Source organism: Corticium candelabrum, chromosome 8 (genome assembly GCF_963422355.1).
Source record: "Corticium candelabrum chromosome 8, ooCorCand1.1, whole genome shotgun sequence".
NCBI classification, from domain to species: Eukaryota; Metazoa; Porifera; class Homoscleromorpha; order Homosclerophorida; family Plakinidae; genus Corticium; species Corticium candelabrum.
In genome coordinates, this window is record NC_085092.1 from 1,513,492 (window position 1) to 1,656,268 (window position 142,777).

General features: G+C 42.3%; 14 protein-coding genes across 23 annotated transcripts in view; 9 read left to right on the forward strand and 5 right to left on the reverse strand.

Annotated features, from left to right (window-relative positions):
- LOC134183494 (monoacylglycerol/Diacylglycerol O-acyltransferase-like) overlaps nt 1-1,409 on the forward strand; it is an 8,095-nt gene extending 6,686 nt beyond the window's left edge. For both annotated transcript variants that reach the window (XM_062651046.1, XM_062651045.1), the window contains exons 5-6: nt 936-1,012; nt 1,084-1,409. In XM_062651046.1, coding sequence (XP_062507030.1) covers nt 936-980 — 45 coding nt within the window. In that variant the 3' untranslated portion in view covers nt 981-1,012; nt 1,084-1,409. The remainder of the gene's footprint in view (nt 1-935; nt 1,013-1,083) is intronic.
- A 5,067-nt stretch (nt 1,410-6,476) lies between these two features.
- LOC134183691 (uncharacterized) lies at nt 6,477-10,019 on the reverse strand. Its single transcript, XM_062651280.1, has one exon. It carries the CDS (start codon nt 10,015-10,017, stop codon nt 6,577-6,579), a length of 3,441 nt encoding a protein of 1,146 aa, XP_062507264.1. The 5' UTR covers nt 10,018-10,019; the 3' UTR covers nt 6,477-6,576.
- A 635-nt stretch (nt 10,020-10,654) lies between these two features.
- On the forward strand, nt 10,655-12,127 carry LOC134183468 (uncharacterized). Its single transcript, XM_062651016.1, has one exon. The coding sequence runs from the start codon at nt 10,885-10,887 to the stop codon at nt 12,016-12,018; it is 1,134 nt and encodes a 377-aa protein (XP_062507000.1). The 5' UTR covers nt 10,655-10,884; the 3' UTR covers nt 12,019-12,127.
- A 122-nt stretch (nt 12,128-12,249) lies between these two features.
- LOC134183654 (uncharacterized) lies at nt 12,250-19,463 on the forward strand (the record flags this gene model as incomplete). Its single annotated transcript, XM_062651240.1, has 4 exons — nt 12,250-14,230; nt 19,122-19,188; nt 19,264-19,339; nt 19,400-19,463. Coding segments are annotated over 2 exons (2,013 nt in total), but the record flags the coding sequence as incomplete, so codon positions are not given.
- LOC134183313 (uncharacterized) lies at nt 14,391-15,997 on the reverse strand. Its single transcript, XM_062650808.1, has one exon. The coding sequence runs from the start codon at nt 15,548-15,550 to the stop codon at nt 14,588-14,590; it is 963 nt and encodes a 320-aa protein (XP_062506792.1). The 5' UTR covers nt 15,551-15,997; the 3' UTR covers nt 14,391-14,587.
- Nucleotides 19,464-20,506: 1,043 nt separating the features above from the next.
- On the forward strand, nt 20,507-27,961 carry LOC134182796 (syntaxin-12-like). Of its 2 annotated transcripts, none has more exons than XM_062650234.1 (9): nt 20,507-20,683; nt 22,612-22,686; nt 22,750-22,819; nt 22,883-22,979; nt 23,877-23,951; nt 24,015-24,080; nt 24,231-24,356; nt 27,598-27,753; nt 27,814-27,961. In XM_062650234.1, exons 1-9 carry the CDS (start codon nt 20,581-20,583, stop codon nt 27,907-27,909), a joined length of 864 nt encoding a protein of 287 aa, XP_062506218.1. In that variant the 5' UTR covers nt 20,507-20,580; the 3' UTR covers nt 27,910-27,961. The 2 variants fall into 2 exon arrangements, with proteins under 2 accessions (XP_062506218.1, XP_062506217.1); XM_062650233.1 differs by having other exon boundaries at nt 20,508-20,683; nt 23,874-23,951.
- LOC134182795 (uncharacterized) lies at nt 27,949-38,844 on the reverse strand. Of its 2 annotated transcripts, XM_062650232.1 has the most exons (11): nt 38,038-38,844; nt 36,704-37,419; nt 36,252-36,373; nt 33,524-33,633; nt 33,278-33,443; nt 32,701-32,798; nt 30,552-30,591; nt 30,130-30,214; nt 28,742-28,803; nt 28,473-28,561; nt 27,949-28,217 (listed from the first exon to the last, which is right to left on the reverse strand). In XM_062650232.1, exons 1-11 carry the CDS (start codon nt 38,586-38,588, stop codon nt 28,094-28,096), a joined length of 2,163 nt encoding a protein of 720 aa, XP_062506216.1. In that variant the 5' UTR covers nt 38,589-38,844; the 3' UTR covers nt 27,949-28,093. The 2 variants fall into 2 exon arrangements, 1 of the variants encoding a protein (XP_062506216.1); XR_009970422.1 differs by lacking the exon at nt 27,949-28,217 and having other exon boundaries at nt 28,484-28,561; nt 30,343-30,591.
- Nucleotides 38,845-38,915: 71 nt separating this feature from the next.
- Nucleotides 38,916-47,130, forward strand: LOC134183180 (uncharacterized). 3 transcript variants are annotated; one of them, XM_062650663.1, is made up of 6 exons: nt 38,916-38,989; nt 39,069-39,112; nt 41,424-41,670; nt 43,594-43,677; nt 43,783-43,998; nt 44,064-47,130. In XM_062650663.1, exons 1-6 carry the CDS (start codon nt 38,968-38,970, stop codon nt 46,829-46,831), a joined length of 3,381 nt encoding a protein of 1,126 aa, XP_062506647.1. In that variant the 5' UTR covers nt 38,916-38,967; the 3' UTR covers nt 46,832-47,130. The 3 variants fall into 3 exon arrangements, with proteins under 3 accessions (XP_062506647.1, XP_062506646.1, XP_062506645.1); XM_062650662.1 differs by having other exon boundaries at nt 41,424-41,460; nt 41,560-41,670; nt 43,594-43,998; XM_062650661.1 differs by having other exon boundaries at nt 43,594-43,998.
- Nucleotides 47,131-47,737: 607 nt separating this feature from the next.
- On the reverse strand, nt 47,738-53,087 carry LOC134183181 (ubiquitin-conjugating enzyme E2 W-like). The gene is made up of 6 exons (XM_062650664.1): nt 52,923-53,087; nt 52,750-52,778; nt 49,738-49,811; nt 49,526-49,681; nt 48,020-48,095; nt 47,738-47,955 (listed from the first exon to the last, which is right to left on the reverse strand). The coding sequence occupies exons 1-6, from the start codon at nt 53,030-53,032 to the stop codon at nt 47,942-47,944; spliced, it is 459 nt and encodes a 152-aa protein (XP_062506648.1). The 5' UTR covers nt 53,033-53,087; the 3' UTR covers nt 47,738-47,941.
- A 41-nt stretch (nt 53,088-53,128) lies between these two features.
- LOC134183039 (peptidyl-prolyl cis-trans isomerase FKBP1A-like) lies at nt 53,129-63,909 on the forward strand. The gene is made up of 6 exons (XM_062650486.1): nt 53,129-53,230; nt 53,297-53,341; nt 59,988-60,077; nt 60,135-60,157; nt 62,593-62,665; nt 63,711-63,909. Exons 1-6 carry the CDS (start codon nt 53,194-53,196, stop codon nt 63,764-63,766), a joined length of 324 nt encoding a protein of 107 aa, XP_062506470.1. The 5' UTR covers nt 53,129-53,193; the 3' UTR covers nt 63,767-63,909.
- Nucleotides 63,910-65,162: 1,253 nt separating this feature from the next.
- Nucleotides 65,163-72,276, reverse strand: LOC134183037 (uncharacterized). Of its 4 annotated transcripts, XM_062650483.1 has the most exons (7): nt 71,917-72,276; nt 71,561-71,804; nt 69,550-70,391; nt 67,579-68,152; nt 66,033-67,389; nt 65,792-65,942; nt 65,165-65,732 (listed from the first exon to the last, which is right to left on the reverse strand). In XM_062650483.1, exons 1-5 carry the CDS (start codon nt 72,180-72,182, stop codon nt 66,160-66,162), a joined length of 3,156 nt encoding a protein of 1,051 aa, XP_062506467.1. In that variant the 5' UTR covers nt 72,183-72,276; the 3' UTR covers nt 65,165-65,732; nt 65,792-65,942; nt 66,033-66,159. The 4 variants fall into 4 exon arrangements, with proteins under 4 accessions (XP_062506468.1, XP_062506467.1, XP_062506469.1 ...); XM_062650484.1 differs by having other exon boundaries at nt 65,163-65,672; nt 65,729-67,389; XM_062650485.1 differs by having other exon boundaries at nt 65,166-65,732; nt 65,792-67,389; nt 71,920-72,276.
- Nucleotides 72,277-79,681: 7,405 nt separating this feature from the next.
- Nucleotides 79,682-91,626, forward strand: LOC134183756 (uncharacterized). Of its 2 annotated transcripts, none has more exons than XM_062651345.1 (3): nt 79,682-79,926; nt 87,175-87,346; nt 90,567-91,626. In XM_062651345.1, exons 1-3 carry the CDS (start codon nt 79,704-79,706, stop codon nt 90,967-90,969), a joined length of 798 nt encoding a protein of 265 aa, XP_062507329.1. In that variant the 5' UTR covers nt 79,682-79,703; the 3' UTR covers nt 90,970-91,626. The 2 variants fall into 2 exon arrangements, with proteins under 2 accessions (XP_062507329.1, XP_062507330.1); XM_062651346.1 differs by having other exon boundaries at nt 87,214-87,346.
- Nucleotides 91,627-94,504: 2,878 nt separating this feature from the next.
- On the forward strand, nt 94,505-95,331 carry LOC134183655 (uncharacterized protein K02A2.6-like). The gene is made up of 2 exons (XM_062651241.1): nt 94,505-94,547; nt 94,604-95,331. The coding sequence occupies exons 1-2, from the start codon at nt 94,505-94,507 to the stop codon at nt 95,329-95,331; spliced, it is 771 nt and encodes a 256-aa protein (XP_062507225.1).
- Nucleotides 95,332-95,407: 76 nt separating this feature from the next.
- On the forward strand, nt 95,408-108,549 carry LOC134183656 (malignant fibrous histiocytoma-amplified sequence 1 homolog). The gene is made up of 8 exons (XM_062651242.1): nt 95,408-95,731; nt 95,785-95,861; nt 96,760-96,816; nt 97,706-97,788; nt 98,849-98,931; nt 105,086-105,151; nt 105,211-105,274; nt 105,337-108,549. Exons 1-8 carry the CDS (start codon nt 95,408-95,410, stop codon nt 108,087-108,089), a joined length of 3,507 nt encoding a protein of 1,168 aa, XP_062507226.1. The 3' UTR covers nt 108,090-108,549.
- Nucleotides 108,550-142,777: the final 34,228 nt, after the last annotated feature.

The window sequence follows — 142,777 nt, forward strand, 5'->3', positions numbered from 1 at the left end:
GCAGTCTGGTCCTTAGTTAAGGTTTATTGCGAATAATGGCAATAGACCCTGTATTAGACCATCATGGCTATCTAAATTTCAGACAGATGACATGACTTTTATAGGATCCAAGTATATCCAAGAAGCATAATTTCTGTATGTACTACATGTTGCGATTACCTTGAAATAATGTCCAGTCACCATGGATACTAACAGAACCCTCAAGGTCTGAGAATGTTACATGTTGCTTACCTCCACTGCCTACAACCAGTCCAGTAAAGGTAACACATACGAAGGTACTAAGTAGAATATCATCTGATGGTGATATTTGTCAGTCTGTTAATCATAAACCTCTCGACATGTTTCTTCACTGGACATCTGATAACGATAAGGGTAAAGGTGTTTCTCTTTTATTTCTGACAAGATGTTTGGATGGTTAGTGTTGACCTTCTTAGCAGGTTGTCATTTGTCTTCCACAAGTCTATCAGGAGTATGCCAGTACAATGTGCTCTTCAGGAATTCCTAAATAACAACAGAGATTTGAGTGAATGATGGACGTTACCTAAATTTGTTTGTCAGTGTAGTCCCTTGATGCAACAATTTGCTCAACAGTCTTTAGGTCTGCACTGCGATTACTTCTAATAGGACTGTCATTGTAATGCAGAATACTATCCTCACAGTGTCGAGTCTGAAGAACTTGGTCTCGACAGTTGCAAAATTGGTTGTAAATCAGAGATGGTCTTTGATGAAAGATAGATGCCATACATGATAGGTGCATAGCTAAATTGGTTGTAAAGCATAGGCAGCTACATGTTGCAGGCATTGCATCTGAGTGGGCACTATTGTATTATTTATTTAAACAGAAAACAACTACAAACAATACTGAGTACCAAACTAGATTCTTTTTGGCCACTCTAGAACAAGGCTTTAATTAAGTGTCACACATTAACATGTAGGTAACTACGTGTATGAACAAACGGCCCACAGCCGGGTTGACCTGAAACTGTTGCCGGGGATGACCAAACTCTTACCTGTAAGTAAGGATTACCTGATTGAGATGGAGAGTCTTGAGAATTACAACCTTCTGCATTGTTGGTGTTTCAGTTTTCAATACACAAGCTATCTAACTACATTTTCATCACAAGTTTTCACAACCTACTACTACTACTGTAGTGGGTTGTGAAAACTTGTCAATGTCGTAATCAATGTCGCATTGGATTTGCCTTATTACGTGCATCCATCATGTGTCTCAGAGGCTGCACAACAAGAACACCTACCAACAAAGACATACTCTTGGCTTCGGCTGAGAGTAGACTACCTTGCAGTAGTTGAATTTTAGACTTAGATATGTGTTTAATGTAATCGTTTTGCGATGTTGTGTACAGTACCTTTGCTTAATTGTTTGTCTTGTATGATAGAGTTTGATTTTCAAATACACCAGTTCTCAGTCACTACTACTTTTTAGTAGTAGTAGTAGTATATTTGAATAAATCATAGTACGATACATTTCAACAAACTAAATATTATTAATGGTATTTTATTTCTAAAACATGAAAAAAACACCCAGGTGCAGCAAAACAAACAAACAATGACAACACACTAACCATATTTACCATGGCCGCCACCTATTCATTTAGGTGGGCCTCACTCTCAACAAGTCCTACTACTACTACTGAGAGACATAGTGTATTTGAATAAAAGTACTACGTACATATACTATGAATAAAATATACATACACTAATGTGTCCACAAAGTTTACTACTACGACTGTTAGGCAACACAACAACTAGGTAGCGACATTCTGCATGCCCAGAGACATGATACTACTGAGAGACATAGTGTATTTGAATAAAAGTACTACGTACATATACTATGAATAAAATATACATACACTAATGTGTCCACAAAGTTTATTACTACGACTGTAAGGAAACACAACAACTAGGTAGCGACATTCTGCATGCCAGAGACATGATATATTCAATTAACAGTAAGACAAACCACTCTCAGCAGAAGCCAAGAGTATATTGTTGTTAGTGATTGGGCGCTTTGTTTTGGATCTGCACCCCCTGATACACATAACTGCAGATCGAAGTAATGCAAAGCTTAGTCGACATCTGACCCAGCACAGTTTTGTACTGTAGGCCATTTCCTGCTTTTCTGAGACGAGAGATGACAGTCGTTTCAGGAATGTTGATGTTAAGTTGCTTGCTCCTCCTGTGCAAGAGAATATCAGTGGTGTGAAAGAAGCTTGTTCGACTCTTCTGATTTGAGCCTCGTATTTATGTTTCTTTTCTTGCTCTTGTTTTCTGTACAGAGATGATATTGCTGATGATCTATATGACTGAGCATGAGGATTGAAGATTCTGACATCAAAGTAGGTTTTCTGAAATCTACCACCCCAGAAACTGGACGTGGAGATGTCAAGTCTGGCTTCATCATCAGTGCTGTTACTCTTCTGAGGCAGTATCTCCAGTCAGTTTTTGTAAAATTGGTTCTTTCTGGACATCATGACAGACATCATCCAATAGGTTTGCCACAATGTCTCGAGTCTCATTGTGCCTCAGTGTTGGAAATCCACCGGTAGGACATGAGAGTGAGTGATCAACTGAGAAATAGTCTCCACAAGGGCAGAAATCAGGTAGAAATGCTGGTCGCCAGCCATAGCGTAGACATAGTGCGTCATGAAACTCAGATTTTGTCAGAAGAAAACTATGCTCTTCTATAGGTAGAGCTGTCAGTCACACAATAGCACCTTTCTCTTTGGCTAAATCAACAGCACGTTTGAGATTTGTATTGAGGTTGGCAGAAACTTCCTCATCAGTGACATTGATGACAAGATTTTTCTGACGTTTGACTGAGGCTTTCAATATGCTTTGTTGTTGTGAAACCTCCTCAGTCATTTGATTTTGCTGCTGAAGAATGAGCTTGGTAAGAGGCTCTGTAACTTTCAAGGAGTAAGCAGACTCTCTGTGTAGAGACAGAGGATCAATGATTCCAAGTCCACCTCGTCGAGCTGGAAGAGCAAATACTTTTCTTATCATTTCTCCAGGTGCGGATTGACCCGTCAATGCAGGAATTAGGTCTGAGTCGATTGCTTTAGTCAGTAGTTGCAGAAATTGGGCTAAGTTGCTGTTGGTCCTGGCCATATAGGTCCATTTACTGCTTACTCCATGAGTGAAAGCTGAGTAAGCTGCATGTGGCTGTGTCTTGGCAATGACAGAGAGACGTTCAATTTCCTTAGTCCAGTTTTCAACTTTGTTCTTGAGAAAAGTGTCACAGAATTTCTTGGTTTCTAGAGCAGCTCCTAAGTATTTCCTACCTTCCATAGTGATGTTGATATTTGTGTTTTCAAAGTGAGCTCTTGCTGCATCAATGTTTCCTTCTTTAACTATCAGCCATGACTTCTTTGCATTAGGCAGGTAGCCAAAGGAAGAGCCAAATGTGTTGAGTTTATTCCACCATTGTTTTAAGAAGTTAAATTTTCCACCTGCTGCAGCGTCGTCAGCATACCAAACTTGTGTTGTCTCTTTTGTGCCAACCTTTGTCAAAAGAGGAACTGTTGCAAGGGCATACATTGGCATAGCCAATGGATCACCTTGAGTCGTGCCTTCTTTAGATATTAGAACTTCACCTCCAACAAATAGGAAAGACGGTTGACGGTATGTGTTGGCGAGCACCGGTAAGATAGCAGGACAGTTAACAGAAATATTCGCTAAAGCCACTTGACGGTTCAAGGTATTGAAAGCATTAGAAGCGTCTACAAGTAGGATTGCGTCTGTATTTGAATCATCAAAAAGACTTTGCATTGCATGTGTAGCAGACTCAACACCTGATAATTGGCCTGCACAAAGTTGAAGTGGTCCAGAAGCATTCAGTATGTCTGACTTTGCAATACTAAGGATGGTTTTGCCGATTATCCTTCTTACTGTTTCACAGATGCCAATTGGTCGAACTCCGGGTTTCTTGTCCAGTGGAATCAGACGACAACTCACCAAACCAGTAAGACCAATTGGATCAACAAATTCTGTTGAGATCCTGCGTGCTAGCAAAGCCAACGAAGTGCAGAGGTCCCTAGAAGGGCCTTGGAATTTTGTGCAAAGCCTTCTCCAGTCTGCAGCATTCAAACCAGAAGGACCAGCAGCACCCTTGCACTTCAAAGCCATGTTGCGGATTACCACTCCATCAAGCTGATCAAACAGGATTGCATGAACAGGAGGAGCTTGGAGACTTGGATCCAATACTGCATCTGGTACCAAAGGTGCAGGATCAGGAAGTTTTTTCTTCAATATTTCTCTTACTGGTTGGTGTGAACCATCATCAATGCATTCATCTAAAGATAGAACACCACAATCAGCCTCATTTGAGAGAAGTCTCCCTGCAGCCCTGACATCACCTTTTTCCATGTAATTTGCAAATTTTCGAGATGAATCCGTTTTCATGTTTGAACGACAGGACTGAGCTCGATTATCCAGATGTAATCGAATTGTTCTTGCTTCTCTAAGTAGACCTTGGATATCACCTTCCAGCCAGGATGCCATTCGTCATGTAAGACAAGATGCATGATCTCGGGGCTTCGATTTCATGTTAGGTCTTTGCAGCAAAGGTGTGGCATTACCATTGCAGCTGTGATTGCAACAGATTCCAAAGCAGTAGCTTCAGCATGAGCTTGAAATAGTCTGGCCAGTTCAGACACGAATTGTCTCCCAGATGTACCCCAAGGCACCTGAAACATGTTCTTTCTCCAATGAACAACTTCTTGATAAGCTTGATCAATCAGCGTACGAAAATGACCTCCATCTATAGAACCCCAAGTAAAATTGGGTAATGCCATTACTTGGTAGGTAGGCAACTTGTCCATCATTTCATCTATAGCACTTGAATTTGCCCCTTGATAAGATGTATATTTATCTACTAGTGGATTTGTCACCTGGTGTGGATCAGTTGATGAACATGTGTTTATCAGTTCTTGCACAGGACTGGAATTGTTGTTAGCTTTCACTTGAGCTTGAATTAGGTTGTTGGAAATGTCAAGCGACTCACTGAAGTGTGGAGGAGAATAGTGACAGTTGGAACCGCTGACAACCGAACTGTAAGATAGTGGTTTGTCTTGACAAGATCGTTGATTGATTGGCAACTGCATTAGCGTAGGTGACTGATAGTCAACACCTGACTTGATTGGCTTCTTCAAAGTTTCTGGAGGTGTTGCCGTTGGATCAATTATGGTTTGAACAGAAAGTGCCTTCCTTGGGTTTTTCTTGTAAGACAACGCAGTGACAGTTGTTGAGTGTTTCAGTTGATTTCCCCCTCGAGCCTTCCAATTCATGCAGCGGCTATGGTTGAGAGGATTGCAATTGGTGCACCTTTCGCTCAATTTAGCACAGCGACAGCTCTTGCAGCGACCAGTGCTGTTGCACAAGCAGCATTTAGATATCACAAAGAGGTCACTTGGCTGTCAAGAGACTCAAGAGCAGTAGTCAATTTCAAACCTCAAACCTTTACGCAGCAAAGTGAACTGGCAAAATAGTAGGAGAAGGTATAGACACCCAAAACAGATAGAATCAAACAAAACTTAGTGCTGTTCATGAACGGCGATTCAAACTGCCAACAATGAACCAGACAACGAGCGTCGGCTAACGTCAGCAAGTGTCCTACTACTACTACTACTAAAACTGCTTATCTTCTGAAAGAAGTATGTCATGATGTGGCAGTTGAACCGCTACTTCGACCACTGCATGGAGAACATTTTGATCAACACACCGCTAACACCAGTGACTATGCTAGAGCAGACATCTCTGCAAGAGGAGTGTGGAGGCGAGGAGAGAGAGCATTTTTCGATATCTGGGTATTTTATCCAAATGCCAAGTCCTATCGCCACCACTCTTCTCTTACATCAAGCTATGAAATACATGAAAATGAAAAAAGCGGGAATATGGTCAAAGAGTACGAGAAGTTGAGCATGGTTCCTTCACCCCACTCGTCTTCACATCTACAGGTGGTACAGGTCCTGAAGCAACAACATTCTATAAAAGAATTGCCAGTCTACTAACGACAAAGACGAATGAACATTATAGTACAGTGATGCAACTGATCCGATGTCGCATTAGCTGTGCATTGCTCCGATCAGCAATTATGTGCATTCGCGGCACAAGATCTTGTACTTACCATCCCATTGACGTAGACACTGTCAGGCTGATAACCAGTGAGGCTCACCTCACTGAGTAGACAATGTTTTTAATTTTAGTGTTTAGTAATTAACTGTTAGTTATTGTTATGTAGTAAGTAGTTAAATTAGCAAACTTTTGTTATGTGCTCAGCTTTCTTGTTAATGTTGCGGTTTATGTCATAGTGTTTAGTATCTACTACCTAATTGCCTCATTCAGTAGATTGTGACGTTGACTTAAGTAGGTTTGTTTAAACTACTACTACTACTACTACTACTGAGAAGATATGGTGTATTTGAAACAATAGCAGACTACGTATACATAAACGGCAACCTACAGCGAATGGCAATAAACTATTACTACTACTAAACAATTACTGTCATATACAATAGTACAACTTTTACTACTACTATGTCATGTACAGTAAAGTCACTAAGCTGAGGAGGCCAGGTGCCCCTCAGACGTAGCCAGGAGAATATTGTTTTCCGGCCTGACGTAGCGTTTGCACCTGCTGCCCCTGATGCACATTATGGAAGCTCTTAGGAGTGCGAACCCGAGTCGACATCTTAGCCAGTTGATCACGCTACCGTATGGAGTGTCCTTTTTCTCAGATATCATTGAGGCCAGCTTTTTGGTAAATGACGTTGTAAGCTTGCTCATGCCACCAGTGCAAGAAAGGATAATAGGTGTAAAGGAAGCATTTTCTACTTTTCTCAGTCTTTCTTCATATTTCCTTTTCTTCTCTTGTTCCTGTCTTCTATAGCATGATGCAACTTCAAAACATGTGTACGAGGTGGCATTGGGGTTAAACACCCGGACATCAAAATATGTCTTCTCAAATCTTCCTCCCCAAAAACCTCTTGCCGAAATGTCTAATCTTGCATCATCATCTCGACTGCTTGAACGTAAAGAGAACGTCTCTCCACTTAGTGATTGCAACGTGGGCTCCGTTTCCACATCATGACAGACATCAGACAACAGATGAGAAAACATATCTCGGATTTCATTATGGCGTATAGTTGGAAAGCCTCCCGTGGGGCAGGACATAGCATGCTCCACTGACATTTTTCCACCGCAAGGGCAAGATTCACTCATATGAGGGGGGACCCATCCATATCTGAGGCATAGAGCATCTCTGAATGCAGACTTATGTAATGAGAAGCCGTGATCCTCCAATGGCAGCACTGTGAGCCAGTTTGATGCCCCCTTTTCATTTGCTAACTCGAACATTCTTTTATGTTGGTGTGAGAGGTTATCTCGAACATTATCAGCAAGAGTTTTGATTTCTAGCCCTTTGTGCTTGCGAATTTGCTTTTTGAGAGAATCCTGTTGATCTGGGGCATCTCCTAGAGTGATCTCCTGATTCAAAATGAAGTCAACAAGCGGTGCAGTCATCTTTCGAGAGTTTAAGTATTCAGAAGACAATGAAGTTGGATCTGTGATTCCCAGACCACCAAGTCTGGCTGGTAAGGAGAAGAGTTTTCTTTCCAGTTCTCCAGGGGCCGAACGACCAGTTATAGCAGGAATCAGTTGAGATTGTATTGATGATTCTAAAAGCCCAGCAAAAGTTTTGAAATTCTGATTTGTTCTCGCAGTAAAAATCCACCTGCCCAGAAGACCGTGACTTAATGCGGAATGAGCTGCTTGTGGCTGACTTTGGGCAATGGAAGCCAATTTGTCAATCTGACGTGTCCAGTCTAAGATTGCATCACTGAGATAGCCGTTACAGAAGTTTTCAGTTCCCAGTGCAGCTCCTAAATACTTTCGACCTTCAGAGGTGATGTTCACAGCCGTTTTTGAGAACACACGTTTGGCTTCTTCAAGGCAATTCGGTTTGACGATCAACCAGGATTTCTTGGCATTTGGAAAGTATCCAAATTTTTCTCCATGTATGGAGAGTTTCTCCCACCATTGTTTGACTGCTTGTATCTTTCCTCCGGCTGCAGCATCATCGGCATACCAGACTTGGGTGCTGCCTTCTGTTTGTACTTTTTTCAGCAGAGGTACTGTGGCCAAGGCGTACATTGCCATCGCGAGAGGATCTCCCTGTGTGGTTCCCTCACGCGACAACAAGACTTCCCCACCAACGAATAGGGGTGAAGGCTGTTGATATGTGTTGAGCAATACGGTATGAATTGCTGGACAAGTGCTTGAGATGTTCTTTAGAGCCAATTGACGGTTCAAGCTATTAAAGGCATTTGTTGCATCTACAAGTAGTATGGCTTCCGTATTGTCATCTTCAAACAATGACTGCATGGCATGTATTGCAGCCTCACACCCAGCAATCTGTCCTGCACAAAGCTGCAAGGTTCCGGTTGCCGAGAGCACGTCAGACTTGACCACAGAAAGAACCGCCTTTCCAATAATTCTTCTAACTGTCTCACACACACCAATTGGTCTCACCCCAGGATTTTTGTTCAGAGGTACAAGACGACAAGCCACTAGAGCTGAGATACCGTCAGGATCTACTATCTCTGTTGAAATTCGACGAGCAACAGCAGCTAGAGCATTACAGAGATCTTTGGAGGAAGTGTGAAATCCCGTACACAGGCGTTTCCATTGAGTCGAGTCAAGGCCAGAAGGACCAGCTGCACCAGAACATCGCATTGCTGTATTCCTGATCAGTTGTCCATCAAGAGAATCAAACAAAACAGGATGGACTGGAGAAGCGTTCTCTTTAGAATTCACAACATAGTCAGGATCGAGGGAAGAAGCATTTGGATGTTTTTCTTTGAGTACATCTCTCACGGTTTTTTGACTTGAATTTGTCAGGTAGTCATCCAGGTGTAAAAGACCATTAGCACCTTCATCAGACAGTAAACGCATAGCAGCATTCACATTTCCTTTCTTCAAATGACCAGCGAAAACGTGAGGAAGATCGTCGATTTTGGTTGCCTTGTTAGAAGACCTACTATAAGTTAGATGTTGTTGGATCGTCTTGGCTTCATACAACAGAGCCTTGATATCACCCGCCTTCCAGGCTTCTAAGCGACGGGTCAGACAAGAGACATGATCAGGACCTCTGGACCGCTTGTGTGGCTTCTGTAGCAGAAGATGGGGCATCACCATAGCAGCAGTCAATGAGACACACTCAAGAGCAGATGCACTTGCATACGCATGAAACAATCTGGCAAGTTCGGAGGCGAACATTTTACCAGTAGAACCGTATGGTACTTGAAATAAATTCCTTCTCCAATGAACAACTTCTTGGTAAGCCTGTTCTATTTGACTCATCACTTCAACACCATTCAGTGAACCCCAACTGAAATTTGGTGATGCCATCACTCTGTAAGGAAGGCGTTCATGTAACTCTAGGGAAGGAGAAGCTGTTTGATTTAAGTCATGAATGTCTTCATCTTCCTGGGTGTTAGATATCATATCGACAATGTGAGCGACTGGTGAACTTGTCTGCTGTTGCAATTTAGGATGGACCCTGGACTGTTCAAGTGTCTGCTTTTGCGATAACTTAGAACAAGGCAGTTGCCTTTGCGACAACGAAGAACAAGGTGGGTGCAGCTGGACGGCATCGGAATAAAGCATTCTTGTTGCAGCAGTAAGGACACTAGATTCTAGACTGGATGAAGAGAGTGCTTTACCTCCTGGAGAACTAGACCGAGCAACAACCGAAGCGTAAGACAGTGGCTTATCATGACCTGAATGCTGATTCACTGGCGAGTCCATGATTGTAGGCGCCTGATGATCATCACTTGACATGCACGGCTTCGTCGGGGATATCTTGCTAGAAGTGGTACCAGCAGTTTTAGGACGTTGTAGTTGATATTTCCCTCTTGCTTCCCAGTTTTGGCAGCGGTTGTGGTTGAGTGGATTGCAATTTCTACAGAATTGGCCCAACTTGGCACAGCGACAGTTCATACAGCGGCCAACTAGTACTGGAAGTGGAACATGCCAGCTTCACTCCGTTGGTTTTTTCCTCTACCGGTGGCATGGGCTCTGAAACTTCCACCTTCTACAAACATCTTGCCAGTTTAATTGCCAACAAAACTGAAAAGAAATATAGTTCAGTGATGGAACTTCTGAGATGTCGGATCAGCTTTTCTCTAATAAGATCTTCTGTTTTGTGCATTCGCAGAAGTAGATCAGCCAAGCACAGGCCTCTAAAATGTCATGACATGGATTTAATCAACAGTGAGGCTTGCCTCACTAAGTAGATTGTGACGTTGACTTAAGTGGGTTTGTTTAATTGAATGGATTGACATAGTGTTGTGTTGAGTGCCGTTGTAGTGGCTTTTGTAGTATGGGCATGACCGGTGGATGCTTTTGCTGAGTAATAAACTACTACTACTACTACTACTACTACTACTACTACTACTACTACTACTACTACTGCTGCGTGGGTGTTATCTGTCAGCTGCTAATATTTGGTGTTTTGGCTTTTTTTTAATATACTACTACTACTACTACTACTACTACTACTATCACGCAAACGCTGTTAAAACTTGGTTGATAGTAAAGCAGAACAAATTGGAAGATGCCCGCTCTGCATTTGCTGATACGGCAGTACAAATCACAACATCAGGTAAACGACATCTAGGTGCTGCTTTAGGGCACCCTTCGTTTGTTCGTGAATACGTTGACAGTAAAGTCAATGAGTGGGTTCGTCAAGTGGAAAAACTATCAACCATTGCTGTAACTCATCCTCATGTCGCATACTCAGCTTTTACTCAAGGTTTGGCCCATCGCTGGTCCTATCTCTTGAGAACTGTTCCATCTATATCTGAAATGCTCAAGCCGTTAGAAGAAGTCATCCACCAACGATTTTTGCCTAGACTGACTGGTCAACCAGTGTGCGGTGCAGACATGAGAGACCTCTTGTCATTACCTTGCAATCTCGGTGGGTTGAACATTTCTGATCCGTCGAAGACTGCTGAATCACTATTTGCAGCTTCCGAGCACATCACTGCGCCTTTGGCTGCTCTTATTGTCGAACAAGAGAACGCCATCACAGTGTCTCCATTGGAAACAAAAAGAAGAAAATCTGAGATCAAGGCCAAGACACAAGCTTTCCACAATGAGACCTTGGAGAAGTTGCAAACAAATGCATCACCGCAAATAAAAGGGAGCTTGGAAGTCCTATCCGAAAAGGGAGTATCGAGCTGGCTTACCGTGCAGCCTATTGAAGAGCATGGTTTCCATCTTGCCAAGAACGATTTTCGTGATGCTCTGTGCTTAAGATATGGCTGGCCTTTATCAGATTTGCCCTCGAAATGTGAATGCGGCCTCAGTTTTAACGTCGACCATGTCATGATATGCCAGAAAGGCGGCTTTCCCACGCTAAGGCACAACGAGATCCGGAACATCACAGCTGATCTTCTAAGGGAGGTTTCTACAGATGTTACAATCGAACCTGTACTTCGTCCCTTGGATGGAGAACAGTTTGCGCATCGCACTGCCATCACAGATGATAACGCTAGGGTCGACATTTCTGCTAGAGGAGTGTGGAGGCATGGAGAACGGGCATTTTTTGATGTGAGGGTTTTCTACCCAAACGCTGCTTCCAACCGCAAACACTCTTCACTCAAATCCGCCTATGTGAGTCACGAGAATGAGAAGAAACGCGCTTACGGTGAGAGAATTCGGGAAGTTGAGCATGGGTCTTTCACTCCATTAGTGTTTACGTCATACGGAAGCACAGGCCCAGAGGCAACAACCTTCTATAAGCGAGTGGCAAGTCTGCATGCAGCCAAGTCAGGAGAGCAGTACAGTAGAATTATGCAATTAATTCGCTGTAGATTGAGTTTTGCCCTACTTCGCTCGAGTATACTGTGTATCCGTGGAACAAGATCCTCTACGTATAGACCTATCAAAGTGGACCTGCTGGGACTCATTGAAAGTGAGGCCCACCTAGATGAGTAGGTGGTGACTATAGCTTGTGATAATAGTTAAGCATACAGTGTAATGACGTAAAGTAGTAACTGACTTTTAATTGTTTGTTTTGCTGCGTGCGTATATCTGTCACTTATAGTGTTGTATGTTATTACTACTACTACTACTACTACTACTACTACTACTACTTCTCTTGCAGCTGTTGCGAGACGTCTGTGTTCAGATCTTGTGGACCCTCGTGCAATTCAAGCTTTCGTTGCCTGTCGCCTAATCCCTATCGATAAATGTCCTGGTCTAAGGCCAATAGGAATAGGGGAAACATTTCGAAGAATTGTTGCAAAGTCAATAATGAAAGTCGTGAAAGGTGATGTTTGTGACGCTGCTGGATGTTTGCAACTTTGTGCTGGCCAAGAAGGTGGATCGGAAGCTGCTATTCATGCAATGCGTACAATTTTTGATAGTGAGGAAAGCGACTGTGTGCTGTTAGTTGATGCGTCAAATGCGTTCAATGCTCTGAATCGACGGGCTGCTCTCCATAACATTCGAATCCTATGCCCAACAATTGCTACTGCTCTCATCAACACGTACAGGGATTCAATCTCCTTGTTTGTAATTGGTGGTGACATCATTGCATCTTTGGAAGGAACAACACAAGGAGATCCCCTTGCCATGTCAATGTATGCATTGGGTATCTTGCCTCTGATAAATCGAATTGCTGGTTTATGCAAACAGGTGTGGTTCGCTGATGATGCAACTGGTTCAGGAAAGTTAAAGAATGTTCGTCAATGGTGGAGTGCAATCGTTGAACACGGTCCAACCTTTGGTTACCATCCAAATGCCACGAAGACCTGGTTAATTGTAAAAGAGAATTTGATGGAAGAAGGAAGGAAGGTGTTCTGTGATACCAGTGTAAACATAACAAATTCAGGAAAACGGCACCTGGGTGCGGCACTAGGTGACACATCTTTTGTCAACGAATATGTTGGTTGCAAAGTCCAGGATTGGGTTCAACAAATTGAGTCTCTTTCAGCCATTGCTTGTACAAATCCTCATGTCGCCTACTCAGCCTTTGTCCAGGGCCTAGTTCATAAATGGTCATACCTTTTCCGCACTGTCCCTGATATTGCGTCTGTTGTGAAACCTTTGGAAGATGCCATTTGTCATCGATTTTTGCCTGCTCTGACTGGACAGTCTGTGTTTGGGATGGAAATGAGAGAAGCTCTTTCTCTTCCTTGCAATCTTGGGGGTCTAAACATTTCTAACCCGACCAAAATGTCTGATATTTCTTTTCGTGCTTCGCAACATATCACTGCACCCCTTGTGCACTCGATTGTTGCTCAAGAACAGCTATACACTATATCGTCTGCTGACATGATAACAAGGAAAAGCGAGATGAAATCGCAGAGGCGAAACTTCAATCGCCAGCTTTTGGATTCGCTCAAAGACAATGCATCCTCTTCTTTGGCTAGATCGTTTGAATTAGCCTCAGAGAAGGGTGCATCAAGTTGGCTTACAGTACATCCAATTGAAGAACACGGCTTTCACCTGTCTAAGGGTGACTTCAGGGATGCACTATGCTTAAGGTATGGTTGGAAACTATCTCATATTCCTTATCAATGTGAATGTGGTGAATCATTTAACATCGATCACTCCATGGTATGTAAGAAAGGGGGATTCCCGACCCTAAGACATAATGAAGTCAGAGACATAACAGCTGATTTACTACGAGAAGTCTGTCATGATGTTGTTACTGAGCCTACCTTGCAACCGCTATCAGGTGAAAGTTTTAGTTATTCTACTGCCAACGTAATGCCGGAGGCTAGAGCGGATATCTCTGCTCGTGGCGTGTGGAGGGCTGGAGAAAGAGCATTCTTCGATGTAAGGGTATTCTACCCAAACGCTCCATCCAGCTTGAAACACCCCAACTTAGAATCTGCTTTTAGAGTGCATGAGAATGAGAAGAAACGTCAGTATGGTGAGCGAATACGAGAAATTGAACACGGATCTTTTACTCCACTTGTCTTCAGTTCGACAGGAAGCACAGGTCGAGAGGCTACTACGTTCTATAAGCGCCTTGCAAGTCTCCATGCAGCAAAATCGGGTGAACACTACAGCAAAGTTATGCAGTTGATAAGATGCAGGCTTTCTTTTGCTCTTCTACGATCAAGCATCTTATGCATTCGTGGAACACGATCCAGTTTCTATAGACCTATCAAAGTGGACTTGTTGGGACTCATTGAAAGTGAGGCCCATCTAGATGAGTAGATGTTGACTATAGCTTATCTTGATAGTTTAGGCATAATAACGTAAGGTAGTAACTGTCTCTTAGTGGTAACCATCTTTAGTTGTTTGTTTTGCTGCGTGGGTGTTATCTGTCAGCTGCTAATATTTGGTGTTTTGGCTTTTTTTTAATATACTACTACTACTACTACTACTACTACTACTGAGAAGATATGGTGTATTTGAAACAATAGCAGACTACGTATACACAAACGGCAACCTACAGCGAATGGCAATAAACTATTACTACTACTAAACAATTACTGTCATATACAATAGTACAACTTTTACTACTACTATGTCATGTACAGTAAAGTCACTAAGCTGAGGAGGCCAGGTGCCCCTCAGACGTAGCCAGGAGAATATTGTTTTCCGGCCTGACGTAGCGTTTGCACCTGCTGCCCCTGATGCACATTATGGAAGCTCTTAGGAGTGCGAACCCGAGTCGACATCTTAGCCAGTTGATCACGCTACCGTATGGAGTGTCCTTTTTCTCAGATATCATTGAGGCCAGCTTTTTGGTAAATGACGTTGTAAGCTTGCTCATGCCACCAGTGCAAGAAAGGATAATAGGTGTAAAGGAAGCATTTTCTACTTTTCTCAGTCTTTCTTCATATTTCCTTTTCTTCTCTTGTTCCTGTCTTCTATAGCATGATGCAACTTCAAAACATGTGTACGAGGTGGCATTGGGGTTAAACACCCGGACATCAAAATATGTCTTCTCAAATCTTCCTCCCCAAAAACCTCTTGCCGAAATGTCTAATCTTGCATCATCATCTCGACTGCTTGAACGTAAAGAGAACGTCTCTCCACTTAGTGATTGCAACGTGGGCTCCGTTTCCACATCATGACAGACATCAGACAACAGATGAGAAAACATATCTCGGATTTCATTATGGCGTATAGTTGGAAAGCCTCCCGTGGGGCAGGACATAGCATGCTCCACTGACATTTTTCCACCGCAAGGGCAAGATTCACTCATATGAGGGGGGACCCATCCATATCTGAGGCATAGAGCATCTCTGAATGCAGACTTATGTAATGAGAAGCCGTGATCCTCCAATGGCAGCACTGTGAGCCAGTTTGATGCCCCCTTTTCATTTGCTAACTCGAACATTCTTTTATGTTGGTGTGAGAGGTTATCTCGAACATTATCAGCAAGAGTTTTGATTTCTAGCCCTTTGTGCTTGCGAATTTGCTTTTTGAGAGAATCCTGTTGATCTGGGGCATCTCCTAGAGTGATCTCCTGATTCAAAATGAAGTCAACAAGCGGTGCAGTCATCTTTCGAGAGTTTAAGTATTCAGAAGACAATGAAGTTGGATCTGTGATTCCCAGACCACCAAGTCTGGCTGGTAAGGAGAAGAGTTTTCTTTCCAGTTCTCCAGGGGCCGAACGACCAGTTATAGCAGGAATCAGTTGAGATTGTATTGATGATTCTAAAAGCCCAGCAAAAGTTTTGAAATTCTGATTTGTTCTCGCAGTAAAAATCCACCTGCCCAGAAGACCGTGACTTAATGCGGAATGAGCTGCTTGTGGCTGACTTTGGGCAATGGAAGCCAATTTGTCAATCTGACGTGTCCAGTCTAAGATTGCATCACTGAGATAGCCGTTACAGAAGTTTTCAGTTCCCAGTGCAGCTCCTAAATACTTTCGACCTTCAGAGGTGATGTTCACAGCCGTTTTTGAGAACACACGTTTGGCTTCTTCAAGGCAATTCGGTTTGACGATCAACCAGGATTTTTTGGCATTTGGAAAGTATCCAAATTTTTCTCCATGTATGGAGAGTTTCTCCCACCATTGTTTGACTGCTTGTATCTTTCCTCCGGCTGCAGCATCATCGGCATACCAGACTTGGGTGCTGCCTTCTGTTTGTACTTTTTTCAGCAGAGGTACTGTGGCCAAAGCGTACTACTACTACTACTACTACTACTACTACTACTACTCTGTCATCAAGTCTGCAGCTTTGCGAACTCAGGGTGCTGGCGGGCCTTCCGGAGTCGACTCTGTTGCATGGAGAAGGTTTTGCTGCTCATTTCACAACCAGCCCACTGAATTATGCAATGCATTGGCTGCTCTGACAAGACGCATTTGTACAGAATTTGTTGACCCAAGAGGAATCCAAGCACTAGTAGCTTGTCGACTAATCCCATTGGACAAGTCTCCTGGTCTACGTCCAATTGGTATTGGAGAAACGTTCAGAAGGATCATTGCCAAATCGATAATGTCTATAGTGAAGGATGATGTCTGCTGTTGTTCAGGGCCTTTGCAAGTATGTGCTGGTCAAGAAGGAGGATGTGAAGGAGCTGTTCATGCAATGAGAGCAATATTTGAAGATGATGCTACAGACTGTGTTCTGTTGGTAGGCGCAAGTAATGCGTTCAATGCTTTGAGCCGTCGAGTTGCTTTGCACAATGCTCGCATACTATGCCCTATTATTGCAACAGCTTTAATTAACACCTACAGAGTTGACATATTGATGTATGTGATTGGAGGAGAGACTATACAGTCAACTGAAGGTACTACACAGGGTGACCCTCTGGCCATGTCGATGTATGCGATTGGCATTAGTCCTCTCATCACCAAAGTTATGGCTACGTGCAGGCAAGTTTGGTTTGCTGATGATGCTACTGGGGCAGGATCCATTAAGAATGTGAGAAAATGGTGGGATGCTATTACAGAGCATGGACCGGAATTTGGCTATTTTGCTAATGCTAACAAAACATGGCTGATCGTGAAAGAGAACAAGCAGGAGCAGGCAAGAGATATTTTTGGAGACACTTCTGTTCAGATAACAACATCAGGGAAGAGACACCTTGGTGCTGCTCTTGGTAGTTCATCCTTTGTTGAAGAATATGTCAGCAGAAAGGTAGATAAATGGGTCATGCAAGTAAAACGCTTGTCAGAGATTGCATTAACACAACCACATGTTGCTTATTCTGCATTTACTCATGGCTTGTCTTATCAATGGTCATACATATCAAGAACTGTCGAAAACATCTCTTCCATGATGCAGCCGCTTGAGGAAGCCATTCGTGATTATTTCATTCCTGCCATAACCGGCCAGCAACATTGTAGCCAAGACGTGAGAGATTTGTTGGCTCTACCTTGTCGACTTGGAGGTTTAAACTTGACTAATCCAACTCACACGTCCGATGTTGAGTTCAAGTCTTCCTGTCGTATCACAGCACCATTAGCAGCTCTCATAATACAACAAGAACAGTGCTACAATGTGGCTGTCGAAGCTGTCCAGAAAGAAAAATCTGCCACAAAATTTGAAAAACGGGCTTCTCAGAAACAAGCTTTAGTAGAAGTAGAAGCTAATTGCCCAGCATCTATATACGACAGGAAGACTTGAACTCAACATCGGACGTGTGAGTTGGATTAGTCAAGTTTAAACCTCCAAGTCGACAAGGTAGAGCCAACAAATCTCTCACGTCTTGGCTACAATGTTGCTGGCCGGTTATGGCAGGAATGAAATAATCACGAATGGCTTCCTCAAGCGGCTGCATCATGGAAGAGATGTTTTCGACAGTTCTTGATATGTATGACCATTGATAAGACAAGCCATGAGTAAATGCAGAATAAGCAACATGTGGTTGTGTTAATGCAATCTCTGACAAGCGTTTTACTTGCATGACCCATTTATCTACCTTTCTGCTGACATATTCTTCAACAAAGGATGAACTACCAAGAGCAGCACCAAGGTGTCTCTTCCCTGATGTTGTTATCTGAACAGAAGTGTCTCCAAAAATATCTCTTGCCTGCTCCTGCTTGTTCTCTTTCACGATCAGCCATGTTTTGTTAGCATTAGCAAAATAGCCAAATTCCGGTCCATGCTCTGTAATAGCATCCCACCATTTTCTCACATTCTTAATGGATCCTGCCCCAGTAGCATCATCAGCAAACCAAACTTGCCTGCACGTAGCCATAACTTTGGTGATGAGAGGACTAATGCCAATCGCATACATCGACATGGCCAGAGGGTCACCCTGTGTAGTACCTTCAGTTGACTGTATAGTCTCTCCTCCAATCACATACATCAATATGTCAACTCTGTAGGTGTTAATTAAAGCTGTTGCAATAATAGGGCATAGTATGCGAGCATTGTGCAAAGCAACTCGACGGCTCAAAGCATTGAACGCATTACTTGCGCCTACCAACAGAACACAGTCTGTAGCATCATCTTCAAATATTGCTCTCATTGCATGAACAGCTCCTTCACATCCTCCTTCTTGACCAGCACATACTTGCAAAGGCCCTGAACAACAGCAGACATCATCCTTCACTATAGACATTATCGATTTGGCAATGATCCTTCTGAACGTTTCTCCAATACCAATTGGACGTAGACCAGGAGACTTGTCCAATGGGATTAGTCGACAAGCTACTAGTGCTTGGATTTCTCTTGGGTCCTACTACCACTACCACTACCACTACCACTACCACTACCACTACCACTACCACTACCACTACCACTACCACTACCACTACTACTCCTGCTGCTACTACTACTACTATACACACACGCAAGCATGCACGCATTCTCACACACACACACACACACACACACACACACACACACACACACACACACACACACACACACACACACACACACACACACACAGTTTGTAGTTGTTAACTCAAGGCACGAATGCACTAAGGTTACATTAATTAGTGCCTCTGTGGACAGTCAGGCCAAGGAACGACCAGACAATAGGACTGCAGCACATGCGATCACTATTATCTCTGATTATGATACTATTTTTTGCTGTTTAGTAGAATTGCTGTTTGCTTGTGTGAGATTCTTAGTGTTTTAATTAATGTGTCTTTTCTTTGTTTTGTTGTGTAGCCTGTGTTACCAATGTTTACTCAGAACATTAAAGAAGTTGTTAGAACTTTCACTCCTCTTGGAAAGGGTACACCAATGACTATGTATCTAACTTTATAGGATTAATTAGCCATCTCTTCTATTTGTTTATTGAAAATTGTAGGTGTCTTTAGATGGCTTTATGAGAAAACACGTCTTCCTATAATTCCAATGTATGGAGGCTTTCCTGTCAAGCTCAGGTAGCTGTTGGGTATGCTTGTTTTGAGACTGTGCATACTCACGTTTGACTTTTATCTAAGGACATTTATTGGTCAGCCTGTCGAATATAATGTCAGTGATTCTCCAGAAGATCTTGCCCTACGTGTACGTATACATACACACTTATGGCAGCCTCATACAACTGATATGAGTTTGTCAATTTATGCCTGTATCGAAAATTTTGGACAGGCCTAAAATGAACCAGGACGTTTATTTTTGGCAGCCACAAATGGAATGGGTTGTCAAAAACTGAATTGTCAACCTAATCTAACTTTACTTAACCCCAGTCCATTCACTGTATTCATTGGCGGCAGAGCTGCGAGGCCGAGGGGGCAATCTCCCCACTTGACAATCAGCAATTGCAAAGTTAATAAAATTCAACATGAGGAAGCGCTTCCCGACAGGAAATACCTACTACAAGCTCACCCTACTTCATCTACTCCGATGTCCTTTCATTCCCTCCCAACTTAAGACTCGCTCCACCACCCCTGGTATTACTAATGGATCGTTGAGAGAAGAAATTGCCAAACTTCTAAGCAAAGTTGCAAATCCACATTTTTCTCTGCACCTGCAAAGCATTCTAGTTGCATCTGTAAGACATCCATCAAACACGAGTCGTGGACAGGGTCAGATCCATGCACTGCCTGGTTCATTTTTCATCGCATGCGATTTTTATTTTTGAGTCAGTATATGATAGATTCTTCTTATAGTAGAATATTGCACTAAAATCAATGTAAGCATTGAATAGAACTGAAGGATTTTACTCTTATTCTCAGACATCCAGACTCATAGTCTCTTTGTCTGGATGCCTGGATCGAGGCATGTACTTGTGGTTGCACGTGTGGGAAACGTAAATATATTTAGTCCTAATTGCAAATCTACAGTATGCATAATACATATTGTACATTGTATCTCAGATACTGACTGTTGCAGGTTAAATCAGCCGTCCATCAATTGATCAAGAAACATCAGGTCATTCCTGGGTCTATCCCACGGGCTCTTCAAGAGAGATGGCAAGACGTGAGGAAGAAGAGCCAGACGTAGCATTTGGAATTAATTGTATCAGTTCAATACAATCTCTTATTTAAATCTACTGTGTGTGTGTGATGCCTACAGAGCTGAGACAACTAGAAATGGGCGTGGTTCTAGGTGTTTTGTATCCCGTATTTTGCTTAAGAGTTGAAAGCGGTTTCGAGCGTGCTCTGGTCTCGCTGAGGTCGGTATGTCTCGTGGGGACTTCGGCGGCCGTTCGGGCCATTCGTCAGACGCAGTGCGAGGCAGTACGTATGGTGTTGCAAGTCATGGTGGCAGATCGAGACCATCAGGTACAGACAGTGAACGTCTTCACACTATAACGACAAGTTGATCTATCTAGAATACACTTTGGAACGTTCATAGTACTCTAGCGCTACTCGAATGGTTTCTGGGGCCCCTACAGGAACATACATAGTATTACGTCATTATTGCGTGTCGCCGTTGTGAAGTCATTTGTTAGACTTTAAAAATATCTATAGCTTTCCCGGTCTGTTATTCGGGCTAAAACACTGTTCTTTAGTAATTGAAGGGTAACGGACATGGACAAAAGCTATTTGTGGTTTTTGATTTTTTGGTTTTCCTCAATGCATGTACACCAAGAAAAATTAAATTTAAATATTTTTTACTCATTCTTAGTTGAGGTATTGAAGTAAAAAATGGCTAGGCGGAGCTTAATAATGACGTAACACAAGAACTCTTGTACACGACACCCACATGTCATGAATACTAGCAGAAGAAGATGGATCCAGAGATCCACAATGATGACGACGGCACCTGTACAGCTGGTCATCCTTTGAGGGCAGCAGCTGTACGTCTTCGACGAATGTAAAGAAGAGAAACGACTACTATAGTTCTATACAATTTTGAACCTAGTGACACGAATGATGTGCACAGCGAGTCTGATGTGTTGGCTCTAACTCAGAAGATATACGTGAACGGCTGAAAGGCTTGCTGATTTGTCATGCATATGGTAAGAACGAAGCGATGCATAGTTCGCCTGCTTTTTGCAAGCAAGGCTTTGTCTTCGTCAATGGTCATAATCATACAGGTGCTCTTGTGGATTTGGTGTAGTAATGACCACTGGCCAGGAATCCATACGTTGTCAGAACATCCTGAAAATAACCAGGAAAATAGACAAAGTAGATCCTACTACTAAGATGCGTTCTGGAGCATTAGCTGTATTCTAGAGCTCTCTAAAAATTGGTCTATCTTGCATAAGCAATTAAAATTGCCAAATTCAGTGTATGCAATCTTTGAATTTTTTGGATTGCTGTGGATGAGGGACCATTACACATGGAGCCTATTGAAAATTTACAAAGTTGTGTAATTGGGAAACACTAGGGAAGAACATTAGAGTGATAGTGCCATCCTGTGCTGCTCTAGCTAGGATTAGAGAGGTTTTCTTCAGATACTGAAACCTACATGCTGTGTTTGTCTTCCTGGTTATACTTGCAAACGATTTACTGCTGACAATGTGCTGACAGGGTTGTATTTTAATATGTTATTGTGAATGACGGTTTATGATGTCGCTTCTGATTTATCTAAGTGGTCAAAACTGCTCCTGAGTGGTGGTGATGCCTGACCCATTTGAACTATTATGGTCTGATTAGCGTTGTATTGAAAAAACTCGAGCAGAGAGTTTATTCACATAACCTAAGGCATAGTCCATAAAATGTTAACTTAGAAATGCCACAAGTACAAGGTACCTTGCTTGGGCATGTGCAGTGTTAATTGCATTTTAACTACAAAAGAAATACATGGACTCAATAGTCACACAGTAGCAGTAGCACTGTAGGTGTAGCAACAACTAGAGTTACTTTTCATGATCAGCAGAAGATTTTCTTTAGAGAGTTGAATACTTTTAAATGTCTGATTTTTAAAACCAATGATCTATTTCTCGGTGAGCATGCACAGTGAAGATGAACGGTAGTGTTTATGCATGTGTATGTTCCTGCTGTATCCACTTGGATAGTGAATTTTATCGACAAGAGTGGGCTTCTACGGGTAAAATGTGATTTTTGGGGATTAAGCAAGATAAAGCTTCCTTCTTGAGTTATCGTTGATTTTTCCATGTGCGTGCACAGTAGAACTATACGTGGTAATCTGCTTGTATGTTTGTCCTACTGAACTTTGAACCCAATAGAGCTCATTTGATGAGATTAGCTTGGTGTTTTCATTAATTAATGCAACTTTACGATTTTACACTTTGATTTTCAAGGTCGTGACGGTGACAGTGAGTATATAAGAATGAACAACAAGGTGTCAGCAAATGTAACACAAATATCTACTAATGGTAAATCTGTTGATTGGATAATAGTTTTGTTTATTGTTGATATTAATGATGTTTCTTGCTTAGTGGCATCTATTGAACGTTTGACAAATGAAATGGGTGGCTCGCGTGACGGTCCTGAGTTGCGGATCAAACTGTGTGTAGTTCTTGATTGGCTTGAAGACGGTCAACATAACTGCTTACTGTGTTACTGATTTAGAGGAAACATACAGAAGTCAACTGCTGAATTGGCCAAAGAGACAGCAGAATGTCTCAAGCAGCTGGGCAGACTGGATGGAGGCTCTAACGCTGAGACAGTAAGACTAAGTGATGCAACTGCTGAACAGGACAGAACTTGAGACATTAGTGTTTTTGTTTTTGTAGTAGAAGCAGAAATTTAATTATCATATTTAGTCTATGGAAAAGATTAAAGCTGATGTTTTAGTAGACAATTTCTATTGTCCTAGGAAGTGCAAGCTTGGTGGACATATGTCAATGACTTGCTTCGGCATGAATTTCAAACTAATTTGTGACTACTTTCAATAAAATTAGATTTGTTCATTATATTGTGCAAATGTTATAAATAATAGGTAAACAGTTCCATAGCTAATGCAACAGCAATGCATTCTCAAGTATTTTAACTGCTAGTGCAGCACACTGATACAAGTAAAGGCAGTACTTTGCAGTAGCTCTCAGTACACTACATTTGCTGGTCAAACGACATTTTTGAACAACAGTTTTGCTCTCTAGTGGAAAGGCAGTTTTCATTTTTGGGAATTCACTCCATGTGGGGATGCCAGATGACGGCAAGATACTGAAAGCTAGTGTTATGTAACATGTTAGTATTAGACAACATAGGAAGAGCCATGCAGGAACCCGAATGTGCATTGCAGGTGTTTACATGTCTCGGCCATGATGCAGTAACTGTTATTGTTCAGTTGATTGGGCATACACTGTAGTTTTTTAGAACAAGTGATATCTTTGTAAACTAATACAAATTTATGAAGTCGAGACCTGAGGAAGTCAAGTAGACTAATAATTATTTAATATCAGTGCCATATACTGTTCTGCCCTGATTCTAGGATTTGAATATTTTCCGTAGCAGGCATTAATAGACTAACACAGTAGTTTCTCAACTGTCTCTCTTTTTTATTTCTGTTTCTACTATTAATTCAAGTAGTGTAATGTTGTTTGTTAATCTTGTTTGTCAGCAGCAACGTAAGTTGCAGCAGAAGAGATTAATGGACAGTTTTTCTCAAGTATTGTCAAAATTTAAGGCTGTTGAGAAGGTAACAAACAGTAAATAAATGTCAGTTTCTGAAATTTAGGTAATGGTGTGATTCTTTGGAAAGAGAGTTGCTGAAAAACAGAGAGTTTATGTGGAGAAAGCAAAACGTACAGCATCATTTTCTCATGAGGTGAACACAACAAATTGATATAAAGTAATTTAATTGCTGTCATATACTATATGATTTATGAATTTGAAATGTATATCTATGTTATGTTATTTTTGGTTATGCAATTGACGTCTGTTTTGTCAAAGAACTTTGCTATGTGTGTATGTTTAGGATGATGATGGAGGGGAGACAACTGCTTTGATGAGCAGGGAAAATGAAAGGGAGATGTTTCAGATGCAAGAAGAAGTTGACATAGAGCTGATTAGAGAAAGAGAAGATGCTATCCTTCAGATTGAGGTAAGCTACACATAGAAAGTTATTATGTGTAGGCTATACCATTATTATTGTAAGTCAACAAGTGCAAATGCTCTTGTAATTTAATGGATGGTGTAGCTTGTCAATTATTATTGATATTACATAACATTTGCAATTTGACATTTACTAATGGCAGCTTTCCTGATGATAGAATATGATAGATTGTGGTGGGGTTGGATTTGTTTTCTAATAACTAAATGTTTTTCTGAATTTCTAGTTTACCTAGCATAGAGCACAGTTTCTAATGGTATTTAAGATTGGTGTAGGTTCTTGTGATGATAAATTTGTTGACAGGCAGATGACAGCCAGTACGAGTTGCACAGAGTGAACAGACAAACCAAACATTTGGTCTGACAACATACATGAATGCTGAAACAAATTGTAGACAAACAGACAGATTTAGTGATTTTAAACCTTGAGGTATCTTTTAACTAAAGGTAAAATTTGCAAAATAGGTAGCTACTGGTTGTGAATGTATGATCAGTCGCTGAGGTCATGGTGGGAATTTGGGTGCCCACACTTCAGTTGACATCACAAGCCACTGCTTCTGCTATTACTTGGCCCTGCTCTAGGAGATAACACACGCAAGCCCAACAGTAGGGTTGTGTGAGACAGAAAGATGACAGGTAGATTCCTTAGCTCACTTGGGTTCAGGTTATATTGTATCTCAGGGTGGCAGCAGCAGATCAGGAAACATTGCTTGATGAAGGTTGTTGATGAAGATGGTTGAACCGTTGATGATGCTGGGAAAGATAATGACAACTAAGACTTTTGGTTTCCTGTTGCTTTACAGAGCTGTGCCACCAGTGTCATAAAATGCGAACTACAGTAGCACATAGCAATCGATTGTCTGATTGTCAGTCAGTCAAACCATCAATTACCATAACTCTCAAACTGGCAGATCACTTGGCTTGTGGCAGTGCACATGCCACATCATGTGCTGCCTTGCTGCTTCGCCACGAGTCACATGCATCAGTAAAAGGAGATTCAGTTCACTGGTTTGATCTGAATGACAACATGAAAGCTTTTTTTATGTCAGTCAAAGATGACTTTTCTCTTTATAATTGTATCTATATTACTGTAAATCCAGAAAATTTTGTACTCATGAAATTTTTGTTATTTTTGTACAGATACCTGGTAGTACTAAAATAACATGAATACTATAATTTATAGATAGATGCACTTGAATTCGGCTACTGTACAGTACCGATGTCCTGTACTAACAGAGCATATGTACAAACTATTTCATGGGCAGAAGTACTAGAATTTGAGTACTAAAATTTCTGGATTTACAGTATGTGGAAAATTGTTCTGTTTGGTACATTTTGAATTATGAGCACATAAATCTCCAATTCATTCGGATCATTGACGTTTTTCTGTAATTGGAAGGGCTCGCTTCCAAAACAGTACTCACAATTGATAGTAATTTGTCCTGGCTGTTTCTTTCTGTAGATATAGATAACTAGCTGAGTAGCCTGTTCTTCTGATTAGAGTATTGATTGTTTGCTAATTAATATCTCATTGAAGACAACTGAAAATGTAACCGAGTGTCCTGTTCTGCCATGCAAGTTGGATTCAGTGCAAATGGATTCAGTGCAAATGCAATCAGAATTTGGAGAGAAATGCAAGCACTATAAGAGTGTCTTCAGTCGGCAAGAAATCTTTAATTGCTGGAAGCATTGCAAAGGACAACATGTACAGTTGATGTACCCAGCACTGGTGTGGACGTGTATTCGAATCAACTGGAAAGTGCTAATATCCCGTTGAAACAAACTAAAATGTAACCGAGTGTCACGTTTTCAAGAAATTAGCAGCATGTTTCCCGTTCAGAGTTAGATATCCGGGTAGCAGAAACTTGGAAGTCAAATGCAGTTATTTACTCACCCAGATAATTGGTTCCCTATCTATCTATCTATCTATCTATATATATATATATATATATATATATATATATGATTAGTTGCGTCTTGCAGCTATTTCGACAGTCCTGTTGGACGTCGTCTGTTCAAAGATGTTGCTGCCATTGTAGTAAACAGGTGTAGCGAATGTGGCAACTGTTCGATGCACGTACGCAGGCAAACAAAGTTAGACATATTTTAAGACCCAAAGATAGTCGAAAATATTTTACTGTTATCGACATCGCCTGCAATAAACGATATGCTTCATGCATACCATCAGAGGTCAGGAATGGGCAATTTAAAATATGGTGGAGATCTGATAGGCCATTCTAGAGAAATTTGCGTGTGAGTGGAGGCGGGTTCGATGAGCAAGAATTTGCGGCGTGTCCCAAGAATTCTGGAAGACGGCGACACCTTTGCTGTCGAGCTCGATTGATTTGGTGGTGCTGTAACACTCCGTTTTGGAGATACACGAGTACATAGACACAGACACACAGACTGCTCTCCTATATATATATATATATATATATATATATATATATATATATATATATATATATATATATATATATATACCACACAACTTACTGCCTCAACTGTCAGTAAAATTGTGGACTTTAATGCATGAATTATACGTAGCGTATAAGACGAAACATTGGTGGGAATTTATTTTGGCGGTTTGCTAAGAAATTGATGGACAAAGCATTTTAGCACATTTTATTTTGGTGGTTGGACATTGTTGTTTGATAACTGATATATGTCTTACCATAAGTCGTCTTGATGTGTTTGTGATTGACAGCCGTGTTCATGGCTCACATTTCTCTAACCTTACTGCATGGTCTCCAACTACTGCATAGGCACAACAGATGGTAAATTAAGCAGGGGTTACGTACCATCTTGCTGATCCATTTCCATGATGATGTCAACCTATCCTGGAGGCAATATTAACGGCGAATTTTATATTGGTGGTCTCGAATATCTGCCAATCCAGCAAAGTAAATTCCCACCAATATTTCATCTTATACGGTAGTAGCCTTCTTCTGCATGACTGTTGTGCTGTGCTGTAGATGGTGATAAATTTTAATACACAACACACACGCACACGCACATGCACACCACACGCGCGCGCGCACACACACACACACACACACACACACACACACACACACACACACACACACACATTTAGCTTGTACTAGTAGTGATATTTAAGACCAAATTCATAGACAAGCAGATAGACTGACTAGCAGGCTGGAACTAGAGGTGCATGCATAAAGTTATAATCGCATGAATAGATTGCTGCGATTAAGATGTCTTTACTTTAGACGACAATGGGTGATGTGAACCAAATTTTCAAAGATCTCAGTTTAATGGTTCATGAACAAGGTGATATGATAGACAACATCGAGTGTAATGTAGAGGATGCTCACGATCGTGTGGAGGAGGGTAACAAACAACTTGTACAGGCTCGTAAACACCAGGTTATCGCCACAGCAGACATTTTCTGTTGTTTGATTATTGCATACATTGGCTGTGTGTAGAAAAGCTCAAGGAAGAAAATGTGCTGTTGCCTGACAATACTGATCATAGGTGCTATTGTACTCACACTTGTTATTGTTTTGCCAATTGTTACTTAATAACTAGTGAAGCACTTCGTATGTAAATATAAATATTACAGTTTGCATTGCATGTAGTCTCTTGACAGTGAATGGATTCTTGTGTTGGTCATGTGATTTGCAACTGAGTGGTCACTGTTATGTGACATTATATTTAGGATACTACTGTTACTGTCATGCAGTAGTTAGAATACATTATTTTTGTTTATTGTATTTTGGGAGTATCTGTCATGGATGCTGTCAGAGCTTCTCGCAGTTCCATTTTAGTTGTCTTTTGCGCCAGAGACAGTGTTTTTTGACGTTCTGCCAGTATCTGAGCTTTCAGCTGCCTGCAAACCAAGATACGTTTAATGGTCAATTGGTAGAGCAGTGAGTACAGTTGTTACAGTGGTTGACAAGTGGTGAGAGTGATTTCAGATAGTTAGTTTGAAATTAATGTGTTGCTTGTTTGTCATAAGAATTCATGGATAGCTGTGTACAGCAATGAACATTGTCTATACAGGATATGTACTCACCCTACACCGCATCGTCCAGTCACTGTACTCTTGTAATAGGTATGGGGTACATCATCATTATTGCTATACCTGTTCTCAATGGCAATCTTCTCTTGTTGAAATTCACTAAATGCCAACTCTGTCTTTATAGTCGTGAGTGATTCTCGGAGGTAATCGTTCTATAGGAACATAACAATGAATATAATCGACTAAAAGAAGTAAATCAGTTACTAATCAAACATGTTCTAAGAGCCTTGTTCAAAGTATATTTTATTGTGTCTTGATGTATCATCCCAAATGCTAATGTAGACTCATGCATGCCACCTTAGTACATGACATTGTATTGCATCAGTGCTAACCTCTTGCCTTAATTCTACTCGATCTTTGAGTAGTTGGAGCATGTCTGACCATGTTAATTTTCCTGTCAACATAAAGAGCATTGTAATATTTAGTATCATCATTAAAATAATGCTGTTGCTGAAAGTTGTATGTCTAGTAGAGACCACAGTAAATGTTTCGTCTGGCTTGTGTTGCCGTAATTACTATTATTATTGAACACAACAACTTTATTGATATATCATACTGCGCATAAGCCAACCATACTATAACCAATTTAATTAAAAGAAAAACATGCACTACTGCAAGCAAGAAGACTACTATATTGTTACTGTCTCATTGAGTCATATCACTGTCAGCAAATAATTTAGTGTTAAGAGTCAACCTTCTGCCGTTGCCAGCAGAATATCGCTGTCACCAATCTTAAATCTATTTCTGTTTCCACGTATGCACACAATAGAGAACCCCAGTACAGCATAGTTTACTCTGCAGCATAGCCAATTTATTGTTGTGCTGTACGAAATATCATGTATAGCGGATAGTAAGAAGGGGAGTCTTTTCATGAAGATAGATGTCAATTTGCTGCATCCAACTGAATGAGAAAATCAGTGGAGTAAAAGTAGAGAGTTCCACCTGTAAAATACGATTTTCATATTTGTGTTTTTTCTCCTACACCTGTCTGTGGTAGGTGGTGTTGATAGCTAGATGTCAGTAAGATGCTGTGTTAGGGCTGAATACCGACATCAAAAAATGTTTCAAGCCTGCCTCTCTAAAAGCTATTTGCTGCCTTGTCCAAACGGTCCTCATCATCATGGTTGTCGCTTCTAATTGATAAAAAATTTCTCCTGCTAGCAGTTGTAATCATAGTTCCGTTCTAACATGAGTCCAGCAAACTATATAATTGCTCAAAGACTCTCTAACTTAGTACTTAGTGTTTCATTGCATATGTAGCAGTAGATCTGCAGTGCAAATCTATTCAAATATCTGTTGCGTTATCATTAATTTGAAGTGTACAATCAAACGTGTATATTATTACTATCGTCGTCATCGCCCTCTCAGTAGGGCGAGCGGGGTCTTTCGCTGAAGAGTAAACTATGATCTACTGGGGTCCTCTATTAAGTGCATTCGTGGAAACAAATAGATTTATGATGGGCAACAGCAGAAGGTCGACTCTTGCACTAAATTTATTTGCTGACCGTGATATGACTAATTTCAATGATAACAAAATAGTGGTCTTCTTTCTTGCAATAGTGCATGTTTTTCTTTTAAATTGGTTATAGTATGGTTGGCTTATGTGTAGTATGATAATATATCGAAAAAGTTGTTGTGTTCCTTTATATATATACCATGGTTTTTCCAGAATTATTAATATTACTATTATTACAGAGCAAATTGCAAAGCATTAATGAACCTTTATCTGTTACTCCCTCTTCCATCTCTTCTGGTAGGTTTTGAAGTGGCCTGCCTACCGAAGTCTCATAATTTGTGCGGACAACCTGAAAAATCATGAATGAAAACAAGCAATTACCATATAACCAGTCATTGGTGCGATCCTAAATTTTGCACTGTCCAGGGATTTGGCCATTTTTCATATGCAGGAGTTTAAATTGTACTGTGCACTTACATATGTGCCAACAAAACATAGGAACATGTACACTTCAAAGGTACACTAGCAACATGAACATTGATTGTAAAATTATTCATGGTGAATGGGTGTAAGGAGCGCGGCGATAACTTGTGCTTTTGGTGAAAAACTGCACAAATCACACAAATAAATCTATCATACAAATAACCGGTTATACAGTATGTGACAATTGTGTTTGCTAAAGTAACCTGCAACCTTCCTTCTGTTGAAAGTCCAACATGTGGCAAACTTGAACACAACACAAACATCAAAGGTATAATCATTAACTAAATCATCAAAATCTGCCTGCATAATTTCCTAGCATATAATTACATTGTGTAGTGTGGGTCCATGAATGTGTGTGTGTGTGTGTGTGTGTGTGTGTGTGTGTGTGTGTGTGTGCATGTGTGTGTGCATATGTGTGTGCGTGCATGTGTGTGCGTGCATGTGTGTGTGTGTGTGTGTGTCTGTCTGTCTGTCTGTCTGTCTGTCTGTCTGTCAGTCAATTTCATTTATTGAAACACACTCTACGTTACGTTTCTAACACTAATGCAAACAAGCTACTTCGACAATCTCTATTGTATATGTTCTCAGCGACTTCTCCAGGGAAGACATGAGTCAGCTGTGGAGGATGACTTCAGCATTACATCGTTGTAACATTATTGAGAATTTTTCCTCCAAAAACCTCTAAAATCAGCTTCATTTGTACAGCCTTCAATGTCTCTTGATCTTCTGGCTAATTTGTTTAAATTCTGATCCCCAAGTTCCAAAATGTTCAAATACCATAGGAGTGAAATTGAGGCTTGATGTATTGCCGACAAATTGTTTTTCGTATTTGATCATCTTCCTTTCCTCCCCTCTTCCTGCAGCGAAACCTTCCTCTAAAGCTGCCTGCTTTAAATTGTCTTGGCTGACAGGATGAGCCATGGCTATATCAAGGTCATAGCTACACCCAGAGTCGTACACAACTCTGTCTGGTCTATTCTCATTTCCAGAGTAACGATGCCAAGGTTCTTTCTCGTGATGAATCTTTACTTGATGTAAACAAGTGCTCCATGCATTTACAATTTCATCATGCTGCCACACAGGCCCACCTCCATGTTTGCATGTAAGAAGATGATATTCATCTGCCAACTTGCCACATTCACACTGTTCCAGTTGACAAAAGGTGCAGGTATGTCCAACCTCAGAGATGTAGTTGACTAGATAGTTTTTGTCTGTCTGTCTGTCTTTTTGTCTGTCTCTCTGTCTGTCTTTCTGTCTGTGCATACGTGCATGTGTGTGTGTGTGTGTGTGTGTGTGTGTGTGTGTGCGCATGTGCATATGCTAGGTACATGATGAGAGAGACAAACGAGGGAGCAGAAGAAATCCACTGATTTATGACAGAAACAAACACGTTGTTTGTTCAAATTGGAAAAGCGCTTTTAGGAGACCAGGAGATCTCAAACAAACCAGTGTGACAGTGTGAGGTGGAGACAATGACCATGACGGATTACTTTCATGCATTTCTGCTTAATGTCATCGTTATTTAGCAATGAAACATCATCAGTGCTGACGGTTGTATTTCAGGTTTCAGGTTCCAAGTTTCAGGTGCATGTGCTTGTGTGTGTGTGTGTGTGTGTGTGTGTGTGTGTGTGTGTGTGTGTGTGTGTGTGTGTGTGTGTGTGTGTGTGTGTGTGACTGCTGGACTTTGCTGATGCTTATGAGCTGGTAGTTACGAACACTCTTTCAGCACAAACACATTCATACTGCCACTTGGTATCTTCCCAGTGGTTGTTTGCAGCCAAGCATGAAAGATTTCATTAGGATTAGGGTTAGGGTTAGGGTTAGGGTTAGGGTTAGAGTTAGGGTTAGGGTTAGATTGCAGTGGCTTGGTCATTTACAACGGATGAACGTCTCTCGTCTACAAAAGTTGTTGCTGAGAAGCAAGTTGCATAATGTGAAACGCCCTCAGCATGGTCCAAAGAACAGGTGGATTGATACCATTCAACAAGACCTGGTGCCATTGAATATTGACCCGTCACAAGCCAATGACCGCTCTTCTTGGCGAAAACTTCTGCAATGCTGAAGCCCATAGTGAGTATGGCGGAATTCCAGGTTCCAGGTGTGTGTGTGTGTGTGTGTGTGTGTGTGTGTGTGTGTGTGTGTGTGTGTGTGTGTGTGTGTGTGTGTATGTGTGTGTGTGTGTGTGTGTGTGTGTGTGTGTGTGTGTGTGTGTGTGTGTGTGTGTGTGTGTGTGTGTGTGTGTGTGTGTGTATTCATTACTAGAAGAGGTAGACAAAACTAGTTTGTAACACCATATCCAACAACTGATTGATGATTAAATGAATATGGCTACATGTAATAAGATTTCCTTACCTTTTTCTCGTTGTCCGTGGACTAGCAGCTGCTTGGTCACCAATTGACAAAAATGGACACTGTGAAGGGTTTAGTTGCAGCTTGATATCAAGATACCCCTACAGAATTAAGAAACAGAAAACATCGTTTCAATTCAAAGTCGCATGTACATTTTGGAGCATAAATTAACAATGGGGTTATAGCTTGAAATTCTGTACCCTGAGATAATTACAGAAGGGTTTTCTATTTGGTCTTAGTGAAGTGATCATCAACCATGTCTTGTCATACAAAATTGATTTGTTGGTAATTCGATATTTTTAGAGATTCACATGAACTCAATGCATGTCTTGGACATTAATATATTGATTAAAGACTAACAGGCAAATAAGTTGATAATGAGTGTATCTATTGCTAATAGTTTGTTTACTTTTACATGTATGTGGTATACAGTACGAAACTTACATCTACCATCATGCAGCTTCCACAAATTATGTATGGTTGCACTTGAGTTACTTTAATTAAATACAGTGTAGTTAGCAAGACGACTGCATGCACTGTCGGCTAACTAGGCAAAGAGAAAAAATTTCATCAACTTTACCTTCGGCTCTAACAATAATCGACTTGTGCATTCACAGTACTCATGAACTGTTACACACTGATCGAGGGATTCAACACGTGGTGGTTTCCTGGTGCTTCCTTTCTGATAGAGGCAAGCAGCAAGAGGAAACACTCCAAATGCACACCAACTGGCAGCTCCAGCAATTCTGCAAAAGACAAATACTGTTGGGCAGTTTAGGTATAGTGTAGAGAAGTGGCTTATACATCATCTTTAATTCATTCTTACTTGGAAGACCAGAGATGTATTTCCACATCCACAGCATTGCTGAGAAGAAATTCTACTGGCTCATCTGCCCATCCCAAGAGACCACAAGTATCAACGGGTTTAGTAGAGCCCTGACACAATAAAATTAACGCTATACTGCACCCACAGGCACACACACACAAACACACACACACACACACACACACACACACACACACACACACACACACACACACACACACCAGCACCAGCACCAGCACCAGCATCCCACCACCAGCATCCCACCACCAGCATCCCACCACCAGCACCACCACCAGCACTCCCACCAGTACTCGCACCCCCATACCCACCCACACCCACACACCCACACCAACACCCACCCCACACCCACACCAACACCCACCCCACACCCACACCCACCAGCAGTCCAGCCAACACCACCACCAGCATCCCCACCCCACCACCAGCACCCCACCCCACCACCAGCACCCCACCCCACCACCAGCACCCCACCACCAGCACCCCACCCCACCACCAGTACCTCCACCCCACCACCAGCACCTCCACCCCACCACCAGCACCTCCACCCCACCACCAGCACCTCCACCCCACCACCAGCACCCCACCCCACCACCAGCATCCCCACCACCAGCATCCCCACCACCAACACCCCACCCCACCACCAGCATCCCCACCACCAGCATCCCCACCACCAGCATCCCCACCCCACCTCCTGCATCCCCACCCCACCGCCGGCACCCCCACTCCACCACCAGCACCCCACCCCACAATCGGCACCCCCACCCCACCATCGGCACCCCCACCCCACCACCGGCACCCCACCCCACCTCCGGCACCCCCACCACCACCTGCACCCCACCCCACCGCCGGCACCCCACCCCACCGCCGGCACCCCACCCCTCCACCGGCACGCCCACCAGCACCCACCCCACCAGCACCCCACCCCACCAGCACCCCACCCCACCATCACCCCACCCCACCAGCGCCCCACCCCACCAGCGCCCCACCCCACCAGCGCCCCACCCCACCAGCGCCCCACCCCACCAGCGCCCCACTCCACCAGCGCCCCACTCCACCATCACCCTCTCACCCCCACCCTCTCACCCCCACCCTCTCACCCCCACCCTCTCACCCCCACCCTCTCACCCTCTCACCCCCACCCTCTCACCCTCTCACCCCCACCCTCTCACCCTCTCACCCCCACCCTCTCACCCTCTCACCCCCACCCTCTCACCCTCTCACCCCCACCCTCTCACCCCCACCCTCTCACCCTCTCACCCCCACCCTCTCACCCTCTCACCCCCACCCTCTCACCCTCTCACCCTCTCACCCTCTCACCCTCTCACCCCCACCTTCTCACCCTCTCACCCCCACCCTCTCACCCTCTCACCCCCACCCTCTCACCCTCTCACCCTCTCACCCCCACCCTCTCACCCTCTCACCCTCTCACCCTCTCACCCCCACCCTCTCACCCCCACCCTCTCACCCCCACCCTCTCACCCTCTCACCCCCACCCTCTCACCCTCTCACCCCCACCCTCTCACCCTCTCACCCCCACCCTCTCACCCTCTCACCCCCACCCTCTCACCCCCACCCTCTCACCCTCTCACCCCACCCTCTCACCCCACCCTCTCACCCCCACCCTCTCACCCCCACCCTCTCACCCCCACCCTCTCACCCTCTCACCCCACCCTCTCACCCCACCCTCTCACCCCACCCTCTCACCCCACCCTCTCACCCCACCCTCTCACCCCACCCTCTCACCCCACCCTCTCATCCCCACCCTCTCACCCCACCCTCTCACCCCCACCCTCTCACCCCCACCCTCTCACCCCCACCCTCTCACCCCCACCCTCTCACCCCCACCCTCTCACCCCCACCCTCTCACCCCACCCTCTCACCCCCACCCTCTCACCCCCACCCTCTCACCCCCACCCTCTCACCCCCACCCTCTCACCCCCACCCTCTCACCCCCACCCTCTCACCCCCACCCTCTCACCCCCACCCTCTAACCCCCACCCTTTCACCCCCACCCTTTCACCCCCACCCTCTCACCCCACCCTCTCACCTCCACGCCCACGCTCTCACCCTTCTCCCCTCACCGTAACCTCCCTCTAACTCCCCTCCCCCCCTCACCCTAACCCCCTCATCTCACCCCTCACCCACACACCCCTCACTCACACCCCTTCATCCACACCTCCTCACCCCCCCTCATCCACCCCCACCCCATCCACCAACCCCACCCACCCCACCCCCACCCCACCCCCACCCCACCCCCACCCCCCAAACCCACCCCACCCCCACTTCCACCCCTCGCCCCCACCCCTCACCTCCAACCCCTCACCACCCCTCACTCCTCCCTACCCCTCACTCCACCCTACCCCTCACTCCACCCTACCCCTCACTCCACCCTACCCCTCACTCCATCCTACCCCTCACTCCATCCTACCCCTCACTCCACCCTACCCCTCACTCCATCCCCACCCCACCCCCGCTAGCATTGCCACCACCACCACCATCATCACCACCACAGTCACCACTACCACCACCGCCGCCACCGCCACCATCACCACCACCGCCGTCGCCACCACAACCACATCACATTACACAGATCACATCACATCACATGTTGTACTACTGTACTGCTGTGCTAACAAATGGTGAATGGTGTGTATGTTACTCTAGTAATAAGTAGGCAATAACTGACAGCCTGACGCACCACACTTACCTGTTGTTTCCCATCAATTCTAACAAAACAGGATACACTGTTGGAATCTTCCAGAAGGAGGTCACGAGCATTTGTAATTGTTAATCGGCCACGAGCAGACACTGGATGGCGGTAAGGAAGAACTAGAAAATTCATAATAAGCAAAAATATTGTCAGTAGGACATTCTGTAGAATAAAGTATATGTAACAGTCAAATAAGCTACAGTACAAGTTAAATAGCAATTTCAATATTTATACTTGTCTGAGAACTCCTAATAGCTTTATATCATATGTACGCTTAATTAAAATGATAAATGGTACATAAATATATTTTTAAATTTAATGAATGCAGAATGACTATAATTTAAAGCAAAAAACTACATATATAACAACCTGGACTTGCCTATAAACAGGCTCCATATCCATTATCAAAATAATGCATCAATAGGTGTACCAAATCATTATTTACTTACCAAAAAATCTGGAATTAATTTGAACATTTCCTTTAGGTTCTAATGGAATGAGCACATCATTTGATTGATCTCTCTCTTGACTTTCCACAATGTCTGCTTTCAGACTTATCTCTTCTCCTAACTTGCAATTGCCAAGATTGACAGACATCAACGGCTGACTAGCAGCTCCAACACATTGATCCGTCCATGCTGTCTGCCCTGTCTCTGCCATGTCTACTATATTGCTGTATTGCTCTGTGTTTGCTTCACTTCTTAATTCAGTACCACATCGACAGAGAACAAACAAATGTCGAGACCGATTGGCATAAAAGCGTAACGGTTGTGACTGTTTCCACACAATAGGAGACAGAGAGTCAGGTTGATAGACACACAAAGGAGACCTGACTGTTGTCAGTCCACCATTGATTGTCAGAACACAATAAACGCCAACAGGAGAACAGCCAGTGGAAAGAGCAAGATAGCTAGCACCAATCAGCTGGACAGTAAGAAGACCTAATGGATCATAGTTTCCCTTAAATTCAAATGCTCCGTCTTCTCTCTGTTTGTTGCTGCTGCTACCCCTGCCAGCTGCATTCCATGCCGATCGTTTAACTGGTTGAGGACTGTTTCTTGGTTTGTAGTTAATTTGACTTGAAGTAGATTTAGGTAGTTGTTGATTAGAGTCAGATGGAAGAGAGATGGGCATGTCTGATACCTCTATAGTGTGAGGATCCGAGCTATGAGTAAAGTAAATAATAACAAGCAATCAACCACTCGATTTTGCCAGGCTCAAAACACACTTCACATGCACACATAACTAAAACTGTCAAACATCTCTTGCAAGCAAAACTGTGTTGTATATAATAATATTATAACCCAAAACGTACTATTGCTCACAATGACTTTGACATTGCATTAAATTGGCAAACTAATTTAGTCTCATTCTATAACTGTTGTATATCTAGAAGACTTTACATGATTAAAGGTGCAGGGTCATGCTCGAACAGGCGCACTGCATCCCTTTGAAAAGGGTGCACTTTTTCAAACACTCAGTAACCACAAGGACTTAGACGCTCTAATTTGCACTGAAGGCAAAGCTGACGTAAGTAAGTCTCTCTATAGCCTCAATTGGAATGATCAAGACGTTGCAGTATGAGGTTGCGTTAGACCTTGACTCTGCATGGTCGCTAAATTCTAGGCTTTTTAGATGTAGTTCTCGGAATTTTTTTCCTAAAACCACAAACTGAGGTTGCTACACTGAAGTTTAGGTAAAATTCGACAAGCACCCTCGCACTTCGCATATATATATAATATTTATAATTAAATATAATTAAATACAATATATAAATATATACCTGACTTCTATATCACTCAGATCATCATCTGCAGTCACAGTTGACGTTTCGCTCTGCAAGGCGACTGTCTGCAGCGGTTGACACAATGCAGATACATCTAGTTTTACAGATTTAATTCCGTCTTCTAGACTTCCTGCTGGTGTCATGTCCAGTGTGAGTCTCTGCAACTTGGAATTTGATGCCAGCTGAGAAACATCCAGCTTGCAGCTTGCAAGCGTTTTCATCACTTTCTCTTCTCCAATCGCGTGTCTCAATGTAAATTTAAAATCTTTCTTGTCAAATTGTTGATCATGTTTTGCAGGCTGCATATTGACAATCATAGCAAGATGATCCTGCTTACTCCATGTTGCTGAAAATCCACTGTCGGATTTAGTCACTGCAGCTGGACTTGTGCTCGCAACTCTTGCCTTCCGTCCAACTGACAGCATGACGTATGCAGAAATTGTACGAGATATTGCAACAGTAACTTCATGAACCTCAACCTCAAATTTCATTTTGATAGATTTGTTTAGCGCTGTCTTCTTTCTAGACCGAGGAGTAGAAGATGCCATAGCAGTGATATGAGTGTAGACTACACGAGTGTACTGCCTACTCACGTGCTAATACGGGCAATGCACTCTTTAATTCTAGACTTTTCTTCATGATCACCAGAATTTAATTAATCGAAGTTCGTTACTTCGTAGAACTCCCAAGTTGAGACGTAGTGCCTGTCACTTGTCTGCAGATTGCTAGGCAGTGCACAAGTGTTGAAGTCGATTAGATGTAGAGTACAGTAGACTGCAGCTGGACGTCACGTCTAGGGTAAGCTTACTTACTCCTGCTAAACTTCAATACGGGACCTATTGGCGAGTGAGTGAAGAGTAATGACTGAGCGGGAACAACAGAGTCATTTTCGCGACTGCACGTTGTGTGAACGTTTGTTTTTGCTGGATGAACACGGAAAGTTTAGTAGGTTAGCTGACGACGAATATATATCTGATTCATGTGCATACTGAGGTACGCTTTTAGAATGCTACTTTTGTCTGTTTCAGAGAACGAGGTTACGGACAACGGAAGAGTCCACCAGAGTGTTCAGGTGAGTTCTAACCGTTTACGCAAGAGTACACTGCCATACGTCGTAGCTAGGTGTTCGTCGACTGTTAGTTACACTATTACCGCAGCCTCTAGATGTATATGCACTTTTAGGAAATTTTACAGGCTTCCTAGTTTAAGATAGGCTTCTACGCTACAGAGCTAGGCTTGTACAGGCACAATTCAGAAGGGTCACTCACAGGGGTATTGTTAGAGGAAGCTTGTGCGTCAATTTTTATGACGTCGCGTCATTAATTATATGGTATAATGTTATTTAATTAACTTCAGTCTTGTGATGATTTTAAAACAGTGCAACGCTACCCAGTGAAACACTGTATTTAATTAACGCCTCACTATTTGATAGGCTCTAGAATTATACTTGAGTTGTAAGAACTTGATGGTCATATGACGAATATTCCTTTTGACAAACAAGTCAACCACACCAGCCATGATGTAAAGCTCTCTGCTATTTTACCATGAATTTCTTGCCAAAGGCCCACTCCTTTACGTACACATAAATGTAACAAATAGATCATGCAGACAGAGAATTAATTTAATTAAGATGTGAAAACACTTAGAAGAAGCTCGAGGAGTGTAGAGTATAAATCGATCTTTTTCCATCTGTACGATTTTGAGGTCTCAAATTAAACCTTCCTGGATCACATTTATGTCTTGAGACAAAGGGCCTTAGCCTAGGGGTATTGCTAGCAATAGAGAAAACCCCTGCATATGCCACTGTCAAGTATGGTCTAAGTTCTAAATGATGCTCAGTGTTTGTTATTGACCTCACAGTTCATGACACTGATGAGAGTGCACAGTTGAGTACCTTCATTCAAACATGCCAAAACGATACTTTATTATTAGAAGGGAAAGAAACTGTCTCCTGAATGCAGAGCAGCTCAAGATGTCAAATCACACTATCATCATTCATCAAAACAATCATCTGTGGACACAAGGTAGCTTACACTGTATACATGACGTAAGTATACCACATGTACAAAGGTAGACATGAACCCTGAGTCTGTCACAAATGACTACTATTCGATGGCGCCTTTTATTCAAGGGCGGCTTTTTCCGGGTAGCTGCCTTCTCTACTACAGCTGATATTGTATATATATATATATATATATATATATATATATATATATATATATATATTTGGTCTGTCATGGAGAGTAAAATAAAATATATATATAAAGAAAAAAAAAAAAAAAAAAAAAAAAAAATATATATATATATATATGTATATAACACATACACATGAATCTACATAAAACAAACACAGACTAAATAACTTCTACATAGACACTATCTAAACCCTCATACTAGAGTCTTTAAGCACTTGTACGAACAAGTTACCAAATTGTGAGACCTAGGCTTGCGCCTGTACTCTAAACGTCCAACACATTTTACTATGGTATTACTTGAATACATGCACCGTTTTAAGAATAACAGTTGTTCTTTCTTCATCTTGTCTGCTGCTTCCACAAACCAGCTGCCCAATCTATCAGTTATGGAATATATCCCGCATTCCTAGACCTCTGCGAATTCCTCTCCTGTACGCTCTGTTCACTGACCTAACAGTTACACCGTTTTGTAGATCCCAAAGACAACTTTCATAAGCTAGGACGGGAAACAGTTGAACTTCCATAATTTGTTTCCATGCCAGATCGGACATACAATAACCTCCTAACTTTGCAATTGCAGCATTGACTGAACCGTAGAACTTCCAACATTTATCGTCCACTGCTAGATGGTCAGTTTCATCGTGGTCAAAGACTGTGCCCAAGTGAATAATAGATTCTTTGTAAGGCAGAATAGATCCCCTCAGACATAACTCCGGGTTTCTAATAGCTACCCTCTTACGTTTGGCAAACATTATTGATGTGGACTTCTTTTCGTTAAACAACAGACTGTGATCTTCTGCATACTCTCCACACACATTCAGCATTCTCTGAAGGCCTAATACGGATGGAGATAATAACATAATATCGTTCGCATATGCCAGAACTTCCACATATTTATCACCTATTCTCGCACTGTCTCCACTTTGCTTTAACTGTCGTAGGAGATCGTCAATGTATATATTAAACAGACTCGGTGATAGTACACTTCCTTGCCTTACACCATTACGCACTTCAAAGGAGCTGGATAGTTTCCCATTCCATTTGACAACCATGCTTTGACTCTCATGCCAATGCCGCAGAAACTTCACAAATTGTATGTTTAATACACAACATAAAACAAATTAGCATTTCAGAATAGAGTTTTTGTTGTGGAACTGCCAGTATGTAACCATGAGCATATTGTCACAGATCCGTGTCAGTGGCCATCAGTCATCTCAGACAGCTTGTGAGTGTGAAGTGTCTAGAGATGCTGGATGTCTCTCTTTGCTGCCTACTTCATTCTCTCTTTACAATCCAATCAAATTGTATGCTGTTTCTACGGCAGATGAGAATAGCACTCAGCCAGACATCGACTTACAAAGAGACGAAACAAGAGAATTGAGCAGCTTACAGATGCAGCAAGAGGATGCTAGTACGTGTACAAGTGTGATATCAGGTGAGTTGGTAACATGCAGTTGTAAAGAGGTTTATGCATGCACACTGTTCTGTTATACACTGTACACTAAAAGTTAGAATGGTACAATGCTACATGATGGGCAGATACAGAGTTTAATAACTAAACAAGGGTGCACTAACTCTCGCTGTAATTTCCTTTTTTATCATACCTTATGATGTACGAATTAAATGATGTTAGGGATAAAAGTTGAGAGAAGTCTAGGAAAGCAGATTTCATTAACCCGAGGCACACATGCGCTAGGGTTATAGTTTTACCGCTGTAGACCAACAGCTAAACAGCCAGCTCGACGACCAGCTGGATGTGGGCATGTGAATAGATCGATGTGGGCGGTATTATCTACTCAGCATACGGTAGGTCCACTGTTACTGTATTGGTTATGTGCACCTGCACATCACCTGTCAGGCTACTCCCTGTTCTTTCTTAGCAGTGCGGACTCTACTGTGTTTCTTGTAGACTTAGATGCGAATGAAGTTATTTGTACTGCTTGTCCTTTCTCAGTCAGCCATGTAGACATGTCTTGGCAGTTGTGTCTAGTGACGTCCACGTGATCTTGTATCTCATGACTTACTATATATGCTTCCTTGCAACCTAAGCTAGTAGCCAAGGTTTTAGCTTGTTAATGCTTCTTCATTACTACTGCAATGCATCATTTGCGGATCGGACCTATTTGATTTAGATAACCTTGATCTGAGTAAAATGGGGTAACCACCTCTACATCTACTTTTGTTGCAGTGACACTAACATACATGTGCATACTACAGTATACTACGGCCACGTCTTTTGCTTCCCTTGCAGCATTGTGTGCTCGTACAATTAGTAGCAGATATTCGCATCTATTTCAAAGTTTTGGGAGAATGAAACATTGATATTATTGCAAAAGAGGACAGAAACCCATAACAGATCATCGTGGTGCAAACCAAATAAGGTAGCTTGATTGCAAGGTTTTCTAGTTGTTTATGACATTGTCAGAGCTGGATATTCTTTTTATTCACTTCTTGAGGAGCCTGAATATTATTTTCTCTACTTGGATGTGGAGTGGTAGACATTTTCTTTCTTTTATTGCGATTAGTGGCCGTATCTCTGCAATCTTGCTCTAGGTTGTTTGCTTGCATGTTTACAACCATTGAATCTGAAAGGTCAACAGCTTAGGTGCTAGGTAACAGAAGCTTTAGGTAGTGTATTTGTCATTCTGTACATGGTACATTTGTTGACTATAGCCGTGAATTGTTTGTCTTTCCAACTTGCTCATAATGTTGCCCAAGTAGCAAAACCCAGAAACATTTTCTAACATGTGACCATCAATATAGATATGGCTGCTTCTGCACAATCAATACTTAGAATTTTGGTTTGCTCTGTGTCACACACACACACACACACACACACACACACACACACACACACACACACACACACACACACACACACACACACACACACACACACACACACACACACACACACACACACACACACACACACACACACACACACCATTAATACCTTTAGCTGCTTTCTTAGTTGCATGTCGACAAAACAAATCTTGAACAAATGTAAAAAGTCACTGTATGGTAAATATATATTAACAAAATGGCACGTGTTTGCTTGTCAGACTCATGTGTAAACAAATAACTGCCTTTAAAAATTCTTGCATTTTTTTACTCCTGCGGGCAGACTCCAGTTAATTTACTTGTTTGCTCGCTTAATTAATTAATTAATGTATTTGAATTAATACTTAATTTGTAGACAGCTTTCCCCATCTAATGACAGAGCGTGTATGCCCGTACACACAAGTCAAGATTCTATTCGTTTGCACAGACAGGTTTAAAGTAAACTACGGGCATAGGCATTTAGATATTGTCAAATCACTATAGCTCTTTGTAGTGCTGATTTTGTTTTGAACAGCATCTCCACTTGAGAGTAGAAGTCAAGCTATTGAAACTAAGTCAGATGAAACTGCACTCTCATTTGAAACATCTGTCGGTGAAGGTAGAGTAATTTCATGTACATTTGTGTTGTCAATCTGTGTACAATGCTTATTGTTAGTGTTACTGTTGGTAATTCTGAGGTTCAGAATGTGCATTGCTGTTGCAGAGAACAAAGGCAATGGTGGCGATGTAGAAATAGCTGAACAAGATACAGTGGTTGTTAAGACAAATAAGTCAATCAACCTCTTAGGCAGTCAGCAAAGTGAGGAGCATCAAGACAACAATAAAACAGATGAGACGACTGACACGAAGACAGTGTTTGAAAATGGGTCGAATGCATGTCATGAATCAGAAGAGGCTCAGAAGTGTATCATTTCAAATGGTAAGAGAATGCTGCTTGAAAACAGTGAGACGGTCGGTTATTCAGTTGGGATTTGTTTGGCTTAGAGAGCAAGTTAAATTATCAATGCACTCGTGACATTGGTTGTTCTACTGAGGTTGCAAATCTGAAACACGGCGATGATAAGGTGACTGAGATTGAGAATATAGACTGGGATCTTCCAGATGTCAAATGTTTGGAATTATGTGGAGATGAAACTGAAACTGAAAGAGTCATGAATACAGCTACACCAGATGGAGAAGAAGTAGTGAATCAGGAATGTGAAGGAGGCAAAGAAGATAAAGGGTGTGAAAAGCAAAAGGATGACAATCAGAGAGCTAAGTCATACACTGATAAATACCAAAGTGACTTTAGGCAGGGAGACCAAACTAAAGCCGATAAAGATCAGAGTGATGGAAGGCAGGCAGAAAAACAAGAAGAAAATGAAGAGGAGAGGCAAGGAGAAAGACACAAGAGACAAAACCATAAAGCTGAGACAGAAGACGAGACAGGAAATAAGAACAGAGAAGAACAGAAAATATTTGTAGACATGACGAGTGGATATGAATATGACATGCAAAGGGATGACAAGCAAGAAGAAGAGGACGGGAATGATGAAGCCATTGGTTTTGTTGAGGTGCAGGAAAGCAACACGTTCAACAAATTTCATGAAGAGTCTCACAAATGCCAACAATTTGGCAACAACATGGATATTGATTCAGGAATCTCTGAGATCACAGACGAGGCATTCTGTCATTTTGTTGTCACCATTGAAGACCGGAGTCATCATGATCAAATGGACAGTAAGGAATCTATGAATGAACAACCACACAAGGGTACGACAGAGACACTTGTTAACAGTGATATTGAGCTACATCTTCGTGATGAGCTAACCAGTCATTCAGTTCATGAAAGTGTTGGTACATGTGCAGGTTTCATACCAATAGAGAATAAGCACAGTGGTGGTGTGGTTTCCACTTGTCCTTCTGCTCCTCAGTGTGGCAGCCAGGAGCAGCAATCTGGGTCAGTGGTGACTGATGATACCTCCCTTACTGTGAGCTGTCCTGAGGTGGCTTTAGATAACAGCAGCAAAGAGGACATGACAGAGCAAGCCTTGGAGAGTAGCGATAACGTAGGGAGGGAAGAAGATTGTGATACTTACACTGTTACTTGTGCAGATGCAGATGCATGTAGGAAAGAGAACCTAACAGAATGTGTAGTTCCCGATGCCGGACAAACATCACAAAATGGAGCTGGAAGTGTTGCATCTGATAACGAGTTTGTGGAAGAAGTTGTTTACAATGAGCCTTCAAATTCCCACCCAACTATTGCTAGTAATGATAAGCTTTTATTGAGTAGTCTTAGTGGGAAGGTCTCGTCTCCATACGAAAGGAATGTTATGTTGAATACACTGCATGATGATGTTTATACATGTGAAAATAATGTCCGATGTGACGTACTTCTAGTATCAGCTAATGCTGATGACGATATGTCACTGGAGCAAATCTCACCTGTTGGCATCAGTGAAAACATAGCTGAAGAGATGTCCATGTGTTTAAGCCCAGCATCACAGGAATCACCATTTGGCAGTGAAATGATGTTACTGCCATGTCTTGGGAGTTCTCCATTTGATGGAAATAACCTGGTGAACAAAGTGTCTGCTGATGAGTTGAACATTGTAGGTGACGGTGGAAATCCCACATCGTTGTGCTACAAAAGCCAGATGTCTCCTTTAAATTGTGATAGCTACAACGTATGCAGTAGTGATATGGAAGTAGAAAAGGAAACATGTGAAATCAGCAAGGTGAAGCAAGAAAATGAAATTGGTGCAAACTGCAATTTTGTAACAGACGATGGCATGAACAAAAGCAATGAAAATTCATCAAAGCATATGATTTGTCCTCAGTCAGTTGCTATACAAAGTGATTCAAGTTGCTCTGACAACCGGCTACGATACAGTGACTCTGAGCATAATCTGAATGCTATGACCTGTCACATAGCAAGTGATCAAACACCAAATGATGAGCAGAGTGAATCAAGAGAGGTGAATGAAGATGAAGAGCCGGTTAAACATCAAGCAGTATATTTACGAAATGAAAGCAGCCAGTCCGAATTCAAGGAGCATCTGACTGCTATCACGATTGATCAAAACTTGCAAGTAAGCACCTTGCAAAGTAAAGCTGATGCTCTTGAAGACCATCAAAGTGACACCGAGTTGGAGTTGCATTCTCAGGTTGCTTATGATGGTGTCTACAGTGAGGCTGAACATGAAGCAAATGATGTTGGCTCTGTATCCGATCTGAATATCAGTGATTCACAGTATTGTGATCATCAGCACACAGTCGACCATGAAGAACACTTGCATGACAAAGACCAACTTGTTCCAGGCAATCAGACAGTTATGGAGGAAATCACAAGTATGACAGCCACGTATGAGACTGATAAAGAAGATATAATGAACGAGTTGAAAACATGTGTGGTGAATGAGGATGAGAGTGATGGTCTTGATGAGAGACTCCCTGGTAACTCATGGAGTGAAATTGATGGAGCATTTGAACAATCCGCGGCTAAGAGAATGAAACTAGAAACTGAGAAATGCAACATGGCCACTTTACTGAAACTAGAAATCAGTCAGGATGCATGTAATCAGCAAGTCACTGATCAACACCAACAATATTCAAATCAGTCTGTTTACAAACCTTGTTTTCCTCAAGTTACTGAAAACACAGAGAAGTCAGCGTGCCAGACGATCAACCGAATACGATTACGACTTGGGCTATCAAAGCGACAAAGGTGCAGACGACTACACAGACCAAATGAAGACAGCATGTACTAGAGCTGGATTGGCAATCTCTGTAGTTTACCATACATAGATACGTTACATGATTATGCCCTACCCCTATGGTTTACAGTGGAAATTGTTTGTCTATATATGCATTGTATTGCGTTTTGACGGAGCAACCCATCTTGTGTTTGTACTCATACATACTTGGAGTGTCTTTGACATAGTGCTTTTGTGTAGTGCTTTATTGCCAGGTCAATAGCACTAGATATGGCCCTCGTCAAGGATTTATTGAGGTACAATGCTATTGGATATTATGAACAATGTATTGCAATTTGGTGCATTGGATGGAGCTAAATGTTTTGTAGGCTCAACAATACCGGGCAACATACTAATTTGCAATATCTGTTGTCTAACATAGTGCATGTTCAAGGCTGAGTCCAGGTCATTGATGCCACATTTTAAAAGGACCAAATTCTACACATGTGAACATATTGCTTGTCTCTGTAAATTCTAGGGCTCGAAACAATGTGTGCCCATCTGCAGCCACATACTAGCAGTTCTCTGCATTGCCAACCATTGTTAACATCTATGTTATGTATTGCCATGTGTGAGTCTATGCTAGACTAAACTTTTGTAACAACAAAACTGGATGTAGAGATATTTCATCTAAAAAGACATCACTGATCTGCAGTAGGGCAATGAGAATGATCTAAAGGATGAGGATGAAGGACCCAATTATACATGAAAATGTGATAAAAAGAGCTTGTAGTCTTCACTTGTCTTGTGATCATGATATTCTTGTAGTAACTAACCTAAGTCATGTAGTACAGATTGTGACCACCCTTACTCTTGAGATCTGAGTCTCACAAAGACTCTGACTTGACATTGATCAAACTCCATTATACACAAAAGGGATTGCCAGACTGTAATTGTTGATTGTTCTTCATTTCCCCAGTCACTACTTCATGTAGCCACTCCAACGCTACACATTGGCAATCTATAGATTAAAGGATACGAATCTTGTTGTACAGTACAATTTTGTATCTAGATACAATAAAGTATGTTGTTTACATTGTCCAAAACAGCACAGTCCACCTTACAACAGTAAGACTACCTAGGAACCTATACGTAAACAGTCCTCATATGTCAAGTTTCGTGATATCACACTTTATCATCTAAACAGAGCCATTGAGTTGTATAGACTCTTCCTAGTATGTCTGTTTACATTCATTTGCTCACCATGATACCACCATCTCGTTTTCTTAGGATTGTCACTTGCCGTTCGAACATAGCGATCATTATCTGGAGGTTGAACCTTCATAGTACAAATAATGTAGCAATAAATGATTTAAATTATATAGAGAGAGTACCAACAATTAGCAGCACATATGCTTTTAAGCATACAGCCAGAAGAAATAGTTTAGTGTGAACACCTGTGAAACGAAGACTCTCTGCCAACCTATCATCCTATCATACTTGCATGCACACTGATATTCTCCATTAGTACAATGACTTGATGTCACTTAGATGTCTGCATTCATCTCTTAGGAGAACAACTTATCCAAAGCAAAGTAGCAGGCAACTTGCAAATTCTAAGTCAATTCTGCTAGTTACATAAGTGCTCAAAACCCACAAAATGTAATGACAATTAATTTAAGTAAAGATTACAATTAAAATAAAGGATATCAATTAAATAGTTCAAAGCTAAAGTTTTCCACTAGATGTGAAGATTTACAGGTGTCACAAGATGTTATATATGCATAGCTCTTCTCCATGCAATCTCAGTGTGTTTAATTAATTAACTCATTTGCCAACTTTTGACGCATGCACTTTTGTTCACAAGCTGCATTGGTCCAAGTAATAAATGTCACAATTTAAGCCACAAAAGTGATTGATGTTGTGCTGCAGTTGCAGACAAGTAAGTTATGTTGTAAATTTCCGACAAGACTTGGCAACATGAATTACAGGTTTTAGTAAAAACTCCTTCCTGAACATACATGCATTCTTGTAGTAATGACAACTGTAGTTCATACTTGTTCATTACCATGCATCTTGGAGTGTGCACTCTTACAGACAACAGTAATAGGTAATTAAATTGAAATGTCTAATTAAAAATGAAAAGTTGGATAAACAATAGTCCTCAGAAATAAATGAATTTCATGCGTATAAAGTAATTAGCATGAGAAAGAATTACACTCGAATGTGTCTTAGCCGGGCAGCTTGGACCGGGCACTGCCTGTATCTCAGAATTGCCCGTACCTTAGGATAAACACGTTTTACAAGCAGCTGAATCTTGCTTTATCAGCTTGAATGATGCTGAAAGCTCTTTCTCGTGTGAAAATTAAATTACACAAGAGTGAATATGTACGTACTGTACGTGTATATATGCATGCTGCATTTTTCATTTAGCTGTGATTACCTGTAATATACAGTACCTAATACATGGTTACATGTACAGTACTGTACAACAGCTGATTACGCACGTTCTCATGGGTACCCTGTATACAGATGTGCCCGTATTTCAGAAGTCCCGATCAGAGATGTTCGAGTGTAGTGGCAGCACAGTACCCAATGGAATTGCAAACATGTCAGCTGTACTGTACTGCCACTAACTCTTTTGCTTTCTAATTTAATTTCTAAGCACTAATTTTGGCTGTTTATCATTAAACATTTGCAATTTAATTACCTACTACTGTTGTCCCTAAGCGTGCACACTTCAAGATGGTACATAAAAATTCCTAATACCTTGCTTTTACAGCCACTGAGCATACTCAAAATGCTGAGACAGACAGCAGCTACTGACAGAGCAGGTGACCAATCATCTGTTAGAATTGATAAACAAATGTGTCCATTGCTATAAACGTGAGGATGGATGGGTATGTGACCTCCAATGAAGATGACCTGACAACGACATCAAAGGAAGACTCTATTCAGAGTATCAACTTGTTGAAACATACCTGAGGAGAATCAAATGGGTAGTTCTGACCAAACTTAAATTGAAGACGGAATTTCTCGCCGGCATACAAAGTTCCTATGTTGATGAAGTAATTAAACATGCCCAAGACAATAACACAAGATACACACAATTGCAAGCACACAAACAGGCAAGCAAAAAAGCAGGCAGAATGTTATTATTTTTGAATCACTGAAATCTGACCAAGTAGTCTGAAACGATTACTTAGCGGATGTGGCCCTGAATGTTCATATAAAAAAGGTAGTCCTTTTGTAATACAACAAAAACTTATTTGTGCCATCTATGCATGTCCAACAATCTATTTCTAAAGTCAAATTGACTGCTGCAATCTTCAGTATCTTTAGATTTCTTTGAAAGGAGGTTGAGGTAGTAATCAGTTTTGTTTTCCCAAAAGACAAAATTTCCAAATAACAGATGTATTGTATTAGGTCTTGATCCATTTAGGGTCAGCTCTTTTTCATATTTAGATACATGTAACTTTTTCATTTTGCGTTTGTCTGCTACATATTCTGCCTCTTCAGCAGCTATTCAAAGACCGTTTTCGCAGGGATGAGCCATATATACTGACATCTAACTCGATGTTGAAGACATTGAAAAGGTAATATCTGGTCTCTAAATACTGGTTTCTGGGCTCCAGACAGATTGACAACCAAACACACACACACACACACACACACACACACACACACACACACACACACACACACACACACACAACACACCTAAACCTAAACCAAAAATAAATCCTAAATTCCAGGAGTTGCCTCTCAGAAGTCACGCCCCTAGCTGTTAAGCTGGGCCCTGTGCGCTACTCAGGAAGCTCTAGGCCTGCGCTAGCAAACTCCTGGAGCCGAGCCAGGCACTCACAGGAGCACCGACTTGTGCAGTCAACTGTGGTGTGAACACCCGAAGTCTCACCAGGACCCCGGTGGCTCATGCCACGTCACAGCCAATGGCCACTTAGGACCCCAGTCAATGACCAGGTACTCATTTATACTCCTGAGTCAAGAGAAGCAAATGTGTGTTAGTTTCTTGCTTAAGGAAATTATGCCATAGCTCGCCATCACTGTGACTTGAACATGCGACCCTTCAAGGTCCCAGATGTAAACACTCCATAAGATTACTCTCTAACCAACTAAGCTATCGCACCACACACACACACACACACACACACACACACACACACACACACACACACACACACACACACACACACACACACACACACACACACACACACACACACACACACACACACACACACACACACACACACACACACACACACACACACACACACACACACACACACACACACACACACACACACACACACACACACACACACACACACACACACACACACACACACACACACACACACACACACACACACACACACACACACACACACACACACACACACACACACACACACACACACACACACACACACACACACACACACACACACACACACACACACACACACACACACACACACACACACACACACACACACACACACACACACACACACACACACACACACACACACACACACACACACACACACACACACACACACACACACACACACACACACACACACACACACACACACACACACACACACACACACACACACACACACACACACACACACACACACACACACACACACACACACACACACACACACACACACACACACACACACACACACACACACACACACACACACACACACACACACACACACACACACACACACACACACACACACACACACACACACACACACACACACACACACACACACACACACACACACACACACACACACACACACACACACACACACACACACACACACACACACACACACACACACACACACACACACACACACACACACACACACACACACACACACACACACACACACACACACACACACACACACACACACACACACACACACACACACACACACACACACACACACACACACACACACACACACACACACACACACACTCACACACCTGCAACCCTGGAATTCTGTCAATTCCCACTATGGGCTTCGACATCACAGAAGTTTCTGCCAGGAAGTGCAGTCATTGGCATGTGACTGGTCACTAGTCAATAATACCAGGTCTCGTTCTATGGTATCAACCAATCTGTTCTTTGAACCATCCTGAGGGTGTTTCACATTATGCAACATGCTCAGCAACAACTTTTGTGGACAAGAAAGAGACGTTCATCCATTCTAAGTAACCAAGCCACTGTAATCTTTGATATTGAATTTGACGTTCAATTGGTTCTTCCTTGGTAGATTTCAAGTTGATGGTATTTCTTATCTTGTTCAGTCTTGCTACACCCAAGATTGATCTAATACAGAGCATATGAAAAGTGGTCAGTCTTCGAATTTCTAATTGAATGATTGCCCCAAGTCTCACAACCATATAATAAAACTGGCATCACTAGTGATCTAAGGACTCACAGTTTTGTGTTCCTGCTAAATCCTCCGTTTGTGAAAACTGTAGGTTTCCAAGAACAAACTGTCCTGCTAGCATTCTGAATACGTTCAACAACCTCTGCGTGACAATACTCACACACACGCACGCGCGCACATGTCTGCGTGACAATACTCACACACACGCACGCGCGCACATGCACACACACACACACACACACACACACACGCACACACACACACAACACATGCACGCACGCGCGCGCGCACACACACACACACACACACACACACACACACACACACACACACACACACACACACACACACCACACATGCACGCACGCACGCACGCACGCCCGCACGCACGCACGCACACACACACACACACACACACACACACACACACACACACACACACACACACACACACATCTGAGACAGACAGCCAAACAGCCAAACCACCAAACAAGAAAAGTAATCACAAGACACACGTAACATAAATTTCTGCTGTACCTTCAGCCCCGTCAACGTCCACCAACCAGCTAAATGCAAAGGAAACAAACAAGATCATCAGTAATGAGTAAGAGAAACCATCGACAAACAGTGCAAATTTCTGTATGTGCAATAGCTAATGATTAATAATTACTTGAATTTTGCGTTCGTATAATTATAGATTACCAGCTTACCACATAATACTAGACTCTACAGATTTATCATCTAGTCTCATTCCTGGAGGAGGCTCTTCCCTGAATTTGACTAGTTCCTTGAAGAGACGCCGTTCAGTCTGGCTGCCCATTAGAATTCTCCAAAGCTAGTCCTTGCTTACCCAGACCTTTAAACTTGTGTGGTATTAGGAGCGCACGTTAAAAACATGCGCAGTACTGTAAAGGTCATAGCTAACGCACGTTACATTCTAGCACCTGAAGTCGCGACGTACTCGTTCTTACATATCGAGCAATGGGAGTTGAGATTGAGACAATTAAACCAGGAAATGGTGAGTGACGTCGATCTGGCTGTCTTACAAGATGAGCATCTTGTAGATTGCTTGTGTTGTGTGCAGGTAACCGTCCACAGAAATTCCAGACAGTCGTAGTTCACTACACTGGTATGTCAGACAACGGCTGTAAACTAAATTTTAGTCGCTAGTAAAGTAGGAGGCAGTTAGCCTTATTGGCGAGTGAAGCGAGCCCCTCTCTTGTCATGTCAATTGAGCTCGAGATATACAGGCCCGTAGGCTGGTCGCAGGAGTGGGGGGTGCATTTGCCAACAAAGTCTATGTGGTTTCAATTAAATGTAGTCGCACTGCGCTTAAGTTTTTTTGTGGATTCACCACTTTGGAAACATGGTTAAATTGCGTTTGTATACTTGGTTCACATAATTGTATTTGCAATTGCGCGGGCATTATCTAATAATACGTATCTGTATTCATAATTGTATATGTAAGACTTAGAGTTAGCAGAAAACATTAGTGTAACAGTACCGAGTTAAGTTCGAGTCTGCGAGGGTGAAGGCGAGCATATTAATCGACTACGTCGTCGAGATCTATTGGTACATCGTAGTGGATGTGAAGGAGAGCAAGGTGAGACAATCTGTCCTTACCCATGGATGCGCGCATATAGTTGTCTAGGCGTCGTAAAGCACTGGCGCTTCTCTCACATTCACACGAGGTGACAGGCATGGTACAGGCGATGGTCAAAAGATCTGAGATGTTTGGGAAGTCAGTGGCGTCACATTCTTTGATGGCTTTTGCTGGTGAGCACGGTCTCTTCTCAGGGGGCATCGCCATATACCTGTTCCTCTAGCGCCCGAGTTCCGCGTCCATCAATTCAGGCGATGGCAGATCATCTCTGTACTTGATCAGCGCCTCCTCCAGGTTGACATCTTGCGAACATATGATACTCGGTACAAGACCAAGTAAGGAAATGGCCGTGACTGCCGACTTTGAGAACTGCCGGTTGATGCTAATAATAATATGATCAAGAAAGGGAATTGCAACATTTTTCTGGAAATACTCTCGAACAGAAGCAGCTGGAATATTGCTGCGATTTTGTTACCTTGCTGCAATGCGAGGCATTGCAATTGTACTTCCAACCTTTTTTGCCATGTCTGAACTAACTCTGTAGATTTGAGAAAATCTGCTTTCAACGTTTGCGCGCTCGCTGTCGTAGGTCCTCACAATTTCAGATATCATGTTATGCGCTGCAGCTTCACGGTAATGCCCGAAAGGTGTGATAAGTACTGATATATTGTCACAAACACAACAACAAACTGAAAGGAAGTAAGACTGGGCAGAATCTGCTGTGCTTCATTGCGGCCTGCATAGTCCCAGTCAGCATACGAAGCCCCATATTTCTCCAAGTGATAGCGGAAAAGCTATCATCTCTAGAGCTTCAACCACAAATACGTACTCTTGGTAGAAGTGCCGATAAGCCGAATGCCGCTCAGCCCATCGCGTCTTGCACAGATCGATCAGTGCTTTCCTCCTCTCTTCATTGACCACAATGTGGTCGATGATAATCCTGGCTTGGACACCCACTCGATCTGAAGACATGTAGCTTGCGCCGTCGTATCCCTGACCACGCATAGTAGCAAGTGGTATGTTATTCTCTTCCAGAAAGCCAAAGATACCATCTGCAATCCGCTCCCCAGTAATTCTGTCCAACTTCAAAAACCTTGAAAACTCTTCTCTGACCTCTTTAGTACTTCTGTCAACAAACCTGGCGCGGATGGCAAGATGCTCAACGTTATGCGAAGTTACCTCGTCAGCAAGGATGGCGTAATAGGGCGCAGCTGTCAAATCACCTATTATTTTCTGTAAGAGGATGTGGTTTCCCATGACTTTAATCGGCTCATTTTGTGTTTGAGGAGAAAGATAAGTTGCACATCGCATTGCAGGAGTTTCCAGGTGTCTTCTTAACTCTTCATCGTGCACTGCCAGAAGCCACAGCAAAGAAAGAAAATTACCTGGATTTTCAGGTGATTCCACAGTCTCTGCGTCTCCACGTAAAGCAATGCACTGTCTGGCGCAGTACAACACAGCAGAAGCAATGGACTTCGGGACAGCACGATGACGCGCGACATTGGCCGCCCTGCGGGTGTCCGACGTGCAGTAATGGTAGTATCTGGATTCTCCAAGGTTCGCTTGAAGTCATCAGCTTGCTCGATGGCTTGATGATGGTATAAGCACTGCTCGTGCTCCTTTGCTTTTTCTCCTTTCTTGTTCCAATCACGAAAAGGCTTGCATACAAACTTCCCCTTGGACACTTTAGCAACGAAAATTCCACAAGCAATGCAAAAGACACCATCCACTTGCTCGCTGTAAACCATCCACGGGTGTTCTGATAGCCAAACAGGACGAAAAGCTTGGTTGCGGCCACCGATACATGTTGGAGGAAAGACTTGGTTGGCACGAGGCTTTCTGTGATTTGTCGGTAGGTTATACTTCTCCGCAGCACCCTGAGCCTGCATGGCGTTGCAGAAATCGACATGAGACTTGGCTTTGAAAAACAATTTGCCAATATCATCCACTAAATCATGATCAGAAGTATTAGCATGATGGCATTGCTGATTGCCGCCTGCGACGCGTGCACGCTGAGCCTCCTGCGACGCCTGCACGCTGAGCCTCGTTGTCGTGAACTTCGCAGCATGTGTTGCGCAAAGGCTCGACATACGTGGCGGTAGAGGACGACAATACTCTTTCTACACTACCACTACAGCATTCACTGGAAGTCGGTGTTAGTTGATCGTCTACTGAAACCAGTTGTGTAAAATCTGGATCAGGAGTCACAAGTTGATCGCGTGCCCTTTTCGGAACTAGAAAACCGTCCAGCCGTTGACAAGTAGCCGCTGCTTGCCTCCTTTTTCTATCTTTTTCCTGAGACCGTCCCATCTAGTGTCACTGTGACGAACACACACTTCTCCAAGTTACCAGGTAGCAAACAGGATAGCCAAATATCTGACATGTACTTTGGAGTTCCAACACATTCCTCGGAGTCCTTTTGCCTACTACCCGGACTTCTTCCGTGAACGGGTCCTGGGAGGGTGCACGTGCACCCAGTGCACCCCCCAAGCCTACGGGCTTGGATATATTTTATTTATATATTTAAATATGTACGTCAGCAATTGTCATATGGATTTACGACAAAACAGAAAGACGAATCGACAAAACGACGATGCCAGATGAATGCAATTTTGACTCCATAACATATGTGCTAAAAATTGAAGTTAGGGACCCCTTCGAGGGGTTGACTCAATTAAAATCTGTTGGCGAGAAGAGTCAAACGACTCTCGATTTTGCTCCCTTACGCAACTAAAGAGCAAAGGAGACTGATTCGTGACAAACGGAATAAAAAGGAAAAGCTAAAAGAAGAGAAAAGTCTGTTTTTTGAGTTTCCTCGTGCTACTTTGATAGAAATTATTGCTACGCAACCATTGTCACGTGACTATGCAATCATTGTTACGCGACTATCTCAGTAAACGAGTGAGACGATTGAAGCGTGAACGAAGAATTGAAGACAACTCTAGTATTTTGTGTTCAATTATTCGAACTCAGTGTTCAGTTACCCAATTCAGGCAAGCAATTATTAGAATTGGGCGTTCAGTTATCCGATTCGGGCATTCAATTATCCGATGTTCTGTCCTAATTAGAACTAGCAAATATAGAAATAATTATTTTAGTCGCACATTTCTTTCATGACGTCTTTCTAGGATGCTCACTCACGTTTCAGCCGAACACTAAATGATTGATTCAAGAAAGGTGGGAAGGCGAAGTACCGAAATTCGAGCTCTTGATTAGCTAAAAACCCACTACGACGCATGATGGACTGTTGCATGGTATCACACAAGAGGTGCGATTTACAAAGTATGCGGATTACACCACGATTGACTGACGGAGCAAGGCGTTGTTGTAGGCTTCCTAGATATGTAGATTTAGTTCACTCACAACAGCTTAGTTAGACCTCCTTGGAAACGTGGGACACCAAGATTAGTGCAAAAGAAATTCTACAACACACGCTAGAAATTCACGCTAAAATCAAGATTAATTACAAATTATTGAGTCTAGACAGCTGATGAATGATGATATTTGAGCAGCTGCCCAACCGCAGACTATGTAAGTTACATTTAGTTGCACAACAGCCATAAGCAACGGATAATTAAACGTCTGAATCGGATAATTGAATGCAAAATACTATAGAAGAGCAACTGAAAGTCTGTTTCCTGAGTTCCCGTGTTTGTTTAACAGAAACTGTTGCTGGGAACGCAACCATTGTTACGCGAATAGGCAAAGACAGAACACCATCGCTCGCCAAACACAATGCTAACCGAGCATTTACTAGTTAGTAGTATTTACCATGGCGCAGCATGTGCGTATGCACGTACGACACCGGAGTCTGGCTACAACAACACACTGCCGTTTACGTTGAAGTCTCTAATGTCGTTAACTCTGCGCGAGCAGTTTGTAAAAGTTGCAGTTGCTGTTGTCGCTGAGGTGTATTCAGGCTAGCGACAAGTGCTGAGTGAGATACGGCTGGGTGTCTATTGGGTGGATGCGCGGGGTGGGAGTAAGCCAAGATGTCAACCTCTTTGTGGCATTTGTGTTTTATCCCGCGCTTTTTGTGTCATCTCTCTTCAAAATGGTGTGTTGGATTGTCCGTAATTTGTCGTTTAGGCATTTTTAGTATAGTATTAAACACAATATAGTTGTTTATATATTATTTTATCTGGGAGGGCGTAGCACTCCCTAAGTAGGGATGGCACCGGTAGTTAATATTAATCCCAATTTTCACTTTGGGATAGCATAGCTCTGAAATGCTTCCATAAAATGCCACTGTGGCAATTTTTTGCTTGGCTGTGCAGGGGCATGATTTTTGACTATCCCTTTGGTGCTGGCACGTTTGGACGACATTGGGACAACATTTTTACTGTGAAACGTTTTATGTAATAAATAAAAACAACGAGGTCGAAACTTTTGCAGACAAGTACTCATACTTTACATCTGAGACCAATCTCCCTTAAATGAATCCCTACTTCACTCTGTTTGCTTTCAAGGTGGCTACTTGGATAGGAGTGAAGTAGGTATTTAATTGTGGGAGGTTGGTTTTTAGATGTAAAGTATGAGTGCTTGTCTGTGAAACTTTCGACCCCTATTTCTTCAAGCACTATATATGCGCTACAAAATAAAAGATGGTAGACAGCTTCTAGTCTATTATCATGGGAACTATGCTGCACTGCTGCCGTCTTGACCAACTCTAGGCATGGACCTGTATTGCAATTCAGTGGCAGATCTAGGATTTGCTAAGGGGTGGTTCATAATTTTTGCCATTTCACAAGCGTACAAAACGTACGCTAGGAGGGTAGGGGTAGGGTTTTGCATACGCTTTTTAAACGATGATTAGGATATTTATCTTCTCATTTTATTACCAAGTGATGCTTTATGCAATGCCCTTCAAATGCTCAGGAGACGCGTTGTGCAAGACCTTTACTAAACGGTTTAATAGACTGCGATCTTTCAATGCAGTCTGGAATTACAAAGTTTGATCATGCGCATCCTGAATTAATCCGGGTATTTAAGGTAGCGTGGAGGTCTGTCTCTAAGACCTTCAGTCATTGTTTACTTATTGCCTGCGTAAATTAACTGTTGTGCACAAGAATCCACACTGTCTATATCATCACTTGATGAACGTCTTTGTGTTCAACAACGAACATCGATCACGGAGCGAGGCAGTGAGTGCCGGACAGAAGGAGTGGACAACAGCTGCAAAAGACAAGTCTGATAGGCAACATCACAGTTTGTTGGTGCACGGTGGAAAAAGACGGGCATCAACTACACGGACTTTGAGTACTCATGTATGCAAAATGTGCAGCCAGTCATATCCAACTCATTACCAACTTCAAAAGCATTAAGTGAACACTAACCACAGGATGAAGCGAGGACGTCTGCCTACAAAAAGCGATTAGTTAGAGGACAAAGCTGCTAAAACATTTTTGAGTGTATTGGACAAGCGTTGGTTGTCTAAATTTTTAGTATTAATTGCCTGGTACGTAGACGATACTAAACCTATGTGCAGTAGGTGAGTTGTAGTACTAGACGCAGTATTGCTGCATACTGGTACATGTCAGCATGTGATCAGAAAATTGTAATTTAAAATACGCTTTTGGGAGGTGGAGTAGCTAAAAAGTGTACGTTTGGTACGGTCATGAAAACGATGAAAATTGTGAACCACCCCTAACCGAGTGGGCTCTGAGATGTGTGCATGTCCTAATGAAGTGTCACTGTTTACACGAGAAATTTGTATATACTGTATATTTGTATATATGACTTATTATATGGACATAAGGCAAATTTCTTAAATTTGAAATATAGTCTTATTTGCACAATAAAAATTGTCATTTTTAGGAACTTCATTATTTATCCAAAATTAATTTGTGCAACCATGGTATCAAGTTTACCTAATACAAATACCTTAACAAGTATCAGTGTCTTGAATTCATAATGTGCAATGACGTTTCACCACACCGTCGTACAATTTTTGTTCCACATACGAATAAATTCATAGAGGGTACAGCATTGGATGTATTTAACAATGAGAGATAGAATGTCAAATTGAGATAAAGAAAGTAACTGGTTAGACTTGCTTGTTTAGTCATTGTTGGATGTTTAGGTGGCATTAATCATTTAAACTGTAGATGTTACCTTACCACATTGGGGCAAGGTTACATTGGTGCCTGGCTATAACTAAGGTGATTTATAGGCACTCTGCTGGATGGGACAAAATTTGATTCCTCTCGGGACAAAGGTCGTCCATTTAGCTTTAAGCTTGGAGAAGGAGAAGTGATTCGAGGTATTATCAGTACAGGAAACATGTAAGCTATCTGAATCTTTTGTTTTTGTTCCAAAGGCTGGGATGAAGGTGTTGCTCAGGTAACATTTTTCGTAATTTTTGTAACAAATAGTAGAAAGACTTGTACAGGTTTTATTTGAGAAGCTCTAAACTATTCATTATCTATTGAACAATTTCTTGATTTTGATTTTTTGAAGGGGAACTCTAACGGAAATACAACCTGATCTCCAAATGTAGGCTTTATCGTGAAACTTCACGCTGCACTACTTTCAGGCTAACAGTTGCTTTGGTAGCGGAGAAGACGCGGGTTATGTACGGAGCATGCGCCAGGCTGATACGTCATTGTCGCTAAGCTCTGCCTACACCAAATGAATTGCCTGCGTAGCTCAGTTATCTTACCAGTAAACTACATGAAAACTAAATGGGAATGGTAACTATAGAGGGATCTTGTGTTTTAAGGCCTTAGACGAGCTCTCTGCAATATAAGTACAGTAGGATACTAGACGCTGTTTTCTCCCGTCAGACTTAACCCTCTTTTCTCACAGAAGAGGAGGCTAGCACAATAAAACTCAACGGTAATTAGCGTTACTTTTCGTTCTATTAATCTACAAGGAGAAACATTCAGAGGGTTTAAATATGAGGTTCTCTTGGAGAGATCTGAGTAAGCGGACATACCCCTTTCAAACAGCGGTTGGGCGACGTGTTACTGGTGCAGAATGGCTTTGATTGAGCTGTAGGCTTTTAACCCAAGGGCAATGATGTACATGGTGCAGCTAGTACTGTAGTACGTAAGTTGTTGACACCCTGCAGTGGTAAGAGATGTGTGACCATGGCAATGTACCGCCCCTTTGTCATTCCCGGATACTCAATCCTCTAGCGCTGTTCATGAGGCATCTAGAAGCCATGCTGATCACCAAGGCTGAGCACACTGGACTGCTACCTAAATTTCACGTGGATGTAGGACTAGAGAACAACAAGAAGGGTGTGTCTGCTTACACAGGTCTCACGAAGAGAACGTTTACGCTTCCTTGACATACACTTGAACTTTGTTTCAACTATGCCACCAGTTTGACTACCAGGTCGGCCTTTCCGTATATGCAGTCAATATTTAATGCATGAGGTTTTTCTGTTGTTTAATGAGGTGAGTGTCTTACTTTATGAGGTTGGTTGTTTACTCAAGAGGTCATATAACAGTGTCTAATGGTCTCTGATGGGTTATCAAAATTCATGGTACCCATGACAATGCACATGAATAATGTAATCAATATGGCCGACCTCGTTTTACCAATACCTGGAAGCGGTTTCAGTAAGTTTCTTCAGTTGGTTTTCAGTTTAGCGAGGATTTTCAATGATGAGATCAAGTAAACAGTGACTGCATGGAGTTCGACTAAAGTCTTCGACTCAATGAGCATAATCATGATTAGTTCAGCCTTAGTACCTAACGCCACTGTTCACACTGGTCCTAATCATGATTAGTTTAATGCCATTCTAACGCCATAGAGAGTAGTATTACAACCGCATTAGTGGCGGTAGTGGTTGCACGTGACTTTGGCACGTGAGGTAGTATACAAGAAGAGCATGCCGTTGATATTTCTGATGTGGTGTTGTATGTCTAAACGTACAAACGCAGTAAAAACATGGCGATGTATAAGGGAGTGCATGAAGATGTGTACTACATGCTTGTGACAACTTGCTACCGTCCCTGAAGGAGCTGCCAGAGAAGGCTAACAAAAATTTTTCCTTCTTCAAAACCTGAAACAGTGGATTTGTCAAGACAATTCATGCAAATTGTTGCTGGATATGACGAAACTGTCGAAGTGCTGATGTTGGCCTAATTATAGTTAGTCTAGATGTCGGTGTGAACACGCTCAATGAATTTGCTATAACTATACTATTTTACAATGAAACCATTTTTGCCATGGTAGTAAGTAGTCTGCTTCGAAGATGTTTTGTAGAACAGGATGACAAGTGAGTGAATGACCAGCAAGTGCTGAATAGATGTCAACCAGTCATTATTACATTAGCTCGGGTTATTGATATAGCACGTCAGCAAACCAGATTTCACTTTAAGAATAGTTGTGTTTTAACTAGTCACACTAGGGTCAAGGACAAGCACGTGCAAGTAAAACATTTAAAGTACGTAACTTTTCCAGTAGGCAAGGTGTTTTCCTTCTATATTTAACCTTGGTGTGTGTGTGGGGATTGGGGTGGTGGGTGTGGGTGGATGTGGATGTGGATGTGGATGTGGATGTGTGAGTGTGTTGGTCACCTGTGTTTGTTATATCAAATGTGGAAGCTGATTGCTGTAATTTTGATGGCAAATATATATATATATAGGACTGGTTTATAAGACAGGAGTTAGTACGTTGCTGTTTTAGTATTACTGTGTGCATGATGAGATTAATGTTGTTGTATTACAATTCTTATGTAGATTATTTTATCTTTGATTTCAGATCAATGCTATCGCTGTCTAAGAAATTACTACCTTATTTAGTAATGGTGTTGTATGTTGTAGATGTCTGTAGGACAGCGAGCCAAGCTGACCTGTTCACCTGATTATGCATATGGTCGAGATGGTGTTCCTGGTGCATATCCTTTTTGAAACATATATATTAATGACGATGACAACGGTGGTGATGATGGTGATGATGATGGTGGTGGTGGTGGCGGCGGTGGTGGTGGTGGTGGTGGTGATAGTGAGGATGATGATAATGATCATAATAATAATATATATTGATTTATATCACTATTGGTACAGTACTGTAATCTAAGAGCTAAGTGACCAATATCTACCAGACAGACATACGATTACACCAACTAAAGAAATTAATTAAGCAAACAAGGCTAATAACAAACACCCAAACTTGACTGCACTTTGTAGGGTAATAATGAGAAAGCAGTTTACCATATAATGTTACTAATTTGACATTACACCTTGTTGCACATTCACGTAACAATTACGGTGCATACTTCTAGAGGGCGTCCGAGGCTCTCTGCATTCGGTTAACTGGCGTATTCGGATAACTGGTGCATTTGGATAACTGGCACATTCAGATAACTGGCATTCTGATAACTGACATCCTACTGTACTTGTTGTCTTTTTACCTATTGTTGAGGGAGGGTAGGAGGCAGGAAAGGGGACAAACATTTGTGTGTATTTGGCATTCAATTCCAAGACATTCATAGTTTTCTCTGGTGGTAGTCCACTCAACATGGTCAGATTAGAAGGGTGCAACTATCATGTATGCTAAGCACTGCTGTGGAGAACAGAAGGGACCAACCTGATGAGACAGACAGACAAGAATTAATGCTCTTTGTTACTCTTAAAATGCCACAGGTAGGTGGGAAATCCAAACTACAAACAGCTTGATTATAACAGTCAGGTGGTACGGTGAAAGGATGAGATGCTACTGACTACTTAACATGTGTGTTTGTCCAAATATTATTTTTTGCATTAGAGTACCTGTATAGACTTTTTCTACCTACAATACAATATGTAGGAGCAGGTGCAGCCAACCTGAATGACAGTCTATAGGATAGCATTTTACGCAATAGGTCAGTGCAGGTAGTTAGTGTGGAGTCTTTAGCTAAGTAGAAATCAGTTGTGTGTTATCTTCTTTGACTAATTCATCACTATTCCTCCTAATGCGACCTTGGTCTTTGATGTGGAGCTGCTGGAAGTACGTTAGGATTATATCATGGTGTTGGTCAGACTTGTGTGCATTTTGCAGTTTTAGTATGTACTTTGATTTTGGGTCAATTAATTAAGTGTACTAACAGTGCAATGTGATTAGAGTTTGTTGGTGTTTAAACAGGTGAAACTGTTAAGTTATTTATTGTACGTGTGCATATTGTCAGCTCACCCACAGCTCGGACTGTCATCAGATTTGTGGGGGGAAGTGGTTAGTCAATGCTGCTACTATTTTGTCTGGTCAACCAGAACTGGGTAATTGTTTTGTAATTGTATATGTAGCCTCTTGCTAGACATGTTAACGGACACAGATGAAGTGTGCCACACCTGGTTACACTTTAGTAATTTATAATGATAATATGTATTTGAGATATTCAAGTTACAGGAAATTTCTATAAACATTACACTGAGCATATAACAAACTTGCTAAACATGAAATAAACATAAACGCTACTGTTTGAATAAACACTCTTTCTCTGTACACACTACTCTGCAGAGTCTTGTACAGGCTGTTTGGTGTTCTCTTTGTATGCTTGAACATCATCAAGCAATGACTCGGATTGTCCTGGAGAAATGACAAGCTGGTTAGTGAAACACTAAAACACATTGTTTTTAGATGAGACAGATACTGAGCAAAAGTTTGTGAAAACGGACGCTGGACTACATGCTGGCTGGACCACATGCTGTTAATACGTATACAGTCATGGATATCTAATCACAGTAAGTGTCAAACTTTCCACAGCAGACTGATGTTGCCCATGCTCACATCAAACGTTTATTTGGTCAAGCTCAAAACTGGGACCGCCTAATGTGAGCATCAAGAAATTTAATAGATAGACTCGTCTAAGTTGAAGGCAGCAAGTGTAGATTACATTTTACAGGCAACCAGTCTCTGAACATGCCTTTACTTCATATAAGCAAAGGCAAAGACTGCGGGTGAAAGCAGACTGGAATAGGTACATGATGGAGTCTCTTCATTCAAGTTGTTTAACATGGTACAGTGCAAACTAAATGAGGATATCTAGGAATTATTTGTTTTCAAATTTGCTGACACTAAACACATTCTTGTGTGACACGTCCTGCCAGTCGATGAATAAACACACAAACCGCTTGGATGTTACAACTAAATGTGAGCAGTAACAAGAGTTCAGTAGAACACAGTCAGTGAAGAGTTCCTATCTATATGGAAAGATGGTCTTTTGACTACAAATTTCAAAACTTTAATAAGTTATCAAACTGAGTAAATAGATCATTATGTGATATCTTTTGTGCCTGTTATTGATAGGATGATGGTCAAACTTTGTACCCATTGTATGAATAACTATAGCATATTCAATGTAGTATTGGTTTGTTTAGTACTGTAGCGATTAAGTACTAGACTTGGCAAATAATATTTCGACAAGGTCAAACTGTCCTGTTGCTGTTGCTGGTCTGGTGAGCTGTTGTGGGCTCACCATTGGTTGCACAACAGTTTCAGGTAATACAGTATGTTTCAGCTGTCTCAAAAGTGATTGTCACAGGTGTACTGTACTGTCCCCGATGCACTAACTTCTTATTGCAAGACATGGCAGAATGTATGGCAAGTTTACTTGTCTTCCTGATTTTAATAGTAAATTTTGAAAGTAACTCAACGTTATACTGAATGATGCATCACTGATTAGCCTAGGGAGATCGCTTTAAAAACTAAACAAAATGTCACACTAACAAATTTTGGAAATTATATAGAGAAACTAAGTTTACTATAACCTGCATTGAGAGAGAAAAAGAGGCTTTCAATTGCTGGAGGTTGATTGGTGTGCAATCTGTTTTGGATTTGATGACATTTATAGTGGAGTGTTGATGGTTTCGTTGTCATTTCAAGAAAGATGATTCAGCACTAATATCAATATGCACACCATACACATCTGCTGGTGACAACAGTTTAATTACACATTGGACATCGAGATATTAAGTACTTTACCAATCTATAGAACACACAGGTGGAAGTAAGGTTGATTGAGTTTTTTTTATCATGTAAAGATACCATGAGGTCTGATCTTGTAGTGTACCGGATTCACTGTAGCTAGCCATGACTCGTTGGCCTGACACTTTGTATTGCAAGAGAGACGTTGAAGTCAGTGTTATATGGGATCTAGAGTGTGCCAAGCTGCAAAGAGACTGGTACATTGCAATATCTATAGTGGAACAACAATTGTTAATACAATTTACGTATTAATACATGTACAGTTGGTTATAACAAATGTGTAGAATGCAACTTTATCTACATTGCAATATGATAAGTACATGAAGTACATTTTCTCTGTGTTTGCTTAATTGTGTCCTATCATAGCTGGATCTTCTGCAGTATTATCAAACTCCTTGTCTCTACCATTATCAGCGGTAGGTTCCACATCATGTGCACATCTGTGCTTGTCGCTTACTTGCGTATCCTTGCATAAATTCAAAATGACTGCCTGTCTTACTGTCATTGCCACCGTCTTCATTTTCTTTGTCACGAGTATCTTCATTGTTGGTGATATTTCGTTGGACACTAGAATGACTACTTATGTGGTCGTCACTTGCCGTAGCTACATCTTCTGGATGTATGATCTCAACATTATCACCGTCTGTACTTTTTATTTTGTTTTCATCGTTGCTGTGAGATTTTTCAAGACACTGTTCATGTCTGGCAGACAAACTACTTGTTTCTTTGTCATTATCAACTGTATGTTCCATATCGTGTGCAAATCTGTGCTTGCCATTTTCTTTCCGCTCTTCAAGCAATTCAAAGTGGTTGTATCTCTCGCTGGCATTGCTATTGTCTCCGTTTTGCTGGTCATGAGCACCTTCATTGTTGGTGACATATTCCTGTGCTTTTTGGACATTAGAATGAGTATAGCTACTTGTTTGCTTGTCACTTATAGCTGCTTCATTGGAAATAACAACAACACCTCCATCGTGTAATGGAGCTGCTACATTAGGAATATCAACTTCTTCATCGTGTGATGTCTGACTATTAGGAACACTGCTATTATCATTGAGATCTATTTCTGTAGTTTCTTTGCTGCCATTTTCTGTGTCTGTTGCAGATCTGTAGACGTGTATGTCGTCATTTAGCTTATGAACTTCAAGTAAACGAGGTCGGTTAGAAGCATTGATCTCATCGTCTTCAGACTCTTCACTTTTGCTACTGCAAAGTGAAATAACTCTGTAGCTGCCAAATATAATTCCAAACAAATTCTTGAGAAGGAATACAAGCTGCAAGTCTTCTGTACTGTACTCTGATGCAATATAGACTCGAAGAACAAAGAACGGACCATCTAAAAAAAGAACAGTCAATGTTGTCCACACAATTTCACTTACTGTGTTATCTGATGTCATGCCAACATCAATCTGAACCAAAAGGAAGATGCTAGTTGATGTGAATGTCAGAACCAAAATGAGAAGAGTTTGGTCTTTGTGCAATTGAGGTTCTTCAACTACCAAATGAGTGAATTCTGCAATGTCAAATGCCATAGCCAGAGCCACTTGCAACAGACTAGAAAATGCTTTGGATGTCAGTCCCTCTTTTGGCATCCACCATCGACCAAGTATTGTAAGAGGCAGCACAAGTTGCAGCAATGCATATGAGACTGTATCTGCCTGTAAACAGCATATAACATGAACAAACTAGAGTTGAAGCATGCAGCATGTATAGTTTATGTGACTATGTGTGAGTACACCATCATGCGGATTATAGGTAAACCATGCAACATAATTAATTCTTTAGTTAGTGGCTTACAGAGCAACAGTACTGCATATAAATGTGAGAGTCAAAGTCAGCTGACATACCAGTTGCGGATCTGATGCATCCCTCTCACAGTTTACAAATCCAGTAAATTTAGCAGATGTGAATGTCTTGTTTATAGAAATGGCTGTGTTGTTAGGAGTGGTTGTTGTACCTTTAGAAATGGTTCTTGTGTCATTAAAGGTTGCTGTTGTGGAGATAGAAATGGCTGTTGTGTAGGTAGGAATAGCTGTCGTAGAAGTAGAAATGGTCCTTGTATGGGTAGGAATTGCTGTTATGGATGTAGAAGTGGCTGTCTGGTTGGCAGAAAGGCCTGTTGTATTGGTTTCTACAGCATTTTCTGCTCTTTCTATTGGTGTTGGACTAGGAACGGCAAAGAAAGTAACAGGATGTGAATATGGCTCTGCAGTTGGCGATGGCAAAACTGTTGCAATGGAACTCAATAATTTGCTTCTGTTTCTGTCTGTGTCAACCTTTGTTAAATCACATGCAGTTGTAAGACCGTTTCTTGAAATGATCACGTCATTGGAAAGGAATTTGTCATTGTCTGCAAGAGGCAGAATGATGAGCCAGAAACAAGTTATTGCCACAATTAGGTAGATGAGCAATGGTTGGTACCTGTAAACAATGATTAGAGATGTTGTAAGGATTAACTCTAGTTACAAGCAAATTTATAAATATTAATTGAATTTCTATCACTAATTGATAACTAATTAAGATAGTTTAAGATATTAATTAAATGAAGAAAATATACCGTAATTCTAGTTACATTGGTTAATTATTTGCCTGTCTTGTTTGTGGTATATGACCAGTGGGAGTCCACAGTCAGCTGTATACTGTTCACCAACGTTGCCGGAGTTGCCGTTGCCAATATACATTGGCGTAGGAACCACGGGGGGCATCGTGAAAATGAGCTACAGGTGGATTAAAGACGAGACAAGTTATCCCCAACCTGGATGCCATTCCTACATCTCTGCAATAGGAGACTCCGAATTGAGACAAATTTGTATGGGCAGTAGCATTGGCTTCTATCCTGTCTATGGTCAGTGGAAGGAGCAGTCGGCAGTCGGTGTTACGTACAGTTTGAGATTATTCCGAGCTATCCAACAAGAGGAGAAGCACATTACAAGGATCACTTTCTCAACGTTCTCATTTGTTGCAGATGTGATGAGTTCATGATGTCAATGATATGGTCCAATCAATGGGGATGTCAGCAAAATAGCATACCCTAACAAAGTAGCTACTCACTGTAAAATAACCTCTGGCTTTTTAGAATGTGCTTATTTACTGTTTGTGAAACAGGGCTGGTAATCAAGTCTTCATTCACTTACTTCTCACACCCTTTGCTTGAGAACAGAATTTTGAGAACTGAAACAACTGATGAATTAAATTAATGTTTATAAGCTTTTTGACTATTACTGAAATGGTGCTACAGAGGAGAGAAAATTCATGTGAAATTCCACAGTGCAGTACAACTTGCAGGGAACTACCGTATTTTCCCAAATAATTCTCTAGGGAATTATTTTTGTACCTGTCAATTAATGGTTGGAATTATCTTTAGACGGATATCTTGTTTTATGACAGCTCTAAGTGACTAAATTTACCATGCTATGTTGCTTCACGAAATCGATAGCAGTGAGTCAAATATTCAAAAACTTTGTATCTCTTTCAAAGACCAGACCTGAAGAGGAACAGTTTTGTGGCTTCATAGATCTGTTGCAATGATGTAAAATATAACACATCTTTAGTGGAATTTGACACCAATGTATCAACATGATACCCCTATCAGCATGGTAGATTACAACAGGGGAATTATTTGAGAGAATTATTCAGGGCAAGGAATTATTTTGGGGCACTGTTTTGTGGTTAGAGAATTATTTGGGTGAATTGGGTGAGTCTGTGAGAAAATTATTTGGGGAATTAAAGTAACTCTGGCCTATTTCGAAGACAACTAACTTCGTGTAGAATTATTAAGTAATACATAATGTTTGCCATAACATGACATGTTGACATACCATATGTTGACTTTCATCTTCTCTTTAGCGATGCCTTGTCTGTATTGAATGATCCTTGGAATGGTGATAGCAGCAAATGGCAACACACTCAAAGCAAGTAGCCAGAACACGCCATTCTTATTAACAAGTGTTACTCGCCATATCAAAACAAGCAAATGAACAATTAAAATGAGGACTGGGAGAATAAAGCTGACAAAAATTTTGCTCCATGACAAATACAAAGATTTCTTCTCAACAATAGACTGTGCAACTGATGATATGGTATCCGTTATCTTAAACAAGAAAGATCCAGACATGCCATCTGATGTGTCCATTAACATAGTAGCACTCAGTTTTTGCTGCCTTTCCTCTATTTTCAACTTCCCCTTTCTAATCTTCAAGACTGCAAAGATGTGATAGAAACCAAACACAATACTATAGGCATTCTTGAGAGGGAAGATTAGTTGGACAATTGCGAATCCAGATACACTAAGAATATAGATACGAGTGACCAAGAAAGGGATCTCCTGACACACAATACTGTAGATTGTCCAAAACATTTCCCATCGTGTAGATGAGACAGCACGTTTAGCTAAAGCTTCGGATAGCTGCAGGAGCTGTAGCAGACTGAGAGATGTGAAAAGGAGAATGAGATAAGCAAGTGTTTTATTACTACGAAGATCTTCATTCTGTATGTTGTCTTGTAGCTCTACGATATCAAAGGACATGGCAACTCCAGTCATCAGTAGTTGTGAGAGCTCTTTGTTTGTAAGGTCAACTCGTGGCATCATCCATCGAGTAAAGATAATGACAGGAGTAATGAATTGGATACCAACATAAGCAATTGTTTCAAATTGAATATCCTGACAAAACACAACATAGTAATTACTTTCCAGATTTACTAAATGTATTCCAAATTGAAATTCTGTAGTCATTGTCTGTTAAACTTTGTGAACTGGTACTGTTGTAATCTGGTCATGGCCTGCTAGTTTATGCAGAGAAACAGATAAAGTCGGTATACTGTTGTTTGTTGCTGTGCTGTCTCTTCACTTGTCTTTGTTGGTTGGTTAGTTGTCTTCAGTTTGTCTTCATGTTTATTAGAATATTTACTTGTTCGAAACAGTACCTATGGAAAATGTAATATTCCAAAACATAATTAGATATTTGTGTGTTTTGCATGTTGGATGCATGGCATCGCTTCAATGTTGAAGAGCGGTTGCCACTTTTTTGTAGTCTGTTTCCATCAACTTGACACCAGCAAGTGCAACAGAGCACGTCTGTGAGAATGGAGAAGTGGTAGGGTGTCACTTGAACTGGTGACATCTCCCACATGCTCACCTGCTTAGAACTTGCAAGTGTCTTGGGGACAGAGAACATTGACTAGTTTCTTGATCTTTGTCAGCTATCGACTAACCATGAGGTGCCAAGTGCTGTTCACCCAATTAAAAGTGCCTTCTGAAATCATTCAGGTGTATCAGTGATATGAAAAGACTTAAGTGTATTGCTTGAAGAGGGAACACTGTCCATCTGCAAGTCGGATACTCAATGTCAGACTTGCTAGAGACAGTTTACTAATGTGTGAACGTACAGAGAGAAATTGTGACTCTGTCTCCGTTGTAAGGTAACATATCCACTAGACTAGGTGATCCATGTGTAGGAGGAGATTGTGTGTGTGTGTGTGTGTGTGTGTGTGTGTGTGTGTGTGTGTGTGTGAGAGAGAGAGAGAGAGAGAGAGAGAGAGTGCATGCGTGCGTGCGTACGTCTGTGGGTGAGTGGTCTGTTAATCTCTTTGTCTGTCAAGATATTGTGTTGAATGTATATGTCCGCAATGCACTGCATTATGGAAACCTTGTCGTCCACATACATGGCAATTAAGTCACCAAAAAAAACTATACAGATACTACAACTATTAAAACTTTAACTAAGTTACGTTCCAGTAAATGTGATATGATCCCTTGAAACATTTATTCTGTCTGTTTCAAACTTTATAATAGTCAGACATTCCCATTCTTCACATAAAAAAACGCCTTACCAAGGTAACATTGATACTGATTCCAATATTGCCGATGGAGTCCTGAATTGTTGCCAGAGATTCTTTTGCATCTCTAGTTCGAATCACTAGCAGTTGCCTGCTGAGTTCTTCATCACTTAAATTGGCAGTAACGTTGAGAAATTTCTCTTCAGACTCAGTCGTAGGAGGGTCAATATACATTCCAACCAGAATCAACCAAGAAGCTATTATAGCTACGCCCATGTAAATAACCATTGGATGATACCTGGCAAGGCAAACAGTTAGTGTCAGCTGTGATAGGTAAGATCATTCCCCACTGTCCCGGCCACGTACAAGATGAAAAAAGATAAGCAATGTTTGCAGCTACTAATGCGTACCACCTTCCAACTGATTTGCCAGGTCTGCACATCCTTGCGAGAAGCATCACATCTAGGGCGGCCACGAGTAAAATCATTGACCACACCCCGTAGTTGTGCCACAGCAACACGGATCCCCACATCAAGAAGACTGAGTGCAAAGTGAGAATACAGCCAGCAAAGAGAATATTAAGTTTTGCAGATAGATTTAGGAGATGTTTTCTTGCAAAACTGATACCAACTATCAGGGAATTTCTTCTGTTCGTTTCTTCTACCGACGACTTCATTGCAAAAGCAGACGACCGACATCGATCCAATGTCACGGCTGTTTGTAGTAACGTGCTAGAAAGCTCGAAAAGGAGAACTGCGTGGGGAACGGCGCAAATAAAATGGGGCGGTCCGTACTGTACGTGTAACAATACACCTAGCTGCTAAACGTCGTAATTAATTAGCATTTACTGAGGCACAAATATATTATTACTAGCTCACCATCCCGTTCTCCGGACGGGCAGATGAGCTATTAATATTACTAATGGTTAGTAAATTTCTATATTATTATTATTATGTTATTAATTGTTAGTTCAATAATTAATTTATCGTTGTATGCATTCGTGAACTATACAATTCGGCGGAGATGGGACGCGGGGCGGCGGAGATACGCCCGGCCGCACATACTGACAGACAGACAGACAGACAGACAGATAGCTCTCTTTTATATATAGAGATTACAAGAATACCCAAATATTTATGTAATAAATAGAAACAAAGTAGGCTATAGTGCTTGAAGAAATAGGGTTGAAATTTTCGCAGACAAGAGTAGTGTATCTGGCGTCAAAATGATACCACCTGCCCCTCCCCATATTTTCGCATCTTTTTCGGGTCTTCGCACCCCTACGGGGCTGCTCAGCTCCTCGAGTCTGCGAAAATATGGGGGAGTGTCAGGTGGTATCATTTGTGACGCCAGATACACTACTAGAGCTCATACAACCATATAAGTCGCGCACATCAGTGGGTACCTACGACTCTGATCAGTGCACTTAGCAGTATATGGAGATTGTACTATTTTAACCGCTCTATATAAGGGGTTACTTACTCTTCTGCAGTATATAGCCGCTGAATTGTGCGCCCACTGTCTATAGAGGAAAATTGCGCCCTACTAGACAAATCGCATCTCTAGTATATAGCCACAGAATTGTGCGCCTACTGTCTCTATAGAGAACGTTGCGCCCTGGTAGACAAATAATCTATTGTATAAGCACAGAATTTCTGATTATGTTTCACCAACTAAATGCGATCTGAATGTCACCCTCCAAACCCGTTGTTTTAACAACGATCAAAGATCTGCGAAAGCAGGCAAATGACATCGGGCTCGAGAGAGTCTCTCGCCTGCGCAAAGCAGAACTCGTGCAACTTATTTCAGAAGCTAGAGACTTGGAGATGGCACGACGAATTCAACGCGCCAGTCAAACTGGACGATACTCGGCACTGCTCAGAGTGGTCGACGATCCTGCGCAGGGTCAAGTCGAATTGCAAAAAATTCGCGAAGAGGTCGATGCCTCATTGCGAGCCAAAAAAATGAGTCCAGATATGCAAAATTCACGATACCGCTTAGCTGTCATAAATGACTCATCCCAAAAATGGGACACATACCCCTAGCATTGGTCAACGAGAACGAGTGACCAAAGGGCGTACAACGGTTACCTTCCAATTCTTTCGAGATGTAAACGGTACAGTCTTACCGAACGAATGATGGAGAAGCTGACATCCCACGCTCAGACAGCATTCTACCTCAACCACTCCTACACCTACCGAATTCGAAATATCGAAGATGGTAGAGTGATGTTGTGTAGCTAAAACGTATCCAGCAGCAAGAGAATGAATCAGCTCCAACAAGCCCGCGACTGGATAGTCAAACAAGAAGAAGACCGACTCACTACAGACAACATAGATCGTCCCAATACCAAGTGGGTGTTTGTACGATTTATCAAAGTTCAATTGTCCATCGTCCAGACACGAGAAGCCCTACTCAGCACAGAATCCTTACCCGAATGGCTGCGCCAGAAGAAGGGCGTCGTTGCTCTGGACACGTGGAATGACAACCTATGTCTGTTTCGCTGTCTTGCTCTACCAAGGGGTGCGAGCAGATCGCAGCACCACCAAAGCCAGAGAGCTCGCCACTCCTTCTACAATGAGCAGTGCCTCTATACCCAAGACCAATCTAGACAATCTCGACCAAATCGAAAAACATTTCAAGTTGGCTGTATTCGCGTGTACCAGCCGACCGAGCACGTATGGCACCTAACACGACAACCCGCCCACTATCCCGACACGATGACCATCGGAATGCTTGAGCAGCATGCCTTCTATATCAAAGATGTCAAGAAAGTGGCCAGCTCTATGTGTGGTTATTGCTCTCATTCTTTCACCACGTCGTCGGATCTTCAACGACACGCCGATCGGTGCACCCAAGGTGTCACGAAGATCATCTGTTCACGTGACAAGGTAGACAAACCACAGTCGTTCTACGAGAAAGCGTTCTGCCCCGAACAAATCGCGAGCAAAATCGCCACTCGTCGGCTCGAGTACCAAAGCCAGCAGCGCAGCGTCCACACTCCCAATGCGGTCACGGTGGCGAGCGCTGGATCGCAGGCGCTCCCGTCGATGGGATGGCCAGTCGAACCGTATTTCAATTCCACGGCTACTGTTGGCACGGATGCTCCAAACATCAACCCGACAAAGGGTTGTACGAATAGACAGTCGCGCGAGACCAAGCAATCCGAGAAGCCGGATTTGAATTCGTGGTCATTTGGGTTCGAATGTGAGATGCCCAAGCCGCCAAACATTTCCCGATTCCAGAACCAAAAAATTAAGCCTATCCACACGCCATCGTGTACGACTTCGAAGCCTATGCCGACAAGAGACAGGCCCGCTCACTCACAACGACACTACATTTCGGTCTTTATACGCGATATTCTACAACCCTCCACCCATCTATGCAACGCCGACCCCAAACAATTAACTCGTTGCAGACTTTGTCGACGAGCTCCAGAGACAAGCAGAACAGATAAGAAAACTCGTTCGTCAACGACATCTCCCAGACCTCGAACATCTGCACACCAAACAAAAGAATCGAATCCAAGAGTGGTGCGACCAAGTCCCAGCGCTAGGGTTCAATTGTGGAAAATAAGATATGAACCTCATACGAGAGCACTTTGTGAGTAAGATCACCGACATAGGCAAAACGGTCAAGGTGGCCAAAAGAGCCAACCAGACCATGTTTCTACTAACCCCAATCTGATTCCTGGACGTATTGAACTACCTTGGGCCGGGCACCAGCTACAATAAATGGGTCAAAGCAAACTGCAATACCCTGGACTACCCGACTATCCAGATTGGTACGTACTCAAACCTAAAAACAGTACCCGTTCACCCTCGAAGAATGGAAATCGTACAAGCGTACATTCCGAGAACGAGAGATAACCACCTTTGCCGATTGGTTGCGATATTACAGCGATCTCGATGTTGAACCCTTTATAAAAGCACTCACCAAGATGAGAAACTTTTATCATCATATGGGTTCGACATCTTAAAATACGCCGTCTCGCTTGTGGGTGTGTCTCTACAGTTTCTACTTCGAGGCACCCATAACAACACAAAACACCAAACCTCTTTGTCCCTGACAACGAGGCTTACGACATGCTGAAAAACGCGGTCACCGGCGGTCCAAGTCCGGTGTTTACGAGGTATCACGAGGCCTGAGTCATGCGAATTAGACCCCATCAATATGACAACGTGCGCCTTTGTCAAACGGTTGTGGGATTCGATGGCAATGCCCTATACCTCTAGACGATGTCAAATGAAATGCACTATTATTATTGTCGTGCTCAACCAGATCAGTCTGGTTTGTAAAGTCTATTACAAGTACCGGAAGCAAATCCTGCTTCAGAAGTACTTATACCATCATGGCTGTCTAGAAAGAAGACATGACTTTACGAAGGATCCGAGTAGGTCCCAGAAGCACTGTTTTCTGTAAGTTCTGCAGGTTGTGATGACCTGGAATAATGTCCAGCCACCGTGCAATACCTGCATGCACTGTGCCCAAAGCTCCCAAGACCACCGGAACCACCAGTGTTCGACAATACCACATGCGCTTATCTCCACTCGCAAGTCGCTGTACTTCGCCAACTTCTCAGTATGTTTCTTGCCAATGTTGCCATCAGCAGGACAGCTGATATCAATAAGAAGACAAGTGTTTGTCTTTCTATTTCTGAGACAGATGTCTGGACGATTGGCTTTGATCTTCCTGGCAGTGGGGATGGTGGTATCCCACATCATAGTAATGTCATCCGTCTCCACAAGCCTATCAGGATGATGCCCGTACCATCTGCTCTCCACTGGAACCCCAAAATGGCGACAAACATCCCAGTGAATGATGGAGGCCACCTGATTGTGTCAATCAGTGTAGTCCGTCGGTGCCAAAGCACTACAGCCTGCCACAATGTGGTCGACTGTTTCCAGGCCTACACTGCACATGCGGCAAGTAGGACTGACATCAAGATGTAGAATCTTGCGCTCATAGTACCGAGTCCAAAAAGCTTGGTCTTGAGAAGCAACAACCAGTCCCTCAGTTGCAGCAGGAAGATTTGCTGCCTTTAGCCATCCGTAGGTCTCTTTCATGTCCACAGGCGGTTGCTCAGTGAGACGGCGATACTGCCCGTGCATAGGCTTCCCGCTCCAGGACCGCACACGAAGAGAACTACAACACGTACGGTAATGTCTCGCATCTGTTTCAGGCGCTTGCTCGAAGCCACCTTCAACCGAGATGGATGCATTCCTGTGTAAGTTCTGCGCCTTGTCGTCCGAAGCAAGACTCCTCCGCAGCTGTGCAGTAAAGCGACAAGCCATGCGCTTGATTGAGTGTGAAGATTTTCCAGAGTCACACTCCCGTATCATCTACATGAAAGGATCAGAACTGTCAGCAAGGTACAGTTCAGCCTCACAATACAAGATTGATATGTCAACTCAATGTCTTGTAACTCCCTACCCCCATCACTGCAAGGAGCCTACCGTCGGTCAACGTCTGCAGCAGGATGGTGGACACCGTGCATAGATAGAGAGAAGATTTCTGGTCCGTCGATCGGGCTGCTGCAGGTCCGTGCACCCCCAATGAATGACGCCAAAACCGTAAGTGAGAACCGGTAGTGCAAACCCATTGATGGCTAGAATCTTGTTCCGACCATACAACTCAGTCCGGAGAACCACCTTCACTTTGCGCAAGTACTCACGACGGAGTATCTCCCGCATCATGCTGTGCTGAATACCGTTACTTTCATCTACACCCAAGTACTTGCAGACTTGACCCGGTTCCATAGAGTTGATTGTGTCCGTTTTTCCTACCGTCACTCCAGAGTTGTGTCCAGATAGCCTGCCGTTGACAAAGTGTGCAACAGCACATTTGTCCAGACCAAACTTCATCTGGATGTATTATTATTATATATGTGTCGTGCTCAACCAGATCAGTCTGGTTTGTAAAGTCTATTACAAGCAACGGAAGCAAACCCTGCTTCAGAAGTACTTAGACCATCAAGGCTGTCTAGAAAGAAGACATGACTTTACGAAGAATCAGAGTAGATCCCAGAAGCACCGTTTTCTGTAAGTGCTGCAGGTTGTGATGACCTGGCATAATGTCCAGCCACCGTGCAATACCTGCGTGCACTGTGCCCAAAGCTCCCGAGACCACCGGAACCACCAGTGTTATGTGTCGTTATGCCCCTCCATGATGGGCAAGTGGGGTCTTTACCCCTATCTGGGCGCCCATCAACCAGGCAGGTGAGCCCAGCAGGGTACATGTTTCTGTGTAGTCCACATGACGATCAATGACTAGCCAATTCGATATAGATTGCAGGCATTACCGTGACCGCCAACTCTATACAGCACGCCTAGTGGATATCAATGACCACCAGGAAAGCACTGAACGTCATCGTCAACGGACCGTTCGCCAGACCACGGAAACTCCCCAACGACTGAAACGAGTCATAGTCTCATGGATAAAGCTAGAGAAACATGAGAAAGAAAGACAGACAAGTTTCATAATTTACTGTCGGCACTGGGGCTTGAACCCTCAAGCCACAGAGTGGTAGCCATTGTCGCTAACCACTAATCGCTATACGAGCTTTCTCGTCTCAGGCGCCGAGTGGGGGTACGCGCCCTCGACAAGAGAAGATACTAGATAGACAAATGTAATACATATCCTATATAGACAAATGTAATGCACATCCTATATAGACTCACAGACGAGAGACAATGGGTGGACCAGCACAACAAAAGACGATGCGGTCGGATTGACAACTACCTACACTCAAGACGACCTCGGGCAAGCTAGACAATTCAAGAAAAGCTAGACTACCAGAAAAGCTTGACCAATTTTGAAAAGTGGTCCAGAACCCGTACTATAGCTATATATACTACTTCCGTAAGCTCAACCACAGCGAGAGCATGACTCCTCTGCCTTCCCTGACGAGGACGTTTGGTTCGTCTGCTGCTGTACGTCGCATGTGGACAGCCTCTACACCGCGGTCTGTAACTCATTCGATGGCTTGCAACTGGTCCTGAGAAGATTCTACTGCACGACATGTATCAACCGCTTTAAACAGATTCAAATCATGTATTCTCAAGAGTCGCGGCGACACCACATGCCAAACGGTCCTAAATAAGTGCCAAATTCGCACGTGTGTGCCAGAATGCGGAGAGCCGTCCCGTACTAGCTGATTGGCAGTTTCACCAGGATCCTGACTCCGCGTGAAAATACGATGCTGTTCATACGCGATGTTTACTTGTAGCACGAAGTGCCTGTGAAACGTTTCCATAACCGTTGAGTAACTCTTTTCCTCTTCTTTCGTCAGCGTAATCCGATGAGGTACGTGCACGCTAAAGACTATCTTCAATGCCCTCTGTCCCCAGAACGTGCAGTAGGAAAGAGACCTTCAACTTGTCATCAGCATCAGTCTGGCCTGATGTATACGCGGTCAAGTAAATTTCAAATCGCGCTTCCACGTACTACGGAGTGGTTACCGGCAAAATTAATCCATTGGGGTCGGTAACGTACCGCAAGTGCTCCAAGGCTTTGAGCACGCCATGTCCTGTTACCATGTAGTATCTGGCACGGTTTTCAGTCTATCCAAGCGACGTTAGTACTCGCACAGGCACTGACAAGTACGTGTAAGGCGTGTAGTAGCTATATTGTAAGTCTAACGTGCGTTAATTAACTGAGCTCAATGTCTTATCTTGTGCTGAAACAGGACGTTGTTACGTCCGTGTAGCAGATGATAGTCGGAATCACTAAAACAGAGACCGCACTATAACATAAAAGAAATTAGCTAACACACTCACAACTAATTAATAATGACAAGCAAAAATGGTTGCCGAGGGCGTGGCCTACATACGTAATGGTGCAGACGATTACTCTGCAGTTAAGGTTTAGCACTTTAGAGAAGTTTTTAGTGTTTCTTCACTTAATTAATTAATTTGCTAGGGCAGAAAGTTAAACAGGCTAATCAGTTAGCAACAGCAGCAACATCCAAGTGACGAGAATGCCAATCTATTAGCTGCGACTGTAAATGTAATTTGTTCATATGCCCGTGCAAAGAACGGCCTAATGAGGTAGTCAAGAGAGAAGGCCACTTCGATCGCCAATAATAAGCTAAATGTAAATGAGCCGGGTCTTTTATCCGGGACAGTAAATTTGATGTCACTAGGTAGGTAATTCCCGGGACCTTCAGACCAGACCTTTTTGATTGTCTGACGTGGTTATGTCTGTCAAGCTGCTTGGTTTAAAAGTAGTTGCTAGTCGACAAATTTTTTGCCGACAGAAGACAGCGGGCACTGCTGCTGTTGGTGAGATCATCAACTCTTGTGAAAGAGGAGCATGGGTGACTGTGCAGTGGCAAACGACGGGAGAGAAACAAAATTATTACAAGGATGAAAACGGTCTTTTTGCGTTAAAGATTCTCAGTAGCGAAAGTGTACAAGTCGGTGAGTGCACGTGCAGTGTAGAGTACGTCTTTGCCATGTCGATTTTCTCAGTTTGCATTTAGTGCAATTGCACTATCGATTTATTGCCATCTGCTTTTCTGTCTAGATATTAAACGTACGCGTATTGCTTAGCAAGGCTCGAAATTAACGAGCGCAAGGCGTAAAGTTGCTTAATTAATGGAATCAATATTACGCTCCTATATGTGGACAGAAAGTGCGCAAAACGTATATCGCCCATCTAGCACAACGGTACCTGGTGCGTACGGGAGTCAATTGCTCCCTGAGCTGGGAAGGCATGTAGCAGAAACGCCCCTCACGGGTGCAAATCGTATCGTCCATCATTACTGCAATTGCACTAACAATATAAGCCCTAGTTAACCATTTGCGTTTCTGTGAGTCAAACGTATTATTAGGGCTGAAATTTAAGGGCGAAAAGCGCAAAATTGCTTATGGGAGTCAATTGCGCTCCTGGAGAAGCAGGAACGCCCCTCACGTGCGCAAACGTATGGCTTATCTTTAGCGCAATTGCATTGGAGACTTATCGAACAACCATTTGCGTTTCTGTATGTCAAACAGAGCTCGAAATTTACGGGCGCGACAGTCAATTACACTCCTGGAGACAGAGGCAGAAATGTACGAATGGTTAGCGATAGTTCTCAGTGAAAAACGTTTGGTTCACCTGTAAACCAAGAATATTTGTCTATCGTGAGAGACTATTTCTTGATAAACGTACAATTTTCTGTTTAGTTCTTACAATTCTTTGAAATTTAGATTCAACGAACTTGCACTTCGTCGCTTACCCTGATCGACTCTAGCTAATTCCCCCGGGCGTGCTCGTACCGCTTATATATTAGAGCGTAGGAAAGTGTTTGAGACTAGGGGAGATTAAGTACGTCGCGAAGCATCCAAGAACCAAGCGCACTATTTCCCTGTCATTTGAATGCGTATACCGTATATATATATATATATATATATATATATATATATATATATATATATATATATATATATATATATATATATACGGTATTATTATTATATATATTTATTATATTTTTGAAACTAACCCAAAATCAACCCAAAACCAACCCAAACCCCCCACTCTACAAAAAGTCTAGAACGTCATCAGAGCAATCTACAGACAATCTCTCTAGAATTATCTTTGCATTATACAACCAGAGTTTAATAGAAAGCCGTTGGTGGAAATAGGACGTGGCCTGGCTCATTGTGAGGTGACTGTGGAATATTGTTCTTCTGCAGATTGATTTTAAAATCTGAAAACTAGACGGCGACCACAAGCTCAGACTTTCAACAACTAGTGGATAAAACACACCTCCATTCTCACTAACAATGTCTTTATATGAGCTGTCTTTCTCTCTTTCTCCAGCTTCTGCCGCAACCCCTGTTTGACAAGCTGCCTTTCCCATATATGTTGGTTGGAGAGAATTTCTTACTGTGATGTCAAAGTAAGTCGGTCGCCCTCTCTCAAAATCTGGATGGTATACATCTTCTGGTCTTGCATTCGAGTCACCACAAAGCCGTTGCTCACGACGACAATTGGCATGATCAGATAATAGTGCTTCGAATACTACGTCAGAGAGAGCGTTGTGTCGTCTATTTCTCCAGTTTTCCTCTCAAAATAGTTCGTTCAACGACTGTTTACAGCCAAAAATTCTCTGGCCACACGAGAAGATCTAGTCTAGTTTATTTTTTTGGATATGTATATCTAGAAAGCAGAAACAGGTTGTTCAATCTGTTCTGATTCATTGTGCTTAGAATAAGCGTTTTGATTAAATTCTGTGAAAGGAAGAGTACGACCGATTCCTTCAGCAAAATCCGCTCTGATGGGACTGCTACATAGCATTGCGACGTAACAATGGCATGTGAACAACAATAAATATTGAAGTGAACATTGCACACTTTAATATATATTTATAAAAAACAAAACTACCCTATGAGATTGAGTTCACGTAACGGAACTTCCTTCAAATTGAGTCTATCAGGGGCATTCAGGCCGCGTTTCCTCTAAACCGGTTTAGCAAGTGGTTTAAGCTAAACTACATGCTTTAAGAAATGATCGGTTTCCACCTGCACTAAACCAGTTACCTAAACCGCTTTCTTAATTAAACCTACTTCAAAGTAGGTCTAGCAAAGTGGTTAGCATGGGTTTAACTGTTACGTAACAGCAGCGGGCTTGTTTAGATGGCGTCTGACAACGCCGTTTTGATGATATTGACTATTTTGCTGGGATAGGATTGCCTTATAAGATGGAAGGATCATTAAGTAAGAGAAAGATATCAGCAGCTATGGGGAGAGAGAAAAGACGGTGTCCTTGGTCATTGTCATGCAAATTCCTACTAGCATCAGTGACAACCAACAGGGCAGCCCAATACAAAATAAACCGGTTTGTTTTGCACATCCCGGATGTGCAAGTTCCTAGTGGAAACAGTCGCTTTCTTGAACTGGTTTAGTTAAAATGTGTTTAAGCTAAAAGGTGCAGCTAGTAGAAACACGGCCTCACTGTCCTTCTTGAACGACGAACAGCATACTGTCGTTCTACGTTAAACACTCCACGACTGAAGCCGGTGTCATAGGGAATTTGACATCCCCTGTTTGTTGCACCCCCGAGCCGTATTCACTAGGGAATTTGGTATCCCCGAGCCATACTCTCTGAGGGTCTGAGGCACCCCTCTTGGCATCCCTTGGGGAATTTGGTATCCTCTATCCATCATGTAGGTAAATGATCAGTCGGCCGACGAACTACCGGTGCACTTCCAAGAAGTAATTGTGCGATGATGCTAGACGATCATTTTGCCACTATGCTGCAGAGTTCACGAACTTTCGATGATGTCATTGTTTTTAGTACGAAACACCGACTAGCCCATGCCATGCACAAGTTCTCGTACAAGATAAATCCAGTGCCGTCTAGCTGTGTCTACGGCTGGATTGTCTCTCATCATTTTCAATGAGTTCTACCATTCTAAGAAGTGTTGCAGAAACCGAGAGAAGCATATTACACGGTCTGAACTGTAGCAAGACTAGCTAGGTGGAAGAAGTGACGTCTGCCGGCTGTGCGTAGGCTGCATGTTGATCTTTGCGTCATCATCTAAGTTAGATGGTGTCTGGTATTAGAATGACATCACCATGAAGTCGTGGAATCTGTTGCACTGGCACATGACGTATATCGTCGCCTCGCTATGACTCATTGGAAGTTCACGGGTAGTTCATCAGTCGACTGATCGTTTAGCTACATGATGCATTACGTCCCAGCGCATATATATATATATATATATATATATATATATATATATATATATATATATATATATATAGCCATGCATAGCCCTGGACGGCTAATCAATTGTAGCTCTGAACACACGATGTTATGTTCAGCAGCAGAGGGGAGGCGTTTACTGTGGTGTGTTTGCTATTGCATTTGCTGTACATTTAGCTCTAGGAGACAATGTAGCAAGCCTGAAATTCGACCAACCACGAATGAGAGAGCATCTGTACAAATGCTTGCATCAGAAGAAAATGACAGGTTTTCCGCAATGCGCCCAAACAACTGCTAGACGCACTCCTAGACTTCGCCGTACCTACATAGAAATTTGCCGCAACTGTTTGATGCCAGAAGAATGCGATGATACCGTGCGGTGTCAAAATTGTGAGGACTGGTTTCACGTTGGTTGTCTTCAACATGATCTACCACAACAAAGTGACAAATGGCGCTGTGACAACGGTTTGTAAGAACGCTGTGACTACAGTAGACGATATAGAGTCAATTGCTTTAACGAAGTTAACTAAAATAGATGTTTTCAGTCGCAAATTTAATTAGACCACAAACACGCAATTTGTAACATGTTAATTTGTTAGAAATTTAGCACAAAAACGCAGACTGTAAAATAGAGTTTAGAATGTCACATTTTTAGATGTGCAAAATTCTCATAATAAGTACGGCGCAGGAATGTCAAATTCTCTAAAAAAATACGGCTCGAGAGATGCCAAATTTCCTAGGAAATACTGCTCGAGAGATGCCAAATTCCCTAGGAAATACTGCTCGGGGGGATGTCAAATTCCCTAGGAAATCTGGCTCGGGGATGCCAAATTCCCTAGGAAATACGGCTTGGGATGTCAAATTCTCTAGAAAATACCGCTCGAGCATGCCAAATTCCCAGGAAATGCGACTCGGGGGATGCCAAATTTCCTGGGATTCCAAATTTCCTAGGATATACGGTTCGGGGATGCAAAATGTCCCGAAGGGATACCAAATTCCCTAGTGAATATGGCTCGGGGATACCAAATTCCCGGGGATGCCAAATTCCCTATGACACCAGAATCCGACGCCACCCTGCTTATGTTCTTACCAATGCCGAGTTACGCCTGTATTGTACCCCACATTTTATAGCCTCGTGTGTGATACGGACTAGCCGGCTATCAAGTTTTTCATCATTCTCGACGTCAAAGTATACATATATAGTACGTGTATTACGAAATTTCTAGATGATTTATATACAACGCCTTGGTCGATGATTTCCTTGATTTTGAAGACATTAGTGATCAGTGGAATACCTGCATGGAGGTCTCTAGTCATGCAAATAGTGGATCGTCATTTGCCTATTAAAAAACCACGTCAACGATCTCGACCTGGATGTCGCCCACTATTGACTTTATCCGTAAACGAGAATATTACCGTAGGACATCAATTTCTCGAAAGAGAACTGATGAGCGATTGCGATTAATTAATCTATCAAAACCTCTACAGAGAATTTCGTGATGAAGTAAAGTATGCACTTCATGACGCCAAGGCTAAGTTCTTTCGGAAAAGCTAACTGCCATGTACAAGTGTCCTTCAAAGTTTTTCAATCAAATTTCTGGGCACAATAGAGTTTCTTCTATTCAGTTACCACCCGTAGCAGCTTTTGGCAGACAATTTAGTTTAGGTTTCGGGACAATTGAGACTGCTGAATTTAACAGCTCTCAGTCGCAGAAGCAATTCCAATTTCAAAAGATTTACTAAGTCCTCTTCTTTCACAACTACTACTGAGGTGGAGGTTCACAATCTACTATCAAAACTTGATGTAAACAAAGCAAGTGGCTGGGATGAAGTAGAAGCAAAATATCTCAAAATTGGTGCAGCTGCCATTGCCCTCTCTTGCGGCACTCTTCAATACCTCGATGTCTTCTGGTGAACTTCCTGCCGATTGGAAATGTGACAAAATTACTCCCGTCTTTAAATCGGGTGCCCAAAGTAATCCAACGACCTATCGGCCTATTTCTCATTTGCCAATTGTCTCCAAACTTTTGGAACAGTTTGTCTTTAACGATCTTAGTCAGCATTTGGAAGCGAACTCGCTTTTATCAGAATGTCATCTTTTCGAAAAGGTCGATCAACCCAGGATGCTGTCAGTATACTAGCGGATGACCTACTTGAAGCTGAAGATAATCGTCGTTGTTCGGGAGTCGTGCTCCATGATGTTCAATATGGCGTGCGATCTCTGCCAAAACTCCCACAACGCAAACAGACGTCGGTAGCACAACGCAAACAGACTTCGGTTGCACAACGCAAACAGACTGCGCTAGTGCACAACGCAAACAGACTGCGGGTTGCACAACGCAAACAGACGTCGGTTGCACAATGCAAACAACACGCATGCAGTTGATTACTCATACGCATGCTCTAGAGCCTGCAGACCTTGCAGTACACTGTGGACAACGTTGAGCTTCCGTTCGGCCTCAAATAGACACCACCTGAGTCTAGTACGTACCCATATAGAGAAGAGTTGATTGTACATGCAAGTTATTGGTGGTCAAGAAGATTAATTAACTCTGCAAGATACAGCGTAAGTTTACAGAGTCGCAGGGTAGAGAAAATCATTTGCTAGTCAAATTTCATGGCAACTCAATACTAAGCGAAATTCTATTCAAAGATCTCTTATTTGAGATAAGGCATTAGCCTTCATTGTCAAATAGATATCGATGCCAAATGAATCACTGTCTGCTAGAGGGTCAATGCGTACATTCTGCTGCTTTGAGCATCAACAGGTGATGCTATGTTTGCCATGTCGACATGGCTGTGGTCACCTAATCTATCAGAGAGTGTGAGCCTTCCAATCTATCATGGATGTGAAGAACCTAAAATTGCCGCCCATACAAAGTATCCAAACGCGTCCTATCCAGATTTCTTATAACTCAGTAAAAAATCTCAGAACCTGCCACGTAGCACTAGAATGTAGACGGTCCGAATTGTAGCCAGACTACTAACGCTGACACTAGTCTTAGAGTTTAGGTCGTCTAGGAAACGCGTCCCATTTCACTTTTGTCAGCCAGGCTAGGTAGCGCCTCACTCACATACTCACCTCTACATACCCATCATTTTCTAAAATGTTTCTAGACTTGTTCTCTAGAGTGACTATGCGTCACTATCAGTAAATACGCATTGACCGGGCAAAAGAAATAAGCTTCAGCAACTTCTACTGTTTGCGTTGTGCTATCGACTTCTGTTTGCGTTGTGCATGCTACCGACGTCTGTTTGCGCTGTGCTACACAGACGTCTGTTTGCGTTGTGCTACCGAAGTCTGTTTGCGTTGTACTACCGCAGTCTGTTTGCGTTGTGCAACCGAAGTCTGTTTGCGTTGTGCTACCCACGTCTGTTTGCGTTGTGGGAGTTTTGGCAGAGATCGAACGCCATAGTTCAAAAAGCATTTGACGCGGTGCATCATCGTCTACTTCTTCGTAAGCTGTCTCTTGGCGGAGTCGATGGCACCATCAAAGAAGCAGGCATGGGTTTGTGAACGGTGCAGAGCCTGAGAGGAGACTTTGAGCAGGAGACAAAATCGGTAACATCTAGGGTGGACCATAGTTAGCTAACATTCGCAGAAAACCTACAAAAGCTTTAACTTTGCTTTATTTATGCTCAAGTCGTAATTCTAACTGTTAGTAAACTATACACCAACCAGGTGTCGTGTTTGCAGCCATCAGAGAAACGGCAACTGTGCGGAATAGCCCCACCCCTGATATTTGACCCTAATGCAGAAAACGTCCAACCGCTTGCTTGAATAGTTGCACGATGCCAAGAACAGCCGTCCACGTACACCACAGTAGCAAACGAAGAAACCTTACGCAGGTAAACGCGGGACGCAATCATCTTGCAGAAGATACGGGTCATCTAACTAAACAGTGTGCGGAATTACCCCGGATTACCCTACATAGCTTCGTAAGCAATTTGTTATTGACATTCTTGTTTTGTAGATATTGCTCAAGATATATATACATGTGATCTGTGCCTAGCCAACCCTCTGAAAGGAACAAGGTGGACCTGCACTAGGTGTCTTCAATTTGACTTGTGCACCAAATGCTATTGTTGTGGTCTGGACCACCAGGATCACAAATTCGAAAGATTTGTCACAGATACAGCAGATGGGTATGCTCTCGTTCTCTTTGTAGTTTGTGTAGCTATCTATATAGCTAATTGTTTTGTATGGTTGTTTGTTGAGTGACTAATAGAACTTTTGTGTATGACTGGGCGCTTTAATCAGACCGCTGATGCCATATCTTTTTACATCATAAACCACTGCCATCCTAGCAACACAGCCTCAAACTGTTTATTGATCTGTAAATATAGTCAATAAACATTTCTTGACCGATCGATAAATGTTATGGAAATCATTATTGTAATTGAACCAGATCTTACTGTAGAATTCTTGACAGTATCTTTGAACAATTAGTAATTTCAAATCTATAATCTAGAAACACAAAAAGCAATACTCTCAGTCACTGTTTTCTAACATAAACATTTACTGTGACTATAACTATACCCAACTGGACCTACTGTCTATATATAACATTGTTACAAGTGTAAACCCAAATGGTTGGTAACCATGTGACTTAATTAATTGTTGTTAGCACGTTACATCTCTAGTGGGTCTAAAACTAAATGATACCATCTGCCAAATATAGCCTTTTGTATTGCAGAGATCTGGAAAAATTACCCTCCTTGCCTTTTACCTTACAATGTAACCATAGGTCTTCACGTCAATGGTTCCCCCTCGAGACATGGATGCTCGGGTTAAAAGTTCCACCGACTTTGATGCTGCCATGGCAAACGCCGCTTGGAATGGTCATGAGAACATCGTGATTCTATGCGACAGATGGGGTGCCGACAACCTTGTAGGCCATAGTGTGCACTGTGCATGTGGATGAATACCTCTTACCATTGTACAAACACGGTCATATTAGTATGGTACATGGCACTGGCAATTGATAGTGCATTGCCCGTTCTGAATCCGCTGCCGAAAGAGCTGAAATACCTTATGCAATTATCGACCAGGATAAGATCGGTGGTATGCAGCTATATAACTTGCATTTTCTGACGATGAAGGAGCTCAAATGTCTCTTGCAACTACATAATCAATGTCAGATTGATGGGTAGGCACTCGACTCAGCCTTAATAGTTCTGAGACCTACCCCTGAGGATGTAGAGGGAAATGTCGCTCAAGCAGAAAGAGCAGTCATACGACGAACCTTGATTATGGCATCTTCCGAACCGATCGACACCCGCTGAACCTCTAGACATATTAAATATATGCTTTCTATAATAATAGGTTTCCGTGTGAAAACATTGGTGATTATTATCATGGCATGCATATGTGCAGCAAGGGTGTATAGTGAAACTATTTTTCTAGTGATGAGTGTATTGTTAAACTCTCATTCGAAATCGGGAGCGATCCAGAAGAAGCACAACTGCACAATTTCTCCGTGATCATCTTCCATTAACACTCATCGTCTCTTTCTTCGTACCACTGTCTTGATGCAAAACACGTTTTGGTATGACTTTTGTAGTTCTGGCTTGTAGAAGGAGTCATCTATAGCCTCCCCATTCTAATCTTTGAGCTTGTATGTCACCAGGTTGGTATTTTGCATTTCGACAATCCCGAAAACTTCTTTGGCCCAATTGGGTGTGTACCCCTTTCAAAAGTGGTCTTCTTTTAGATTAAATTAAATGTCTTTTAGACATTTGTCAATTTTGGGATTGCCTGGTATGGTATCTTTGCTGTAGGTTCCTCTATAGTTGACTACACATTAATTTCTCAATAGTTTGTTGATCTATATATTGGTTACCTTCAGGAGGAGTTACACTTTTTCTTCCTCTTCTCTTTTTTGCCACCAGGTGATTTGCTGGCGGCACCAGCTGTTTGGGGTCTGATCCCCGGCAATGTTGGCAAAGGATTGAGGTTGCTAGTTTGCCTATAAGAGGAGCTGCTAGATTACCAAGCATCATTTCCGTCAATGGACCCAATTGACCCATTCGTATTCGTACGACGCTTCTTATCACCTGTCGCGACACAACAATCTGCTCCACTTTGGCGGTGCAATGGGGATTTGGGGCACCGATCTGTTGTACCTTGGCGGCTACAAGATCCTGTGTGGCTTCCATGCACCTCCTTAGTGATTGCTTCCAACCTTTTTGTTGATCACTTTAATTTTGTGTGAATTCCTTTCTCTTGGTCGTCAATGTTTTGACCTTCAAGTCTTTAATCTTGGCCGTACTAGGTCTTTTCCTACGGTCACAGCATTTTGGTCTCCTAAATTGTCTAGATCCTTGCCGTTGTCCTGGACCATCTTGGATCCCGTTTTCACGATATATTTGGCAGCATTTCCACAAATTACCCAAGGGAAATTCCCAATGCATGCATGATTGATCTTCTTACAATACAATTGATTGCACCTGTAAAACATCTTATATTTGTAGGTTACATAGTTTTGATGTGGAGAAAGAAGGTTGTTGTCTCTCCATTGAAATCGATAGGTCTTCCATTCATGAGCTACGTGATATACGCACGGTGATGCTGGAGACTCTATGCCTCTCTTTGCTCATGCGAATATAGATCAACTGATTTGGCTTAATAGTGAGGAGTGATCCCTGTGGTTTGTTGAAAGAGAAGCTGCATGTAGATGACATCGCGGATGCTACCGTTCAAGTAGCTATAGAGTCTATAAGAGAGCATCGTATCAATACTGAGTGGATGTGGTGATGTTGACTTGCATTTCGTTATCGTATACTCCACCCTCTTCCGAGACCTTCTTGGTGAATCCAAACACATTTTCTATTCTTTCCCGACTGAGAAATTGCATGACTTTATATTCATGCATTAGTGAGAAGTATTTTGATTTTAGGGTACTGTAATTGAGTTGTGTGGTTATATTCTTATATTCTTAGAAATTAGAAATGGTTATATTCTTAGAAATCAACGGTTATATATATAACCGTTGATTTCTAAGTTCAAGTTGGTGAGATGCAACTGGTAGTATTCGAACTTACCCAATCTGTTCCATTGTGGTACCTGAGCAGATTGACTCAATTGTCTGTTGTGATATTGTACCACCAATACCACATATTATTGGCATGGACAGAATTGATATCTTCTAAACAACTATCATGTACAGCTGAACACGTTATTTGACTCTAGCTAGTGTTTCTAAGCGATTTTCTGCTGTAGTATATATTAGTATTACATATTACTAGCGATCCACGTCAATTTGTAATCAACAGCCTTATTGAGGATAAGAGGTTCGCTTAGATATGTGGTAAATCGGAATTTGAACCTTTTGCTGTCTAAAGCTAGAACTGTTTCACCTATTAGGCATTGTAAGCAGCGAATTCAATGCCGGTTATCGTTTACCAAAACCTGCATGCTTCCAAGTCCAAAGCCGCTAAATGTCAGAGACTGGAACATAAAGGAAAATTGGCGACGCTGGCGACAGATGTGGACATCATATGAAATGGCATCTAGAATGAACTCTCAGCCAAGTGAATATCGAATAGCTTCTCTGATAACGTGCCTTGGTGAGGAAGTCCTAGAGATATTCAACTCACTTACGTTTGACTCTGAGAACGAAATACAGAAGATAGATCGTCATAAATTCAACCAGCGGAACCAGCAAGGGTCTGAGTCATTCGATGCTTATGTAACATATGCATTGTTGAAAGGATTAAGACATGTGATTATGGTACTATGTCAAAAGACCTTCTGCGAGATAGAATAGTTTGTGGTATACGAAATAATTCTAAACGGAAAGTGCTGTTGCAGAAGAGAAGCTAGATGTCGCTACGTGCAGATATTTGTCGATCTGCAGAGACAGCTAACAATCAGTTGAAAATGATGGCGGAATCTGAGACTGACCAACCATCTAACATATACTATGCACATGCAAATCACCATCGATGGATACCTTGAGAAGACGTGACCAAGGCAAGAATGCTGAAGCAACTCAGTTATATTACTGTAACTATTGTGGTCAGCATCATTTAAAGGGCAGAGGAGATTGTGGAGCCTTTGAGTGCAAAAAACAAATTGTGGAAGTCTTGCTTCAGTGTGCAAAACACCTTGCTGCACAAAAGAAGAGTTCCTCAAGTGTGAAGAACGGGTAGTCAGTGACAGTAAAGAAAACGAGTCAACTTAGAAATATCTTATGACACTGTCGTCAAATTTGAACAATGTGGGAGTTGTTAACGGATTGTGCCCTTCTAAGTTGTATGCAACTATGCAGGTGGAAGATCGGCCTGTTGTATTTCAACTAGCGCAACGTGTAACATTATTAGTAAAATATACTTAGCACAAACTGTTCAGGTCTCTCCAACGTGTCAAATTTTGTCAATGTTTGACCACACTCGTCTACAACCACTTGGAAAATGTACGGTACAGATCAAGAATCTAAAGAATGATGAATGATACATAGGCGACTTCATTGTGGTGGACTGAAACATGACTTCTCTTTGGGTGCTTGTAGCATTTAGCAGACGAGCTATAATGACAGTCAAGCATGATAACATTTTGATGACTTCTCTTGAAGAGTCAGAAAATTCTAGACAGTACTCACTTCAACTGCAGCAAGTGCTTCTTGACGGTACTTTGGGAGAGTTGGAGGGAGAGGTTCATCTTGAAATAGATGAGACCGTCAATCCGGTTCAGTTGACAGCAAGAAGAGTACAGATATTGGTTAAAGATGAATTGATTCAAGAGTTTCAAAGAATGGAAGCGAAGAGTGTCATCCAAAAGGTGGAAAAGCCAACAACGTGGGTATCTGTGTTAGTGGTGGTTGATCCAAAACCGTTTTATAAGGCTTTGCGAAGATGCTATTATCCTATGACCACTATCCATGAGTTGTTACCGCAACTAACAGAAGCCATGGTTTTCTCGGTTTGTGACGTGAAATCAGATTTGGCATATTAGACTGGATTCATTCATTTTCAAGCGACTTATGCCTAGAATGCCTAGACATGTGTAGAGCCTACAAGGCCACCACACAGCAGATGAAAGTGATGACAGGAGAAGAGTTGGTACATTCCATGAGTAAACGGCGAACAAAGCCTGAGAACTCGAGGAAGTCATCAGACAAGGAACGTAAACAAACACAGAGGACGCTCACGGGTCAGAGTCAGAACACGTCCAAACCAGAGAGTCAATATTGTGGTTTGAAACATGAACGAGGTGCAGACAAGTGTCCAGCCTATGGCAAAGAATGCACGTATTGCCACAAGAGGAATCATTTTGCTCGGAAGTGCAGATCAAAGCGACAGAGAGACACACACAGTGAATACATGTAGCTACCAACAGAGATGAAAGCAAAGAAGATGATGAATGCCTGACTCTTACACTGACTCCGCCTCAACAGGATGTTCAGGTGATGCAATGCAGAGACAACTATGGGTGGAATTATCAGCGCCAGGTCTATGCCAACATGCACATCAATGGAAAAGGTGTCAAATTCCAGCTTTACAGGGGCGCCACGTGCAACGTGCTTAAAAGGAATAAGATTCCCAGAGAGACCAAGATTATGCCCACAGCACAGATGATAACTTTGTATGATGGAAGCAGAGTTAAACCATATGGCAATGCCAAGTGAAAGTGACAAATCCTAGAATAGAGAAAACGTATGATGTGGAATTTGTTGTGATACAAGATGCGCAAAATTCAATTTTGGGCTCAGCTGCTGTGCAACAGATGGGTTTGTTAACTGTTCACCATGAGATGATTCAGAAGACATCCACTGACAAAGAGGCTAGGCCAAGGAGCAAAGAGAACACACACCCAATGCTGCAGAAGTATCATACAGTGTTTGAGAAGGCAGTTGGTCTTCTAGGAAATGATCTACAGCTAGATGTTGACCGATCAAGGAAACCAGTCCAGATGCCAGTGAAGCGCATCCCAGTTGCTATTAAAGGAAAGTTGAAAGCAGAACTTGATCGTCTTGAGAAGCTTGGTGTACTTGGAAGAATTGAGCTTACAGAATGGGTATCGAGTTTGGTAATTGTCAAGAAACCCAATGGCAGTTTGCGATTATGTTTGGATCCAAAGCCATTAAATGCAGTTTTGAAAGGAACCATTATCAAATCCCAACGTTGGAAGATATCTTACCACAATTAGCTAATGCGAAAGTCTTCAGCGTTGCAGATGTCAGGAATGGGTACTGGCATGTTTCTCTTGATAGGGAGTCACAGAAACCCACCATGTTTGGTACACCTTTTGGGAGATACTGTTGGCGACGAATGCCCTTTGGTATTTCAGTTGCACCAGAAATATTTCAACAACGGTTACAAGAGGCCATTGAAAATCTAGATGGAGTGTTTGCAATTGCAGGCGATATACTCATTGCAGGTAATGGCATTACTTATGCAGAAGCAGTTAAGGATCACGACAGGAAACTTGACATGTCTTTGAAACGATGTCAGAAGAAACAGATTTGTCTGAACAAGGATAAGTTTTGATTGAAATTAAGATCAGTAGCATACATGGGTCATCTACTGACTGATGAAGGAATTAAACCAGATCCTGAGAAGATAACAGCGATACATCAGATGCCGAAACCAACTGATGTTGCAGGAGTTAGACGCATGCTTGGTATGGTCACGTATTTGGCAAAATTTCTGCCACAACTGGCTACTATGTCAGAGCCTTTGAGACAGCTGACCAAACAAGATGTTGAGTGGATTTGGACTTATGAACATGACAAAGCGATGAACAGTATCAAGAAAGCAATCACACAGGTTCCAGTTCTCAAGTACTTTAATGACAAGGAAAGAGCAACTCTTCAGTGTGATTCCTCGGGACTAGGAATTGGAGTAGCACTAATGCAAGGAGGACAACCAGTGGCTTATACGGAGCAGCAATATGCGCAAATAGAAAAAGAACTGTTATCAATACTATTTGGTCTAGAGAGATTTGACACATACACATTTGGACGGCAAGTCAGAATACAAACAGATCATAAACCTCTTGAAGCTTTGCACAAGAAACCGCTACACTCCGTTCCCAAAAGATTGCAACGGATGTTTCTACGCATGCAGCGTTATGAAGTGACGGTAGTCTACAGAAATGGCAAGCACATGTTCTTAGCAGATACCTTATCGAGAGCCTATGTAGCTGATGAGGCAGTGATGCATGCCTTTATGGAGAAGTGCTACATCTGGATGATGAGGATGCAACAGAGTATCTACCTATGATCCGAACTAGTATTGAGATGTTACAGCAAGGAACACAGACAGATGAAACACTGATGCAGTTGAAGAATATGATTCAGAATGGATGGCCAGAGCACAAGAGCAATGTTTCGCAGTCAATCAGGTAATACTATGATATTCAAGATGAGTTGTTATATCAGAATGGTATCATCTTTAAAGGCGATAGAGTCATTGTTCCTCATAGCTTGAGAGCAGCGATGTTAGATAGAGTTCATTATGCTCATATAGGCATGAACAGCTGTCTGAGCCGAGCCAAAGAGTGTATATACTGGCCCAGCATGGATGCGGAGATACGAGAGTATGTATCTAGATGTTCTACTTGCAGAAACTTTGATGTAAAGCAGCCCAAAGAGTCTTTGATTAGTCACACTTTTCCTCTAAGACCATGGGCAAAAGTTGAGACTGTTATTTTTCCTTTTCAACATTATGAGTACCTGATGACTGTGGACAATTATAGTTCTTTTGTGGAAGTTGATTGCCTGAAAAAGGCCACTTCAAAAGAAGTCATCAAATGTTTGAAGAGACACTTCTCACGGTATGGCATCCCTGACATAGTTGTCAACGACAATGGACCGCAATATTTGTCTCAGGAATTCGCTGAGTTTTCCAGGAATTGGTCGTTTCAACATACCGTCACAAGCCCATACTATTCCCAATCCAATGGCAAGGTGGAAGGGTCAATCAAGACAGTCAAAAAAATTATGAAGAAAGCCGCTGCAACAGGCAGTGATCCGTGGTTATGGCTATTAGATTATAGAAATACTCCAACTGAAGGTTTACAATCAAGCCCTGTGCAGAGACGAATAGGAAGACGAACGAAGACGAGATTACCAACCACAACTAGTTTGTTGAGACCTGAAATTCATGATGAATCGGGAAGCTATTAGACGACAAAAGTTAAAACAAGTCCATTACTATAACCAAGGGAGCAAGGATTTGCAACAATTGAAGCCGACACAGTTCATGAGAATACAACCACATGGACAACACAAGACATGGAGAAAAGCAATGATGACTAAGCAAGTGGGAATAAGATCGTATGAAGTTGAAATAGAAGGTGGAATTTATCTACGACGAAAAGAAGACAACTACGAGCCACAGCAGAAGATCACAACACCAGCACAGCTGATCCACCAGCAACACGAAAACAATCAGATGCAGAGACCAAATCTATTCCAACTACCTATCGAGTCTATCATTGCACAAGCAACACCACAATTACAGCAGAAGCCTACCACCACCAGGAGCGGAAGAACAACCAGACCTCCTAACTATTTGAAGGATTATGTAACTAAGTAACATATACTTTGGTTCACTTCGTTTTTTTTTGTTTTTTTAAGAATGAAGGATGTATGGTAATTAGTAAAGAGGTATTGATATTGAACACTGACTGTAGAGTAGAGTGTGTGAACACAACGTGAGTACAGTGCTGTATACAATAGAGTAAGGTGTATACCAAAAGAGTAACACATATACGATACACAGCATACGGGTAGGCTTGAGGTTCAATCCCAGAGCTGTGCTAAAGTCAGTGCTCTTGAATGCTATCGCCAAGTGCCAAGGGATGTATCAGCGTGGACGGAAATTTTGAGAACGCCACAGGCCCACCTAGAAAAAGGCAAGGGATGCTATCTTTAGATAACCATCTGAAGTGCTCATCTGTGTGTGTGTGTGTGTGTGTGTGTGTGTGTGTGTGTGTGTGTGTGTGTGTGTGTGTGTGTGTGTGTGTGTGTGTGTGTGTGTGTGTGTGTGTGTGTGTGTGTGTGTGTGTGTGTGTGTGTGTGTGTGTGTGTGTGAAATGAGACTGCTGGACTTTGCTTACGGGTTTGTAGTTACAAACACTCTCTTTCAGCACAAAACACCTCCATACTGCCACCTGGTATTCTCCCAATGGTCAGCTGCAACCTAGTGCGAAAGATTTCGTTTTGTTCAAACATTGTATGAGGTCTATGGTTTATGACTGCAGAGTAAAACGAGGCCCTAGCTGATTTTGAAGGTAATCATAAGTTAGTTGTCAGCAAGCTGGTATTGAAACTGCAAAAGTCAAAGGTGACCAAACAAGCAAATAGTATAAGGAGAGATGTCCAGAGAGACCCAAAAGCCTTAGGTGAGTACAGCGCTAGTATAGTTGCCAAATTCTTACAAAGATCTAATGACACTGTTGAAGACAGATGATCTGAATTTTGCACAATTTTGACGCTGAAGGATACCATGCATTGATAACTTGCAAGTTTGGTGGTGGATCTATTTGCAGGCATTAACCATGTCCTTGACACTTTCTATGACATGTTATGGTTAGTTGATTTTCGTTGCAGAAAAGAACTCACTGGCCAGTTGCAAGACAAAAAGATTGATCAAGGGCTGTCATTGCGGTTTACAACTACAAACAAGAAAAGAAACTGCTACTTAATATAAATATTGCCCATCCTTGTGCTATCAGAAACTTATCTGGTAGTAGCGAGAAAGCGGGTTTTGTAGCGTCAGAACAAGAACGGTAAAGAAAACAAAATTCTCTCGGATAGCGCGAAATCTAGGGCATCTTTTCAGGCCTAGCTATTGCATTAGGAATTTGCGGTCGGTCGTTGCAGTCAAGACGCAGAAAACACGTTGTTAGAGGCATCGATGCTGGCACCTACTAGCTGCCACTCATGATATGACTGTTAGCCAGTTTAGAGATCACTGATACCATCGTCTGTCTGTCTGCCTTCAGAAAGAAAATGATAATCTCATTAATTAACAACAAAGTCATGCCAATCCTATAGGACAAATGATCTTGAACCAAATGCCTCTACTCAGCTTTCACAGGGTCTACATGGCTTTGGATGTGATTTGCATGACTGTGTGTGTGTGTGTGTGTGTGTGTGTGTGTGTGTGTGTGTGTGTGTGTGTGTGTGTGTGTGTGTGTGTGTGTGTGTGTGTGTGTGTGTATACAGAGAGAGAGAGAGAGAGGAGAGTTGTAATGTAATTATGTTGTGTTATTGTGGTTATTTATTTAAAGTACCTGTAGATAGTAGCTTCAATTAGAGAATCTGTAATAGTGTACAATGTGATTAGCTTCTGCTTTCAATTAAAAAGTGAGTGTGTGTGTGTGTGTGTGTGTGTGTGTGTGTGTGTGTGTGTGTGTGTGTGTGTGTGTGTGTGTGCGTGCACACATGTGTGTGTATTGTTTGGGTATGTCATTCTGTCAATGTTTTTCTGTTTGTGTGGCCCATAATATTACTTAATTAATTAGAATATTGGGTTTTATTGTACGTGTTCTAGAGTTATTGTTGAGGCAAGGAGTTCTTCCATTTCTGAGAAGTTGGAAGGGTATCTTTCAGGCAGCACAGTGCAGAGATCGAGAGGTTTGATAAGTTAAATGAAATTAAGGAGGCATATAACATATTATTATGAGCAACCCCTTTATACGGGCCTGACGCATATACTATAGATAATGGTCATGGACTCCATGATACAGCAAAGGCTTTTCACAGATGTGATGTAGCATTTTGAAATCTTTTCTGCTTTTATTAATTAAGAGGCATTGGTACAGATCGTATGTTAATCTTATTGATATATGACTTTTTGTTTCATTTTCAAGTATTCTAGAAACTGCTGAATGCAGTTATTTCCATGATACCTCTGCTAAGGAGGTATGTTTTGTTGGCTTTTGTTTGTTTTGTCTGTCTCTTGCCAGGATTACACGAAAATTTCTGGATAGACTGACTCAGCGTTGTAGTAGTATGAATATTTTGTATTTTTATGTTATTGTCTTTTAGTTATTAGAGCTATATAGACTGCATGTCTTTTGATAAGTACAGCTAGCTGTAAGAGTGCCGCTTAATTAGACATTACTGTAGTTGTGTTTCTTATATTCCAATAAAAAGGGTTTGAATTGTCACATGTATGTATGCATATAATACATGTGAATAATCCATTGATTGTCGTAATTGCACAAATAGAAACATGGATCTATTTGCACAACAATTTATAGTTCTGTTTGAAAAAGCATTAATGATCTGTGCTCAATTCCTAGATTGTTCTAGACAATTAGAAGGCCTATAGCTGCCTTAGTGCAGAGTGGTTTTTGTGAAAATCAAGAATCTAAAACTTTACTTATCCATTTATCTGAGGCATATGGCGAAACAAGTTTGTTTTGTTGCATGCCACTTGCCACAAAATATATCATGCTAGTAGTTGTCAATTGTAAGAGGACGTTAATTGTGACTATTTATGTAGTATATTAGTGTATCTGCAGGCTTATTGGTTTGAAAGCAAAAGCAAACCAAAGGGTTTTACGCGTATATGTAGCTGCATGTAGCGATATGTATAGCTAGGGGAAACACAGTAATTTATTTCAATTGGTGTTGGAAAATCTGCAGCATGCACTATTATACTCATTATGGTGATTTGTTTTATGATTAGGAGTTGGAGAATTTCAGATAATAGAAAATGCTGTAATTACGGAAGTGAAAAAAGTAAACTGGAACGATGGTGATCAAACCCCGGTACACATAAATTAATGTTATGTTGTGTTTCTATTTAATCCTGTCTCTTATTTTTGATTTGGTGAATGAGATATCTGTTGGGTGAGGGATTGTACTTATGTTACCTTATTTATCAAATGCTAGACTGCTAATTAAAACATGCATGCAGTTGTTATTATAGAATATACTACATTTAAAGTGACAAAGCTGATTGGAACAGGCCAGCGTCTAGTTGAGTGTTTCGATCAAAGTGTGAAACATCAAATGAGATTGAGCCAGGCCGGTAGGTAACATTTAAAAAGTGGTCCAACTTAACGCGTGCTAATGGAGTGTGGTTAAAAATAACACGCCCAGAGAGTAGGTTTCCAGCATACTGGTATCTATTGCACAACAGCCTTTTGAATAAGTACTCTCGTTTACCAACAATTACTGTAATACTTGGCTACGCAGTGACCTTCTACTCCAGTGCACGCTCTCAGGACAGCGTATCTAGCAAGTGACGTCTATACGCATGTGAGTCAATTCTGAACGGTGATTGAGCACGTCAACATAATTTCAGTGTCAACTTTTCAGTGTCATGCACGTAAAGTAAACCCTGTGACCAGTGTAGTGTATAGGGGTGTTGATAGAGACAAACGGGAGACTTGGGTTTTGCCGCGCTTAGATAGTCTAACTTGTAATAGTAAGCTTGCTCTTTCGTTGTGTGGATTGACTTTACATATTGATACCCAGTCAATTCTTCGGATATTCAACATGAACGCCAACAGAGCTAGCTCCTTACCAGGTGTATCAAGTGCTGAACTGGATCAACCGAAATCCCCAGCTTCCGACCTTTCGCAACCCCAACTACCACCATCGCCTAAACCTTCTTCTGAGATCACACAGTTTCAACCAGTAGCATTGTCATAATCCAAGTGCGAGCAGAGTTGTGTTACGGGGACTGTCGGTGGGAGGAGCTATACCAGCGTTTTGCGAGGATTGACTCATGTCAGTCATGACTGGGTAAGGCGTGCATGGTTTTACCGGCAATATAAATGTATGATGAGAGAACGTTACGTTAGCCGGTGTTAGTCTCTGTGAGTCTGTGCGAGTTGAGTAGAGAGTTGAGTAGAGAGACGGATACATACGCTGAAGATATTAGTTATATTCTCTAATCGACTATTTAGTTCTCAGTATCTCTCCGGTGTCAGCTCGTGTCACAATTGTAAAGTGCAATCTGAAACCGACACATTGTGCTCTAACTTACCATTTGTGTGCAACATCTGGGAGCTCAGGCGGAAAATTAAGTTAGCTGAATTACAGAAGCAAGACGGTTGATTGTAAGTTAGACGTGATGGAGCGACTGATTGAACTAGGGGCGCGTTTCCACTAGTGCCTAAACCGGTTTACCAAGAGGTTTAAGCTAAACTGGTTTAAGAATTGACCTGTTTCCACCTGCACTAAACCGGTTATATGTTAAACCTAAACCGCTTTCTTAATTAAACCTACTTCGAAGTAGGTTTAGCAAAGCGGTTTAGGTTTAACTGTCACGTGAGAGTATCGCGCTTGTTTAGATGTCTTCTGACAACGCTTTTTTGATGATATCGACTATTTTGTTGGGATAGGATTGCCTTAGAAGATGTAAGGGTCGTTAGCTAGGGGAAAGAAATCAGCATCTACGGAGAGAGAGAAGACGATGTCCTTGGTCGACGTGATCATTCTCATGCAAATTCCTACTAGCAGATGCTGAATCAGTGACAACCAACAGTTGCCCTGACTCGGTGACAGACCAGCCCAATACTTCAAATTAAGGCGTTCCTAGACGGTTTGTTTAGCACATCCCGGATGTGCAAGTTCCTAGTGGAAACAGTCGCTTTCTTGAACTGATTTAGTTTTAAACGCATTTAAGCTAAATTAGTTTAAGGTGCAGCTAGTGGAAACACGGCCTAGGAGAGAAGATGATCTTGGAAAGTGAGAAATTGCATGAGTTTGTACGTGAATAGCAAGCCATTGAACGAGAAGCGAGGGCAATGGAACGAGAAGAGAGAGATGAGGGAGTGCAGTTAGATTCAGTAGAAAGAAGAGCCAAAAGAGGAGTTGGAGTTCCGAAATGGAGCTAGATACGAAGAGCGGCGTGAAGAAACAGTAGCACATGCTGAAGTGAAGCCGGAATTGGTCGCGAGAGCAAAGCTACCACAGCTGCCGCCATTTCAAGACGGTAAGGACGATTTGGATAGTTATTTGCAGGGGTTTGAACAATTCGGCAGGATCAATGACTGCATTGGGAGAAGAGCAATGGGCGCCAGCGCTCAGCACATTATTGACAGGTAAGGCTCTCGAGGTTTATTCGCGACTGTCGAATGCTGCGGCGGCGAATAACTATACACAACTCCGAGAAGCCTTATTTAAACGGTGATGACTTGACAGAAGACGAGTACGTACCGACTGCGATGTAGACGCAGCCGTTCTGAGCAGCGAGAGAGCTCCGAGCAGTTCATTCACCGACTACGATGTTACCTCGGTAAGTGAATGCCCATGTCTAGGACGGCGAATACAACCGAGGCCATCGAAGCTATGTTCGTAAAAGGGCAATTTTTGAATTCGTGTCCCAAGAATTTTGCCGTGCGTTTAAGGGAGAGAGAATTTCCCAACCTTGGCGACGTGGCAGCTAGCGCAGTAAGATTTCTGATGGCGTACGACAGACGCTTCTACGTGACTGATTTGAACGAACAGCAGTCTTTCTCCATTGAGGGCACCTCTCCTGACGTCTTAGGAATGAGCCTTTATCTGTTAATGTTCCGTGCCTGATATGCAAGCGTTTGGGCCATTGCGCTGTTAACTGAAGGCTTCGGGGTGAAAGGAAATGCTTTCGATGACGCACGCGAATGCTGGGGGCGGTCCGCAAAACAAGCGCGGCTGTTCGGAAGCCAGAAGAATTTAGTTAGAAGAGTCAAGAGCCCGTTAGAGAAACCTATGCCGCGTGTTTTATTCAAGCCGACGCTTCACGTGAAGCTACGTCTCGCGATCTCCAGCGTGATGATGATGGTTGGTTAAAGTTAACGGGACGAACACATAGTTCCCTTTGATCGTCAGTAGGGTCTATGTGCAAAGTTCGGAAATTCGGACAGTGGGAAAAATGCCAGTAGTTAGTAATCTGATTGGAAGGGCTGTTGGTGGTATTCTGCGCGACACGGGATGTAGCGGCGTTGTCGTCAAGCAACAGCTCGTGAAACCAAGTCAATTTCTTAATAAGTAGGGTTTTATGCGGATGGCTGATGACAAGGTGCGCAGGGCTCTTATGGCAATGGTCACGCTTGATACGCCCTATTATATTTGTACCGTGGATGCCTTGTGTCCGTCTGACGCATTGTATGACGCAATCATCAGCTCCATTCCTGGAGCGCGAGCCGCAGAAAATCCTGACCCAACGTGGAGTGAGGTCAGTGTTGTCACCAGAGCACAAGCACAGGAGAGAGGTGTAAATCGCCCGTTGGTGGTACATGTATCAACACGGCAACAGTGGAAGAACATAGATTGCGATGAGATAGCAAGACTGCAACGAGAAGACACATCAATTCAGAAGTATAGGGCCAGAACAAGTCCCGTCATCAAGAGAGATCAAGAGGTCATATTCCAACGACTCTTGCCATTACTGACTCTTGGGCTATCCGTATTACTTGATTCCTCAATGGTTTAGGTACAATTACTTGTCGTATTGGCTTTCCTTTGTCTACCTTGGAATGCTTATAAATTGATACAGGAAAGTATCCCTTTCTTGGATCCAAGGACATCCTGGAGCCAGGAAGACGACACAACGAATCTTGAGGGATTTCTTTTGGCCAGGGCTTAGGAGTGATGTGTGAAGGTTCTGTCGCTCGTGTGAGATATGTCAAAAGACAGTGCAGTGTCAAAGAGACAGTCGCTAGAGCGCCGACTGGCAAAATGCCATCAAAGATTGCAAGAGAAGAACTGAGAAGGCCCCGCGGAAGTACAAACTACACTGCCATCCCAGCACTAAGAGACTCTGCGGGAGACAGTACTGATATTGCTGCCAACAGAGAGTAACAAGCTACTATTGAGATGGAGAGGACCGTACTCCGTAGTTGTGGCTGTAGGAGACTGTGATTACAAGATTAATTGGACGGCAAAGTGAAGATCTACAACGTCAATCTACTCAAGAGATTTGTTCAAAGTCCGAGTCACCTGAGTGGTCTCCTCACTGGAATGATTGGCAATGTATTTACAAGACCATTTGCCCTGCATAAAATCCATCAAGAGAAACGAGAACAGAGGAGTGGACTGTCTCAGCGGAGTGACGTATGTCACAACCCATGTGCAATCAGAGTTGTGTTGAGGGTACTGTTGGTGGGAAGAGCTATACCAGCGTTTTCGAGTACTCATGTCAGTAATGACTGGGTAGGGCGTGGGTTTTACTGGCATTATAAATGTGATGATGAGAGAACGTTGTGTTAACCGGTGTGAGTCTGTGTGAGGCTCTGTGAGTCTGTGCGAGTTGAGTAAAGAGACGGATAGATGCTCTGAAGCTGTTAGTTATATTCTTTAATCGACTATTGAGTTCTCAGTATCTCTTCTGTATCAGCTCGCGGCGGGATTGTAAAGCGCAATCTGAAGCCAACACGCTGTGCTTTAACTTTCCGTTCGAGCGCAACAATCATGCACCTGAACCTCCCACAACTCAACTGACTTCGGAATCTTCTACGGCTGTCTGCACTACGAAATCAGGCCGGGTTGTTCGGAGACCTCTTCGTTCAGAGACGTTTGTTAGGAACTTTGTGCCATAGAATGGGCGGAATATAGTGTAAACGGGTGTTGGTAGACATACGGGAGAATTGGGTTTTGCCGCGCTTAGATAGTCTAGCTTGTAATAGTAAGCTTGTTCTTTTGTTGTGTGTATTAAGACAATATGTATATATACATATATATATATATATATATATATATATATATATATATATATATATATATATATATATGATGGCATGTCCACTGATAACAGTGATGACTCTCTTTAGTGTCCTCTGTGTCTCTGGTGGGATTTAACACCTGCTTTTGAACGGCATTCCTTTCCACAAGATTGACAAACAAATGACTTGTTGGTAGGAACAATTTGTTCTTTCCGTTTCTGACGTTGAGCTTGAAGATGTCTAATACGATTTTCTTCAAACTGTTGGAGTGATGAATGGCAGAGAGATCTCCAGTTTGTTCTATCACTGGATAGTTTCTCAAAATGCAGGAAGTCAATCCCACAAGATTTCATATTAGCCTTGATAGAATCTTTATAACGTAATTTAGGACCACCTTGATGACGATGGCCCTGTTCCAGTTGACCAAAAAGGAGTTGTTTGGGAATTCTATCATTAGACATTCGAGACATGTGACCAGCCCAGCGAAATTGGCATTTCATAACAAAAGATTCAATGCCACTGATGTTACAACGAGATAACACTTCTGTGTTGGGTATATAGTCAGTCCACTGGATTCCACATATGCGCGAAGACATCGCAGATGAAAACTCTCCAAACTTTTGAAGTTACGACGAAGAAGGGTCCATGACTCGCATCCGTACAATAGAACTGATAAGACTACTGCTTTGTAAACTGCAACCTTCGTGGTCAGTTTGATTTCATGCCTTTGCCAGAGTCTGTTGTACAATTTACCAAAAGCAGCACTGGCCTTTGATATCCTATGAGAGACATCTGCAACAAGTAGAAAAGCAGAACAAGATGCAGTGGCTTGCCAGAAGATATATATATATATATATATATATATATATATATATATATATATATATATATATATATTTTTTTTTTTTTTTTTTTTTTTAATATATATTTATTTTATTTTACTCTCCATGACAGACCAAATGTAGCCATATATATATATATATATATATACACCGAAACACAACAACCAGACCTTTATGCATCCTATCCACCTCGTGTATGCTAAAAGTTTGGCCACATGAGACTGTGGCTATGGCTCAAGTAGTTAGTGACAAATTAATCAATCAATCAATTACTCAATTTATTGCTTGATGTTTACTTTGTGTACATGCAACAGCTACAGCTGTCTTCTTCTTTAATACTTGGTTATAATTGTGTGTTTTTCATATGTTTTGTTTGATGAGTTTTAGTATCTGGAATAATAACTTGCAGCGTTTTGTATTGTGCCTTAGAAAATTGATGTTGTTGTAACATGGGACACAGGAAGAAATGAGGAAATGACCATAAGCGACCCAGAGGTTGTGTAGCTGATAGGACTTCTATTTGACTGTGACTGTAGATTTAATTTGTTTTGTAGGAACTTTCGCATTGTCGTGTTGATCATGGATGGATCTGTTACAGAGACCACCTACCTGTGTTAGGTTGGCTATTTTGAACAAATGTACCACTAATGATGTGCCATTGTAACTTTGATTTGAATTAGGCCAGCATGTTGAGCAAGTACTTGCTGACAAATCAGCTTCAATAGAAAGAGAGATAAAACGGATGTACTCGTCACGTCAGGCTTTGGTCAAAGTTCGGTCTACTCGTCTTGAACTACCAGTATTAATTCTAGAGCAAGAAAACTTAGAACTTTTGAATAGTACTGCATCAATGTGGAAGCAATTTGATGGCTTGAGTGTGGACAGTTCTTCCTTTCTTGAAAACACACTTGGCAAGGAGATTGGCAATTTTACACATCTCAAATATTTGTCACTTAATAAATGTAAATTGGTGAATCTTCCAGATGACATTGGAAATCTCAAAACACTACTGGTAATTTTGATTGATGGCAACAGATTGAAACGGCTTCCTGACACTTTTGGCGAGCTAGTGAACTTGGTAGGCGTGAGTGTTTGTGACAACGAGCTGAAATCTCTGCCCAAGAGCTTTAGCCACCTAGCAAACTTGATGATCTTTTATGCTGATAATAATCGTTTCATGGCCTTCCCTGATGTACTCTACAGTTTACCAAAGTTGACAAGAATCACTCTTTCCAATAATCGAATACGTATGCTTATGCCAGCCATTTGTGAAGTACAGAAACTAGAGGAGCTCGTTTTAAAAGGCAACGAAATCCAATATTTGCCTCCTGAGTTGTGTAAGTTAACAGAATTGACAAAATTGGATGTTTCTCGAAATCCATTACAACACCCCCCTCTGCGTTACTGCGCTACATTCCTGGAAGTACGTGAGTACTTCGATTCACTGCAGGGCAGTGAGGGTGTTTATATGAGAAGAAAAAAGGTTATAGTTCTTGGTCTGACTGGCGCTGGTAAAACAAGTTTGATTCGAGCAGTAGTTGATTATGTACCAACAAATCCTAGAATTGAACCTATACGCACAATTGGGGTTGACGAACGGGTGTGGAGGAGAAATATTCAGAACAGAGACATCCCACTGGACGTATACTTTCTAGATTTTGGTGGCCATGATGTTTACTACCGAATGTATTCGTTCTTTTTGTCAGACGACTTTGTTATTCTTACTGTCAATGGTAGGGACTATAAAGTCGGCTGTGAGGAAAGTTTTATGATTCACGTTGGTCATTGGGTACAGCGCATCCAGAGCTGTTCGCCTGATGCTCTAGTAATGATGGTTCTAACGCACACAGACTGTTTTCACAATGTTCAAGAGAAAGTTGAAGATATAACAAAGCAGCTAGAAGCATTGGAGGAAAAACGACAATCAATTCTCAAAAACGAGATTGCTCAAGCGAACTTCCAGAAGAGTCTTTCACTGGCTAAAAGCAAAGAACGTTGTGACTCTGACATTTCAACTGTCATTAAACGGTTGACTACCCTGAAAGAGAAAAGGTTTCAACTAGTACACAATAAGATCTATTGTGTCAGTAACTGTAGTCTTGACGCAATCAACAGTGTAGCAGTAGATTTGCTCTCAATGTGTGAGAATTCTCTTCCTGCACAACTTATTCCTGTAGCATGGCAGAAGGTACTAGAGGTTGTAGTTGAAGAACGGACAAGTTCTGAGTGTCCTCTAATGAAACTTAGTGATTTACAAGAGAAGGCAACAAAAAGGATGTCCCAAATTGATAGTATTAAGCCAACATTAATCTCTCAATCTGGATCCAATCATGTTGCTTCAGCATTAAAGTATTATCATCGGATGGGTGATGTACTGCATTACTCTCAGGTTCCCGAGCTCAAAGATTATGTCTGCATTTATCCCCAACAGATGATGCAGGTCTTCAAAACTATCTTGAGACATGATATGGTTGAAACTTTGGCGTTCAATAATGACATGAAGCAACTTATGAGCCAACAAGTTTTCAACCTAGAAAAGAAATTACTTCAAGAGAAGGGTCTGATGGGCTGTAAACTGTTTAAAGCTTTGTGCATACCAAATGTAAGTATACAAGGAGATGTTTGCATTCTTATGACTATGTTAGAGAACTTCAGCATTGCCTATCCCATCAATAACTTTGAGAAAATTTTACTGCCGTGGCTGCTTCCTAAAGAATGTCCGCCTGCTGTTGTGTTGAAGAACCCATGTGCCCGAAGCTATGAGTTGGCACTATCATTCAATTTCCCTGTAATTTACCCTGATGGATTTTTCGAGAAACTTGCAGTTAGTTGCCATAGCTATTATGGAGGATATGAGCAACACTGGAGGAAAGGCTTTTGTTATAAGCTGGATAGTCGAGATGAGAAGAAGCAATCCTATTTGCTTGTCATAGAAGACAAGAACAATATTTGTGAAGATGGGAATGAATTGGAGATGGTAACTCTAAAAGTTGTGGCTCGTGTGTCAGCACCAGAACTACAGGAATCAAACAAAAATAGCCCCATGCCTGAATCTGTTGAAAAGGTTATGTGGGCTTTGGCTGAGCCAGTGCTTTACAACACGGAAAAGCTGCTGCTAATGACTCCAGGCATCGTAGTCGAAAGGTTTATCACTTGTCCTCAATGTTTTGACATTGACAAAAATAACTGTTTCTATTATGATTGCACTTTCTTGTCAAAACAGAGAAATGAAGGACACAACTGTGATGATGGTCACTCATTTAGAAACTCTTTTCCTCAGTTTTACGTGAGAAGAGGTTTTGGCCTACCAGCTGTGCCGACTACACAACAAAAATGCCATCATGAACAGGAACAACACCAGGCTTGTTGTACACGTGACAAGATGTTTCTTGAGATACTAGATTTTCTAATGGACAAGTTTGGACATTCATGATCTCTAGCAGCTACATAAATGTGTACAACAAGCAGTGATTGTGATTATCATATATGATTAATCAAGCTAGTGTAGTAGTGGGCAGAAAATTTGCTGATAGTGCAATAAATCGCCTGTCTTTGCTACGCTACAGTTAACAATTCTAAGCACATTGGTTATAACTCGAGGTTACACCTATAGTGTGTACTTTAGATATCTCTGGTATAATAATGTGCAAATATTTTACCATAGTAAGAATGCATGGTTTCATGTGGCAATTTCACTGCAAGTAATCAGTTTGTTTGCAACTCTTAGTACAGTTCTACGAGCCAGCAAAGCAACATAGAACGGTGACGTGTACTGTAGGAGCTGGTATAGTGGCTGGTAAATTAATGAAGTATGGAGGTTGCAATCAACCGCTTAATGGTGAACGTGCAGTCTACAATTTAAGCGTTTTTGTGTGCCCTAATTAACTACTGAAGATTTGTACTTGTATTTTGGCACTTATTTTAGACACTGTTCATACTTTCGTCGTAGAATTTCTAGATCTCTAGCTAATAAATGGACTTAATGTAGCCCCAGCTAGCTCAGAAACATTGCAACATTTTTTTGGCATCTAGCCCAGATGCTTCAAAGCAAAATACGCCGAAAATTGCTCGCTGTTAATTCAGCTAAAACTCGCCTTCAATCCTAGTAACGACTTGTGTGTGTGTGTGTGTGTGTGTGTGTGTGTGTGTGTGTGTGTGTGTGTGTGTGTGTGTGTGTGTGTGTGTGTGTGTGTTGTGTGCGTGCGTGTTGTGTGCGTGCGTGCGTGTGTGTGTGTGTGTGTGTGTGTGTGTGTGTGTGTGTGTGTGTGTGTGTGTGTGTGTGTGTGTGTTCGTGTTGGAATGGTTGGGGACACCTAGCAAGGATGCCAGACCATAGAATATACCTAGATCAACCTTAGTTGCATGGCTGCCTTAATCCCGCCCCATGCAGATGTGGTCCAAAGAAGAGATGGAGGTATGATAAGAAGAGACTTTATGTTAAAGACATTGAAGTATCAGAGGAATGGTATGATGTGGCTGCGAGGTCGAGAGCGTGGGTGTAGTGCATTTGTCGTGATTACTTGGATCGTTGGAGACAGGTGTGTGACGTGTGCTCCAGGAAATTTTGATGACAAAAATGATAAGGCGAGACACAAGTGTGTAGAAGAGAGAAACAAACCTATAAGGGAACAGGCTCCTAACAATCGCAATATTCCACCATATGCCGGGCTAGACGCGGATCCAGGGATGGTGCACTTGGTTTACTTGTGGCACACACCCCAACACAGTGGGCGTGTCTTGAGGAATTTCACATACATACTCTCACTACTCTGTTCAAAGTAATGTCTATTGTCAAGGGTCTTAGTTTCAAGCTAGACAGCCGTCCTGGAATCAATAAAAAATACATTAAGCATATAAATACTTTTCAAAGGCTGCAGCACTCCAGGGACAAGGTGTCGGAACCAATGACCGATGGTTTAATTGAATATGCACCTGAAAAGGTTCATAAAGCTGTAGGTGACAGTGTGCCGTCCTTACCCTAGCCGTCGTTGTGGTAGACAAAGGAGCCGAGCAAATGTTTTAGCAGAGACAGTAAGAGCACTATATAGATGAACTATTGTCATTTCGTTCCTGGATCACTTCCTTGGCCAATTAGAGCAAATTTTTTGACTCAATTAATGTTTTTGGGACCTTGAAGATTCCTTGTGTGTGCCATTGCGCAGGACGCGAGCTTCTCGCACAAGAAGGTATGCAGTACTGTACCTGGACTAACCCTAGCTATGCTTAGACAGACCCATTCTGGAAAGACAAGCGGAAGACATTTGAGCGTTAATTTAACCAGACGGATCTGCCTAGTCCTGCGACTTTTGACGAGGAGCTGGTATCAGCCTCTCGCAGGCGTTTGAAATTGAAGACATAAACTGCCCTCAACTTTGTAGCAGGCTCTATCAGCCGGCACGGATGAACAGTGTTTCCAACTGCAAATAGAGTTTTCAGATATATTTGCACACTACTAGTAACCATTTGTAGTTGTGAGCGGATCATCATGAAGTGAAATACTACGACTTTAAATCTTAACTGTGTCAATGAGGCAGGCAACTAACGGTCTCGCCTTGTCACACTTTCACTACGACGTGGAAAAAGAATACGATGAAGTTATCAATGATTTGCTAGAAACACCCTAAACAATGGAATTTATTTAATACATATTTTAGACTTAGATGACTAATTGGCAGCTTAATGCGTAGTGCCGTTTCATACCGAGATTCTTTAAGGCAACTTTTGTGTTAATATAAATTTTAATTTGTTGATATTAATCTTGCACCCCCATTTTGTGGCTCTGGATCCGCGCTGTATCGGACTTGTTGTCTTATGGAGACAAGCGTAACCGTGTTATGTACTGTAGCTTTTTAACATAAAGGACAGGTGTGTGTGTGTGTGTGTGTGTGTGTGTGTGTGTGTGTGTGTGTGTGTGTGTGTGTGTGTGTGTGTGTGTGTGGTGCAGTGCGTAGCTCAATTGGTTAAAGAGTCATCATTAGAAAGATTTAAGCTGACTCTGAATACGAGGATGTGGAGGTATTTCTCGGCTATACTAACAACAGCTAGCTATAGATATATCGATGTTTTGAATATCCTGTTGAAACAATACAATACCTCCTATTACAGATCTATACGAACGACGCCCGCAAAGCCAGAAAAAACTAACCCCTCGTTTGGAATCGTGTGTGTGTGTGTGTGTGTGTGTGTGTGTGTGTGTGTGTGTGTGTGTGTGTGTGTGTGTGTGTGTGTGTAGTCGGTAATCATGTTAGTATTGCTAAAAGAAGACGACCTTTGAAAAGGGACACACACCCAATTGGACGGAAGATAAGTGTTGGAGATCGTCGTAATACAGAACACCAACCCGGTGACCTACAAGATCAAAGTCTAGAACGGGGAAGCTATAGAGTGCCCTTTCTACAAGCCAGAATTACAAGAGACGTTCCAAGACGTGTTTCTTATCGAGAGGGTGATACAGATAAAGGGTCGACGGGCGTTGGTCAAATGGAAAGGCTCTTGCAACAAAACGGGGACAAAAGAGAGTCTAGTATCCCACCGGTTGATCAAATTAGTCAGTCGACAGGGGATACACAACAACCGATGGACCTACTGGGGAGACCACAGCGACTGCCGACAAAGACAAATTCGCTATCGAAATCTTTACGTAACCAAACGACGTAAACAACAAGACAACAAATAATAACAATAGTACAAACCACTACAGATCACGTGCGATCGCCTCTGACAGCACACTATGCACAAAACACAGACTCTTTCACCAAGTCTTTTATTTTACGCTACCGGTATTAACAATTACAAATTGCTGAACCCCCGGTAGCAACCCGCGGTACGAGTTAAAAATAATAAAATCATACCGTTTACTTAATAATAATTACCGGCAAGACTACAGAAATTAACAAGTACAGCCCCTATATAGCGTTATGTATACTTGATTTAGTTTATCGTTTTTGTTGGGGCACAGTTGTTGTCACGATCTACAACATCCTGTTGACTGCCCAGCAACCAAACTTTGAAACATGTTTTATCGCAGAAACGACCGGCAGGAGTGTACAGACTATGACTTGAATGAATGATTGACACCGATGTACGGACTTCTAACACGAATTTTCCCTCCCAAAAAATATTTGTAGATTTTGTATTTGTTATTCTTTGTGTTTTTCGTTATTACCAAATTGGAAAATGGTCAAATAAAATGGAAGACAAGAGAATGCACAGCTAATTATAAGCTAAACGCAGAGAAGTTAGGTGTAAGGGTAATGATCAGCTCGTTGTCTAGGGTAAGGCGACACAAGTCGCTATTTACAGGCATCCACGTGGTTTTGAAAGATGCTATAGTTGACAAATGACGACACCCAGGCGTACCAGTAATTTTCCGTAATTTTTGTTTGTAACGAGACCGCAATCTTGTTAGCGATTTCACGGGCGTCCGCCGCGCCCAGTTGACGACGACAAACTCTCACACAACAAACGACGCAGCCGAATAAGTGTATAAGTTTGGTAAGAATGGAGCCGACCAGAGAGTGACGTTGCCGGGAACTGGCAATCCGTATAAAGTGTGCAGCAAGCGACGAAGCAAACCGCAAAGATCGTGCCAAAGGGCAACGACCGAATACATGGTAATGGTTGGCCCTATCACAACCGCACACCGAACACTGCGAAGTAGGCAAAATGCCAAAGCGATGTCGACGTTCGGGCGTTGGAAGTGCCATATGCAAGAATTTAAAAGCCATGTCGCGCGAGTACGGCGTGGGAAGGCCAGCCGCTTGAACAGCCCTCCACGTCGACTCTCAGTCACCGAATGGCGTCGGTAATCTCCACCGAGCAGCCGCCGGAGGGGCTCGTCACGTAGCTGGGCGATGACGCGATGCATCGAGTGGCATTGTAATAGCGTAGGTGGTTCCAGAGTCGACTTTATGTTCACTTTAAGCGAGAGGGATGGACTCTGCGGGGGCGTAAACAACGTGCTTGGCACCGCCCTGCTTGCGGTAAAGAGCAGTTGTCGTTTGATATAAGACGGAATTCGTTTGAACGGCTCCGAAATAGGTCTCTCCATTCTCCGCCGTCTCTTAAATCGGCGACCGTTGTTATTCCTGCGCGGGCTAACGTAACAGAGTTGAAACATGTCTCTCTGTCAGCTGTCACCCAAGGGTTGCCACACAGAGGTTGCTCTTCGGTAATGGGGGCGGGTGCTCTCCTGTCCGCCCCGGCGTAAATGTGGTGTGTAGCAAGGATTGCAGAATATAATGTCGGCAGCAGTTCCTGCGCAATCGGCGAACGGTTGCCAGACAACAGCCCACGATAGTCCGTAAACGGCTCCGCCGCAGGATTGAGATAGCACCTAGCAAAATATTTCACTTGACTGGACTATCGCCGAGGAGACGAGCTATCCACTCCAGCCACAACGCGTCGACTTTTTCCTTGACAATGATGCCCCAGATGCCCCCTCTTCCACCGGACGGCAGTCTATCCGACGTTCAACAATGCACGATATCCGCCCCAAACGAATTTACAGATTGCTGTGTTTAACCGATCAAGGAGTTGCCAAGGCGGAGGGACAACCTGTGCAACATACCAAAGTTTGGATATGACAAGCGTTTTGGCGACAACGGTCTTGCCGACGAGAGAGACGCTCCGATTCCGCCAAGCTCGAATGACAGCGTTCATTTCATCAACAGCCGCCTGCTAGTTGTATTCACACAGTCGTGGATTCGTTCCTACGCGGATACGTAATAGACGAAGGCCGCCACACGTCAACTGTAGCTCTAATGGGCGGTCAACGCGGGTTTTACAAGACCCGAGAAAGAGTCCACAAAATTTTGCAACGTTGATTCGAGCACCGCTACCTAGTTCGCACGCGCCAATGCACTCCCTAAGGACATCGAGGTCCTCGTCCGAAGTGACGACGATAATGGTGTCGTCGGCATATTCTAGGGTGCGAAGCTCTCGAGACACGAGGATCGAAGGCCAAACGAACACACACTTGTATTTGCATTGCAACAGACTTTATAGTAGATGTACTACCGGAAGTGGGAGGTGCTGATTTCTCTACAGACGTCCCCTTCTGAGGGTTACATGTCCTCAGGTACCGCTAAAACTAAAACAAAACACAAGTGTAGTGGACTAGGTAAAACATAAGAAAACACATCAGCTAAGCAAATCTAAGTAACAGAAGAGTACTAATCTCCAGTGTCGATGTGGTGTGTCAACACGGAAGTACGACCCACATCGTCCGAATGTTGTGCAAACACAGCGGAATAATCGTCAAGAAGCCTACTAAGTTGAGACCTTTGTGTAGACGAGAGGCGGTCGTTAATCGGAATAGACGAGCTAGCAGACGAGTCAGAGCAAGGAGATGTTGTATCCAACGACAGATCCCTATCGGTAGAATCAAAAGGTGTAACGGTTGTCGGATCCAAGATAGTGAATGATGTAGTTGAGACTGTGAGAACACAAACACGACCTACGGAACTGCTTAGATCAGTAACTGAAGCGGTACTATCCTGATCTGTGAATACACCTAAAATCGATAAAGTAATAGGAACAGCGGAGTCATGCTCTGTAAAGGTAACCGTGCCGTTTGCATAGCTAATCACAGCGCGAACGCGACTCAAGAAATCAGAACCCAGAAGAACCGAAAATGGAAAGTCATTTGCAATTTGAAAGGAATGTCGAATGATAGCATCACCCAAAGACAAATCTAGATGAATCTTGCCCGCAAGATCGAGAGGATTACCATCGGCGGCGATAAGATAACTATCAGATTCTAAAGTTTGGTCGGCGGTATGACCGAGAGTATCGACAAAATTGCTGGAAACAAGTGACACGACGGCTCCAGAGTCAATTACGCAGGTGATAGGCTCTGCACCTTCAATAGTAAGCTTACACATAGGTACTGCAGACGGTTGACAGGTAGCAGGTGTCGTCCGAAGTGTGTAGATAGGAGCTTTCTGTTGATTGGCAGTAGGCGATTGCTCAGTAGACAAACCACGATTGACTTGAGAAGGTGTAGTTCTCAATTGGCGTTGATTATAGGCGGACAAAGTGGTTTGAGGTGGTGGGCGTGAGCTGGCTTCTTTTGCTAGACGTTTGCGGCATTCAGAAATGCGGTGATCGTATTTGTGACAATAGAGACAATTACCACGAAATCCGGAAGAAGGCGAAGAAGCTGCAGAGTTACGAGAAGAGGAAGACTGAGATTGTAAAAGTTTCAAAAATTCACCATGTTGTGCCAGTATTTGTGACTGCTGCAAGATCAGCTGTTGGAACACCTCACGATCGGTTGATTGAGCGCCGTCCACGTTACTATGGAACGATGAAGTAGTAGGCGGCTTTGTGTCAAGAACATGTTGTTGTGGGCGAGATCGCGGTTGCAGGTGAGATCGCGGTTGCAGGTGTGATTGACGAACAACGAAACAATGGTCATTATCAACAGGAATGCGGTTTCGTTGAGAAATGCGTTCGGCTTTCTCGGTGCTATGCACTGCACCTACGAACTTTGTCGGCTGATCACGCTCTAATTCCATTTGAAACTCTGGGCGAAGACCTTCCTGAAACCAAGTGACAATAGTTAAATCGGGCAAAGCACAATCTTGACAGCTTTGCAACTGTAATAATGTGCGTCGAAATCGCGATCAATAGGCAGACACAGTTTCTTGAGATCTCTGCTGAATAGACATCAATTTGTGCGTATAATACCGAACAGGATTCTCAGGACCAAAGTGATCATGCAAAAATTGTTCAAAACCTTCCCAGGTAACTTCTTGGTCAGCAGTGGAAAGGAACACTCTGTACTCAGTACGAGCACGACCGGAGAGTGCGACTGCAGCATGACGGAGTGTTAGGGCCGGAGTCCATCCTTCTAGTCCAGCGACTGACCGAACATGAAACAACCAACTGTCGAGATCTTCACCATCATCTCCCCAGTACTTGTCCAATTGAACGGAATGATGAGGACGAAAAGAAGTACGAGGCGAGTCATCGCTAGAACCGAGACGGTGAGAAGATCTAGAGGCAAGTAAACTGGAAGTAGCATCATCAACATCGAGACGAATGGAACGTGATTTTCGGTCTTTACGAGGCATCACGGAGGATAGCTACTCAAACAAAATGTAAAGGAGCGGTTCTCCACCAATTGTAGGGTGCGAAGCTCTCGAGACAAGAGGATCGAAGACCAAACGAACACACACTTGTATTTGCATTACAACAGACTTTATAGTAGATGTACTACCGGAAGTGGGAGGTACTAATTTCTCTACAATACTGACTGACCTTGAGACAGTCATCTGTCCCAGGCTAGGCGAGTTTCCCGACTCGAGACGACCGAATCAAGCAAGAAAACGTCTCAGACACAAGGACAAACAAAATAGGTGACAGCGGACATCCCTGCCGTACTCAGTGACTTCGATGAATACGTCGCGAGAGCAGCCATTTATAATGACGCGGAAGGAAATGTACAAGTAAAGGCATTTGACACATCGACAAAAGTAAGGCCCAAAATTGAATCGCTGTAAGATGCCGTCCCCGAGTGAACTAGACACGCGATCGAAGGCCTTCTTCTGATCGAGATTAACCAAGGCAGCCGGCCGATCAACCGCGTCGCAGAAATCGATCACATCTTGCAACAGACGACATTTGTCTCGGATACTGCGACCGGGTACGCTGCACGTCTGATCAAGATGGACTACAGACGCCAGCACCGATGCAATTTTGTTGGCCAAAATTTTGGCCAAGATCTTGTAGTCCGCGGTCAGCAACGACATTGGACGCCAATTTCGAAGATCGCGATGATCATTCTTTTTATATAGAAGACGTATAATGCCCGTCTTTCTGACTAGGACTTAGTTCTCCGTCGTTGACGACGGCGTTGAACACCTTCGACAGGTCGTCGCACCACATCCCAAAACGCTCTATAAAATTCCACCGGTATCCCGTTTATACCTGGTGACTTGTTGACTTCATGGATTTAACGGCTCGCTTGCACTTCTCGAGCGATAATGACGCGTCGACAGACCGCATGTAGTCGTCATTGAAAGTAGAAGTCAGTGAGTCGAGAAAAATTTCTCACATTCCGGTGTCGTAGCATCCGCACGAAATAGGTGGTCGTAACAAGTTGCGGCGACATCCAGCATAGCAGACAGTGTCTTGTGTGCAACGCCGTCGTTGTCTTGCAATTCCATTATGGACGATTTACGCCCTCGCCTTCTTTCTTGCGATAAGAGGAAACGAGATGTTTTTTCGCCCTCCTTAAGCCACTGGATACGCGAACGGATACGGTTCCCATTTAGGGAGACCAGGTCTAACTGTCTTAATTCTTCTTTACAGCAACGAAGAGAACAGACGGCTTCTGCATCCCTCTGTCCCTTTGCCACGAGCCTTTGAAAAGTCTTTATCCGCCGTTGAAGCTGCTTATGACGCAGGATTCGCGACTTGCTCTTCGCCTGACGGAAGTTGACGGTCAAATCGTGGATGTACGTCTTGCCCACGTCCCACCACGCGAGCGGAGACGCGAATCGTTGGCGCTCATCACGCCACGTCTGCCAGAAATCGCTTATAATCCAACAGTAGTCAGGGTCGTTCAGTATGGACACGTTCGAGTGCCAATATCCGGGCTCCTAGGGGGTCGGTTGTGAAAGGCAAAGATGCCTTTACCAACGAATTATCCGACCACTGCCAAGGACACACGTTGGAAGCGGTGTGATAACGGGGTATGTCAGTAGACACCAGAACTTAATCTATACGCGAAATATTACGCGCCGCATTAGGCTTCTCCATGTAAAACCGCTGGGGTTGCCGGGTAAACACTACGATACACGTCACTCAAGCCGTTCGTCGCGAGCAGGCTGACAAATAGCCTAATCGATATAGCATTGTTAGGGTAGGAGGCAATGCCGGACAGTTTGTCTTTCGACGCATCTAGCACGATGTTGAAATCGCCCGCCACAAAGTGAAGCGATCGATCTAACGGTGGCTCAAGAACGTCTTTAAAGAACGTCCTGCGCACTATTTTGCCATTAGGACAGTAGACGCTCGTGAGCGTGTAATCGACTTCTTGAATAGACAGTGTCACCGACAGTATAGTCGACCCTCGTCATCGCGCGCTATGGACATAAACTGTGCATCCAACGAAGGAAACGTGAATATGGCCACCCCACGCTGTCCAATAGCACGCGAGATGACGAAAGTGCCAAGAAGATCAAGGTAGCCAAGAAGGCCAACCAGACCATGTTTCTACTAACACTTCACCTCCAATTCCTGGATGTCATAAACTATCTTGAACCAAGCACCAGCTACGACAAATGGGTCAAGCCTATTGATGCAAATTGCAGAAGAGCTGGTTTCCCTACGAGTGGTTCGACAATCCCGACAAACTACAACACCCTGGTCTACCTGACTACCGCGCTTGATATTCCAAGTTAAGAGTTCAATACCCATTCTCTCTCAAAGAGTGGTAATCATGCAAACGCACATTCCGAGAGCGAGGCATGACCACCTTTTTCCGATTGGCTGCGGTAGTACAACAACCTCAATGTCGATCCATTCCTAGAAGCACTCACCAAGATGAGAAACTTCTATCGTGGGTATGGAGTCGACATCCTGAAAGACACAGTCTCACTCCTTGGTGTATCGCTCTAGTTTATACTTTGAGGCACCCACCAACATCACAAAGATCCCAACCTCATGGCTCCCAAAAAGGAGGCCTACGACATGCTGAAGGGTGCAGTCGTAGGTGGACCAAGTCTCGTTTTCACAATATATCACGAAGCTGAAGTCACAAGCATTCGATCCCACAAATATGACAATGCACGCCTCTGACAAAAGGTTGTGGGCTACGACGCCAACAATCTATACCTTTCGAAAATGGCCAAGCACACGCCCTGCGGACCAGCAATTGTTCGACACTACGACTATCCCCAAGCTGATGCGCAAACAATCGTCAAACTCTTGGTCAAAGCAATGGTCAAACCAATGGTAAGTGGTTTGGGTATGCAAAGGTCGACATTCGTGTCCCTCCCAATCTCCACGATAACTTCGCGGAGATGTGCCCGCTCTTTTTCAATAATCGAGAGGTGGACGAAGCCGACGTCCCCCAAGGAATGCTGGACTACCTACAACGCATTGGTAAAAAGTGCAGCAGCACCAAGAAGCTGCTTGACACCCTGTCTGCCAACAAGATTCTCCTATATGCTCCCCTACTCCAATGTTGTATCGACCACTGTCTGGAGGTCACAGCCCTGTACCGCACGATCGACCATGAGTCGAAACAGATATTCGAGTGGTTTGTCAAGCAAGTTAAGACATAGCCCAGGTTCTATTGGCAGATGTATTCAAACTGCTAGGCAATAGCGCCTACGGGAAACTCATCGAAGCGTTGGAGCGTCAAACCAACACCACCTACACCAAAGACGAAATTGTCGTCGACCGCGCCATGCGAAGCGCGTGGTTCGATGCCAATGGATATAATGAGATCGGTTACGGCTACCCACTACACTCAAGAGGACACACGGATCACCATCAGGAGAGCCTTTCAGGTTGGCATCGCAGTCTATCAATTGGCCAAACTACGAATGCTTGAGTTCTACTATGACTTCCTCGACTAGTACGTGGACCGTGGTGACTTCGAGTTGATTCAGATGGACACCGACAGCATGTACATGACTCTATCCACTAATACCATAGAGGCGAAGCTGTACGTACGTCCAGCAATGATGGAGGACTTCCAGGCCAATCGTCAAGAATGGCTGTCCTGTAACACATAGAGTAACCGCACGCCCGCTCTCTTCAAACTCAATAGTAGACAGTACCCAGACAGGGAGATCGAAACAAACTTAGACGAAGCCTGTAGAAATTACTCGAGGGCGTACATGTTATTCCAGGAAACTGTCAAGAAATATTCGGACACGGATTCGAGAAGTCAAGTGTCCGTCGAAGACTTGCAGGACTTTACCCAATCATACACGTCGACGTGTCAAAGCACAGAGAAAAGTTGAAGATGGGAACGGTCAACCTCGAAATACGGTGGCAGTTGGCTATGGCGCGCCATGTTGTCAAAAGTCGTTTCGTCGGCTCATTGATGTCGATTCGTCGGCTCATTGATGTCGTTTCGTCGGCTCGTTGATGTCGATTCGTCGGCTGGTTGATGTCGTTTCGTCGGCTGGTTGATGTCGTTTCGTCGGCTGGTTGATGTCGTTTCGTCGGCTGGTTGATGTCGTTTCGTCGGCTGGTTGATGTCGATTCGTCGGCTGGTTGATGTCGTTTCGTTGGCTGGTTGATGTCGTTTCGTCGGCTCATTGATGTCAGCGGGTGGCCTCAGGGTGCGTGACCATTTCGTCCATTCCATTTTCAACAATTGAATAAATATTGAATTAGAAATTGAAAATAGCCTAGAAGTTGCTTGTAATCTCAATATTCAATTCTATTAAAAATTAAAATTGACTGATTAACAAACTATAATTATCTGCGGATTATAATAAATATTGAAAACATACTTATTATCTAAACAATTTCTATTTCAATGCAATGCAATATTGAAATTGCAAGCACGTTAGTTTAATTTCAATGTTAAATTCAATAACCAATTTAAATTTAATGTAATTTTAAATTTTATTTTTATTTTTAATTTAAATTTTAAAAATTAAATTTTGAATTTTGAATTTGTATGGCCAATTGGTCCATTCCATTTTTAATTTTTGAGACAAATTAAAAATTGAATGTCAAATTAAAAATTGACTGGCGTTGTTTGCTCTTACCTGCGAATTTTCAACACTTGCTGTGTCCACTGTGGCTCGGGCCCGCCACACGCGGGGAAGTCCCTAAAGGCTGTATAAAGGCTTTCTTATAACAGGCACCTTAGTGGATACAACAAGCTACGACGTGTTAAGTAACATGCGTACATCTCTAGACAACAATGTTTACAACAACGTGTAGAGGTGCCTGTACAGGCCTGTAAGAACCTTATCATAACACAAAGTGTTTACCTGTGAATTGTTGATCTGTTGTATCCACTAAGGTTAGTGCCTCTAGGGACTTCCCCGCGTGTGGCGGGCCCGCGTCCACAGTGGACACAGCAAGTGTTGAAAATTCGCAGGTAAAAGCAAACAACGCCAGTCAATTTTTAATTTGACATTCAATTTTTAATTTTTCTCAAAAATTAAAAATGGAATGGACAAATTGGCCATGCAAATTCAAAATTCAAAATTTAATTTTTAAAATTTAAATTTAAAATAAAAATAAAATTTAAAATTAAATTAAATTTAAATTGATTATTGAATTTAACATTGAAAATTAAACTAACGTGCTTGCAATTTCAATATTGCATTGAATTGAAATAGAAAATTGTTTAGATAATAAGTATGTTTTCAATATTTATTATAATCCGCAGATAATTATAGTTTGTCAATCAGTCAATTTTAATTTTTAATAGAATTGAATATTGAGATTACAAGCAACTTCTAGGCTATTTTCAATATCTAATTCAATATTTATTCAATTGTTGAAAATGGAATGGACGAAATGGTCACGCACCCTGAGGCCACCCGCTGACATCAATGAGCCGAAGAAACGACATCAACCAGCCGACGAATCGACATCAACCAGCCGACCAAACGACATCAACCAGCCGACGAAACGACATCAACCAGCCGACGAAACGACATCAACCAGCCGACGAAACGACATCAACCAGCCGACGAAACGACATCAACCAGCCGACGAATCGACATCAACCAGCCGACGAAACGACATCAACCAGCCGACGAATCGACATCAATGAGCCGACGAAACGACATCAATGAGCCGACGAATCGACATCAATGAGCCGACGAAACGACTTTTGACACACATGGCGCGCCATGGTTAGGATAGCCCAGCCGAGGAAACTTTGACACAATTTACGCGTGCTACGTCCATGGGCTAGGAGGAGAACGTGCATGTAATATGATATCGCAGCCCAGCCGACGGAATTATGACACACTTGACGCGTGTCGTCGGCTGGGCTGAGATGCAAATTAGTTGTGGAAACATGATATCTCAGCCCAGCCGACGAGTTAGCGCAGCCCAGCCGACGGAATTATGACACACATCGCGCGCCATAGTTGGCGACCAACTTTAGAAACCTGGCTGACAACGACGATTCGGTGTATCACATCTACTGCGTGGTATTGAGTGATTGATACCTGATGTTGGAGGGGTTGAGCGGTAAGAGGAACGTGATCGTTTAATGTAACCTCTAGATATAGACATGAGTTACGTCAAGTTTGGGTTCACCCTGACGGATACTCAGAAGGAAGCGTTACGAAGTAACCTTTAGAAACACACGGGCTACACCCTACGATTATCTCACTCTTACTTATCGGGAGGTAATGTCTTGAATATTATAACCTGGACTCAATACAACAAGATCACAAAGGCAAAGTCCCAGCGACGGAACATCGATTTTAAACTCTTCAAGTCGAAGATCGCAGACAATGGTGGCTCGATCGGCTCGATAATAGCTAATTTGCACCTAAAATCCTCAAACTTGCCCTTGCAGTGTACACTACGATTAATCGCCATATCGGGTGCTATCTCTGGAGCTACCAAGAAACCTGTCAGTGGTGATGGTGCGGTTCGCCGTGTTGCGAAAAAGGATGCGCCCAATAGAAAGGGTACGACCAATAGAAAGGGTGCGACCAAGGAGGATGAATTTCTGGGTGCGTTGTTGGCCGGCTTAGCAGCACCACTCATATTAAATACGTTAATTAAGGTATTGGTAGCGGAGCCGGCAGGGCTTGTAAAGGATTGACGAAGACGTGGAGATCTCTAACCAATTTACAGATCGACGAGGCACTTGAGGATCGCGGGGTAGACAACTATAGAGGCACCTACAGTAAAGACACCCTACCCAACAAATCCAAGCCAATGAGTCTCTAGTCATTAACCTAGAAGATTACTTTGATGGTGATGGAACCCATTGCAAAAGACGAGTAAAGTATAAGCAATAGTAACCACACAGGACGTTATTTGTATCTTGTAGCATGCTCGAATTTGTACACGATGCCTACTTTATCGTTCATCGTTGGCAAGGTTGCTCCATGCAAGATGTATATTCTTCTTGATTTTACCCAAGTGCCATCATTAGGAAACGAACGCCGTCAGGCGTGTGGGTGGTTTTATGTAAGCACTTTTAAATGTAGTTGTATATATAGAACCACGTTGTCGTACTGTGTGAGGTGTAAATGAAAGACTCCGAAGTGAATCCGACTCCTATGAGGACAACGAACAATAGGATAGTGATGAGATCGACGAGCTCAGTGTCTGGAACCACAAAACCAGATTTATGTCGAGGAAAGAAATCGAGGGTGCTGGATTGGTTGGAATTATAACTAGTATACCGCTTATCAGACCACTATATGCTCAAAGGGATATTTGGTAGTGGAGCCGGAAAGAGGTTGCGTCTACCTGGCATGGTGGGGAAGGGTAAAAACAGTATCGTGGACTGAACAACTAGCCGAAGAACTCCATAAACTTGCAAAACGGCGGTTTCCGACTAGACGTGTCAGGGTGGGAGGTGTGGACAACACGTGGTTCGCAGATCTCGTCGACATGCCGTCTTTCTCGAAATATAACGACGTAATCAAGTATCTTCTCACGTCATCGATGTGTTCAGCAAGTACGCGTGGTCTAGCTATTCCGTTGGTAGACAATACGGGTAAAAATATAGTTCGTGCTTTCGAAACCATACCAAAAAGGAAACTCAGTAGGTTGTGAGTGGATCGAAGTGGTGGATTTTACAATAGGACCATGGATCGCTGGCTAGAAGACAACGGCATCGAGAGATATTTCACGTACAATGAGGATAAAGCGGTGGTGGTGGAAAGATTTAATCGAACACTAAAAACGAGATTGCAGAAATACATGCCGGCCAACAACACCTATAAGTACATAGACGTTTTGGGTGAATTGTTAAAGAAATACAATACCTCGTATCACAGGTCCATACGAATGAGCCCCACCAAAGCCAGCGACAAACGAAACAAATCGATCGTTTGGAATCACCTGTATATAGTGAAACAGTCGAACCCCACAAACCCGTTGTTTTAACAACGTTCAAAGTCGGTGATCGTGTTCGAATATCCAAGAAACAACCTTTAAGAAGGGATACAAACCCAACTGGACCGAAGAAGTTTTGGAGGTCGTCGACATACAGAACACCAATCCGGTGACTTATAAGGTCAAAGATTTGAATGGTGAGCCCGTCGACAGATCCTTCTACGAGCCAGAGCTACAGAAGACGACACAGGACGTGTTTCGTATCGAGAAGGTGATTCGGAGAAAGGGTCAACGAGCGTTTGTCAAATGGAAAGGATATCCCAATACATTCAGCAGTTGGGTGGACAACGTCACCACCCTTGGATGAGATCTACGATGGTCTCCCATAATTGCTCTTATTCGACTAAAGTTTTCTTTTTGATGGCTGCACTTTGTTGGGCTTGCTCCGGAAGACCCATTCGTGTGAATATCTTGGATAGGATGAAATCCCATCTGATGAGTTTCCTTTGGTGGAGGCTATACCATATTCTCTCTCCCTGTCGAGCTCTTATCACGACCAGCCTCTTCTGATCCTCGGTAAGATGGAATCGTTGCAGTTGTTTCTTGATGTGATATATTTCATGTTGTATTTGGATTTTGGGACATACTGAGCGTGCGGCCCAGCTTGCGATTGTTCTTCTTGGTGAATGAGGCCACAGCTCTTGCATACGTGTTCAGACTCGCACACCTTTTTAAATTCACCACCACATACACAATTTTTAAGAGTGGGATCGATCCATTTTAACTTTAGAGGAGGGTGCAGAGCGCAGTACCAACGTCGTTCAATCGTTGTAGTGAATGGTATAGTCTCACAGTTGGGACACTGAATAACTTTCCGGGGGTTTGTGGCAGGTGTCGATGCCCTACCAATAATCTTTGCAAGTGCACAACATCTTAATATCATATAGAATTCATTTCTCTAATAGGGCGCAACATTTTATGTTACATTTTGCATATGGATGATCTCAAACATTTGTTGCGTTTGTACGAGGAGAGACACCTCAGTTCGGTGGCTCTCGACAAGGCAATGAATGTCTTAAACCCACCGAACAAAGAGCTCAGCCTCCTCTCGATCGCAGGACGCTCGACTTGGCATTGTGTGTTCTGACCCCTCCCTCCGAGGCCATGGACGAAGAGGAGACCTATGATGACCCCTAGTGCGAGCCACCATCTCCAAAACCAAGACACATAAAAAATCATCTGGTATGTAGAGGTGGTGGTAGACCTGATGGTGGGGTTATGTCTGTTCTTAGATAGAGAACCAGTGACGACATAAGCGTGCTCCCCTCATTGGACTCCAAAATTGGCCGCACACTTGCACCCAAAATTGGACCTCAAAATTGACACCAAACAGGCATATTTGCACCCCAATTTGGCGCACATTTGCACGGTCAATATGAGTCAATTTGGGCCCAGATGTAACACATTTGCACGCTTTCTTCGTGCCCCCTTCTTCGGCACATATCGCGGCCCATTCGATGTTGGTTACACCCCATCTGTGGCATAGAATCACAATCTTAAGGTGTCCATGTCTGGCGGCGTGAGCAATGACAGTATCGAGGTCTTCAGCACCCCAATCGTTGCTTGCAGCACACAGCATAGTCTGTTTCGATGGCGGTAGCTCCCAAATCACGACATAGTCACACGACAGATTCACGACCTTCTTCTGCAGCAGACGTCATAGCCAGGTCTTTCTTGGGCATCCCAATCGAAACACAAACAAACTGTGAATTCGTAGCCACCACTCGCGGCCCATACCATAGCCGTGTCGACGTCAGTGGCTCCCCACTCACGACATGGCCGCATTACATTTCCACAACCATTGTTTGCTGCCCAAATCATGGGGAGCTCGAAATCGGTAATCCCCCAATTGCGAAACAGTCGCATAATTTTTTCCTGACCACTATACTTGCAGCCCATAACATAGCCGAGTCGAACTTGTAGGCTCCCAATTCTTTATATAAACGGACGACTTCCTCGTGACCACCTTCTGCAGCCCACTCCATAGCTTCGTCTAGATCGACATTGTCATAGCCGTGGCACGTTTGAACAATGTGGGTGTGACACCCATAGGAAGCCGTATTTATAGCCTCTTGGATATGATTTGCGCCTAGTTGTAGAGCTAAATAAACCCTAACAATATGACCATAACTGGCAGCCATGGTTACAATTTGATTAGGAGAAAGGCTACGCCCAGCTACAATAACGTCACTCCCATTGGGATGCATTCGACAACCCAACCAATAAACGCCTAGAGTTCGTTGAATACACACAGGATATTCAGCAAAGAGTTGCACCATGACAACGCACCACTTGAGCAGCGGCAAGAACTTTCAACGAAATAGCCATACATTAAATATCTATATCTCTAATAGGGCGCATAATAGAGACAAACTGTATAATATATCCTATCTTAAGACGTCCTATTAGAGAAACAAACTGTATAATATACACTATCTCATATGGAGGATAGCAGGATTCGTGAATTCGTCGAACGACATGGTTCTCTAAGAAAACGCACTAGCAATGACATCGATTATGACGTCATACGGTTGGAGGGTCCGAAATAGCTGCTTTATTGGGTTGGAACCCCTATTGTTCCTTTCGACAATTACTAGGAGATAAGGGTGGTGTCGAGGCGAGATCCCCAGTGGGCATTGCTTGTTGGTGGGGGACGGTCTTCGAACCCGTATCTGAACGATTGGTCGAAATAGATTGTGGAACCACCTGCATGGGTAGACAAATATATATCCGAGCTGGAAATGTAGGATAGAGCCCTGACAGCTATTGTGTTGTATTGTCCACCAAATGTAGTAAAAAAAGAGGCATATTTATACCACATGAGAAGATAGTTTGACCTATGGTATGGCCAGAGTCTACCCAAGGGTTTAATCCCATCCAGGGTCTCCAGAGATATTGTATTACTCGAGTATAAGGCTCCGTATCGAAGATACCCAAATGGTCGTATACCTAGGTACTATTTACCCCAAATATGGATGAGACTGGATCTATCTCCCATTGTTAACTTCGGTCTGTATGTAGAGGTTGCATATCGTCTATGTAACTTAAATACAACTAGGACATACACCGACTCCAATAGATCCTACCAAAAAGATCCAAACCATGGTTGGCTCTCCGCTATGGCTTGGGGTCGTATAGTTGTACTAGAGGATAATGATAAGGGAACCGATGACGGGGCCTCCTCACCCTCACCTGTGATTAGACCTATAGACTTTGGCGCTGCACCCAATGATGTGATATATGCAATTATGGAAGCTATGGCTAACGGTACCTGTCGAGTTAAGTATATCTAGAACCTTGGTTTATATATGGAAACAAAGGTAACACAGGATCGCTCGAGAAGATTCTAGATACCTGTTTGACCAAGGATGATCGTATAGCAGAATATGTCTACCTTGGAAAGTTATGGAGGTGCACTATAGATCAATAAGTTAATTGTCTTGCAATAAAGATCATATCAACTGAAGCACCTTTCTTTTCAGGAACCACATTTGTATCTAACAATAGAACGCAAACGAGATTTTCTACGAGATAGTAGACAAAAGATAGAGAAACTGTGGAAGACGGTGGATACAATCCAATCCTCGGATGATCAACGTAGGACCCTGCATGATGTGTATGAACCACCTGTGGGGTTGGATGAGATATGTCCACCACCACCAGGTGGGTATACATGCGAAGATCTATCTAGGAATAAGGTATAGAACCTTGGACCAACTTCTTGTCCCAAAACCCCGTTGTTTTAACAATAAAATCTTGCTAGCGCGAGAGATAATGTAAACCCAAAAATGGATCCAAATAGAAATAAGGTTTTATAATATCTTCAACCATCTCCACAATACCTTCACCCTGTCTCGGGGCCTAGGGAGGTGCAGCCTCGAGACGGGAAGAAGAGAGAAGGCGAGCCACAGGAGATGGTTGGCGTTTGCATCGTAGGGTAAATTTGGAAAGAGGTGATTTTATGTTCAAAAACAGAATTGTTTTGGTAGTGTTCCGCTATGCAGATTCTTGATTTAACTGTACGTACTAGTATTCATTATGATAGGTAGATGTACGTGTGATTGTGTGGTCAGTAGATATATATAATTACTATTTTGAAACCCCTCGATCTGACTTATCTACGTCCCTGTATCGTGCGATTTCTTGTAATTCCCCGTGATTCCGGTGATTCCCTGTGATTTCTTCTGGTTCACGAATCCGTGTGATTCGATCCGAGCTAGAAAACTCCCGACAGTTTCGGTTGTTAGCCTTCCCGACCGAAAGTATGACGCGGTGGTAGAGTCTGGCTACGCGAGACTACACTGCCGCACGGTAAACATCTTCTACTCAACTGCTCGATTGTTGTCGTTTGTAACTGTGGTCGACGTCCCGTCCTCTAGCCATAGCTGTTTCAGTTTTTCAGTTCTGCTTGCATGCAGCCACACGCCGTCGAGCTTCCTGTAAGACTAGGCATGCGGGCCGGAAATGATGGTAAGTGCAACTAAAAAATACCTAGGATAATGGAACTACGTAGTGCACACATAAACGTGCATGCCCTGCTGTTTAGTCTGACGTTGCCTTTTCTTTGTAGAACTATAACTATAAAACTTGTCACTCGCTGACTACCTACTTCCGGGCGGAAACATGAGAAGTACACTATACGTACGTGGGGATTCGCTAAGGTACATGTATGGCTACGCGAGACTATAACACGTGCACAGATGAAATGGTAATGAATCTAAAACATACAAGAAATGTACGGCAATCATGTCTTTAAAACTAAGAAACATAAGTTTTGAAAAGTAATTAATATTGAAAAATAATTAATTAATTAATGTTAGTTAAAATTGTAGCAATGATAAGTGATGTTTCGCCTACAAACGAAAGAGTATACATCAAATACCTTAGTTACCGGCACCTGGCCCCTACCCAATGAGCGCTCTCGTAGACGGTGCAATAATATCTGTGTTCGGCCAAGTGCCTGCATTGTTTAGTTATTGCACACATACCGGAGTTAATAATGTAGTTATTGCACACATACGGTAGTTATTGCCCGCTCTCACAATTATATAATTATAGCATGCTTGCCATGGGACTGTCCCTGATACTGAAACCTTACACTAGATCTTACACTAACCACAACATCACAACAACCTACTTATGAACTACATGGTCAGCTACTCGAACGCTCATTGGGTAGGGCCACGTGCCGGTAACTAAGTCGGTTATCATCCTTGTTCCAGAGCAATATCATATTTATTGTCCTCTCACCGTTTATCGCACTCACCTACGGCTCGTGCAATAAATGGTGCTCGTGCAGTAAATGGTGCTCGGGCAATAAATATGATATTGCTCTGGAACGCGGGCGATAACCTATACTTTTTGCATGGACTAGCCAATTTTGAAGTTGCAGTCTAACTGAGGCTAAACCACTTGTACTAGAGTTGAGTTGAATGAAGACACACGTTTCGATCTTGCTGGAGGTCAAATTGGTATGCAATGCGGTTTGGAAAATATGTTCATATAATTCCTATTTGGAGAGATTTGTAGGAACATAACTAAAGATGTTTTTCACCTTACACTTGTTAGCTGGTCACAGTAAACTGTGTGTGTGTGTGTGTGTGTGTGTGTGTGTGTGTGTGTGTGTGTGTGTGTGTGTGTGTGTGTGTGTGTATGGGGTTTATTCCCAGGAGCAGCAACATCTGCTACCGAGCGTGTCCACAGGTTGCGGATTGTGGAACAACCCTTAGATATAAGGGTTAGCTGTGAAATAAGCAGGCCTTGCCTGACGAATAAGCAGTCGCGGACAATCTGGTGGCAGTTTTATCAGAGAGTGATGGGATAACAGGTGGCCCTGTTATCTCTATAAAATGTCACAGATTCTCTATGACGACACTGGGCATGGCGAGTGCAGCCGCCATAAATAGGCTGTTGCTACAAAGTCTGATTTGATTTAAAGCAATTCAGCACAGTATCTGTAAGCAGCTGTGGTCACTTTGGCTCTAAAGATCAGTTTACTAATTTGGGGTTTTAGTTTTCTGGTCAGCTTACTGCGTCCATACATGCTGTTTGGCATGTTGTAGTCTTACACCTGTCAACATATAACACGTACTGGAGGAGAGAGTGGAGTCAGTTCTGCACACGCTCATTTCACTATAATCCATTCTATTGTGCAGGTTCTTTTATGGTGACTTGTTTTGTCTGTGTCTTTATCTATTAACCTACAATTCAGCCTCTCCTTGACAGCATGAGGGAAGCACACCTTGGGTGGATCTGAGATAAATCTTTGACTGCTAAGAAAATAGCTTATACCAGCTTGCGTCAGAGTGTGCAAGCTAAAATACATTCACTGAAAGAAAACTGGTGGATGAAGAAAGCAGAAGATCTACAAGCAGCAGCCGACGAACATGACATGAAGCGATTTTACTCTGGTTTAAAATCAGTTCTTGGTCCACAGTCTAGGAGTACAACACCTATTTTCTCTCATGATGGCTCAACTCTGCTTACTAAACACGAGGACATTCTTCAGCGTTGGGCTGATCACTTCAATCTAGTACTAAATCGTCCTTCTGTCATTGATGATACGGTATTAGATGACATTCCACAGCTGGCATGTGAAGATCATTTAGTGGCGTCTCCCCATGTAGGTATCTGATGCAATTCAGCAAATGTCATCTGGAAAAGCATGTGGGTTGGATGGCCTTCCAGCTGAAATATTTAAACATGGTGGTAGAATTTTGGTAGAAAAACTATCTCGACTCTACAGTCTTATTTGGCAACATGAAGAGGTTCCCAAAGACTTCAAAGATGCTACCATAATCCATTTATACAATCGTAAGAGAGACCGCTCAATTTGTGACAATTCCGCTTCTATCTACTGCCAGGAAAATCATGGCTCAAATTATTTTGAATAGATTAAGCAAACATGTCTCTGACAATATATTGCCAGAGACTCAGTGTGGTTTTCGTTCAGGTTGGGGAACTACCGACATGATATTTACTGCTAGACAACTTCAAGAAAAATGTCGTGAACATCATAGAGACCTCTACATAGTTTTTGTAGATCTGACAAAAGCATTTGATTCTGTCAACAGAAATCTCTTATGGAGACTACTCGGTAAAATAGGCTGTTCGTGCAATTTAGTCAATATCATAAGATCATTTCACGACGATATGTCAGCCTGTGTCATTGATAGTGGAGCTTCTTCCAAGTCCTTTGCAGTCACAAATGGTGTTAAACAGGGATGCGTTCTTGCACCTTTGTTATTCATCATCTTTTTCCCTGTCATGTTACATGTTGCTTTCAGGAATTGTGATAAAGGTGTTTACCTTCAAACACGCTCTGATGGGAACATTTTTAATCTTCGTTGCTTCAATGCAAAAACTAAAGTCAGTGAGGTTCTCAGACGTGACCTGCTCTTTGCAGATGATTGTGCTCTTTTCACGCACACCTTAGAGGATATTCAATTCATCGTGGATTGTTTTTCAAACACTGCACGACATTTTGGGCTCACTTTAAGTCTCAAGAAGTCAGAAGCCTTGTACCATCCAAAACCTGGGTCTTCTTATACACCTCCTGTTTGTAAAAGCGTATGACACTCCTTTGACATCAGTTGACAAGTTTTCTTATTTAGGAAGTACTCTGTCTCAAAACATTGTTGTCGATGATGATATTTCAATGCATCTGAGTAGAGCTGGTGCTGCCTTTGGCAACCTGACTAGACTCATTTGGAATGAATATGGCATAATCACAGCCACTAAGGTCAAAGTTTACAAAGCTATTGTGATCACCACTTTACTTTATGGTTGTGAGACTTGGACATTATATAGAAGACTCATTAAACAGCTGGACCAATTTCACATGCGATGTCTTTGCAAAATTGGAAATATAAAATGGCAAGACATGATACCCAATACTGAGGTTCTGAAGAAATGCAACATGCCTGGAATTGAGGCTCTACTACAAAAAGCTCAACTTCGATGGTGTGGCTATCTTGTTCGAATGAAGGATGATAGAATCCCAAGGGCAGTGTTTTATGGTCAGCTGAAGGAAGGTTCTAGGACAGCAGGTGGTCAGAAATTGCACTTTAAAGACACATTGAAATCCAATTTGAAATCTTGTAATATTGATATATCCAACTGGGAAAGCTATGCATCAGACAGATCTCTGTGGATCTTATTGCAGAAAATCTCTAGATCATTTTGAAGACCAACGTTTGAAAACACTCCAACAAAAAAGGCAGGAACGAAAGACAATCTCTAAGAATGGGAACTTCACATGCGATGTTTGTGGACGCTTCTGCACGGCACGCGTTAGTCTTTGGAGACACAAGCAAAGCCATAAATGAGTTTGGTCGTGTCGACCACTCGCTCCACTGTGTGTGTGTGTGTGTGTGTGTGTGTGTGTGTGTGTGTGTGTGTGTGTGTGTGTGTGTGTGTGTGTGTGTGTGTGTGTGTGTGTGTGTGTGTGTGTGTTGTACCTTTCTGAATAAGCAAGCGCTTGCCCGTAACACCACTTCAGGGCAGTAAGAGCCCGTGTCCAAATAAATACTCTTTCTTCTTCTACACTGTTGTAAAATAACTTACGACAGAGTTGTATGAAGGGAATGGGACAAAGACATGAAAATATGTATACTTAGACAATGCACAGGGTTCTTCCCAGGATTCAGGATAGTATGGCATACAGAGACTGTAGTTGCAAGACATGTGCTCATTACAATGCTAACGATGTGCTACGATGGAACGTAGCTAACTATGTACACAATGGGTCTGGGTATGCATGTATAGATATATATGTAGTGTGTGGATAAGTGAAAACGCAGTGGCGGATCCAGGGTGGTGCCTGGGGTGCCTATGCATCACATTAAAAAGAATTGAAAAGCCATCTATATAGTATATATGTACTGACCCATACGCAAATCATTAATGGTTCAACCCATTTGCGACAGATTCTTTCTGTGAATCTGAACAGTTCACGAATGGGTTGAACCATTTGCGAATTAGTTTAGAAATGATTGTGAAATTGTTACTTATACTCTCTCATGCAATCTGCCTGCGCATAGCTCTAGAAATGTGATGTAAATGTGAACCGTTGAGTTGATTAGTTGAGTTGAAATTGCAAACAAATTAAAGTCAACAACAAAAAGAGAATTTCAATTAGGAAATTCTATTAGTGTCAACATCATTGTAGTCTAGAATGTCAATTTCTCTTGTGACAAACTAGTTATTTCTTTCTGAAACACGTACTATGTTATCTAGTATTCCTGTAACAATTATTATTTCAATTAGCAACTGCACGACAAATACGATCATCATGCGACTAAACTCTGTCTCTCCAAACAACGTGCTGAGCTCTTACAGATCTGCATGGTTTAATTGTGATCAATCAATTCATTAGCATTGATCACACTCCAAGTGCTTACTTTCCTCATCAGATTTTTGTAAATTTTATTAAGCAAAACAAATGGTACCAGTTGTCACAGGTACTGCTCCGAATCATTTGCCCGCTTCTTGGTTTGTAACATGAACAGTGTAGAGATACTGCACTGCAAACTGGTACCGTATTACCTCGCTTAGAAGGGCATGCTCTTATAAGCGAGGTTTAGCAGAAAGTGAAACCAAGGAATTCTGCAACTATAAGGGCATGCTCGTATAGGCGAGGTAACCTTGATTATCCAGACCATCAGCAAGTTGGTGCTTGCATAATCTGCAACTTACAACATGGCGTCATCTGCTAGGAGTGGAATGTCTAATAGTGGAATTCGAAGAACAGTGCCTGTTAGCCGATTCTGATAAGAAAAGAAAACTACCAGAATGTTTACAGTGAACAGGAAACATGTCATATAGAAGTACAACGAGTACGGTGGTAATAGAGCAAGAACGTCACAAGCTCGCAGTGTACCCCGAACTGGGTGAAGAAAAAGGAGGAGTTTGCAAACTGACAGAACCAGAAAAAGGCATTTGCACAGGCATCATAGTTGGGAAGGACAGCATTGAAGACGAGACTGAAGGAGAAACAGTGATTAGATGTAGAGTGGAAATCTGTAGCACGTGAAAAGCTATGCATGCACTTTAGTGAGAAGATGTTGTGACGTAGTAGGTCTGTGTTAGTTAGTGGTTAGTGTATGTTTGAATGCATTGACATGGAACTGTGCATACATTGGCTGCAATGTTGAGTCATTCCCTTACCTAAAAGGGCATGCCCTTATGCAGCTAGCAGCTGGCTGTTGTGGAAAGACTGTAAATTGTCTGCTTTAAGACATGTGATCAGATGGTCACGCAGCTTGCTTTCTGCGGAGGACACCATGCTAGGGTCAATGCAGTGACACAATGCTGTTGAAAATGCTATAGCGAAAGGCTGACAATTGCCTTGTCCTAGTTTTTCCTTTTAAACAGGGACTATGATTACCTTGAGCAAACCTGTGCTTTTGTCATACGTTGGACGATAGAGATTAGCCATCTGACGTCGAAGAGATTAAGTTAATGTCATCGTAAAGACTGTCGTAAACAAGACGGTTCCTTGACTTCCATCAGACATGGTTGTCATTCAGTGGCATCCTGTGTTGTCTATCTGATTGGCATTCGACTTGAGTGACTGCTGAGACCTGCTATCCATGCACGAGCTGTTTTAGCTCTCATAGACCTTGCCGTTCCAACATTGATGACTTCTCCAAATCAATAAAATTATGAATCACTGCCTTTCTATTTATGCATTTTGAGTTACAACATGCACCTCTTTTTCTGCAAGGACAACACTTCTTGGCTCCACAACTGTTGCCATCAGTATTGAGAAGGAATGTTTGTAGATGATGGAATAACAATCTGCTTCTCTCAAACTAATTCGCTTGGCGTCTTCCCATCCATCGGTACTCACATCAAACACTGTACTGTGATAATGCTGAATATCATTACCAGTATAGCAGCGATTCAAAACAACAGCAGCATGCCTGGGCGGTAACATCGAGGTACCAAAAGCACAATATTTCAAAGCAATTTTTGAGCAAGCTATACCTGAGACGGTAAGATATCGTTTTGTTTCATAACACTTCAACCACAACAGCAGCAATGCACTGAAAGTTGGTTGCAAGGCGATCTTTTTTGGGTACTCTTATGGTAACATAATTCCCGACGTTGTTAGATTCGATCTTTCTTTGTGTATGGTGCTTTGCACTTGTCTTCTCAGTCGATTTCTTGTAATGCCTTTGAGCTAATGCGCATTTGTTGGTATGACAATTCCTTCACACAAAGTTGTCATAGACATGGATATTTAGAAACATACAACAAATACAATTAATTAACTTACCACTTTCAGGCTCAACTGTGGGTGATATTGAAACTATTTTCTTATCTGCTGGAGCAGGTGCATTTTGGCTATTAGTCACAGTTTTATTCACTGAGTTTATTCCTAATTTAGGGGTTTGTTCATTCTTATTAGCGACACTAGTATAACAATAATACGATATGTACTTCACCTGTGTGTGATTCGCCACTCTATTCCAGAGTTTTGTCGTCAAAGTCAGCAATGTTTGCCGTAGGTGCATCTTGAAAGAAAAGTACAATATCTAACAGATCAATTCATTACTCAAAAGTAATTTTTTATACCAAAGAACTGTCATTGATCAGTGTTGCATCGTCATCTTCTGATCGTCACACAAAAATAATAATAATATAAACATGAATATTTAGAAACATATAACAAACACAATTAACTGTAGTGGTGATGGCAGCGCATCCGGGGCTGCAATCCACACTGAGTCTGGGGCGAGGCTACTCACAATCACTTTCCAGCGTCCACAATCACAATGCAATGTCAGTTTGTGCAAATTCTGAGAAAATAATAATGAATGTTCAAGAATTATAAATCTACTCCAAATGCAGTGTCTGCGTAGACTTGATTACCATCGTTCAATACAGTCGACGGAAATATAGAACCAGCTAACGTGCAGCCCGGAAATGGGCCACTATTTCGATGACTGCCCAAAAACCACTGCATATGGAGTGCATTTTATGGAAGAATGTTTTTGAGTGTTGACTGCATCTGCAGGTAACATGTACATATATAGACATAATTGAGTTACCCCGTGTCATGTACATTGTCCTTACACTGTATTTGTGGCAAGAAACACACCCAACCTAGATTCGGATATTCTGCTCGACGAGATGCTATCATGTTTTCAACTTGTTGATGTGCATTTGCCACTACACGTTTGCGTTTGTGGATGTCTTGGTCTCTCTGAAATTATTACAGCCACTCCTGGCCGAGACTTTACCACACTTTTGATAATCTTAGTTCAAGAGCACAAGTTTGAAGATGAACACAAGAGATATGATTTCGTAGTAAGCAATTTGCACCTTGTTGCAAACTCAGCACCATAGTCGTGTTGTAATATCTTCAGCAGCGCAACAACGAAAAACATGTTTGTAATGAGACACAATGCAACTTTTTTTCATAGCCCAACTAAACTTGAATTTGGAAAATAGTCTATGTAATGCCCAATCCAAACATAGCCTCTATCTGGATCTGTGGACATGTCGATCAAGTCAATCTGTCCTCTGTCCATGAAAAAGCAGGAGAAATTAAGGATTGGCTGTAATGGTGAAACAGCTTTCTGTGGCAATTTTCGATGGCAAACTAAACAGCCTTTAACAAACTCCTGACATATGGGCCGGGTAATTCCAAAATATTGTTTCTGTACCTGAAACAAAGAGTTTTGAGTAGTACTAATAATAATTGTTCTGACGTTTGAAAACCTCGTAATCTTATAAAATTGGATCCTGCTAATATATGTGTATATGTATGATAATAAAACATAAACATAATCAGCCAAATATCAAGTATGACAGTCATAAAGTAAGTATACAATTGATAAAAATGCTGAAAATTTTATTGCTTAATTAAAAATAATGCCATTCTTTATAAATTACAAAATTTCTAAAATGTTTTTTAATATTTATGGTATGGTGACAACAATATAGGTTACAGTATTGATTAATAATATTATTTGACATGATTTCCTTTTTGAGTTTCAATTAGCTTAATATCAAAATTAAAGTAAACCTGATAAGTTATCTGGGTTATGCAGACAGCTATAAAAGATATTGTAATTAAAATTAGTCATAACTTTATCTAACAAAACATTTCATTTAGTATTCATATAAAGTCAAACCATATCAATTTTAAAACTGAGATTATAAAGTATTGTTTAAATCCAAGAACAAATTTGAAAGAATATTTAAATTAATGAATACTTCTGCCTTTCAATAAATGTTAGGCTTGTAGTAAACTATCTTCTAGCTAAGTTTAATACGACTCACACAAAATAATACTTCAAATTTTTTGCATAATCTCATGTAAAAACTTATTTAAGTGGTTATATATATATATATATATATATATATATATATATATATTATTTATTATATTTTGTAACACCCACATCTAGCCATCCTTTCCTCAACTTAAAACTTAGTAATACATCATAGTGTCACTAAAGAAGAGAAAGCGTCCCCAAACACAAGATCATGCTCTAATGCAATTCTCCTTAAAATTAACTTTGCATTGTACTCCCACAGTTTAACTGATAATTGTCCAGAAAGATTCCGGAGAGCTTGATTCAAAGCAGTCCCAGAGAACGTCGCTGTTTTCAAAGTTATAGCTTTTAGAGTGAGCGTTAAGACTGGCCAGAGTCCAATATCCCAAACTCTCTATAGAGATAGGAAAGAAATCTGCTCCACATTGAGTCACATTAAACTTATGTCTCTCGTCTTTTTCCATTTCTCCAGTATTTCCGGCTGCACCAGCTTCAATGGCAGCAGCGCAGACAAATTGTGTGTGTGTATATACATATATATATATATATCCCAAGGCAGAGCTGTCTGCTACTGGGCGCGTCCACTGGTGGCGGATAGTGGAACAGCCTTTAGATATAAAGGTTAGCTGCGATATAAGCAGGGTACTCCCTGACGAATAAGCAGTCGCGGACCAACAGCGGTAATGTTAGCAGAGCGTGAGTGAGTCTGGGGTGGCGCCTTTGTCTCAATGAAAAGCTCACAAAGCTTTATAACGACATTATGACATGGCGAGTACTGGCCGCCAATTAAAAAACGTCAGTGCCAAATGCAACTCAGTGGTGTGACAATCTACAGCTATAGGAGCATTAAGCCAATATGCTACTGTCTTTGTTTTGTAAGTTCTGCAAAATGTGATGGTAAATTTTGGAAGTCTGGTGTGGCTGGCATTCACAGTTACAGCAAGAATCAGGCACTCCAGCAGGGTAATGTGGCATACTTTTCTGGCAGTTGCACAGACCGAAACGTGCTTCTGGCAAGCCACTGCATCTTGTTCTGCTTTTCTACTTGTTGCTATTACTAGCCCCAGTGGATAGAAGGCATTTCAAGACGAGAGAGTGGATCTGGGCATGCACATCCCTTATTCACTTTAATCTATTCCACGTGCAGGTTTCTCTTTTGTGTCGCTTTTTGTTTTTCTTGGAATTTTTCTTTTTTCTGTTTCTTCCAAAGTCTCACGGCGATGGAGGAATGGTGACGGCGGCAGGCGTAGGATGGCGCTGGGAGTCGCTAGCCATGATTCTGCACGTGAGCGGTACCAGTAAGATGGTCGTTTGTGAATTAAGCGGGGGTGAAGTTCACACTCGGTCCTGCTGGTATGGCTGGGCAGCACTATTTAGTGATAGCACTGCCCACCTCACTCGAGGAAGGGCCTAGAAAAGGTGGCCTAAACAAAGCTCACCCTCTTTGTCCCTACCAGCTTACCGCGGTTGGTTGGGCATCCAATATTGCGGTCGAAATAAAGTGAAGCATAACCTCGCTGTTGCCTGTTGGAATGTTCGTTCGCTTCTGGACACGCAACAGCAAATGGAACGTAAAACAGCCATTCTGGCAAAGGAATTTTGTCGCTATGACATTGATATTGTTGCTTTAAGTGAAACCCATCTGTTGGATGAAGGAAAACTTGAGGAAGTCGGTACAGGTTACACATTCTTTTGGAAAGGACGTCCTTCAAATGCGACACGACAATCGGGTGTAGGTTTTGCTGTCAAATCCTCCTTGGTGGGTAGTCTCGACAACCTACCAAGGGGAATAAATGATCGTTTAATGACACTTCGCCTACCTCTTTCTGGTGGTCAATTTCTAACCTTGGTCAGTTCATATGCTCCAACGATGAACGCCTCCGAAGAAATCAAAGAGAAATTCTATGACGATTTGAGTAACATTATTGGTGCTGTGCCAAAGAAGGACAAACTGCTCGTCCTAGGTGATTTCAATGCTCGAGTTGGTAGCAATCATTGCACATGGAAAAATGTGCTTGGTAAACATGGCATTGGAAGAGAGAACAGTAATGGGTCACTTTTGTTGTCACTTTGTTCTACGTACCAGCTTGTAATCACCAACACACTGTTTCAACAGAAAACCAAGTACAAGACCACCTGGATGCATCCTAGATCAAAGCATTGGCACCAGATAGACTTCATTATTATTCGTCAGAGAGATATCAGTGATGTTCGTCACACTAGAGTCATGCGGGGAGCTTCTGCCTCAGTCTTTTCTGACCACAGATTGGTGCGTAGTAAGCTTTCACTTTCTGTCAAGAAAACTGTTTCTCATCAGTCTTGCCAGAGATTTAGAAAATTGAATGTCAGCCAGCTAAATGATCCCTCTACCAGTCTTCGGCTGAAAAACGAACTCACCACAAAGTTGCAAGAATTGTATATTCCATCTTATGATTCAGCCAGCAACCTGGATGCATTATGGTCAAGTTTACACTCAGTTGTTCACAACTGTTCTTATGAACTACTTGGCAAGCCTGATAGGAAGCATCAGGATTGGTTTGATCAAAATGACACTGTCATCAGCCATCTCCTTGATGATATGCATCGCTTGCATCATGTCTGGTTATCAGATAAACGCAATCAAAGCACTGCTGATGCCTACCATCAAGCAAGAAAAGCAGCAAGAGCTAGGCTCTCTGTGATGAAGAACAAATGGTGGTTACAGAAGGCAGAACAGCTTCAGTTAGCTGCTGACCAGCATAACTCTAGTGGCTTCTATCAAGGCCTAAAAGAGGTGTTTGGGCCAAGGGTAAAGACAATCGCACCTCTACAATCTGTTGACAACTCCAGGCTTCTCTATGGACGACGAGAAATTTTGACTCGTTGGCGTCAGCATTTTGCAAGCATCTTGAATCATCCAACATTTATTTCACAAGAAGCTATTGACAGCATTGATGAACAGCCTGATCTAGTTGTAGCTTGTGAACCACCATCTAACAATGAGATAAATAAAGCTATCAGGAAAATGTCAAGGAATAGATCTCCTGGTGCTGATGGCCTACCTGCTGAAATTTTTCAACATGGAGGAGAACTGCTGTTGTTCAAACTAGGTGATTTCATTCGTCTATGCTGGGAACTCGAAGATGTACCCCAGAACTTTAAAGATGCCAACATAATCCATCTATACAAGAAAAAAGGTAGTCAATCTGACTGCAACAATCACCGTGGGATCTCTTTGTTGTCTGTTGCTGGCAAAATTATGGCCAGAGTTCTTCTTGATCGTCTTGTCTCAAACTTTTCAGAGAGTATCCTTCCTGAAAGCCAATGTGGTTTTCGTTCTGGTCGTGGTACGTCCGACATGATCTTTTCAGCCAGGCAGCTTCAAGAAAAGTGTCGTGAACAGCACGTGGATCTATTTATGGTCTTTATTGACTTGGTCAAAGCGTTTGACTCGGTTGATAGAACTGGCTTATGGAAAGTCCTTTTGAGGCTTGGCTGCCCGGTAAAGATTGTGAATCTAATCAAAGCCTTTCATACTGGTATGATGGCTTGTGTTATCGAGGATGGGTCAAAGTCAGAAATGTTTGCAGTAAACAACGGAGTGAAACAGGGCTGCGTTCTAGCACCTACTCTTTTTAGCATTTTGTTTTCCGTGGTTTTAAATGATGCCTTCAAGAACATCCGAGAGGGTGTTCGAGTTGAGTTTAGAACTACTGGAGGTGTATTCAATCTCAGGCGCTTACAAGCCAAAACAAAGGTTTCAAAGAGTCTACTGAGAGAACTCTTGTTTGCTGACGATTGCGCATTAGTTGGTCACACATATGAAGACATTCAACACATTGTCAACTGTTTAGACAGATCAACTAAACGTTTTGGCTTGAGTATCAGCTTGAGAAAGACAGAAGTGCTTTTTCAACCACGTCCAGGCTCAAACTATAACCCTCCTCCAGTTATGATTGGTGATCACCCATTGTCTTATGTCAGCAATTTCAAGTATTTGGGTAGTTTCCTTTCGAATAATGCAACTGTTGATGCAGATGTCTCTCATAGGATATCAAAGGCCAGTGCTGCTTTTGGTAAATTGTACAACAGACTCTGGAAAAGGCATGAAATCAAACTGACCACGAAGGTTGCAGTTTACAAAGCAGTAATCTTATCAGTTCTGTTGTACGGATGCGAGTCATGGACCCTTCTTCGTCGTAACCTCAAAAGTTTGGAGAGTTTTCATCTGCGATGTCTTCGCCGCATATGTGGAATCCAGTGGACTGACTATATACCCAACACAGAAGTGTTATCTCGTTGCAACATCAGTGGCATTGAATCTTTTGTTATGAAATGCCAATTTCGTTGGGCTGGTCACATGTCTCGAATGCCTAATGATAGAATTCCCAAACAACTCCTTTTTGGTCAACTGGAACAGGGCCATCGTCATCAAGGTGGTCCTAAATTACGTTATAAAGATTCTATCAAGGCTAATATGAAATCTTGTGGGATTGACTTCCTGCATTTTGAGAAACTATCCAGTGATAGAACAAACTGGAGATCTCTCTGCCATTCATCACTCCAACAGTTTGAAGAAAACCGTATTAGACATCTTCAAGCTCAACGTCAGAAACGGAAAGAACAAATTGTTCCTACCAACAAGTCATTTGTTTGTCAATCTTGTGGAAAGGAATGCCGTTCAAAAGCAGGTGTTAAATCCCACCAGAGACACAGAGGACACTAAAGAGAGTCATCACTGTTATCAGTGGACATGCCATCATATATATATATATATATATATATATATATATATATATATATACAAGTAGATTATTATAAATTCTATTAAAGCCAGAATCAAAGAAATGACAATGTATTCTGAAAAAGACTGCTTGCCTCAGCAAACAATTTCATATAGCCGGTATAGACCATTGCTCCAGCATGAATGCTTTTCGGTATGTCATATATTTCTGGCAAGGTAGCTACTCTTCTCCATTGCTCAAAAACACTGGTCTGACTGTCCTGCATCACAGAAATGCCACGTGCATAAAGACAAGAATAGAAATATGTCTCAGTATTCTAGTAAGTTTTAACTTGAAATCATTAAACACAAACAATTTAATTAATTAATAAAGCCTGGTACTAACTTTACTGATACATTATATACACAGTAAGTACAGACTTGGACAAAATTATAGGGACACCTGGCATTTTTGTGTCTAGTCTAACTTTGGCACTGAACTTTTCTCTAGCAAAACTAAATGTTTTCGAATTTCTTTTTTCATCGATTGCGCCATTGTTAGTATGTAACATATAGCTTGAGTTCAAGACTGCAGCTGTACTTACTACCTACTGCGCATCTAGTTTGCTTTGAAGAAGGAAGACGGTCATTCCTACTTTTCTTGTCTTTGTACACGTTCATTGCTCTTGGATGCTCAGTCTTGGCATACAATCTAAGAATGCTCTGTAGTAGAGAGTGAAAGCAATTTTGTGGGTCCTCTTATCAACATTATGAAAAAAAGGCAATCATCTGTTTTGTGCATTGATTTCGCGCATGTCATCACAATTTGAATTGTTTTGCCATTCTAATCAATAAACAAACTTCAACGTATTCAAAAATCATGCGACACTAATTAATTACAAAAAAATCCTGCTAAGACAAAAACTAAAAAAGTTATAGCAACAAAAGAACATTGACATGCCACTTCCGGTCCACGTTTTACGTAGCAAAATCTCAAACTGCTACCGCAAAAATGTCAGCTGCACTAAAACCACTGCCCTTGAGACC

Coding starts and splice junctions, on each gene's coding strand:
- LOC134183468 (XM_062651016.1), top strand. CDS start 10,885: ATGCTCAAGCCGTTAGAAGAAGTCATCCACCAACGATTTTTGCCTAGA.
- LOC134182796 (XM_062650233.1), top strand. CDS start 20,581: ATGTCTCGTGGGGACTTCGGCGGCCGTTCGGGCCATTCGTCAGACGCA. Junction 22,687..22,749: donor AACACAAATATCTACTAATG/GTAAATCTGTTG, acceptor TTTCTTGCTTAG/TGGCATCTATTGAACGTTTG. Junction 27,754..27,813: donor TACAGGCTCGTAAACACCAG/GTTATCGCCACA, acceptor GGCTGTGTGTAG/AAAAGCTCAAGGAAGAAAAT.
- LOC134182795 (XM_062650232.1), bottom strand. CDS start 38,588: ATGGCATCTTCTACTCCTCGGTCTAGAAAGAAGACAGCGCTAAACAAA. Junction 36,374..36,703: donor AATTAATTCCAGATTTTTTG/GTAAGTAAATAA, acceptor TGAATTTTCTAG/TTCTTCCTTACCGCCATCCA. Junction 32,799..33,277: donor GATTATTGTTAGAGCCGAAG/GTAAAGTTGATG, acceptor TTAATTCTGTAG/GGGTATCTTGATATCAAGCT.
- LOC134183039 (XM_062650486.1), top strand. CDS start 53,194: ATGGGAGTTGAGATTGAGACAATTAAACCAGGAAATG. Junction 53,342..59,987: donor AGTCGTAGTTCACTACACTG/GTATGTCAGACA, acceptor GGTGATTTATAG/GCACTCTGCTGGATGGGACA. Junction 60,158..62,592: donor GGGATGAAGGTGTTGCTCAG/GTAACATTTTTC, acceptor TGTATGTTGTAG/ATGTCTGTAGGACAGCGAGC.
- LOC134183037 (XM_062650484.1), bottom strand. CDS start 72,182: ATGAAGTCGTCGGTAGAAGAAACGAACAGAAGAAATTCCCTGATAGTT. Junction 71,805..71,916: donor GGCAAATCAGTTGGAAGGTG/GTACGCATTAGT, acceptor TTGCCTTGCCAG/GTATCATCCAATGGTTATTT. Junction 68,153..69,549: donor AAGATGAAAGTCAACATATG/GTATGTCAACAT, acceptor CATTGTTTACAG/GTACCAACCATTGCTCATCT.
- LOC134183656 (XM_062651242.1), top strand. CDS start 95,408: ATGAGAATACAACCACATGGACAACACAAGACATGGAGAAAAGCAATG. Junction 95,732..95,784: donor CTAACTATTTGAAGGATTAT/GTAACTAAGTAA, acceptor TGTTTTTTTAAG/AATGAAGGATGTATGGTAAT. Junction 105,275..105,336: donor AGACCACCTACCTGTGTTAG/GTTGGCTATTTT, acceptor GATTTGAATTAG/GCCAGCATGTTGAGCAAGTA.
- LOC134183181 (XM_062650664.1), bottom strand. CDS start 53,032: ATGGGCAGCCAGACTGAACGGCGTCTCTTCAAGGAACTAGTCAAATTC. Junction 49,812..52,749: donor GGACGTTGACGGGGCTGAAG/GTACAGCAGAAA, acceptor TCATCAACATAG/GAACTTTGTATGCCGGCGAG. Junction 49,682..49,737: donor ACCCATTTGATTCTCCTCAG/GTATGTTTCAAC, acceptor TGTCGTTGTCAG/GTCATCTTCATTGGAGGTCA.
- LOC134183655 (XM_062651241.1), top strand. CDS start 94,505: ATGGATGGCCAGAGCACAAGAGCAATGTTTCGCAGTCAATCAG. Junction 94,548..94,603: donor AATGTTTCGCAGTCAATCAG/GTAATACTATGA, acceptor TCATCTTTAAAG/GCGATAGAGTCATTGTTCCT.
- LOC134183691 (XM_062651280.1), bottom strand. CDS start 10,017: ATGAACTGTCGCTGTGCCAAGTTGGGCCAATTCTGTAGAAATTGCAAT.
- LOC134183756 (XM_062651345.1), top strand. CDS start 79,704: ATGTCTGTCAAGCTGCTTGGTTTAAAAGTAGTTGCTAGTCGACAAATT. Junction 79,927..87,174: donor TAGCGAAAGTGTACAAGTCG/GTGAGTGCACGT, acceptor CTTGTTTTGTAG/ATATTGCTCAAGATATATAT. Junction 87,347..90,566: donor GTCACAGATACAGCAGATGG/GTATGCTCTCGT, acceptor TTCACCTATTAG/GCATTGTAAGCAGCGAATTC.
- LOC134183313 (XM_062650808.1), bottom strand. CDS start 15,550: ATGACTGCACCGCTTGTTGACTTCATTTTGAATCAGGAGATCACTCTA.
- LOC134183180 (XM_062650661.1), top strand. CDS start 38,968: ATGAACACGGAAAGTTTAGTAG. Junction 39,113..41,423: donor GAGTCCACCAGAGTGTTCAG/GTGAGTTCTAAC, acceptor ATATTGTCACAG/ATCCGTGTCAGTGGCCATCA. Junction 41,671..43,593: donor GTGTACAAGTGTGATATCAG/GTGAGTTGGTAA, acceptor TGTTTTGAACAG/CATCTCCACTTGAGAGTAGA.